Source organism: Dipodomys spectabilis, unplaced genomic scaffold (assembly GCF_019054845.1).
Source record: "Dipodomys spectabilis isolate Male_0828 unplaced genomic scaffold, ASM1905484v1 ptg000030l, whole genome shotgun sequence".
Lineage (NCBI taxonomy): Eukaryota > Metazoa > Chordata > Mammalia > Rodentia > Heteromyidae > Dipodomys > Dipodomys spectabilis.
In genome coordinates this window covers 1,513,564-1,640,737 of record NW_024870707.1, presented here as the reverse complement: position 1 = coordinate 1,640,737, position 127,174 = coordinate 1,513,564, and the positions used below count along the sequence as shown (strand labels likewise).

Below are 127,174 nucleotides of genomic sequence, written 5' to 3'. Positions count from 1 at the left end.
CAGGTAAAACGTACAGTGAATGGACTCAAGTGTGGCTGTTTGAAACACTGACTTAGATGTGGAAGATCGAATTGATCTCACAATAGAGAGGGGATAGGAAGTGGAGGGGGCAGTGGATAAAGGGAGGTTCTTAAACTATAGTTGGATGGGAAGAATAAGCTCTGATATTCTACATCACAATAGGGTGAAGTCAATTTTTGCACATTTGTATCTGTATATACATACATATATACTTAGATAGGTATAAATATCTGAATCAGGGTCTTGCTATGTAGCTCAGGCTAGCTTTGAAATAGAAAGCCTCCTGCTTCATCTTCCCAAGTAGCTGTGACTACAGGCACCCACTCCCATACCCAGCTTATATATTTTATGAAGAATTAGTAGAGAGCCAGGCTCTGGTGACACCTATAATCCTAGCACTCAGGCTGAGATCCAAATGATCACGATTCAAAGTCAGTTGGAGCAGAAAAATCCATCTCCAAAAGATACCTAGCAAAAACAGAAAAGTAGGGCTGGAAGCATAATTCAAGAGGTAGAGGAGGTGGTGCTGTGGCTCAAGTGGTAGAGCGCTAGCCTTTGAGCTGAAGAGCTCAGGGACAGAGCCCAGGCCCATAGTTCAAGCCCCACAACCGAAAAAAAAACAAAAAACAAAACAAAAATTTCACGGGGGTGCTGGGAAGGTGGCTCAGTGGTAGAGTGCTTGTCTTGCATGCATGAGGCCCTGGGTTATTCCTTTGCACCACATAAGCAGAAAAGGCCAAAAGTGGCTTTATGGCTCAAGTGGTAGAGCACTAGCCTTGAGCTGAAGACCAGAGGGACAGCGCCCAGGCCCAGAGTTCAGGCCCCACGACCGACAAAAAAAAAAAGAAAAAAAAACACCAGCCAAGCAAGCAAAATGATTGAGCCCTAGATCCTTAGTTAAAATCTGTGGTACTGCCAAAAATAAAAAGATGCTAAAGTTTCCTTCTACAACTAACATATGCCAATTTAAAAAAATATTAAGTAAGCCTTTCATATGTAGATGATTATAAATATTGGTATACATAAGTCTATATGTAATAAATAAAAATTAGAAAACATCACACATTAGGGTAACATGAATACCATAGTGAAAGGACTCATATGGATGGGGGAAATGTAAAAGGAGAACCGAGTTTAAACTTTTATGCAATTATGTAAGATCTATACATATATGTATGTTTGTGTATATATATAGATATAAAAAATCTCACTATATATAATGTCTTTATAAACTCTATCTACCTTTCTGCCTTTCTGTCTGTGTGTCTACATGCTTGTCTTGTTTGTTTCTCTGACCAGCCTTGGAGGCTGAGGTAGTGAAATTGTATAGTGCCTGAAACCTTCTCCTCCCTCCCCCCCTCCCAGCCCCCACTGCCCCGGATCTAATAGTTTTTCCATATACTGTCTTGAGTCTTTTCAGATAATCCTATCAAAAGAACAATAAGGTAGGAACCGACATTGCTATTTACAAAGATGAGAATTGACTTGGCCTTGAACTTCACCAGATCAGTATTTGCTGGAACTCAGGGCCTAGGTGCTGTCTCTGAGCTCTTCTTGCCCAAGGCTAGCGCTCCACCACTTTGAGCCACAGCACCACTTCCGGTTCTGGTGGTTGATTGGAGATAAGAGTCTCATGGACTTTCCTGTCCAGGTTGGCTTTAAACCTCAACCCTCATATCTCAGGTGTGAGCCTTGCCCTGGGACTGGCTTCTTCCATTCCACTGAGTCATTCACATTTCGGGCCACTGGCTGCTCTGCTGAGTGCCCTGCCAAAGACGCGAATGAATCTACTGTAATTTACTCATTTTCTTGCCAGTGGGTACTTTTTTATTTCCAGAGATCTGCTGTAGGAACATTCTTGTCTGTGTCTGGCTTTTATGAAAGCGGTGAGTGTGTGTGTGCCTGGGTTCCAGCCTCTGCTTTGTAAGACAGGGCCAGGATTGTTTTCCCTGGTGGTTGGGTGCAGTTGTGCTCTGACTAGCACCCCCACCCCTCCCCCACTGGCCATTGTGTCACCCCATCCATCCCCAGCACTCGATGCCGTGGATTTGCTCACCTCACCCGCCCAACGAGTAAAAGAGCATTTCTCCCAGGTCTTCATTTGCATTTCCATCTTCACCCAGGAGGCTGAGCATCCCTTTGCTTTGTGTTGTTTTAGTGTCTTTCGTTTATCTGTTGGGTTACTCACTCATTTGCTGACAGATGGACAAGAATGCTGCACCAATTTGTGTGTGTGGAGGGAGGGGGGGGCTGGCTTGTCACTTTCTCTCAGATGCCTCCATCTTTCTCTTTCCTCCTGCCCCCGGTGGTGTGTGCTAGTGCATGCGTGCCAGTGCGTGCACATGTGTATACACAGTGAGTTTGCCCCTCAGCACCCCATCAGATTGCCCTCGACTGCCCCCCTCCCTGTTCCAGGAACTACTTGATCCCCATGATGTAACTTTCCTGAACAACTAACAAACTGCTTAACAAAACAAATAGAGGGAAGCTGAAATGTGTTGTTTTGGGGGGGGGGGGTAAGAAGAATGGGGAGAAGAAGGGTGGGCAAAGACAGTCATAATATGTTCATATATGACAATGGAACGCTTCACTGGAGGGGATGGATGATGGATGGGGTTGGGAAAGATGGGCGGAGGATAGAAGGGGTGATGTTGATCAAGATGCACTGTACTCATAAACTGACTTGTTGAATTGAAATCCCTTTGTACAACGACTTGAAGATAGTAATAATAACATTTAAAAAGGTAATGAGATAAACTAGAGTTTGACGAACAAGCAATAAGGTGTCACTAAAAACAAACAAACAAAACAAAACGGGCTGGGAAGGTGGCTCATTGGTAGAGCGCTTGCCTTGCATGCATGAGGCCCTGGGTTCGATTCCTCAGCACCACATACGCAGAAAAAGCCGGAAGTGGCACTGTGGCTCAAGTGGTAGAGCGCTAGCCTTGAGCTGAAGAGCTGAGGGACAGTGCCCAGGCCCAGAGTTCAAGACCCACGACTGACCAAAAACAAAAAACAAAAATAGAAACGAGGTCCCTCTTCCTAGGGGCATAGGTTTGGGGGGCCCTGTGGGGCTGGGCTGCATCCAGCAGCAGGGAGGGACTCACTTCCGCTGCCCACCTGGGGGCCGGCCCTCTCCGCTTGGCTGGGCAGCAGCGGGTGGCTGGGCTCCCCTGGGCCCTAGGGTCCAGGCCTCTGGGGGTGGGGTGGCGGGAAGGAGGGGCGGGGCCTGTGGCGAGGCCGGGGTGGGGGGACCGGAAGCTGCCCAAGGAGATAAGGCCGAGGTCGGTCTTGCGGCGAGACAGTGCGGGACACCGCCTCCCTCCTCTCCCTGTGCCCGCCTCCAGCCTCAGTGCCCAAGGCAGGGCTGGAGACCCTCCCCAAGGCAGCAGTGGGGGATGGAGTTCGGCTGCCCTGGGTCTCTGGACCCGTGGCAGTGGTGGTGACAGTGGAGGGCTTCTGGCCTCAGTTAGCTCTGCTTCCCCCAGAGGGCTGCGCAGAATGTGGGTTTGGGTCCGCTTTGAGGCGCAGGTACCCTGAGCCCCTGCCACGCCCTGCGGAGACTTCAAGCCTCGTTGATCTCCACAGTAAAGGTGTAGCTCATCCCAGAGACCTGCAGAGGGGTGTGTGTGTGTGTGTGTGTGTGTGTGTGTGTGTGTGTGTGTGTGTGTGTGTGTGTGTGTGTGTGTGTGTGTGTGTGTGTCCTGCAGGGATGTGTGTGTGTGAGGCCTGCAGGGATGTGTGTGTGCATCCTAGAGATCTGCAGGTGTGTGTGTGTGTGACCTGTAGGGATGTGTGTGTGTGAGACCTTGCAGGGGTGTGTGTGTGCATCCTGGAGATCTGCAGGTATGTGTGTGTGTGTGTGTGTGTGTGTGACCTGCAGGGGTGTGTGTGTGTCTGTGCATCCTGGAGATCTGCAGGTGTGTGTGTGTGCATCCCGGAGACCTGCAGGGGTGTGTGTGTGTGTGTGTGTGTGTGTGTGTGTGTGTGCATCCTGGAGACCTGCAGGGGTGTGTGTGTGTGTGTGTGTGTGTGTGTGTGTGTGTGTGCATCCTGGAGACCTGCAGGGGTGTGTGTGTGTGTGTGTGTGTGTGTGCATCCTGGATACCTGCAGGGGCGTGTGTGTGTGTGTGTGTGTGTGTGTGTGTGTGTGTGTGACCTGCAGGGGTGTGTGTGTGTCTGTGCATCCTGGAGATCTGCAGGTGTGTGTGTGTGCATCCCGGAGACCTGCAGGTGTGTGTGTGTGTGTGTGTGTGTGTGTGTGCATCCTGGAGACCTGCAGGGGTGTGTGTGTGTGTGTGTGTGTGTGTGTGTGTGTGTGTGCATCCTGGATACCTGCAGGGGCGTGTGTGTGTGTGTGTGTGTGTGTGTGTGTGTGTGTGTGTGTGTCCTGGGGCTTAAATTCAGGGTCTGGGAGCTGTCCTTGAGCTTTTTTCTTTCTGTCACATGAGCCACAACTCCATTTCTGGATTTTTTTTGGGTGCTTGATTAGAGATAAGAGTCACACACACCTTTGTGTAGGCTGGCTTTGAACCTTGATCTTCAGATCTTAGCTTCCTGAGTAGCTAGGATTACAGGCATGAGCCGCTGGTGCCTGGCCCAGATTTAGCTTTTGTAGAATTTGAAGTGGATACAATTTGGGGGGCACTCTAAGGAAAAGATTATGAAATCATTACTATAAAATGACAGTTGGGTGCCGATGGCTCACGCCTGTAATCCTAGCTACTTAGGAGGCTGAGATCTGAGAATTACGGTTCAAAGCCAGCCCGGGCAGGAAAGGCCGTGAGACGCTTATCTCCAGTTAACTACCAGAAAACTGGAAGTGGCACTGTGGTTCAAGTGGTAGAGCACTCACCTTGAGCTGAAGAGCTGAGGGACAGCGCCAAACCCAGAGTTCAAGACCCACGACCAACAACAACAACAAGAAAGTGACTGATGTGCCTCTCACTCTGGTGCCTTAGAAGAAGGAAGTTCAAATCCAGCTTACTTAGCCTCTCAGCACCTCCCTGGAAGGGCACACAGCTCCACCTAGGAGAGTTGTGGCTAACAAGGCCGAGTCGCTCCAGGAGAGAGCAGGGCATCAGGGCCTGAGAAGTGTGCTAGTGCTGTCTGCTGCTCCTTGCAGGCCCAAGCGAGCTGACCAGCAGCAAGGGCAGTGGAGCGTTTGAGGATTGAGGCGACAGCCCCGCAGGACCAAGGCCTTCTGCACCATTGAGTCATGGTCCAACTGGCCACTTAGGGATGCTGACCCTGGGGCAGGTAGGAAACTATTTCTAGGAGGAAAGGAAGGACCTTTCTGGTGTATTTAAGGGCATCCAACCTGGAGTCAGGTAGGATTGGGGGTTGAAGGTCCTGCCTAGCCGGCTGTGAGACCCCAGGAAAGTTAGAGCAGTTGTGGGGTGTAAGTAGGGCCAGTCATGGAAGAACCCTGAGCTCTTGGCTGATGGAAGTCTAATTCCCTTCCATACATCTCCAGAGCAGGACAGGCAGTTTTCTTCCAGTTTAGAGTCAAGTCACTTACCCAAGGGTAGAATTTGTTTAGGTATTTTCTGCAAGTACTGGAGCTTGAACTCAGGGTTTAAACATTGTCCCTTAGCTAGCTTTTTCCACTCAAGGCTGGCACTCTGTTACTTGAGCCACAGCTCCACTTCTGGCTATTGGTGGTTTAATTGCAGATAAGAATCTCACGGACTTTCCTGCCCAATCTGGTTTTGAACTTAGGTCCTCAGATCTCAGTTTCCTTGGTAGCTAGGATTACAGGTATGAGCCAGTAGTGCCCAGTCAGGAAACTCTTAAATGTTCACTGCCAAAACGCTGGCTCCAGTCACAAGGAACACTACTCCTTGTCCTGTGATCGCAGTTACATTCACTGTCCTACTGTCTACATGCTCAGGATGGGAGCAAAGGGGAGCTTTACAAGAGGGTGCTTACAGTTCTAGATTTTTATTTTCAGTTCAAGAGCAGGACTTGAACTTGGCACCTGATGCGTTGTCTAGTGCTCTATCCACTGAATCATGTTTCCAACCCCACCATTCTAGAGTTTTATCTCTGCACTCCAGGTACCCGAGGGTGAACTTTGTTTGTTTGTTTTAAACCAACTCTGATATCCTCTAGCCTGGATCAGAAAAAGCAAGAGCAGGGCTAGGAAGGTGGCTCAGTGGTAGAGCGCTTGCCTTGCATGCATGAGTCCTTGGGTTCGATTCCTTAGCACCACATAAGCAGAAAAAGCCAATGTAGTGTTGTGGCCCAGGTGGTAGCACTAGCCTTAAGCTGAAGAGCTGAGGGACAGCACCCAGGCCCAGAGTTCAAGCCCCACAACTGACTAAAAAAAAGAAAGAAAGAATGAAAGGAAAGAAGAAAGAATGAAAGAAAGAAAGAAAAAAGAAAGAGCAACAGCATCTGGGAACAAGGTCAAGACAAAAGGCTCGAAAAAGTAGTGTCCATGGGTCTGGGTGGTAATGACACTTCATAGACTCCAAGTACTTTTTCAAACAAATAGGTGATCAGGCTCTGTGGCTCACGCCTGTAACCCTATCTATATGGGAGGCAGACTTTGGGAGGATCATGGTTTGAGGCCAGCCAGGGAGAAAAGTAAAATTTCTCCACCTACATTCCAAAAAGTAAGCCAGAAGTGGTTGTGGACACCTGAGACCTCAGTTATTTGAGAAGTCATAAATAGGAGGAACCTCAGTCCTCTGACCCCTGGAAAAATACCTGAGTGACCTATAGAAACTAGAGCTGGGCGCTGGTGGCTCATGCCTGTAATCCTAGCTACTCAGGAGGCTGAGATCTGAGGATTGTGGTTCAAAGGCAGGAAAAGCCGAGAAATTCTTTTTTTTTTTTTTTTTGTCGGTCGTGGGGCTTGAACTCTGGGCCTGGGCGCTGTCCCTCAGCTCTTCAGCTCAAGGCGAGCGCTCTACCACTTGAGCTACAGCGCCACTTCCGGTTTTCTGGTGGTTTATTGGAGACAGGAGTCTCACGGTCTTTCCTGCCTGGGCTGGCTTTGAACCGCGATCCTCAGATCTCAGCCTCCTGAGTAGCTAGGATTACAGGCGTGAGCCACCAGCGCCCAGCTAAGCCGAGAAATTCTTATCTCCAATAAACCACCAGAAAACCAGAAATGGCATTGTGGCTCAAGTGGTAGAGCGCTAGTCTTGAGCTGAAGAACTGAGGGACAGCGCTCAGGCCCAGAGTTCAAGCCTCATGACCTACAAAGAAAAGAAAAGTAACTAGAGCGAAAAAGAGGTTGGAGGCATGGCTCAAGTGAAGAGTATGTGCCTCGCAAGCGTAAGGCTCTGAGTTCAAACACCAGGGTTGCCACTAATAGATAAAGAGATCCACATGAAGTGTCTGCAGGGCTGGTAGACTGGAGTACTGATTTTCCTTCAGCGCTCCCGTGCTCAGCTGGGAGACCTGGCACTAGCCCCTTGTCCCTCTTCTGACTCCTCAGTTTTCTCATCTGAGAAATGGAGTGATCCTGCAGCGCTGAGAACTGAGAATGTATAGAGCGCCTGCTGCCAGTGGCTCACACCTGTAATCCTGGCTACTCAGGAGGCTGAGGTCTGAAGATCATGGTTCAGAGCGAGTCCAGGCTGTCCAGGGACAGTACCCAGGCTCTGAGTTCAAGCACCAGGACTGGCAAGGGAAAAAAAGGATGCATAAAGCAAGGCTGAAGGCCCTGGAGTGCTTAGGAAAGAGCAGGAAGCTGAGGTTTTTGCTTGACTCAGGCAGGTGAGAGGAGGAAAGGGAGGAAGTAAGGGCTTCTGGGAGGACGGAGGAGGGAGACCACGATGTAATGCTGGCCATGGCCACAATTTCATTTGTCCCTTCCTGCAAACTTCTTTTGTTTATTTTTGCCAGTCCTGAGCTCAAGCCTCTCCTCTGCTCAAGGCTAGTGCTCTACCACTGGAGCCGCAGCACCACATCTGGCCTATTCTGAGTACAGTAATTTATTGGAGATAAGAGTCTCATGGACTTTCTTTCTTTTTTTTTTTTTTTTTTGGGGTCCGGTCGTGGGCCCTGAACTCTGGGCCTGGGCCCTGTCCCTCAGCTCTTCAGCTCAAGGCTAGTGCTCTACCACTTGAGCCACAGCACCACTTCCGGCTTTTTGCTTCTTGCTTATGTGGTGCTGAGGAATCGAACCCAGGGCCTCGAGCATGCAAGGCAAGCGCTCTACCACTGAGCCACCTTCCCAGCCCCCTGGACTTTCTTTCTTGCCTGGGCTGGCTTTGAACCACAATCCTCAGATCTCAGCCTCCTGAGTAGCTAGGATGACAGGCGTGAGCCACCGGTGCCTGGCTCCTCATTGCAAACATTTAAGGGAGGCTTTCTCCTTTTTTCCAAATGGGGAAGGTGAGGCTCAGAGGGGTGAAGTCACTTATCCAGGATCACAAACCACACATGCTCTGGTGGTCTGGCTCCGCTGCTTGGACTCCAACAGTCACTGTGACTTTCTTTTCTTGTCTGACAAGGTTTTGAGTAAAGCCATGTCACTCTGGTCTTCTACTGAGAAGATGAATCTGAGCTCACCACCTCAGGAGTGCTTCAAGAAAAGGGACTCTCCATCTATGTACCCCAACAATTAAGGACAGGAGGAGGAGCTCTTGGACATATGAGAAAAGCATAGCTTATAATAGCTGAAAGTCTCAAAGACTAAAAAAAATATTTCTGAGCTAGGCACTGGTAGCTCATGCTTGTAATCCTAGTTACTCAAGAGGCTGAGATCTGAGGATCATGGTTGGAAGCCAACACAGACAGGAAAGTCCACGAGATTCTTTCTTTTTTTTTGCCGGTCATGGGGCTGAACTCTGGGCCTCGGCGCTGTCCCTCAGCTCTTTAGCTCAATGCTAGAGCTCTACCACTTGAGCCACAGGGCCACTCCTGGCTTTTTCTGCTTATGTGGTACTGAGGAATCAAACCCAGGGCCTCATGCATGCGAGACAAGCACTCTACCACTGAGCCACCTTCCCAGCCCCTATCCACGAGATTCTTATGTCCAGTTAATCACTATATCACTGAAAATGGAGGTGTGGCTCAAGCGGTAGAGAACCAGCTTTGAGTGGAAAAAAATCAGAAGGTTTTATCTTTTAAATCCATGTTTATAACCTTCTCTTTAATATGTAAGCCCCTCAACTTTTAATTAATTATTAACTAATTAATTAATTAATGCCAGTCCTAGTGCTTGAATGCAGGGCCTGGGCACTGTTCCTGAGCTTCTCTTTGCTCCAGGCTAGCACACCACTTGAGCCACAGCACTACTTCTCGCCTTATCTGTTTCTGTGGTATTGAGGAATTGAACCTAGAGCTTCATGCGTGCTAAGCAAGCACTCTACCACTAAGCCGCATTTCCTCCCCCAATTTTTAAAGAAGAGTTTCTTATTCTAGTCTTGAGTAGACACTCTAGGATCCATCCTGCAGTTGTATTTTCCGATGGCCACACCTCAGACCCCAGGTCCCCAGGATCTGGGAGGAGAGCAAAGACAGGGCTGAGGTAACAACAATCCTAGTGAGGGCCAGCTCCACCTCCATGCCAGACTTTAGCCTGCTTCCCTCCGCTTCTCTCACAGACATTTGCCCATTGTCTAGCCCCAACGAGCTCACTAGCAGCTCCCAGGGTACCTGCTCTAGTCCCCTGAGGGCCCTTGGTCCAGTGGGGCACCCGCCATCTTCAGGCTGCTGAGCAGCCTGGTGTTCACCTCCCAGACAAACACATAGACTTTTACGAGGAAACCTGAGCCCAGAGAAAGTGCCTAATGCCAGGGAACATAGCTAGAACAGTTGTTGGATACCTGGAGCGGGGTCTCCAGGCAGGTGGGGGTGGCTAGGCCTGTGGAGAGAACCCGGGGCACTGGCCAGGAAGGCAGGAGGAAGGAGGGAAGGCCCGAGGCCACACAGGAGCTGCTGCCTGGCAGGTCCCTGTGCCCAGGCTAGGGAAGTTTCTTATTTCTCCTGCTCGACTTCCCCCTTTGATTTATTATAGCCATGAAATGCTCTGCTCTCTTCTCTTTTCCTTGCTGTCCCCCGGGGCTGAAGGAACGCAGGCTTCCCCAAGCACCGCCAGTTCTCGGCTTCGCTGAACTCCTATCTTCTTCCAAGGACAGGGACTGGGGGGCCAGGAAAAAAAAAAGAGGTGAGTCAGACAGGTAGGGTAGAATGGGGAGGGGCCCCAGCTTCCCAAAGGCAGGGCCCCCCGTCCCAAGGGTGGGAAAAGGGTGGGTTAAGTCTCCACTGGGCAGAGGGTGAGGCAGGTGTAGATTGGCTAGCAGTGGCTCCCTGGTATTGTGGGGGGGTGGCAGGCTCTGGACCAATGGCCTCATGGGAATGAGGCCTTGTCCAGTCTGTAAGCTGGGTAGAATCATCAAATACCAAAAGCTAGGTGAGAGAAATAGCATCTGTGTGAACCCTGACCTCATCTTCTGATGTAGCCACCATCCACCTAGCTCAGGCGGGTCTGGGGAGAATGGGGCTGAGAACCAGAGGAAAGAAGGTCAGAGGCCCAAGGCCCTAGCAGGCTCCAGGCTCCTGAAGGTCCTAACTGGACAGCATCCTAAAGCCTGAGCCACACCAGAGAGGGCCGGGGTCTGCATGGGCTGCTCAGCAGGCCTGGTGGCAGGAGCCGTTCCCCCAGGCCTTGTGCGGTGCCTGTGGTAATGGGGCTGTTGGCGTTTTGCAATGGGCGGGGGGCGGGGAGGCTGCGCACACATGCTTCCTGTGGTGACCCAGAGCTTCCTGTTTTCTCAGGCGCCGGCCTTGCTGCTGCCGATGTGGAAACAGGGGCAGCTGCAGCCAGGGTGGCTCCAGGCTGGGCACCATGACCCTGCCCAGAGAAGCCTACCAGCCCTCACGATCAGATCTGGGCAATGGGTGGCCTGAGTTCCCCCTACATCAGACTCCCCCATCCTTCCCTTCCCCAACAGTTTCTGCCCAGAGTTAAGGGGCCTGGTGGGGCCATGGTGTTGGTGGTCTAAGAGGTCAGAGGTCTAGGGGTGAGAGCTTGAGGCTGGAATTCAGGACACACAGTTTGGGGTTTGGCTCTGTTCTTTGCTCACTAATTGTCACTCGCTGTCTGACACACACCAGGCCTTGGGTTCCTCTTTTGTGTGGGATCATGGCACCACAATGTAAAATCCCTTGTCCATTTCTGCTCCAGTCTCATCAGCCATTGAACTTTATATTCTAAGAGCTTTAGCGTTGGGGATGGCACTGAGTCCCAAGAGGTGGGAGGGGGTGGAGGGGTTGGGGGGGGAGGGGGAGATGGGCAGAGAGGTAGGACCAGGCATAGATGGACCTTGCCAGAAAAGGAGAACTGGAGAAGTCAGAAGGGAGTAGGAAAGAAGCTGGGGGTGGGTGGAGGTGGCCCTAACAGGTGGTTGGGCCAGGACCAAGTGTGGTAGATTGGGTGTTGGTAGATTGGGTGTTGGTAGATTGGGTGTTGAAGGGACAGAGGAACAGTCATGGTCAGGTGGTTCAGAAAGACTCAAGGGAAAACTTTTAGAACCTCTGTTTCCCTACAAACTTTAGGAAAGGGCTGGCCACAGCGTTCTCTGTTCTTTGGAAGACTTGTGGTTCATTGGCAGGGTTGGGGCAGGGCCCCGCTTCCTTTCCATCTGCAGAGAGGAGGGAGGCAGAGGCCTGATCCTTCTCCCACTGGCGAGCCCACCTGGAGGGACACCATGAGGGCTAGGCACTGCCCTCTTCCCGAATCTGTTGGTTGTTTTGTTGTTAGGCTGATATTGCGAGACGGGAGGGCAGGGAATGACTCTGCTTCTTGTGGGTTCGCTGACCGCGTCTGGCCTCCGAAGGAAGAGCAATTTCATAGGAAAGCCAAGGCCCAAGGACCCTGAGGATTGACACGTCCATGGACTCAGTTCAGCCACTCCCTTTTTCCAGAAGGTTCTGAGATGCTCACTGTTACAAGTGGCTTCTCCTAAGCCCAAGCCCTGCCATTATAGCACGAGGATTGGGAGCAGCCAGAGGAGGCCTTGGGGGATCCCCAGACCCTGGAGCCTAAGCTGAGGGCCCACTGGGGTCAGTCTGGCCCTCACCATCCTGTGCTCTGGGCCAGCCCTGTGCTGAGTTGGCGACACAGCAGCTGCTCTGGCCACGGAGGCCCAGTTATAAATAAGCCCCATGTGGCCAAGTCATCAAGTTCTGAGCTTCTCTGGCCCAGCTGCATTACCTCAGTGGCCACAGGGGCTGCCCAGAGCTGGGCCCACCAGAACCAGCCCACCAGGCCCAAAGGCTGGAAGGCAGGATGCCTTCTGGGCCTGTCAAATCCCAGGATGGAGCTCCTTCGGCCTGGGCCTCCCTGGACACAGGCCACCAAAGGAACTGGGCCCATCCAGCCCGCATGGAGCCAGCAGCTATTTACAAACTGAAACCCGGAGAAGTGAAATGGAGGGGGGTGGGGGTGGGCGGAGGGCAAAGTGACTCCAGGCCCCCATCCTCCACTCCCACTCCGTCTCCGTCCCATCCCCCTCTCCCCATGGCTTCCTCTTTCCTTCCCCACACAGTCCCCAACCTCCTACTGCTCGGCCAGCTCTGGATATCCTCAAGCACCTCATGGTGATACTCTCCATCACCCCCCTACCCCGCCAGCCCTACATCACCTGCCTGGGGGTCCCCTTCCCCCAGGACACCACAATCTGAGCTCCTTGGAGCCATCCCCTCCCACCAGACAGCCCACCATGGCCGGCACAAGGCCCATTCCCACAATTCTCAGTTCCCCTTTGTGCTTGGAAAAGCTCCAACCCCAATGGCCGCCCCATGCTGCTGGTCTCTGACCGAGGGTGGCTTCTTCCGGCGCCCTTGACTTTCACAGTGGACGTGTAGGGAGCTAGAGATCCGGCATTGCCAGATGTGGTGGCTTATGCCTGTGATTCCAGTACTTAGGAGGCTGAGGCATGAGGACAGTGAGTTCAAAGCCAGCCTGGGAGACATAGTATGGCTCTGTCAGAGAGAGAGAGGGAGGGGGGAGAGGGAGAGAGATCTGGCTTGCTCAAGGGTCTTTACTAGCTTTACTTGCTTGTGCTTCCGGGCAGGAGACCCTCAGCATCCCAGTTCCAGTTGGATTTTGGGCCCGGTGTCAGACTGGTGCGTGTCACAGGCCTGTGTGGGGAACAGAAATGAGCCAGGTAAGATAGATGTGAGCCAGAGACCACAGCCTGACCCCGCGAGGCACTGAACGCAGGCTGAGCAGGGTCCACAGAGACGGCAGACAACTAAAAACCATTCTTGGCCGTAGACGTCTGCCTGGGTTGACCTGGAAGTTTCCAGTTCACCTGAGTCTGTTTATTTTATCCTTAGAACAAAACTGTCCTTTCCTAGTCGCAAAGAGGAGACGGAGGCCTCTAAGACCACATAGTTAGAAAGCTGCTGGACTCAGAGCCCCCGTCTCTCCTCTGCCCGTTGCTTCATTTCAAGCCTCCTGAGAAGGTACAAGTGTCCCAGAGCCCTGACAAGGACAGAAACACAGCCTGCCTGAGGCGGAAGAAAGAAGCAGGCTGTACCCCAAAGAGCCCTGCACCTTCCCCGGCCACTCAGTCAATGTCCAGCAGGCTCTGCGCCATAGGAAGCCTCTTTCCTGCCTGTCCCGTCCCTCTCTCCATGTCCCAGCTGAGGAAAAGCCCTGCCGCACCCAGCTGAGTCTCACTTAGCTTCTCTGAGTCTCAGCTTCCCATTCTGCAAGTTGTCACAAATATGGAGTACCTTCTGCTCCTTTGCTGGGTACAAGCTGTCAGTACAAGCTAGGACACAGACCCTGCTCATGCGAAAGCTATACATTCCTGATTGCTTCCAAAGAGAAACTGAGTCTCTGGGACTCAAGGGGCAGGTACCACGAGTGCTGTCTGGGGTAGGGAGAGGTGCTTCTTGGAATGAGCCATAAATGACAGGAAAGCAAGTTGGATGAACACTCCGCTCTGAGTCACCCCCCCACCCCCCACCCCGTGCCTTGTCTTCCACGGTTTCCCTAGCCTGGATGAGTGTCTTTCCTTGCTCTAGGCCTGGTGAACTCCTATCCATCAAGGCCGGTGGACATACCATGGCATAAACAAGCCACGGCTTCTTGACTCCATTTTCGCACTCAGGGCTTGAACAGAACCAGAGGCCAGGCCTTCTTGGTTCACCATCCCCTTGCCAGCCCCACCCAGGCAGGCGCCTGCTCCCAGGCTCCAGCCCCCGCCATCCTCTTCTCCGAAAAGCACTGTTTCCCTTTTCTGGGTGACCACACGCCATGCATAGGGAATTTCCATCACAGCCTGCAGAGCAGTGGCTGATTCATGGAGGCCTTTCATGAAGTTAACTCCTTCCAGGCCCGGCCTTCTCCGGAGCTTTGCCTGCTTCCCACCGCTGGCTGGGAACCCTGGACAACTATGCAGGATCTCAGGCCCCATCGCCTCTACGTTGAATTCAGCCCCTCCGGACTCCCTGACCCAGCACACACCAGACTGTCAGGCAGCTTTGGGCTAGGCACAGGCTCTGGGGTGAGAAAAGCTGGAATTCAGATCTTGGCTGGGTGCCAGTGGCTCACATCTGTCATCATAGCTGCTCAGGATGCTGAAATGTAAGGATCAAGGTTCAACGCCAGCCCAGGAAAGTCCGTAAGAACCTTATCTCCAAGAAGAAGAAGAACAACAACAAAAAGTCAGAAGTGGCGCTGTGGCTCAAGTGGTAGAGTGCTAGCCTTGAGCAAAAAGAAGCTCAGGGACAGTGTCCAGGTCCTGAGTTCAAGCCCCAGGACTAGCATCAAAACAAAACAGAACCAAGTCCTGATTTGGATTCTTACTGCCTGTGTGACCTAGAGGAGGTAGAATTAGCTACACGGAGCAGTTTCTCAACCAGATCATGGAGGAATTCCTGTCACAGCCTTATTGAAAGCACAGTGTGCCGGGCTTGTGGTAGAAGCTCAATAACTCTTAATCTTTTTTTTTTTTTTTTTTGCCAAAGAGTGCGGCTCATTCTACTCCAGATGCATTCTTTCTTGAGGACCAACTTACTCTTCCCAAGAGAGGATGGCCCAGACAGGAAGAAGACGCAGCCATGCTGGTGGGGACTTTGTCCAGCAAGCAGAGAAACCATCCAGGGATTCCCCAGTACGTGTTGCCTCTCGCAGGAGGCTGGGAGAGGCCTGGAATGGGAACTAATGAGGGACTAAGGACAACTGAGGCACTGATCCCTGGGTCAGGATGTGAGGCGCTGCACCTCCTTGCCTCCAGCAGGAGACTGACACACGCATCACCCCCAGATAGCACACCTGTCCCCAGGACAGACACCTTCTAACCCTACCAGGAGCATCCTACGCTTGTCCCCATTCTGTAGCAGAGGACCCTGAGCCCGGAGCTGGGCTGTTACTGACAGTTACTGGCTCTCAGCCTGGTGGGGGATAAGCTTCAAAGCAAGTCTCGAGAGTTACAGACCTGCAAATTCCCATTTCTGCAGGCCTCTGAACAATTGTAAAGGACGCATGCGCTCACGGGAGCTCTACTGCGTACCAGACCAACCCATCTTGAGAGCAGTGCTCGGGGTGCTTGTCCACCCCTCCCCTCTCGAGATCAGAGTATCTGCACCCCCAAGAGAGAAAGGAACATGTCAGGAGGTCACTCAGCCAATCTGTAGGGAAAGATCTAGGGGAGACGGGATGCCATGGAGCATGGAGGCCAGGGATGGTAGAGGGCTCCTCGGGAGGGGAGGGGGTGTCTGAGGTGGGGAAGCAGTGCCGGTCCTCAGTGAGTGAGCGGGGGTGTGGTGCTGCCCGTGGTGAGGAGGCGGAAGTTGCTGTGGGTGGTGGTGGGTTTGAGGTGCCGGAGGCTGAGTGATGTGGCTGGGAGGTGAGCTCCCCATCTGTAGGCCTGGTCAGACAGGGTGTGTGCGTGGGGCAGAGGGAAATTCAGATCCCGGTTCCAGGATTTGGAGGAGACTAGGCTGTTGGGGGTGGGATGGGGGGGGAGTCTTATACCTCCTAGGAGCTGGGGTACTGGGGACCAGTTGCTGGAGCAGAGAGACTGAGGCAAGGTTCAGGGAGGAACGAGCAAACTAGGAAAGGGGCAGTCTAGGCCAGCGTCTGGAGGAGATGAGCCCCGAGGCAGTCTTTGGGGTGTGGAAGGGGATGGGGCTGTGAACAGGGTCTGTGGGAGATTGAGAAAGAGGTTCTGGGAATGTTAGGTAGGGTCTTCTGGCTGGGGTGGGGGTAAGGTAGGGGCCTCAAGAGGTGTGGCATCCACCTGTGGATGGGGGGAACGAAGGGCGACTTAGGTAGGGAAATACCCTCAAACAGGGACCGCTGCGGAGGCAGAGGCCTGAGGGCTCTCACGAGGCAGGGGTTAGGGATTCCCTACAAGGTCATTTCTGCCTTCTAGGACACATGAAGGTGAGATTTAAGTCTGCTATGCAGTTGGGGCTGAACAGATGACGGTCCCTGTCCCTTGCCCTGTCTCTTCCCAATCGCAAACATTATCTATCTATCTATCTATCTATCTATCTATCTATCTATCTATCTATCTATCTATCTGATCTATCTATTTTTGTACCAGTACTGGGGCTTGGACTCAGCGCCTGTCATTCTTGCTTAGCTTTTTCCACTCAAGTGCTCTATCACTTGAGCCACACCTCCACTTCTGGCTTTTTGCCAGGAGTCTCTTGGATTTGTCCGCCTAGACTGGCTGCAAACTGTGCAATCCTCACATCGCAGCCGCTGAATAGCTAGGATTACGGGTGTGCACCGCCGATCTCCAGCTCCCACAAACATTTAAAGGGCATGCCTGTGAGACAAACTGGGCGAAGGTCTCTGAAGGCCTAGGCCTCTACACCCGGCCTCCTCTACCCTGAATTGGTGAGCCACGCAAGCCGTGAGCCTCTTTTAGCCTTAGTTGCCTCCTCTGACAATGATGATGATGGTGGCCCCATTTTCAGATTTGGAAGGCAGCCACTGCACTCACAATGATGCAGTCCTTGCCCCTTCCCCCCCCCCCCCCCCCCCCCGGCCCCGGTCCATAGAACAAGAACAAGAGGCAAAGCTAAAGGAGCTTCATATCTGAGTCCCTATGGCCCAACCTCAGGCTCCCCACTGGCTCTGCTCCCACTCTGTACTACTTCCTGGGGCAGACACACTGGCTGGGCCTTCCTGGAACACTTTCTAACCCCTGCCAAGCCCACTCTCTCACCTGCTTCCAGCATTGGTTCCCAGATGTGCCCTTCTTCTCTGCTGGCCCCCCAAAATACTGCCCCTCACAGTGCCATGACTTTTCTCAGCTATCTGAGGTCCTTTCCTGTTGGCATATTGCCTTCCAATGCTTGATCTACTGTGAGTGTCACATCTGTTCCCAGTAGACAGGGTCCCTGGCCCTGTCATGGGGCAGGGAGGCTGATTCTGGCTTTTCAGGCCCGTCTGGCATGGAGAGACCTTGAGTCAATATTAGCTGACTGTCCTAATGCTCTGAAGAGCAAGCCCAGTGCTGTGACCAAACTCAGGGTGCTTGGAAGGGCCCAGGCAACCCAGGCTGGGGCCCCAGAAGCCTCTCCCAGTGTCTCAACCATGAGAGGAAGTTGCAAGACAGCCATTTCTGTTGTGTTTGGTCAACTTTTCCTAGCGCTCCGTGCGAGGCTTGTATTTGAGACCACACCTTGTTGCACCTCCTGGGGACTGGTGGATAGGAAAAGGGTTCCTCATTTTCTAGCCCTTGTTAGCAGAGGGTGAGGGGTCTGTAGGGTTAGGGGCCATGCTCCACTCTGTGGGACATCTGTAGATTTCCTGTCGCTTGTCTACCCTGCGGTGGCATTAGCCCCTGGCTTGCTCCCATCAATCATCAGCCTAATGGGGGACAAAGGGTCGCATCCTCCAGCTCAGGCCTGCCTCAACTCCCTGTCACCCTGCAGGGTCTCTGCTGGTCTAGCAGGATCAGGGAAGTAGCACTGCCATCGGCTGCTGGCAGGAGAGTAGACAGGTACAATTTCAATACGGACAACGTAACAGTATCTGCTCACCTACTGATGTGTCTCTTCTGTCTTAAAATTAAACATGTACTGTCCAGCTGGGCGAGGTGGCTCACACCTGTAATCCTAGCTCCTCGGGAGGCTGAGATCTGTGGATCTGGGTTTGAAGCCAGCCTGGGCAGGAAAACCCGTGAGACTTTTATCTCCAATTAACTACCAAAAAAAGCTGGAAGTGAAGAAATGTACTCATTATCTTGCCCATGTAATTGTAACCCCTCTGTACAGTATTTCCACAATAAAAAAAAGTCAATAGAAAAAAAAAAGCTGGAAGTGGAGCTGTGGCTCGAATGGTAGAGTGCTAGCCTTGAGCAAAAAACAAACAAACAAAGGGACAGCACCCAGGCTCTGAGTTCAAGCCCCAGGACTAGCACAAAAGAGAGAGAGAGAGAGAGAGAAGAAAAGAAAATTCACATCCCTTGATCTGTTAATTCAACTTGGGGGAACTTATCCTAGACATAGATCTGCAAATCCATTGCCCTATCTTATTGATTACAGCCTTGTAAGAGCAAAAGATAGGAAGCAACCTAAAAACCTGCCCCTAAAGGACTGGTGACATAAACAATGGCTGGGGACAGTACCCAGCAATGACCATGGACCATCGGGACATGCAACAGGAGGAAGGGGAAAAGAGTACTGACCCTTCTGTTCTCTTCTTCTAAAAAGTGAAGATAAAAAGCCAACATATAGTGAGAGACATGCTTGTAACAAAAGCAGAGAAAAAGTGGATGGTGGGTGTAGCTTAGTGCTGAGCCTGGCATGGAATAAATGAGAGCCTGGCTTCAGTCTCCAGCTCTGGGAAGAGGAGGAGAGGGCGGGGAGGAGAGGAAAGAAAGAGACGGGAGAAGAGGGACAAAATAGAAAAGAAAGGAAATACTAAAAAAGTTAGGAAGGAATTACTTCTAGAGCGAAGTAAAGGGGCATTTGGGAGGTACTCTAGAGTGTTGACTGTTTTATTTCTTCTTCCTTCCTTCCCTCCTTTACCCTCCCTCCCGCTCTCTTCTTCCTCCCTCTTTCTTCTCCCTCTCTCTCTCTTTTTCTTTCTCTCCTTCCTTCCTTCCTTCCTTCCTTCTTCCCTCCCTTCCTCCCTCCCTCCCTCCCTCCCTCCTTCTCTCTCTCTCTTTCTCTTTCTCTCTCTTTCTTTCTTTCGAACTCAGGGCCTATGTGCTTGTTAGGTGAGTGCTCTACCACTTGAGCTTCATTCTCATCTGTGTGTGTGTGTGTGTGTGTGTGTGTGTGTGTGTGTGCATGTGTGTATGCATGCATGCATTGCTGGAGATGGAGCTGGGGCCTTATATATGCTACTGGCATTGCCAGTAATCACTGGTCCTAAAGTTTCATTGCTTGTCCTTGATAAGGTGTTAGCTTTATTTGTGTGCTAATATATCAATATTTGACATACTCTTCTATATGAATAATGGCTCTTACAATTAAAAAGCAATCAGGAGAATCATTTGACCCTAGGGATTTGGGGTTTGAGGATAGCCCAGGAAACAGAACAAAAGCCTATTTCCAAAACATTAGTCACAGAACAGGTAGATGATCTTTGACTTATAATGGTGTCACAACCTGGTAAAACGCTCATAACTTGAAAATTGTGTGTGTGTATGTGTGTGTGTGAGAGAGAGAGAGAGAGGATCTTATTGTATAGCCCGAGATGGGCTTAAACCTTTGATTCTATTGAGCCAGTCTTCTGAATGCTGGGATCACTGTCTCCTATGTCCAGCTGGAAAATGTTTTAAGTTGAAAGTGCACTTAGTATACTTAACCTACTGCAACCCCTCGCTGTGCAACACAGCGCGCTGTCGAGCACAAACTGTTCATTCTATAATACCGTGCTGACGAGGAGCTGCAGTGGCTGGCACTGCCCAGAATTACATGATTTAAAACAAAGTCACGGGGCTGGGAAGGTGGCTCAGTGGTAGAGCGCTTGCCTTGCATGCCTGAGGCCCTGGGTTCGATTCCTCAGCACCACATAAGAAAAAAGAAAAAAGCCGGAAGTGGTGCTGTGGCTCAAGTGGTAGAGCGCTAGCCTTGAGCTGAAGAGCTGAGGGACAGTGCCCAGGCCCAGATTTCAGGCCCCACAACCGGACCCCCCCCCCCCAAAAAAACAAAAAAACAAAAAAAAAAACAAAGTCACTAACCAAGGAAAAGAGCAAAAAGTAGAAGTGACTATGAATGCATTTTTCTTTTTTTCTTTTTTTTTGGTTGGTCGTGGGGCCTGAACTGTGGGCCTGGGCGCTGGCCCTCAGCTTTTCAGCTCAAGGCTAGCGCTCTACCACTTGAGCCACAGTGCCACTTCCGGCTTTTTCTGCTTATGTGGTGCTGAGGAATCGAACCCAAGGCCTCATATGTGCAAGGAAAGCACTCTACAACTGAGCCACCTTTCCAGCACCACCCATTTTTCTTTCACACCATCATGAACTTGAAAATCACTAAGTCAAACCATCCTCAGTCAGAAATGGTATATCCAAACCATCTGTATATCCAAAATCTAGAATGCTATATAGTCGTTAAAATGGACAAGATATAAATGGATTAAAAAAAATAATAAGGGTAAGTACACTGTGTTTAGTGTGTTGCCTTCTCTATAAAATGTTATTTATTTATATTTTGCTAGTTGTGGGGCTGGAACTCACCATCTCAGTGCTGTCTCTGAGCTCTTTCACTCAGGGTTAGAGCTCTACCAATTTGAGCCACAGTGCCACTTCCAGTTTTCTGGTGGTTAATTGGAGATAAAAGTCTCATGGATTTTCCTGCAATGGGCTGCCTTTGAACCTGGATCCTCAGATCTCAGCCTCTTGAGTGGCTAGGATTATAGTTGTGAGCCACTGGCCCCTGGCTTATATAAAATTTTAAAGCTTAAGTCCATATTTAGGATTGCTTAGACTTTCTAGACAGGTACACGAGTCAGATAACAGGTAGGCCAGTCTGTGGAAGAGGAAATGGGCAATCATTGACCTTTCTGTACCTTTTGAATATTGTACCATGTCTATATGATGTATTCAAAAAATAAAATGATTTAAAAAATATCTTTGATCTTCTCATTTCCTGGAGACTCCACGACATTTGTCTTCGAACCAATTTCCTGCCAACAAGACTAAATTGGAGAAACATTCGAGCACGATGTGCCTGGTAACCTTCGCCAGACAAAGACCCCTTCAGAGGGACATTTACTCTGTAGAGGAAGGAGGCAGAGGTCTCATCACCTCCTTCCTATCAGCTGTCTCCCTCCCCGTCTTCATCCCTTTGTTCCTAGAGGCTCTTGCTCTCTGTTTCTCTCTCTCCCCCGCCTCTCACACCAGGGCTCGAACTTAGGGCCTTGTGCTGTCACATTACTTTCTTTGCTCCAGGCTGGAACTCTACCACTTAAGTCATAACTCCACTTTCAGCTTTGTGGTGATTAGTTGAAGGTAAGAGTCTCTTGTTTTTGTCCTCCTGGGATGGCTTTGAACCTTGAACCTCAGATCTCTGACTCCTGAGTAGCTAGGATTACAGGTGTGAGCCACCAGTGCCTGGCTCTTTTATGGACTGCCTTACTTAGGATCTTTGAGGCCTAGCCTGGATCCCAAGCCAGCCTGGGAGAGCTAGAACCTCTTTTTTCCCCTGGGGCCTCTTGAATTGTGGTCTTCAGGGACGCAGCACCTACCTGGTGTCCTGCTTGCACTTGAAAGTGAACACCATACCACACCCCTGGCTGGGAATCAGTAGAGGCTCCACTGTTGGCCCATACACAGCCCCAGATCCCCTGCCTGCCACACAAGGCTCGGGGCCTTCCTGTCCTGCCTTGCTTCCAGCCGCATAGATGGTGCCTCACTGTTCCCATGTAATTTTCCAGCTCCTTACCTCTGTTCAGGCGGTTCCCTCAGCCTTTTCCTTTACATGCTGTTTCCACAGCCTGTGACCCTGACCAGACTGCTTGTTCCCAAACACAGCCTATTAGCTCCCTGCCTTGTGTTCCCCTCTGTAAAGAAGCACACCTCCTGTTCACTTGTCTCTCTGAGCTCTCAGAGACCTATGTGACCTCATTTATGTTTGTGTATCCTTACTGGGCTCCAGGAATCGAAGACAATAAAAAGTTAGGGAGAGCCGGGCACTGGTGGCTCATGCCTGTAATCCTAGCCATTCAGGAGGCTGAGATATGAGGATCGAGGTTCAAAGGCAGCCTAGGCAGGAAAGTCTGTGAGACTCTTATCTCCAATAAACCACCAGAAAACTGGAAGTGGCGCTGTGGCTCAAGTGGTAGAGTACTCGCCTTGAACTGAAGAGCTGAGGGACAGCGCCCAGGCCCAGAGTTCAAGCCCCACTACTAACCAAAAAAGAAAAAGAAAAGAAAAGGAAAGAAAAAGAAAAAAATGTTAGGGAGTAAATAATGAACGAGTGGACAAAGAAGCATGGAAACAAAACGATAATGAGTGGCTGAATGAACACTTCAGGAAGGACCTGTTTCTCATAGAACAGACAACTCTCCTCCTCCAAAATCCAGTCACCTGGAGTTTGACCTTCTTTTGGTACTGGACTTGAACTCAGGGCCTAATGCTCTCACTTAGCCTGCTTGCTCGCTTTCTTTTGTTTAAATTTTTTTACTGTTGTTAAAAAGTGATATACAGAGGGGTTACATAAATTAGGTAAAGATTATATTTCTTTTTGGACAATGTCACCCCTCAGTCCCCGGTTTCTCTTTCTCATTTTCTTTCTTCTTCCTCCCTCCCTTCCTTCCTTCCTTCCTTCCTTCCTTCCTTCCTTCCTTCCTTCCTTCCTTCCTTCCTTCTCTCTCTCTCTTTCTCTCTCTCTCTCTCTCTCTCTCGATTGCTTGCTTGCTTGCTTTCTCTCTTGCTTGCTTGCTCTCTGGTCAAGGCTGGCACTTTACCACTTGAGCCACACCTCTACTTTTAGCATTTTAGTAATTGACTGGAAATAGGACTCATGGGCTTTCCCACCTGGACTGACTTCGAATCCTGAACCTTAGCTCTCAGTCTCTTGAGTAGCTAGGGTTGCAGGTGTGAGCCACTAGCGTCCACCTGAGCTCAAGCTTCTTAATGAGGAAACAAGGAGTGAGAATGTCGCAGATGACAAGCCAGCCATCAGGGAGGGGCTTTGGTCAGAAGCCTGGGGATTGTGACCTGGATTCTTTGGAGAGTCCCAAGTGCAGAAATAAATAAACACTGAGGATGGAAGTGAAGTTGACCTATGGGTGGGTTCAGGGCTGTGAATTCTTGGTCTTTTCTGGCAGTGAGGAAACTCTACTGGCAGGAAGGAGGCAAGCTAGCTTTGGTGGGAAGGGCATATCAAGCAGGAGTCAAATTATATAGAGGAGGAAACTGAACCCTCAAGTTCTTCCTCAGCAACACAGACTAACCAGAGATCAATGGAACAAAAACAAAAGCCTCTACTCAACCCTCCACTCTCCAGACTAGATCTGTATCCAGACTACATCTCTGAAGGGAAACATGTACAATATGCATCTGTATACCAACACTCTGTGTACAGCCTGAAACTTAATTATCTGTGAGGCTGCATGGATTCATGGATGGCTGGATAGACAGATATATTGGTGAATAGGTAAATGAATGAATGGTAAAGAGGAAGATGGGTAGACAGGTAGATGGATGGATAGGGCATGGGTGAACAGGTAGATAGATGATGGTAGACATGTGGGTGAATGGATAGGTAAAAGACTGGATGGTAGATGAGCTGATGAGTAGATAGGTGGATGTGTAGATTGGTAGATAAGTGGATGGTTGGCAGGTAGAAGGATAATAATTACATGGATGAATAATTACATGGTATTCATGGTAATCCACATGGGTGGATGGCGGATGTGTTTGAGTGGATAATCGGATGGATAGATAAGTGAATGGATGAAAAAGTGAATGGGTTGGCAGGTGGATGGGTGAATATCTACACAGATTTGTGAGTGAGTGGATGGTAGCTGTGCAAATGGGTACAGCAGATGGGTGCACAGATGGATAAATGGATAGATGGACGGACCAATGAATGACCAGATGGTTAGGTGAATAAAGAGTCAATAGACATGAAAACAGGTATTGATGGGTTGCCAGCAGATGGATGGGTGGCTGTGTGGACATATAGATGGCTAGATAGACATGTACATAATCAGATGGGAAAGTGGATGACCTAACAGATAAATGGACAAATAAATGAGTATAGGGTAAACAAATGTGGTTAGATGAAGAGACAACCAGAGAGACATAGATGGATGGGAAAATAGATGAATGGATGGACATACAAGAAAGGTTTGTACACTAGGAAGACTAGAATGGTACTGAAGCGTTGGCAAGAGATGGGGAAACTGAGGAATCTGGGCTGGGAACAGAGCTTCTAAGGATATGGAAGCAGCTGTGGTGCTCAGGAAGCTGGAGGGGAAGGTGTAAGCTACAGGACCCTTCCCTAGTAGCGAGGAAGCTCACTGAAAAGACAGAAGAAGGAAGCAAAACAGCACTAGGCTCAAGGGTAGGCGAGTTCAAGAGTCCAGCCTAGGTAGACCCTTGCAGGTGTCTAGGGTTTAAGGAAGAGTAAGTCCTGGCAGTCCTCAGATTCGAGACCTCAACCATCCAGGCTTAGCCTATCACATAGATGCGCCAAGAAGATGGCTATTGGGCACACTGGGGTCTCAGAAGAAGTGGGCATTGTTCGGCAAGGGATTCAAGGGCCTTGGCAGAGCTCAGGCTAAGGGGCAGCAGAGGCCTCTCAGTGGTATCGTGTGACTTTCTCCCTCCCGTCTCTCTCCCAGCCCCAGCTTCCTCTGGGCAGGGGGCCTGGCCCCCATGGCCTCCCAGGCCAGCCCCTTGAGAACCACCTGCCCCAGCCGGCCAGAGACTTCCTGTAGCGCAAGAGATTTATGCAAACGGGCTGGGGCAGTGATGTCACCCCAAGGGGACTATCTCCTAGTGGCAGGCCCTTCGATAAAATCAGGAACTTGCGCTGGCCCTGCAATGTCAAGGGAGGGGGCTCACCCAGGGCTCCTGTAGCTCAGGGGGCAGCCCTGAGCCCTGCGTTCACCCCACCACTGGCCAGCTCCCCCTCCCCGCAACGGGGCACCCCTGGCCCCATCCTGAGGGGCTCCGAACTGGCTCCCACCGAGGCAGGGGATCTGACTGGCTTGGAGTTCGGCTGGATGTTACAGGCGTGCAAAATGGAAGGGTTTCCCCTCGTCCCCCCTGTGAGTACTGGGGCTACTCCACTAGCTAACTCAGGCCTGGGGGTGCCGGCTGCCCACGAACCCTCCAGCCCACCCGCTAGCCTCCAGCTTGCTATCAGTGGGAAGTTGGTGTTTCCTCTCGGAGCTCCTGGCCCGAGACCCAACGAGCAAGGGGGCCATTGGCTTCCTCAGAGCATGCCCTGCCTGGCTGGCTGAGGGCTGCCGGCTGGGCCCATGGCGGGGCTGTGATCGTTGGGGCCTGAACAGTTATTTATAGATGGGTGAGGGTGGCAGGTGGGAGCCCAGGGCGCAGTGCTGGGCTGAGGCTGGTGTGGTAAGGGCTCTGAGAGTGCGCGCTGGGGGAGATGGGGAGACAGGCTTGGGTGCGGAGGCCAGTCCTCAGGTCAGGAAGAGTTGAGGGTAGAGGCAACAGGCTGAGCGGTTTCAGCCTCTGGCCTGGGATTGTCTTGGAGACTCAGGCTGATGGAAGTCTAGGTCTTCGATGGCCAGCCTGAGGCCTGGCACAGAGGACTGGTTTTTGATCCGAAGCATCTGGGCCTAGACATCTTATAGTCCCTGAGAGGCTGGGTGGGGGCCGGGGCTGGACTGAGAGCTTGGAGGCACACCAGGCAGGAGCCAGACACAAGGTAATTATTAGGCTGAGGAATCAGGGAGAAACGAGGCAGTGGCTGGGCCTGAGGTTGGGACTGGGATAGGACCTGGGGTCGGATGGATAGGGACCAAATCTGGGGGTGAAGATGCAGGAGTCCCAGGGGTCCCTTGAGAAGGGCAGGGCAGCAGGTGGGGCCGATCTCCAGTGGTCCCTGCTCTGGATGACAGTTGCAGCCTGAGACAGGTGTTAGGCCGGAGTCCCCTGGAGAGGACCCTCTGCCCAACCCCCAGAGGACAGGGGGTAGGGAGGCGGGGGGTGGGGGAGGGGGCGTGGAAGGGCTTGGCAGGGCCTGCCCACCTGACTCAGCTCCTCTCTACTCCACCTCAGCTCCGCTCCCAGCTTTGGGAGGCACCCCAGGTCTGACATCACAGCCAGTGTCCTGCAGTAGGCTGACTGCACTGTCTGGAAACCTGGGGTCTAGTGTGTGTGTGTGTGGGGGGTGGAGCTCAGTGCCCACCTCTACCAGGAACCCTGTTTCCCATCAGAGGGCAGGAAGCTAGCTGGCTTTGTCCCCAGGAAAGCTACAGGCCCTGCAGCATGCCTACACCATCTTTGCTCCTTCACTGCTCAGTCTGGAGCTCCAGACAGGGCAGGGAAAGGGGCTGATATTGGGCTTTTACCCCAGGGCCCCCAACCCTCTGTTTAACCCCAAGTGTCACTCTCAGTGTCTCCTGGGAGGGTGGGCCTCAGTGCCTTGTGCAATCCTTGGGCAAATCACGGGGGCGGGGAGAGGCCCGGTGACTGTTGGGAAGACTCCGGATGTGTGCGTCCAGGCGCCCAGGCTAGTCATCAGGGGTGAAGGGAGGAGGACAGGGCAGAGGGAGGCAGAAGGAGGGGGAGCGAAGGGGAGCAGGAGGACAGGCAGGGAGAGAGGAGGAGGAGGAGGGAAAAGGAATAGAAGGACAGGGGACAGAGGAGGGAGAGGAAGAGGGGCAGAGGAAGGTATGGGAAGAGTAAGAAGGAGAGGGAGGGAGGAGGGAAAAGAGGAGAGGGGGGGGAGGAAGGAAGGGCAAAGGGTATTCCAGTGGGGGCATTGGAGAGACGAGAATGAGTGAAAGATCAAGGACCTGTGTCCCTTGGCCCCAAAACTTGCCTGGCTGACCTCCGTCAAGCCATCTGCGAGGGCCATGGTGGTGGTCCTGTGCTTGGGGGCAGCTGGCACAGGCTGAGGGAGAGGGAGGGGAGGCTGGGCAGGTTGGGGCAGGACACCAGGGTGCTGCACAGACACACAGTGGCATGTGGGCGGCTCTGTGCAAGGCTGTGGTGTGAACACTCGAAGGCCTCAATACAGTGTGTGCATGCGTGTGTCAACCCACGTAACTGCATGTGGTTGCGAGGATGAGTGTATGATGGGGTGTGTGTGTGTTTGCGTGTGAGTAGGTTTATGGCAGTGTGAGCCTGCGCACACAGGGCGTGGGCATGGGGACAATAGTTAGAGGACATAAATCCCCCCCTCGCTTGGGGAATGTCACAGGGAGCGTGCGTACATCGGGGGAGGGACTGCCTTGGTATGCACGCGTGTGAACAGGGTGGTGGGGGGCTGTGGGGAACAGACAGGCAGGGGAAGGGGCTGTGCCCTCTTTATTTAACCTTTAACCTCTGTACCCTATTGTTAAGCTCTTCTGGTACCCCGTCTCACCTCCCTGGGGCCCTGATCTCTTCCACTCCAAGCTGGGGGAGGGTTGCAGGCCCAAGGTCTGTCTCCATCAGGAAGGGTGGGGTGGAGCCCTACACAGCAGGGCTGCAAGTCAGGCTGGGGTTCTCCCCCACAACCCAGGCCCTGACAACTCTCCTCTCTCAACAGCCGTCGGAAGATCTGGTTCCTTATGACACGGATCTGTACCAACGCCCGGCTCACGAATACTACCCCTATCTCAGCAGCGATGGAGAAAGCCACAGTGGTGTGTACAGGGCGGGCTGTCCCCTCTTCCCCGGGGGAGGCCAGGGGCTGGAGAGGGAGCAAGAAGCAGCTCCCAGAGCTTCTGGGCCTCAGATGGAGTTAGTGAGGTTAGGGTAAGGGCAATGAGCGTCCTGGTCCCTATGTGCATTCCAGCCCCCCATTCCTGAGCATCTCCCCGTGCCAAAGGCACGATTGGCTCCTCCCACTTTTCACTTGTCCAGTGTTTGAGGACCTTTTTTTTGGTCATGGGTCTTGAACTCTGGGCCTAGGCACTCTCCCGCAGCTCTTCAGCTCAAGGCTAGCACTCTACCACTTGAACTACAGCACCACTTCTGTTTTCTGGTGGTTAATTGGAGATAAGAGTCTCACAGACTTTCCTGCCCCGGCTGGCTTTGAATAGTGATCCTCAGATCTCAGCGTCCTGAGTAGCTAGGATTACAGGGGTGAGCCACCAGCGCCGGGCTTTGATGAACATTTTCATAGACAAGGACACCAAGGCTTAAGGAGCTGAGTGACTGTTCAGGGCCTTATGCTTGGTTTGAGGAACCCAAATTGGTTTGTCTGCTCCTTGTCTGGTGCTTTTTCCTCTGCTCTCCCACTCCTCCACTTTTCTGGCCCTGCCTCCTCTCTGTTCTTCACCCCGTTCATCTTGAACTCCCCCTGGTGCATGCCCACTCCCTGCTGAGTGTCACGCAGCTGGGCAGCATCCCCTGCCTCTTTCACCAGATGCCAGCAGCACCACCCAACAGGACAACCTGAATCTCTCCATACACTATGGCTGAATTTCCCTGGGGAGTAAAATGCGCCGCCCCCTTCCCTCAGTTGAGATCTTCTGGCCAATGGCAAGTCTCCAATGACTCTAACTGAGCTGAAGTCCCAAGTTTGCTTGTAGGAAGAGGCCTGGGCCAGGGGATCTAACTGACCAGACCAAGGCCTAGCCTGTGTCTTAGAAAAGACAGGCACTCGGTGCCTAGAACCTGGGCAGGGGTCATGACAGGTCCCCACGAAGCAGATCTTGACATGTTGCCTTAGATATCCTTGAACTAAAGTTAAGTGAACCAGGTAAGGGGAAAATCCTTACTGGGGAGATTCTCCAGGGCCTCTGGGGACAGACACACAGGTGTCTGACCCCAAGATCATAGGCATGCTGGGTGGCACAGTTGAGGAGACGTCTTACCTGACAGCCACACACAGAATGGCAAGTCCTATATTTAGGCTCATCCATCTGGAGGTCAAACTTTGAGACCAGAACTCATATCTAACATCCCGGGGGCAGGTGGTAAACCCACCTCAATGCCTTATCTGGGAATCCACAGGCTTCTTTTACAACAGATTTAAATTAAACTCTTTTGTTCCTTTAAACATAGGATTAAAGGCATGAGCCACCAACACCTGGCTGGTGACTGTGTGTGTGTGAGGCTGGGGGTGGCGGGGGGAGGGGGGGGTCGATTGGTCGTGGGGCTTGAACTCTGGGTGCTGGGTGCTGTCCCTCAGCTCTTCAGCTCAAGGCAAACAATCATTTGAGCCACAGCACCACTTCCAGTTTTCTGGTGGTTTATTGGAGATAAGAATCTCACGGACTTTCCTGCCCAGGCTGGCTTTGAACAGAGATGCTCAGATCTCAGCCCCCTGAGTAGCTAGGATTACAGGCGCGAGCCACCGGCGCCCAGCTCTGGGTAAACATTTTTTTAAAAGATTTTTATACATTAGTTGTACAAAGAGGATTTCATTGTGCCTCTTCCCTCCAACCACCCAACGCAGCCCATAGCCTGCCTCCATCCTGTCCCCTTCTTAAAACAATGGAAACTGGTCTCATTGTTCTACTTTCATACTGCATTGACGGTACTGAGATCATACCCACCCTTTTCTTCCTCTCCATTCACCTTCCTTTTAGCACATTGCTAATTCCTCTCTCTGGAAAACTCAGAACAAGTAGGCTCTCATTGGCCTCCATTTCCCCAGCCAAGTCTGAGTGAAAGAGCACCTCACCCACCCTTCCCTCAGCACCAGTGAGGTCCTTCTGGGCTGGAAGAGAGCGCCCCCTGGTGGCTCAGGCCCAGCAAGCTCAGCGCTGGGACCCTTCTTCCTTTGCTCCACTCACTCTCAGCCCCATCTGCTTTCAATTCACGAGGTTTAGGAGTCTTTCCTTTGGGTCTTTCACAGCCTCACTTTTCCATCCTGTAGCTGAAGGTGCTGCCCACTTATTTAGAAACCAGCTATGATGGGCCTGGGCTGATGGAGTGAGGGCTTCATAGAAAGCCAGGCTTTCCCTGGCTCCCAGCTACAAGGCTTCCTTGTATCTGGGGATGAAGCTCTAAGAACTCCTGAAGCCCTGCATTGAAAGCTTGTGCCTGTAATTCTAGCTACATAGGAGGCTGAGATCTGAGGATCAAGGTTCAGAGACAGCCCAGGCAAGAAAGTCTGTGAAACTTGTACGTCCAATTAACCACCAAAAAGCCAGAGATGGAGCTGTGGCTCAAGTGGTAGAGCACTATCCTTGAGCAAAAGAAAGCTCAGGGACAGTGTCCAGGCCCTGGGACCAGCACAAAAAAACAATAATAACTTCTGGTTGGACATCTGGTTGTTCTACTTTGGGCACGAGCCCCAATTCTCCCAAAGACTCCTTTACTACCTCCAGCTGTTCCTGAATTGCCCTCTCCCCTCTCCTGGATTATGGTGATGTCTGAAGACTCTAGAAAGAAGGCCATTCCCCATCCTTCCACCAATTCCCACTTGTCCTTTGTGCCCGTAGTTTTGGATAGTGATGCTTAATGGAAAGGCTTTGGGGTGGACCTTGGTCAGACTTGGCTCCACCTACCCACCAGCTATGCTAGCCCTGCGCAAGTAGTAACCTAACCTCTCTGCATCTGTAAAGCTGAGAGAAAAAAAAAGTCACAGAGTTGTGATGGCTCAGTGAGATAATGGACAATCTCTGAGGTCCTGCCCTCTGCTGAGAACAAGGCTCAGGAAGCTCTCAGTAAAGCTTGTTAACTTTACTGTAGCCCCAAGAAAGGAAGGCCAAACAGTAAGGAGAGCAGAAGCAAAGGGCTCTGGTGACCGATCAACTGGGGTATTTGCCTACCAACCAGCTGCCCAGCCAACCACTCAGCCATCTATTCATTCACCCTCCCAATTACCCATTCTCTCATCTACCCACCCATCTACCTAAACCCCACGGGTCCTCCCACCCACTCACCCACTTATCCAGCCATCCGTCCAACCCAGTACGCTCTTCTGCTTCCCTTATTGGACCTTCCATCAAAGAGTCTCTGAGCGTTTGTCACAAACCGAACACTCTTGCAGGCCTCTGATGGTCCTGGTGTTGAGTAAATCAAACAAGCCGATGCTCTCCCGGAGCTTATGTTCCATCCAAGGGACAGAAAATAAATAGTTGAATAAGCAAACTGTAATAGTAAGGCCTACAAAATGCAGCGATGTCAGGCAGTGTTTAGTGGGAGGCCACTGTCATGTGAGTGATCCGGGAAGCTGTTGAGATGGCAGTGGTGTTGAAATCTGAATGAAGAGGGGGAACTGTGCGTGGGAAGGTAGGAAGGGGAGGGCTTCCAGTTACAGGTAGCGGAAGAACACTAGTGCAGGACTGACTCAGAAGGCTCAGTAGGGGCCAGATCACAAAAGGCTTGAAGAAGCCAGGTGACTCATGCCTGTAAGCCTAGCGACTCAGGAGGCTGAGATCTGAGGATTGTAGTTCGAAGCCATCTAGGGCAGAAAAGTCCATGAGATTCTTATCTTCAATTAACCACTTAAAAACTGGAGGTGGTGCTCAAAGTGGTAGAGTGTTAGCCTTGAGCAAAAGAGTTTAGGGACAGCACCCAGGCCCTGAATTCAAATCCCATAACCAAAAAAAAAAAAAGCTTGAAGGAGTATGATTTCATCCTACAGGAGTTTTCTTTGTTTATAAAACAAACTCAAAGCCTTCCACATCCAAATATTTATTGCCAAAATTTAAGAAATACAATAATATATGAAGAAAAACATTCCCCTCTCTTTCATCTTACGCTCAACTGTTGACACCATGAATCTTTGCAGAGGTTTTATTCTGTACTTAGCAATCTACACATCTGCAAATGTACACATACACACAGGGACATACTATTCCTTCAAAAATGGAATTGACATCTCATGCTGCTCTGCTGTTCGCTATTTTTTACTTTGACTGTAGACATCCGATAAATGTGCTATGAAATAGAGACCTTGGGTATTATTCATTCACAGCTTTGGTTTTGATGAAGGCCTTCCAGGGGGTGAGCAGAGATGAATCAGCTCCATTTTCAGTTTGAGATATGGTCTGTTCACATGTACAGTGAAAGGGAATTTGACTAGTAACTCAGAACCTACACATGCTCGGGTGAATATTCCTGTCAGCTGAGCCACATGGTGTCCTTTGGTTACCTGTACTTTCTTGTCCCAGTTTCTGAGGGTCACTGTTAAAAGACAGCCGGGCACTGGTGGTTCGAAGCCAGCCCAGGCAGGAAACTCTTTTTTTTTTTTTTGTCGGTCGTGGGGCTTGAACTCTGGGCCTGGGCGGTGTCCCTCAGTTCTTCAGCTCAAGGCTAGCGCTCTACCACTTGAGCTACAGCGCCACTTCCGGTTTTCTGGTGGTTTATTAGAGATAGGAGTCTCACAGTCTTTCCTGCCCGGGCTGGCTTTGAACCACGATCCTCAGATCTCAGCCTCCTGAGTAGCTAGGATTACAGGCGTGAGCCACCGGCGCCCAGCTGAAGGCAGGAAACTCTTTATCTTCAATTAACTACCAGAAAGCTGGAAGTGGTGCTATGGCTCAAAGTAGTAGAGCACTAGCCTTGAGCAAAAAAGTTTAGGGACAGTGCCCAGGCCCTGAGTTCAAGCCCCAAGACCTGTAAAACAAAACAAAACAAAAACAGATTTCTGGGATTCATCCCCCTTCCTCATTGCTATCTGGAGTAACCATGCCTGATATTTAACCCCTCAGTGTCATAATTTCCTCATAACAATGCCAAATACACAGGACTATTCTAAGGACTGAGTGAGTGATGATCCGTAAAATGCTCAGAACAGACCCTGGCAGTGAATGCATTGTCTTTATAGTCTCCCCAGCAAGGATGGGTGGTAGGTAAGGTTGTTGCTGTATCATTTTGTATTTTATCTCTTATCTTTATTTTGTGCTTTTGATTGTATATTGAATTCAGGTTGAAAATTAGTTTTTCCCTTAGGTAAACCCCCCCTTTTTTTGGTAGTACTTGAATTTGAATTCAGGGCCCTGCCAGGCAGGCACTCCTTAAAATTTTTTAAATATTTCTCCATTTTCTAGTATTTATTATTGTTTTCATTACAAAGTCTGATGTTATTTCATGTTCTTGTTTGGATTTGTGCGTGTGTTGGGGGGGGGGGGGTGCTGGTCCTGGGGCTTCAACTCCAGATCTGGGTGCTGAGCTTTTCTTTTTTTTTTTTGCTGAAGGCTAGTGCTCTACCATTTGAGCCACAGTGCCATTTCTATGTTTTTGGCGGTTATTTGGAGATGAGTCTCATGAACTTTTCTGCTTGGGCTGGCTTTGATCCTCAACAGGCATGAGCCACCAACACTTGGCCTTCATTAAACTTTGTTTGCCAGTCCTGGGTATTGAACTCAGGGCCTGGGCACCATCCCTGAGCTTCTTTTTGCTAAAGGCTAGTAGTCTACCACTTGAGCCACAGTGCCACTTCTGGCTTTTTCTGTTTATGTGGTACTGAGGAATTGAACCTAGGACTTCATGCATGCTAGGCAAGCATTCTACCACTGAGCCACCTTTCCTGCCCCTCCATAAACTTGTGTGTGTGTGTGTGTGTGTGTGTTTGTGTTGGTCGTGGGTCTTGAACTCTGGGCCTAGGTGCTGCCCCTCAGCCCTTCAGCTCAACGCTAGCACTCTACCACTTGAGCCACAGCACCACTTCTGGTTTTCTGGTTGTTAATTGGAGATAAGAGTCTCACTGACCTTCTTGTCCAGACTGGGTGTAAACCACAATCCTCAGATCTCAGCCTCCTGAGTAGCTAGGATTACAGGCATGAGCCACTGGCACCCAGCTTTCAGTAAACTTTTTGAAAGTTCCTTCTGGCTGATGGGTGGAGAATAGATGGAAGGGGATAAAAGGAAGAGATGGGAGGGATAGAAGGACAGTAGCTAGGAGAGAGGAAGTAGCAGGGTGCTGGAACAGTGGAGGCAGGCGATGGTAGAGGTGTGGACAAGGTGGTGGCAGTATCAGACAAAGGACAGGAAGGCGTGAAACAGATTCAGAAAGTATTTACATTTTTTTTCTTTTTGGTCATTTGTGGGGCCTGAACTCTGGGCCTGGGCTCTGTCCCTCAGCTCTTTAGCTCAAGGCTAGCGCTCTACCACTTCCAGCTTTTTCTGCTTATGAGTTGCTGAGGAATCAAACCCAGGGCCTCATGCATGCAAGGCAAGCACTCTACCACTGAGCCACCTTCTCAGCCCCAAGATTTACTATTTTTAAAAATTATTTTTTTGTGCGTATTTGGTCTTGAACTCAGGACCTTATACCCCCCATTGGACATTTTCATTGGTGCTCTACCACTTGAGCCACACCTACACTTTTGGCTTTGTGCTGGTTAATTGAGGATGAGAGTCTCAGCTTTGTCTCCTCCAGCTGGCTCTGAACAGTGATTTTCAGATCTTAGCCCCCTGAATAGCTCAGATTCTAGGCATGAGCCACTGCCTGGTTTATCCTAGCCCTTTTAAAGTATGTGGATATGTAGTATTGAATACATTATGAAACCATCATCCCAAACCCTTTTCATCTTGCAAACCTGGATTCTGTCCCTATTTGATTCTATCCCCATTCTCCTCCAGCCCTGGCTATAGTCCATAGGGTCTAATCATAGAGTTCAGAAACCTCACATAAATGGCATCTCATGGGGTTTGTCTTTTTTTTTTTTTTCCTCAGTCATAGGGCTTGAACTCTGGGTGTGGATGTTGTCCCTCAGCTCTTCAGCTCAAGGCTAGCATTCTACCACTTGAGCCACAGTGCCAGTTCCAGTTTTCTGGTTTATTGGAGATAAGAGTCTCACGGACTTTCCTGTCTGGGCTGGCTTTGAATTGTGATCCTCAGCTGTCAGCCTTCTGAGTAGCTAGATAACAGGCATGAGCCACCGGCACCTGGATAATGTTTGTTCTTTTGTAAATGGATCATTTCACCTAGCTGAACACCCTCAAGTTTCATCTATGTTATGCATTTAGATGTCTCAGAATTTCCCTACTAATTATGGTCAGTTAACTCCTCCCTCCCTCCCTTCCCCTTCCTTTCTTCCTTCCTTCCTTTCTTCCTTCCTTTCTTCCTTCCTTCCTTCCTTCCTTCCTTCTTTCCTTCCTTCCTTCCTTCCTTCTTTCCTTCTTTCCTTCTTTTTCCCTCCCTCCTTCCCTTCCTTCTTTTTTTTGGTGGTACTGGGGTTTGAACTTAGGACTTTGTGTTTTCTGGGAAACTATAATTCCACATGAACCACCCCTCCAGCCCAATATCCCATTGTATGTATATATATCTCCTGCTTTGCCTATTTGCTCATCTATTGATGGATACTTCCAGTGCTCCTACTTTTTGGCTATTGTGAACAATGCTGCAAGTAACATGGGTGTACACCTAGTTCTTTAAGTATTTGATTTAAATTCTTTTGGATATATACCCAGAAGAGGAATTTGTGAGTCATATGGTGATTCTATTTTTAATTTCTCTTAGGAACTGCCATACTATTTTCCACAGTGGCTATGCTGGTTTTGCAAGCCCACTGACAATGCACACCTTGAGCCACACTTGTCATTTTCTGTTGTTTTTGTTTGTTGAATGCTGGTCATCCTAATGGGTGTGCTCCAACTTGCCTTTTCTGATGGAGGAGAAAAAGAGAACCTTTCCCTTCCAAAGTGTCACTCTTTCTCCATCATCCATCCACCCACATACCCAACCTGATGTCCATCTACGCTTTCATCCTTCATAATCCCATCAATTTCTCATGCACACATCTAATCATCCATTCATCCTCCTCTCCTCTCCTACTGAGCACACCACCCATCTCCCACTGACCTATCTAGTCAAATAAATATACCAGCTATCGTTTATACAGCTGACATAGAGCAAATAAAATATAGGTCCTACCAGACTTATTTTTGTAACAAGGAAGGTAATCATGATAAGAAGAAGAGAGTAATAAATGTCATGAGATCTGTAGCTCTCTGAGCCTCAGTTTATATATATGAACAATTTTCAGGAGGGGCTAGGCTCTAGAACCCGGGGGTCCAATGGAGTGGGTGATTTCCTCTGAAAGATTTTTCTTGGCTCCTCTTTTCTTGATTTCTCATCCTTCTCTGTTTTGAATGCTTTGCTGCAACCAAGGGGAAAGCGCTGGTTTCAGACTCTGTTTCTCTGCTGAGGAGCTAAGGTCAAACAAATGACTCTTAAGGCTTGATTTTATGTGTCGTGGTGGGGGTTGTTTTGAATATCATTTTACCTTATTTTTTTGTTGTGGTGATAACTGAGTAAGAATAGGGATGTGTAAGTGGGATTTGGGTTTAGGGGAGAGAGTTGGGAGAGAGGTAGAAGATCAAGACAAATGGGTTATTTCTGGCCAGATAGATGGGTAATAGCTGAACGGGTAATGATTGGATGGATAAGTGGACGATGTTTAGATGGAGGATGGTGTACACACTGGATGATGGATGACCTGTGGGGCCTGGTGGACAGGCTCTCAGTTCTTTCTCGGAGTCACCACAGGTCTTCCCTAAAGCTTTCATTGTACTTCCAAGATGGAATGGTTTAAGAGTTCAGTCTCTGGAGTTAAGCAGAAAGGGATTTGGATCTTGACTATCAACAATTGCTTTAGACACAGGGCTTAATATCTTTGTCATGATTTCCATGCAAAAAAAAAGGAAGTTTGGGGCTGGGAAGGTGGCTCAGTGGTAGAGTGCTTGCCTTGCATGCATGAGGCCCTGGGTTCGATTCCTCAGCACCACATAAGCAGAAAAAGCCGGAAGTGGTGATGTGGCTCAAGTGGTAGAGCGCTAGCCTTGAGCTGAAGAGCTGAGGGACAGCGCCAGGCCCAGAGTTCAAGCCCCACAACCAACCAAAAAAAAAAAAAAAAAACACCCATTTTAGCTGGGTGCTGGTGGCTCACGCCTGTAATCCTAGCTACTCAGGAGGCTGAGATCTGAGGATCGCGGTTCAAAGCCAGCCCGGGCAGGAGAGACCGTGAAACTCCTATCTCTAATAAACCACCAGAAAACCGGAAGTGGCGCTGTGGCTCAAGTGGTAGAGCGCTCGCCTTGAGCTGAAGAGCTGAGGGACAGCGCCCAGGCCCAGAGTTCAAGCCCCACTGACCGACAAAAAAAAAAAAAAAGTTTCCTGCCTGGGCTGGCTTCGAACCACCAGTGCCCGGCTGTCTTTTAACAGTGACCCTCAGAAACTGGGACAAGAAAGTACAGGTAACCAAAGGACAAGGAGTATATGAAATAAATAATGTAGGTTAAAAGTCTTAACACACTGTCTGGAACATTAAAAAAAAATTACACTCCTAGAAGTGCTCTGGTGGCTCACCCCTGTAATCGTAGTTACTTAGGAAGTTGAGATCTGAGGATCAAGGTTCAAAGCCAGCCTGGATAGGAAAATCCACGAGACTCTTTTTTTTTGGGGGGGGGGGGGGTCCGGTCGTGGGGCCTGAACTCTGCGCCTGGGCACTGTCCCTCAGCTCTTCAGCTCAAGGCGAGCACTCTACCACTTCACAACGCTACTTCTGGCCTTTTTTTTTTCTGTTTATGTGGTGCTGAGGAATCGAACCCAGGGCCTCAAGCATGCAAGGCAAGCACTCTACCACTGAGCCACCTTCCCAGCCCTCCAGGAGCCTCTTATCTCCAAAGAATCACAAAGAAGCCGAGCTCCGGTGGCTCCCACCTATAATCCCAGCTACTTAGGAGGATGAGATCTGAGGATCACGGTTCAAAGCCTTGAGATTCTTATCTCCAATAAACCACTAGAAAACCAGAAGTGCCTCTGTGGCTCAAGTGGTAGAGTGATCGCCTTGAGCTGAAGAGTGCAGGGACAGTGCCCAAATCCAGAGTTCAAGCCCTAGGACGGACCAAAAAAAAAAAGAATCACAAAGAAGGAGGAAGTAAAGGCATAGTTCAAAGGAGTAGAGTGCTAGCCTTGAGCAAAAAAGCTCAGGGGTCAGTGCCCAGGCTCTGAGTTCAAGCCCTATGACTGATGACAAAAAGAAAAACCAACACAAACACACACACACACACACACACACACACACACACACTCAAAGTTAACTTTCATTGATCATTGTAGTCAACTTCTGACACCTACTAGGAGTTATGCACCTACCAGGCTATAGTAAGGCGCTCCCAAGCTCTCTCATTATTCTTTTGAGGAGCTGAGAGGGTGTATATGAGTGGCCTCTAGGAGGACAGCCTGGAGAGCCGAATGAAGTGACAAAAGGGATAAATGAGTGTATTCAGAGCAGATAGCGGCGCTTTGTGCAGGGCTGCTGCCCTCCGTACTGTGATTGAGTTCTCATATTCTTGGGGGAGGGGGGGAGAAGGATGGGATGTTCTTGCCCATAGGCAGCATTTATTACAATTGCCCCAGCACCCAAATAAGGGAAAAGCAAAGTATCTGTTGGGTCTTTTGAAGCCCTAATTGTAATTCTCTATCAGGCCTCCCGAAATCTCCTGAGGGGTCTGTGGGATGCAGACCCCCTCACCCCCATCAGTGTCCTGGCTCCCGGGCCTCCAGTGAGGGTCTTGAGCCTGTTTTCCAGTGCTTAAGTGACTGGCAAGGTGAGCAGAGAGCAGCTTGGGGAAATGAATCCGAAGCGGATTAGCGCAGGGTGGGCTTGGGGAGGGACGGCATTCAGGTGCCCCTCACCCCACACCGGGAGAGCAGCGGGCACTCAGACTCACCTTGACCTGCAGCTGGAGTGGGTTTGGAATGAGGATTGGAAGGCAAGATCCGGGCACTTTACCTTGGGCAGGGGAAGACTAAGGGCGAGGGCCAGGGACTGGAGCAGGACTCTGTGGGTGAAGAAGAAGCTGGATCCCATTTCCAGATCCCAGAGCCCATGGCAGCCCTCCCACTAAAAGTCAGGAATCTTGTTCATGCACTGCAAGACAGGAATGCAACTTAAGTTTGTCTGTCTGTGTTTTCTTTTAAGTTTGGATACATCTCCCCCAACCCCAAGGCTGGAGAGCAAACCCAGGCCATGTGCAGGCCTGTTAGGCACCTCCCCAGCCCTTGTTCCTTTCAGACAGAATCTTGGTATATAACTCGGATTGGCCTTGACTTGGCTATATTACCCAGGCTGTCGCCAAACTCTCCATCTTCCTGAGGTTGGGGATTATAGCCATGCTAATTGTTTTTAGAATAAAATATCAAGCCAAGCACCGGTGACTCACACCAGTAATCCTAGCTACTCAGGAGACTGAGATCTGAGGATCATAGTTCAAAGCCAGCCAGGGCAGGAAAGTCTGTCTGTGAGACTCTTATCTCCAATTAACCACCAGAAAACCTCTGTGGCTCAAGTGATAGAGCACGCTACTTGAGCTGAAGAGCTCAGGGACAGCACCCAAGCCCAGAGTTCAAGCCCCAAAACTGACAACAACAACAACAAAAGTCAATATGGTGATGACAGTTAATGCTGACCCTTACTTTGCGCAAGGTTCTATTCTTTTTTTTTTTTTGGTCAGTCATGGGGCTTGAACTCTGGGCCTGGGCGCTGTCCCTGAGCAATTCAGCTCAAGGCTAGCAATTTACCACTTGAGCCACAGCGCCATTTCTAGTTTTCTGATGTTTTATTGGAAATAAGAGTCTCAAAGACTTTCTTGCCTGGGATGGCTTTGAACCATGATCCTCAGATCTCAGCCTCCTGAGTAGCTAGGATAACAGGCATGAGCCACCCGGGCTCAGCTGTAAGGTTCTATTCTAAGCACTTTATAGGCTTTTTTTTAATCCCTCAGAACAAGCTGATAAGATGGGTGTAATTATTAGCCCCACTTAGAGGAGGAAATAGACCTTAAGAAATGGAAAGGCCTGGGGCTGGGAAGGTGGCTCAGTGGTAGAGCACTTGCCTTGCATGCCTGAGGCCCTGGGTTCGATTCCTCAGCACCACATAAGAAAAAAGCCAGAAGTGGCGCTGTGGCTCAAGTGGTAGAGTGCTAGCCTTGAGCTGAAGAGCTGAGGGACAGCGCCCAGGCCCAGAGTTCAGGGCCCACGACTGGACCCAAAAAAAAAAAAAAGAAAAGAAATGGAAAGGCCTACCTTATGTCACACAGCAACCAGGATTTCAATCCTGTTCTACTTTGCTCCCAAATCATGTGCCTTCTCTCTTCTATGTGATATGTATGGCTTCTTAGTCTCATGCCTGAATTGTGTTGAAATGAGTTTAGACTTGGAAAGGCCCAGGTGTATCTATGACTTTTAAAATAGAGGAGTATCAAGCTGTGTACCAATGGCTCACATGTGTAATACTAGCTACTCAGGAGGCTGAGATCTAAGGATCACACTTCAAAGCCAGCCCAGGAAGTAAAAGCAATAGACCCTTATCTCCAATTAAACAGTAAGAAGCCGGAAATGAAGGCATGGCTTAAATGGTAGAGTGCTAGCCCTGAGCAGAAAAGGTTAACCAAGATCATGAGGCTGAGTTCAAGACCCAGAAAGTGGAAAAAGCTAAGCAAGTGTTTGTTCAAGCCCTCAGCCAAGTGCTGGTGGCTCACACCTGCAATCCTAGCTACTCAGATAGCTGAGATGTGAGGGTCATGACTCAAAGTCAGCCTAGGCAGGAAAATCCAAGAGATTCTAATTTCCAATTCAACAACAACAAACTGGAAGTAGAGCTGTGGTTAAAGCGGGAGAGTTCTAGCCTTGAGTACAAAAGCTCAGGGACAGAGCTCAGGCCCTGAGTTCAAGTCCCAGGATGGTCAAAAAAAAAAAGTGAAAGGCCCTGAGTTCAGGCCCCAATACTGGAATGAAAGGAAGAAGGAAGGAAAGAAGAAGGAAGGAAGGAAGGAAGGAAAAAAGTTGGGAAGGGAGGGAAATTTGAGGCTCAGGAAGAAAAAATGACTTGTTCTTGGTTACATAGCAAAATCACTACTTGTCAGGACTAGGAGTCCTATAATACACAGTCCATAGCTGAAAAAAAGTCATTTCTTAAGGATATGTGAGCCTGTATTGTGCAAGAAGAAAGGCACACAGACATCTGTGTACGCCAGCACTGAGCTGGTCTGCCATCTTAGACACTCCCTATTTAAGACACATTAAAAAAAAAGCCCTCTTTATCTCTATCCCACACTTTCTTTGGGCCCCAAATTGTACCCAAGAAGTCCCTGAGACACAGCAATTTTCACAGCAGGTTGAAGATGGTGCCCAGAGAAACCACATCAGAGATCTCCCCTAGTCCCGAGATAGAGTTATGGGCAAGGTAGCTGCTGCCCAGATTTGAGTATACCCTGACAGAGACTTGGGGTATACACAGGAACTTTCTAGGGGAAATCTCTGGTTATGGCAATCTCCCCAGAACACAGGTCCAGTGGTCCATGGTTGTGGGTTTCAAACAGCAGTGTGGTGTTGTCAGAGTTCTGTGTGTACATGTATGAGGAAGGTCAGCCCTGTGACCTGGCCATGTGACAAGGCTGTGTGCATGTGACTGGGCAGCTGGACGCTCGGGAATCACCTTTCCCAAAAGCCTGATCTAGCATTAGGGCTTTGGACAAATGTGAACTCATTTGTCCACCAGGGCCAGACAGGCCCAAGATCACAGAGCAGGTAAATGGGGTTCAGACAACCAGGCTCAGAAGCCCTCATCCCTGTGCCCACCTAGGAAACCTAAAATGGTTGTTGAGAACTTGGACTTTGCTTCAGGCCTGGGTTCTGGCTCTATCATGGTGGATGCCCTTGACCTTGGGAAGGTTGAATAGCTTCTCCAAGCCTCAGGGTTCCTAACAAAGCAAGAACTATGCATTAAGCATTGGATTGGCTAAGGTAGCCCAGGACTGGTGGCTCATGCCTGTAAGCCCTAGTTACTCAGGAGACCGAGATCTGAGGATCAAAGTTCAAAGCCAGATTGGGCTGGAAAGTCCATGAGACTATCTCCAATCAGCCATCAAAAAGTTGGAAGTGGAGCTGCTGTGGCTTAAGTGGTAGAGTGCCAGCCTTGAATTAAAGAGCTAAGGGACAGTGCTCAGGCCCTGAGTTCAAACCCCAATAATGGCACAAAAAAAAAAAAAAAAGGATGCTTTGTGCAAACTTCCAGCCATGTCATCCTGGCTCACCTTATCCTGCTTGCTGTCCCCACAGATCATTACTGGGACTTCCACCCACACCACGTGCACAGTGAGTTCGAGAGCTTTCCCGAGAACCATTTCACGGAGCTGCAGAGCGTGCAGCCGCCCCAGCTGCAGCAGCTCTACCGCCACATGGAGCTGGAGCAGATGCACGTGCTCGACACTCCCATGGTGCCACCCCACAGCAGCCTCAGCCACCAGGTGCATGCTGCCCGCCAGCCTCTGTCCCCTCTGATCATGCCAGACCTCTGGAGAGGCCCCAAAGCATCTCAGGGAGCTGACATAGGCTCTTACTCAGCATGGCTTACTGCTCTGCAGCCAGAACACTGACACCCCCCCACCCCCAACCCTGGGATCTGATCTCCTGTCATTAAAGGATGGACAGATCCCAGATGATCCCCAAATTCTTGTCTATTCTCTCCACTCATGCCTGGCTGGGGTCTTTACTAATTGAAATCTCTACTTCCAGTCCCTTCCTACCTCTGACATCTGTCACTAAACACGGACCTGTGCTGATCTCCCCTTCCTCCCTCTCCTCCTGACATCCAGTATTGACACTTCTCTGCTCCAGGGGTCCTGACCCCCACTTGTGGTCTGCGTGGACTTTTATCACCCCTCACTAACTTCTATGGTCTCTCTACTTGCTCATCACCCCATTATTAAGAACCATTACGGTCAGGATTATCACTGCTCCCCAGCCCTCCCTCTCTGTCCCCAGAACCACTGTCCAACCAGACAGCACCTTTGCAGGTATGAGAACAGGTGCTCCTTCCCCTGCCCCGAGCCACAGAGCCAGCTGTCAGCAGTCTGCACCTGCATTCCTGTGCATGGTGACCCAACCTGGCCTCTAGTTCCACCATAATTCCATCTCCCAGCAGAGCACCCCAAGACTCCCTCTCCCCTCACTCAGACCCTCGGAGCCAGCTGCAGCCCTGATGCTTGTCCCTTACTGACCCCACCCCCTTCCCACACCTCCAGGTCTCCTACCTGCCCCGGATGTGCCTCCCTTACCAATCCCTGTCCCCAGCCCAGCCCAGCTCAGACGAGGAGGGTGAGCGGCAGAGCCCCCCACTGGAGGTGTCTGATGGGGAGGCTGACGGCCTGGAGTCTGGGCCAGGCCTCCTGCACGGAGAGACAGGTAAGGGCCAGCCCCTGACCCCTCCAGGGTCAGCCAATGGTCCTGACCTGACCCTGGCTGTGTCTGGACCTTTCCCATCCCAGCCAAGGCCAAATGACCCAGCAGCCATGCCAGTGTGATGTGTGCACATTTTGTGGGGGCTTCTGAGGCTCTGTGACTGAGCAGGTGTCTGTGAGCACGTGTGAGTGTGAGGGTGGGTGCATCTTCATATCTGTGCTGTGTATGTAAATGAGTGAACTGTGAGTGTGCATAGGTGTGGACATGCATGTGGACACATGTGAGCAGATAGGAGCATGTGTGTTATGGAGCTGTATACAGAGGTTTGTATCTGTGTGCATTTGCACGTGGATGTATATGTGTATATGGAGGTGTGTGTGTATGTATGGAAGTGTATAGGTGTGCATATAGGTGTATGTGTATATCTATGTGCACGTGTGTGTATGGAATTGTGCATGTGTGCATATGGATGCATGTATATGGGTATGTGTGTATATGTGTGTATGGAGTTGCAGGTGTATGTGCACACAAATGATGTGTGAGATTGGGTATATATATGTGCATATGGGAGGACATGTGTATGGAGGTGTGCAAGCGTGCATGTGTGCAATGTGTGTACGTGTGTGTATTTGGGTGCATGTGCATGCATGCATATATGGAGGTGTGAGTGCATGTGCGCGCGTGTGTGGGCATGTGCATGCGTGTGCACGTCGGTGTGTATACATGTCCATACGTGTGCACATACACGTGTGTCTGTGGGTGCACGCCCGTATACATGCGTGCACATAGGAGGGGGGTCCCTGAGTCTGCACCCCGGCCGGCCCCTCCCCTACAGGCAGCAAGAAGAAGATCCGCCTGTACCAGTTCCTGCTGGACCTGCTGCGCAGCGGCGACATGAAGGACAGCATCTGGTGGGTGGACAAGGACAAGGGCACCTTCCAGTTCTCGTCCAAGCACAAGGAGGCGCTGGCGCACCGCTGGGGCATCCAGAAGGGCAACCGCAAGAAGATGACCTACCAGAAGATGGCGCGCGCGCTGCGCAACTACGGCAAGACGGGCGAGGTGAAGAAGGTGAAGAAGAAGCTCACCTACCAGTTCAGCGGGGAGGTGCTGGGCCGCGGGGGCCTGGCCGAGCGCCGCCACCCGGCGCACTGAGCCCCGCGCCCGCCCGGCCGCCCGGCCGCCGCCGCCTGGCCGGGGACCCCGCCGCCCGCCGGCCATAGCATTAACCCCGCGCCCGGCCCGGACTCAGGGAGGACGCTCCCGGCGGGGCGCAGGCAGGACTGCCGGGGAGGGGGGGCCCGGACCCGCACCCCTCCTTCCAACACCCTCTCCACCCCCACCCTCCTCCCTCAGGACTCTGCCTGGGCGTCGGCGGACCCCACCCCAGGGTCAGCCTCGCTTTGTGACCACGGGTGCTTCCTTGGGAGTCTGAGGTCATCCCACCCACCCGTGTAAGTTCGACCCTCCCTTCAGCGACGCCCCCCCCATCCACCTGCCTCCCCCAGATCGAATAAAATCGTCCCCACCTCCCTCATCCTCCTGCCTCCCCCAGCTCCAGTAGAATTATTCTCAGCGACTTCCCTGGCGGCTCTGGTGGCTCACTGCCTGGAATCCTAGCTTCTTAGGGTGAGGATCGCCGTTGGTTTGATGATAGCCTGAGCAGGAAAAATCCTCCGTGAGACGCTTCATCTCCAGTGGGCCAGCCGCCAGTGGGAAGGGGGTGCTGTGGCTCAAGTGGCAGAGTGCCAGCTTTGAGTGAGAAAGCAAACGGACAGAGCCCCAGCCCCGAGTTCAATCCCACAGTTCTTGTGCATCTCCTGTGGGCACAGCGACATCTCTTTTCCTCATCTGTCCATTGGGTGTTTACCTTGGGTAGGTTTGAAGCCAACCCTGGCAAGAAAGTCTGTGAGACTTTTTTTTTTTTGGGGTCCGCTCATGGGGCTTGAACTCTGGGCCTGGGCGCTGTCCCTCAGCTCTTCAGCTCAAGGCTAGCGCTCTACCACTTGAGCCACAGCGCCACTTCCAGCTTTTTTTTTTTCTGCTTATGTAGTGCTGAGGAATGGAATCCAGGGCCTTATGCATGCAAGGCAAGCGCTCTACCACTGAGCCACCTTCCCAGCCTCCAATTAACCACCAAAAAAGCCAGAAGTGGAGCTGTAACTCAAGTGACAGGGCACTAGCCTTGAGCAAAAAAACCTCCCAGACAGCTTCCAGGCCCTAAGTTTAAGCTCCATAGCCAACACACACACACACACACACACACACACACACACACACACACACACACACACACACAGAGTGGTTAAAAATAAAAGAACTGGGCGCCCATGTCTCACACCTGTAATCCTAGCTACTCAGGAGGCTGAGATATAAGGATGGCAGTTCAAAGCCAGCCATGGCAGAAAAGGCCATGAGACTCTTATCTCCAATAAACCACTCAGAAAACTGAAAGTGGAGCTGTGGCTCCAGTGGTAGAGCGCTAGCCTTGAGCTAAAGAGCTGAGGGAAAGCGCCCAGGCCCAGAGTTCAGGCCCCATGACTGAACAAACAAATAAATAAATAAAAATAAAGGGAAGGCTGGCCATTGGTGGTGCATGCCTTTAATTCTATCTACCCAGGAAGCTGAGATCTGAGGATAGAGGTTTGAAGCCAGCCCAGTCAGGAAAGTCCATGTGACTCTTTTTTTTTTTTTTTTGGTCCCGTCATAGGGCCTGAACTCTGGGCCTGGGCACTGTCCCTCAGCTCTTCAGCTCAAGGCTAGTGCTCTACCATTGGAGCCACAGCGCCACTTCTGGCTTTTTTCTGTTTGCTTATGTGGTGCTGAGGAGTCGAAACCAGGGCCTCATGCATGCAAAGCAAGCGCTCTACCACTGAGCCACCTTCCCAGCCCCTCCATGTGACTCTTATCTCCAAGTAACCATCAAAAAAGCTGGAAGTGGAGCTGTGGCTCAAGTGGTAGAACTCCAGCCTTGACTGAAAAATTCAAGGGACAGTGTGAGGATCAGTTCCAGCCTCAGTATTGGAACTAACTTAATGGAAAGAATGGCTTTGAATGTTTAAAGGGGAAAGGAAGTTTTTATCATCTGGAAAATATTTGCATATGGAATCATTCTCTTTGCATAGAGGGAAATAATTGCTCTTTTTGGAAACCGATGTTGGTGGAAGGAGGTCACAAGTGATTTGCTTTTTTTTTTTTTTTTTTTTTTTTTAGTCATGGGTCTACCCCGGACTCTTGCTCAAGGCTAGTGTTCTACCACTTTGAGTCACAGCTCCACTTCCAGTTTGAAGGTGAGGTTGGCTTTGAACTACAACCCTCAGATCTCAGCCTCCTGAGTAACTAGGATTGCAGGTGTGAGCCACCACTACCAGCCTTATTTTGCTTCTTTCTGTAACAAGAAATGACCTCAAAGGAAGTGAGTCCAAACCCAGGGAGAGAGAGACACAGTGTGCTGGAGAGATGCCAGACACCCTGGCAGTCATCTTTTGGTCATCTTGATGACGTTGTCTTTTCTGTCTTCTACCTTGGGAGGTACATTTAGAGATTTACCCTTGTGCCCTCACTAGCAGGCTCACCCGGCCCTTTTCCTGAGTGATATCTGCCCCCAACGTCTCTTCCCCACCTGGCCTTGGACTAAGCCAGCATTCCACAACATGAAGCCAGCCGGACCCCTTATGGTGTGACAACATGGGTCAGCTACTAAGAACGAGCATTGATTGGTTGGTTCACTGTGTTCTACATGCTGTCGGTGTCCTAGGGCTTTTCCTTTGTGAACCCACTTCATACATGCGATGATCCTATCTGGTAGGTGCTGTGATCCTCAGCCCACTTCACAGAAGAGAAAACCAAGGCATTGGGGGCTTAACCAACAAGATGGCAAAACTCAAGCAGCCAGTGTCAAGCCTGTGGGCGCCATTGCCCAGCCAGGTGCTCTTGGTCCTTTCGTGCAAGGCTATGGGCCCAGCATCCTTCCACCAAACTGTCTGTTGTCAGATGGACACAGGGACTTGTATCCCTGAGGTCCACCATGGGTTGGAGGGACAAAAGCTATCACATTTTGCTGGGGGAGGGGGGGGGAGGATGGCTGGGAGGACGGCTGAGGAAAATGAGGGCCTACCTTTTCCCTGGAGAGACCTCAGCTGGATGGAATCTGTCTATATTTAGCAGGTGGCTGGCAGGAGGCAGATAAGCAGAGCTGAGGGGGAGGTCCTCATATATAATGGAGAGGGCAGGACCCCGCTCAGTCTTTCGTTGGGTGGCCCCTGCCTGCTTGGTGCTTCGTGTGATCTCTCTCAAAATGCCTGAACCCGGGAAAAAGCCAGGTAATTCCAGGACCAGGGCTGGGCTGGGCATATGGGTGGGTGGGGAGGTGCATAGCTGGAGGCCAAGGCTGAGGAGAGTTCTCAAAGGGGCTTGGTTATTTTATTTTTATTTATTTATTTTTTTTCCGGTACTTAGGCCTGAACTCAGGGCCTGGGTGCTTTCCCTTCGCTTTTTCCCTCCCAGCGAGTGCTCTACCTCTTGAGCTACCGCTCCACTTCTTGCTTTCTGGTGGTTAATTGGAGATAAAAGTCTCACAGATTTTTCTTCTTGGGCTGTCTTCAAAATCTTGCTTGATCCTCAGCTCTCCTGAATTGTTAGGATTACAGGAGTGAGCTACCAGCCCCCAGCTCCTTGGTCTTCCTTTCTTCCTTCTCTTCCTCTCTTCCTTCCTTCCTTTCTCTCTCTCTCTCTCTTTCTCTCTCTCTCTCTTTTCTTTTCTTTCCTCACTCAGTTTCTTTTCCCATCTCTCTGATGAGGCCAAAGGTAAACCCAGTGTTAGGACAGCACCAAGGCCGGACGCACCCAGGCCAACACCACATTCTCAGAATGCAAGGGGTTCCTTCCTACCCATCCCCAGTGACTCCAGATAGAATCCCAGGATTACACGACTGAGTGGGCTGATGCCCCTGCCCTCTCTGGGTCTTGGTTTCTCCATCTTTCCAGGCCTGGGTGGGATAGCTCCTTCCGGCTGTGACGTTGTCTGCTTCCTGGTCTGTATCATTTGGGTGGTTAGGTATGAACTCCACTTGAAGGTGACAAAGCTCCTCTTCTCTGGGAGACAAAGGTCAAGAGGCTTGGAGCCCATGTGAAGGGCAGTGAAGAACCACAGCCCAGGAGGCTGGACCTGGCTATGCCCTTGCGAAGGCTGTTCAAGGCACAGATCCAGGTTCCTCCACCCAACCCCCTCCCCGGCCAGCTTTATCTCAGCTGCTGATTGTCAGCCCCAGGCCCTCAGAGGACAAATTTAGCCACATTCCAAGTAGGCAGAGTACCTGCCCGCTGCAAGGGCCCAGTGCGTGGTGGGAGTGGGGGTGGAGTGGGAGGCTGGGCTCATCATTGGTGGCTTTAGGCCCTGAGGAACCAGGGGACATACCTAGCATAAGTCCATGTAGAATTGCTGAGTGTTGATGGCTCAAACCTATCATCCTATCTATTTAGGAGGATGAGATATGAGGATCATGGTTTGAAGCTAGCCTGAGCAAACAAATCTGGATGCTTATCTCTAACCAGCAAAAAAAAATTTGGAATTGAAGATGTGGTTCAAGTGATAGATCACCTAAGTGTGATCAAGAAAGCCAAGCAATAATTATAACCCTTCTGTACACCACCTTTATAATAACAATAAAAAATTCTTAAAGGGCTGGGAAGGTGGCCCAGTGGTAGAGCACTTGCCTTGCATGCATGAGGCCCTGGGTTCAATTCCTCAGCACCACATTAGCAAAAAGAAAAAAGCCAGAAGTGGCGTTGAGGCTCAAGTGGTAGAGCGCTAGCCTTGAGCTGAAGAGCTGAGGGACAGTGCCCAGTCCCAGAGTTTAGGCCCCACAACCGGACCCCCCAAAAAAAAAATTCTTAAAAAAGAAAGGCCAGGCACCGGTGGCTCACACCTATAATCCTAGCTACTTAGGAGGCTGAGATCTGAGGAACACGGTTCAAAGTCACCCCGGGCAGGAAAGTCCAGGAGACCCTTATCTCCAATTAACCACCAGAACACTGGAAGTGGTGTTGTGGCTCAAGTGGTAGAGCACTAGCCTTGAGCTGAAGAGCTCAGGGACAGTGCTCAGGCCCAGAGTTCAAGCCCCAAGACAGACCAAAAAGAGAGAGAGAGAAAAAGAAAGTTAAACAAGAGCTAAGAAAGGCTCAAGTTCAAGCCTCAATATTGATATTTAAAAAAAAAAAAAGCTATATGGAAGTTAGGACCATAACTGTTCACCTATGAGCTCTGTGTGTGTGTGTGTGTGTGTGTGTGTGTGTGCGTGTGTTGCCAGTTCTTGGGCTTGAACTCGGGGCCTGGGCACTGTTCCTGAGCTTCTTTCGCTTAAGGTTAGCACTGTACCACAGTGCCACTTCGGCTTTTTCTGTGTATGTGGTACTGAGGAATCTAACCTGTGGCTTTGTGCATGCTAGGCAAGCACTCTACCACTAAGCCACCTTCCCAGCTCAGCTGTGTGGTCTTAAACACATAGCCTTTCTGGTCTCTGAGAAAAGAACAAAACAATTGCTCCTGTTGAACAGTATCACCTGAGTAAACAAGGTGATACATAGAACATGCTTCTTACAGTGTTTATAAGAGGGGCTGCAGGGGTGGGGTGCATGGGAGAACCAAAGATCCCTACAGCCTCCATCTGGCCCTACAGTGTCAGCCTTTAGCAAGAAGCCTCGGTCAGTGGAGGTGGCGGTGGGGAGCCAGGCCGTGTTCGAGGCGGAGACAGAGCGGGCTGGGGTGAAGGTGCGCTGGCAGCGGGAAGGCAGTGACATCAGCGCCAGCGACAAGTATGGCCTGGCAACTGAGGGCCGGCGGCACACACTGATGGTGCAGGATGTGGGCACTGCGGATCAGGGCTCTTACGCAGTCATCGCAGGCTCCTCCAAGGTCAAGTTTGATCTCAAGGTCACAGAGGCAGGTGAGCGCTTGGCCAGCCTTCTCTGAGGCTTGAGCTTGGACACAGGCAGCCCAGCTGGTCCGATCTTGGGAACAGGAGATGTACTGAGTTCTCTCCCTTTTGCCCCAGTTGTGCCCCCTTGCCAGAAACCCCCTCTCCCCTCTTCATGCCCTTCCCTGGCCGGTTCCTGCCATTGTGGAGGTGAGAAAATACAGAGATGAGCTTGGCACAGCTGCTGCCCACCGGAGCCCCCAGGGCGCGGGCCACACATGGCAGTGAGGGGGCGGGCTACGTGCGTTGGCAGGGCGGCCTGGGCGGCTGTGGGGACCAGAGCCCAGTTTAGCTTCGGGGGTAGGGGTTGGGCGAGGCCAGGGCATGGGGGAGGAGAAACAGATGGATCTCAGAGCTGCTTCGGGCAGTCACCTGGACATGGGGACAGAAGGATTGTGGGGGCCAGAAGGGGAAAATGCAGGCTAACACCCCTACTCAGCGGGAGCCACCTCTAAGGGGGCCCCGGGGACCAGGAGGATGTGTCTGGAAGAAACTTGGACACCTTCATTCTAGTAAGATACCCCCTGGGAGTGGGGTACAAGGGGCTGCTGCCCAGGAGAGAGAGAGGGAGGGTGGAGGAGAGGAGGGTTCTCTGATTAGAAACCCCACCCCTACCCCAGCCCCTCCAGAGAAGGCAGAGCCTGGGCCAGCCCCAGCCCCTGTTGAGGCCCCAGGAGCCCCGGGAAAACCTCCGTCTCCCACTGCTGAGCTGGAATCAAGCACCCAAAGTTCAGAAGGTGAGGGGCCTGGGCAGGGAGGGACAAGGTCTCTTGGGAGGGGTTGCTCTGGTGCAGGTCTTAAAGATCTTCATTCACAGGATCCAGCTCAGCCGCCCCCAACGGCCCTGGACCTGGGGGCCCTGCAGCCCCCGAGGATCCCATTGGCCTCTTCCTGATGAGGCCTCAGGACGGCGAGGTGACCGTGGGTGAGTAGGGGTTGCGGGTTCCAGGGGTGGTATGGGAAGAGAGGCAGCGAGCGACCCCAGCCCTACCTGCCACCCCTCCCCCGCTCCCCCCAGGTGGCAGCATCACTTTCTCAGCCCGCGTGGCTGGTGCCAGCCTCTTGAAACCGCCAGTGGTCAAATGGTTCAAGGGCAAGTGGGTGGACCTGAGCAGCAAGGTGGGTCAGCACCTGCAGCTGCAGGACAGCTACGACCGGGCCAGCAAGGTGAGCCTGGCATCTGGGGGATCTGGAGAGATGGAAAGACCCTGGGAAGCACAGGAGCTGCACAGAGGGGCTCAAGGGAGGCCTTGAAGGACGTGAGGGTGTCAAGGAGTCTTAAGGTTGAGGGGTCCAAGGATCCCAGAAAGCACAGGGAATACCAGCTAGTGAGGTGGTCAGGTTCTGGATGGATGGAAATCAGCAGGCAAGGGACTTTCAGGGATTCCACAGTTCCTCTCGGCACAGATCAAGAAACCAAAGCTTGCAAGGTGAATTGGCTGTTCCAAGGTCACTCAAAGCCAGGCCTAGAACCAGGAACCCCTGTGTCTTGACTCTCAGCCGTTGCATCTTCTAAGCTTCCACAGTCCTGGGCCAGATACAGAAGTCCCTAGCAGAACCGAGCAAGTGTGCAGGTGCACAGGTGTACAAAGCCACATTATTTTACTTCATTTTGTCACTCGTGGGGCTCAGTCAGGAACTTGGGGCCTATCCCTGAGCTCTTTTGCTCAATGCTGGCACTCTACCACTTTGAGCCACAGCTCTGCTTTTGGTTTTCTGGTGGCTAATTGGAGATAAGAATCTCATGGACTTTCCTGCCCAGGCTGCCTTTGAACCATGATCCTGGGATCTCAGCCTCCTAAGTATTTTAGGATTACAGGCATGAGCCACTAGCACCCGGCTTCGCAGCCTTACATTAAGTGGATACCATTCGCCCTGTAGTCAGCTTTGTATTTTATCATGATCAAGTGCAAGCAGAGGGCAGTCATGGGTTTTGAAAGGTGGTCTCTCCTTTAGGGATGAAGGGCCTCACCACCTTAGTCTCCTCTGACTCCCGCCCCCCCCCCCCCCCATAGGTCTATCAGTTCGAGCTCCGGATCACCGATGCTCAGGTCACCTCTGCGGGTGGCTACCGTTGCGAGGTGTCCACCAAGGACAAATTTGACAGCTGCAACTTCAACCTTACTGTCCATGGTGAGGGAGCCCCGCCCCCCTCCTCCCCCCTCCCCGCCCCCGGGTCTGTCCCAGGCTCATGGTTCCTATAGGTCTTGATCTCTGGAGCCTGCTTCCATCTCCCAACACAAAGGCCCTGGCTAGATATCAGTGCTGACCTATACCCAGTGCTTCTCAAACAGGGTGTGAAATAAACCCTCAAAGTCTTCCAGGGAGTGGGGGCTTAGTACCAAGTCAGGATCTCACCTAGAGTTGGACTTGCGTTAGTCGATCCACCCTGCTGTCCCTGCCTCCCGGCATAGGTCCTAACATAACCCACTGTAGGTGAGCTGAGAGACAAGCTGAGAGGCCACGGCAGGGGGTTGGAGATGGGGAGCTGTCCTACTAGCCTGGGCCATGATAGGATAAGAAGATGGGGTCCTGGGGCAAGTGGTCGCCCTCATGGAATTATGGGTGGGCCTTTAGAAGTCCAGAGAACCCAGAACAGAGGTCCCTTCTGAAAACCTCTCCTTCTTCCTCTCTCTTAATGACCCCAGAGGCCGTTGGTCCTGGAGAACTGGATCTGCGATCAGCTTTCCGCCGCCCGTGAGTCCCCCTTCTCTTCAGGGTTGGGGACACACAGAGAGCTGGGTTGAAGTCTAGGTTGGGGAGAGTAAGCGCTTACAAGCAAGTAAGGATAATTCCTAACCCCTACAGGAGCGTGGCCGGAGCAGGTCGGAGAACCAGGTAGCCCTTCCCAGGCCCCTCACAGCCCTGTACTCAGATCCTAGGGCTTGGGATGGACGGGCGCCCAGCTGGGGTGCTGTCCCTCCACCCCCGCCTTCCGCTCCACCTCACTTGGCAAGTCCCTTCCCGCCCCCTTCGCCCCAGCCTCACCACGCCCCTCTCTGTAGTGACAGCCACGAGGACACTGGGACTCTGGACTTCAGCTCCCTGCTGAAGAAAAGGTGAGGCCCGGCAGCATCCTCCAGGGCAGGGAGTGAGGCTGTTTCAAGTCCTGGCACTGTAGTTTCCCAGCTGTGTGGCCCTGAGCGAGTCACTGAGCCTCTCTGAGCAGGTTTCCTTGTCTGGCAGTTGTGGGCAAAGTTAAGGACTCTGCAGACATGACTTCCTGTGTACATCCATTCCATGTCTTCCTACCCCCACCCCCGGCACACCACAGAGAGCCCGCAGTAGCTCACTCTAATAGATTCCTGCCCTCCCCAAAGAAGCTGAGGGTGGATCCCCAAAGTTGCAGGAACTCTTCACCCCACCTGATCCTCCTGACTCGAAATCTCTATCTTCTCCCTCTCTCTCCTGACCTCTCCTCACGGCGATGCTGCTGATGCTTAGAGAGTAAGGAATGGGGGTGGGGTGGGCCTGGGGGGCTCGGGGCACAAGGCACTGGAAGGGACAGAGCTGACCTGTGGAGACTGGTGCCCATCCCTGCCAGGGCTTGGTGAGCCCAGGTGAGACTCCCCACGGCTGAGGTGAGTCTCTGAACCTTGAGGGTAACTCCCCACACGCCCACATTTAGCTGTTGGTTTGAACTCAGGAGGGACAGCAAATTCAGCACAGTTTTCCTGCCCTGGCCTCTTGGGCATCACAGGTGCTCTGTAAATGTCGGGGTGCTGGGACAAGAAGGGAGGTGCCCAGACCTCTAATGAGTTCTCTACCCTTTCTGCCCTGCCTGGAGCAGCAGTTTCCGGACCCCACGGTGAGTGCCATCACCCACCCTCCCCTCCTTCAGCCGAGAGTCCCCCCCCACCCCCCACCCCCAGCCCCTAGGTCCCCTGCCCTGTTCCCAGAAGGGAAGGGCAGAATGCAGGAGAGCCTCTGCTCCTTGATGTTGGGCCCAGGAAGCACCTCTGGGAAAGGGAGAGGAAGGGGCAACTCTGAGCGTCCGCATGGGCTGGGGGGGGACACAGGGACTCAAAGCTGGAGGCACCTGTGGAGGAGGATGTGTGGGAGATCCTGCGGCACGCACCCCCATCCGAGTATGAGCGCATCGCCTTCCAGCATGGGGTCACTGACCTGCGGGGCATGCTCAAGAGGCTCAAAGGCATGAAGCGAGACGAGAAGAAGAGCACAGGTTAGCCCTGCACCCACGTGGGAAAGAAAAGGGCACAGGTTAGCCCTGACACTCCCCCCCCCCCCCCCCGCCCACACACACGGAAAAAGAAGAATCCAGCTCAGCCCAGACACACATTGGAAAGAAGAGCCCAGAACTGCCACGCCCCCCCAACTTGTGTTGAGAAAACCAAAGAGCACAGTGTGAGCCCCTTTCCACAGACAGAAACTGAGAAAAGATAGGTTAGCCCAGAGACAACCATGAAGAGAAGGACAGAGGACAAGAAAACTCTCCTCAGAGAGGAAAAATCAGGCCACTCCTTTTTCTAAAAAGTCAAAGAAGCCTGGCTCCCCATCTCCCCATCCCAAAGAAGGAGGGAAAAACTCGGGGAGCCACACCAGGGTGGGGGCAGGAAGAGAAGCAGGGCTAGCTCACCTTCCACCTGGGTTAGCTTCCCTCAGCTGTAGGCAGGTGAAAGGAGAAGGGTCTAGGCTAGCCCTTTCCCATGTAGAACGGGATATGAGTCAGGGAGAGTGATGTACTCACAGCCATGTCTTGAGAGTTTAGCATGGTGCCTGGCACACAGCAAGTGTTCCAGAATTTTGACCCACTGGAGGGATTAGTTTCCAGAGAGGAGGGTGGGGGCGGGGGCCTCTCCCCCAAATTTCCAAACCTTTTGTGCTCATGTGGAAGAGCAGAAGAGCCAGCTCCTCTCTCTTCCCTGCCTCCCCCATCCCGGACTCAACCCAGTTGCTAGATGGCCCAGCCCTGGTGCCCACTGAAATCAAGTCTCCAGGTGACAATGAAATCTCTGAATTTCTGGGCCAGAAGGCACGGAGCAAAGGCCTGCGGGTGATAGGAGGAGCCTTTGGGGGTGGAGACAAGGCTCCATCTTGTCACAGTAGCCATGGGAAGCGGAGACTAAGCCAAGCACTACACTTTGTATCGTTGTCTTGCTGAATTCCCAGCGCCACCTTGAGGTAGGGACCATCACCATTTTTCATTTTGCAAGTGAGGAAGCAGAGGCACCCAGAGGTTAGTTAAGGAATGAGCCCGCAGGTCCCCGAGCACCAGGCAGTGGTTCTTTGCATCTCTGCAGCTGCTCCAGGTCCAGCTAGAACCTGGGCAGCCTTTAGGGGTCCTTCTGCCCCAAGGAAGATAAGACAGAGCCGGGGGTGGGGGGAGAAAGGAGACAGACAGACAGACCAGACAGAGAAGGGAACAGGGCACCAATAGAAACAGAGGTGGACAGGTAGGCACAGGAGGGCTGGTTGGGGGAGGACATGCCACGGTCACCATGGCCAGGCGTGGCAGGGCAGGGTATGAGGTGTGGACCTCAGGGCTGCGGTGAGCTGTGGGGTGGTGCTCAGCCTTTCAGAAGAAGCTGGAGCCAGCCTACCAGGTGAGCAAGGGCCACAAGATCCGGCTGACCGTGGAGCTGGCTGACCCTGATGCCGAGGTCAAGTGGCTGAAGAACGGACAGGAGGTCCAGATGAGTGGCAGGTTGGTGAGGGTAGGGAGGGCCCTGGAGAGCTGGAGGGGTGAGGAGGGCTGGTCTCGCTGCCCCTCCCTCCCTATGGGTCTCTTTGTGGCATCTCTCCCCATTTCTCCCTGTCCCTGGGGTCTGCTTCTCCACCACCCCGATCCTCATGATCTGTTTCTCCATCTCTCGGTCTTCATTTCTTCCCATGGGAAACCATCCAATGGCTTTGGTTCTGCAGCAAGTGAGTCCCGCCCGCCCCCCGCCCCGGCCTGGGACCGCCTCGAGGTTGGGGGCCTGAGGATTGTGTTGGCTCACGCAGCCTGGGAAGGGGGTCCACAACCTGACAGTCTCCATGGCCCCACCAGGTACATCTTTGAATCCATCGGCACCAAACGCACCTTGACCATCAGCCAGTGCTCGCTGGCGGACGATGCAGCCTACCAGTGCGTGGTGGGTGGTGAGAAATGCAGCACTGAGCTCTTTGTCAAAGGTGGGCTGGGGATCTGGGGACCCAGGGGCCCAGAGAGGGGGGAAAAGGGGCAGCCACAGAAAGCCGCCCTTACGCTGTGTCTCCCCCCGCCCCCCCCCCCCGACAGAGCCCCCGGTGCTGATCACACGTCCCCTGGAAGACCAGCTGGTGATGGTGGGACAGCGGGTGGAGTTTGAGTGTGAAGTGTCTGAAGAGGGGGCCCAGGTCAAATGGTGAGTGCCTGGGTATGGGGGTGCAGGGCAGACCTGGGGTGCAGGGATATCAGCCTGTAGGCGATCACAGTCCTTGCTGACTGCTCTCTGATCAGGCTGAAAGATGGGGTTGAGCTGACCCGGGAAGAGACCTTCAAATATCGGTTTAAGAAGGATGGGCGGAAACACCACCTGATCATCAACGAGGCGACACTGGAGGACGCCGGGCACTATGCGCTGCGTACTAGTGGGGGCCAGGCACTGGCTGAGCTCATAGTGCAAGGTGAGGTCTGCTGGTGGGCTGGGGTCCCTCAGAGAACCACGCCCAGCATGTGGAGGCAAAGCTGGATCAAAGCTGGTGCAACCTGGAATGCCCGAGCCTCACTTTTCCCATCTGTAAAATGGGAAAGTTGAACTGCTTTCTTTAAAGAGTGCTAGAGGGTCAGATAGGCCTGGTTAGCATCAACAACTCCCCCTCCCCCACACACACACCGGAATATTGGTGTATACCATCACAGGCACATGTGTGTTTTCAAATGCCCACACCCACCCAGCCATCCCCGGCTTGCCCACATGTCCTTGCCCACAAGGACCCACAATCACACCCTTAGGAGCTCATTGGCTCTGTCCGTCCTCCAGAGAAAAAGCTGGAAGTGTACCAGAGCATCGCAGACCTGGCGGTGGGTGCCAAGGACCAGGCCGTGTTCAAGTGTGAAGTGTCAGATGAGAATGTGCGGGGCGTGTGGCTGAAGAACGGGAAAGAGCTGGTGCCTGACGGACGCATCAAAGTGTCCCACATTGGGCGGTGAGCGGAAAGTGTGGCAGAGAGACAGAGACAGAGACAGAGACGGAGAGGGAGAGGGACAGACAGACAGAGGAGAGAGAGGCAGCACAGACTGAGACTGAGAGAGAAAAAGACAGGCAAGAAGGCAGAAATAAGAGACCCAAAGATATGGGAAGAGATTTTAAAAATGTAGAGGGAGAGGTCACCTGAAACAAGGAAGCCGGGGACACTCAGGGCCAGACATCCCCTCCCCCTCCTCACCCCGTCACCAGGCACAGGAGGCTGCGGAGGAGGCAGCTCTGGCCACAGATCACCCTGGAGCTCCTGGGCTGGCCGTGCTGGACCTGAGTTCATAGAGATTACTGAGGGCAGTCTTGTCCAGGCTCCAAGAGGCCGATGCCAAACACCACTTTCTATACTACCTTGCTGGAAAACACTATAAAGAAGCCATTTTTAAATGCAAGAACACCAAGGAGCCAGGTGCTGGTGGCTCACACCTGTAATTCTAGCTACGCAGGAGGCTGAGATCTGAGGATCACAGTTCAAAGCTAGCCCAGGCAGGAAATTCCCTGAGAATCTTATGTCCAATTAGCCACCAGAAAACTGGAAGTGGCACAGTGGCTCAAAGTGGTAGAGTCAGAGACAGTGCCCAAGCCCCGAGTTCAAGCCCCATGACCAACAACAACCACAATACCACCACCAACAATAACAACAGCAAAAACACCACCAAGGAGCCAGGACAGGCCATGCTCCCTTGTAACCTTAGCTCAAGTGTCCAGCGAGGCCAGAGCTGTATGGCCTAGTAGGGTCCCTGAGCCATAGCTACCTGCAGGGTCCACAAACTGACCATTGATGATGTCACACCTGAAGATGAAGCCGACTACAGCTTTGTGCCCGAGGGCTTTGCCTGCAACCTGTCGGCCAAGCTCCACTTCATGGGTAAGATGGAGCTGAGGGAGGTGGGGCCGGTGGGGCCGGGCCCCCCTGGGACTGGGCCATGCTTCTGCTCTGGTGTCACTTGCTCTTCCCTCTCTTACAGAGGTCAAGATTGACTTCGTGCCCAGGCAAGGTGAGTGTCAGGACCCCTATATGCCACCTCAGCTCTGCTCAGTACATTGCACCCCAACTTCAGACAAGTCTCCCCTCTGCTCCTGTCACAGGGAAGAGCAACGATCCTGGCAGGGTGGGGGGCAGAGGCCCCCCTGCTCCAGTTCTGTTACCCACAATTCATTGTGGGACAAATATAATCTGCCTGAGTTTCCCTGCCCCTCCCCCACCCCTTTTACCAGCCCAGGGGCTTGAACTCAGGGCCTGGGCACTGTCCCTGAGCTTCTTTGTGCTCAAGGTTAGCACTCTACCACTTGAGTCATAGTGCCACTTCTGGCTTTTTCTTAGTAGTTTATTGGAGATAAGAGTCTTACAGACTTTCTTTCCCAGGCTGGCTTCAAACCACCATCCTCAGATCTCATCCTTCTAAGTAGCAAGGATTACAGGTGTGAGCCACTGGCACCTGGCCAGTTTCCCCATTTCTAAAATGAGGCTGCTGATAGTGCATCCTCCATACAGTGGTCATGGAGATGGAATGATGTGGAACGTCAAAGATGTGAGGTTTTATTGCTATACCTTTCCTGCTTGAAAAAAAATTTACTGATTTTTTTTTTTTTTTTTGGTGCCAGTACTGGGGCTTGAACTCAGGGCCTGGGTGCTGGTCCTTAAGTTTTTTCTACCTAAGTCTTTACCATGTGAGCCACAGCTCCATTTACAGTGTTTTGATGGTGCATGGAAATAAGAGTTTCAGGGACTTTCCTGCCTGGGCTGTCTTCCAACCTCAGTCCTTAGATCTCAGACTCCTGAGTGGCTAGGATTAGTGGCATGAGCCATTGACGCTTGGTCTTTTCTGCTTGTAAATTAAATTTTTATCAGACACCTCAGAGTTTTAACTTTAGGAGAACAATCCAGGCTGAGGTCTACTCTGCTTTGTTCATCTTAGGGCTTTCTAAACTGGATTCACTTAACACTAGCATCCCATTAAAAAAGTATTCTGGTAGAAGACATTTGGTGTCCCCCAAACGCTGTAGAAAATGCTACATGAGGGACCCAAATGTTAACAAATCTCCCCAAAAATTCCTGGGTGACTGAAAGTTCTAGCTCTTGTCTGGGTTTGGTAGTTATATGAGCATACATATTTGTCAAAACTCATAACACTGCCAGGCATGGTGGCATATGCCTGTAATCCCAGCATTTAGAAGGCTCACAAACAGAAGGATCAAAAACATTCAAGGCCAGGGATAGAGGCATGACTCAGCAGTAGAATATCTGCCTAGCAATCTCAAGACCTAGAGTTCAAACACTAGTGCTGAAAAAAAAAAGTCAGCCAGAGTGATATAGTGAGACCCTGTTTCAAAAAAAAACCCCAAAATAGTATTGTGTGTGTGTGTGTGTGTGTGTGTGTGTGTGTGTGTGTATGTGTGTGTAGAAAGGGGTGACATTGACCAAGAAGCATTGTAATCATAATCTGACTTAGGAAATTGAAACACCTTTGTATAAATATGTAATAATGGGCTGGGAAGGTGGCTCAGTGGTAGAGTGCTTGCCTTGCATGCCTGAGGCCCTGGGTTCGATTCCTCAGTACCACATAAGCAAAAAGAAAAAAGCCGGAAGTGGCACTGTGGCTCAAGTGGTAGAGCGCTAGCCTTGAGCTGAAGAGCTGAGGGACAGCGCCCAGGCCCAGAGTTCAGGCTCCACAACCAGACCCCCCCCAAAAATAAATATGTAATAATAATAATTAAGTCCAAAGCTTAAATTTATATTCCACCATGTATAAATCATAACCCCAAACGGATCATCCAAACACTAGTGGCATTGCTTCCTCTTCTTTGGCCCTTCTTCCCACTAAACCCTGTTCATGGGCCTGGTCTGCTCTTTTTCTGACCTATGTCATCTGTCACTCAGAGCCTCCCAAGATCCACCTGGACTGCCCAGGCCGCACACCAGACACTATTGTGGTGGTGGCAGGGAACAAGCTTCGCCTGGATGTCCCCATCTCTGGGGACCCGGCACCCACTGTCATTTGGCAGAAGACCATCACACAGGTACTGTGGGTCTTCCCAGGATGGAGGTGTGGGCCCCATGTGAGTACCCCACCTTCCCCACCCATGCACTACCCCAGCTCCCAGCCACGGGCAGCTCAGAGGCTCTGTTGGCCAGGAAGGGAGGAAGGCAGACAGCAGGTGGGCAGGGGGGATGGAAGACGGAGGGACCCCTCCAGGCTGAGTCAGACTCTGCCCAGCTTCCTTCTTGCCCTGGCCCAGGGTAAGAAGACCCCAGCTGGGCCAGCACCCGATGCCCCAGAAGACGCAGATGCCACAGACGAGTGGCAGTTTGATAAGAAGGTGAGTGAGGCTGATGACAAGACACAATTGATTTTCTTTGGCATTTCTCCCCACGCAGCGTCCACCCCGGGCCAGGCCCCGGTGCCCTGCCCCTGATAGGCACCCTCCCGCTCACACCTATAACCTTCACTCAGATGCGGTTTCCCCTGAGCTGTGCGTCCCTTCCTCTCCCTCCCCTTCAGCTGCTGTGCGAGACGGAGGGCAGGGTCCACGTGGAGACCACCAAGGACCGTAGCATCTTCACAGTGGAGGGGGCAGAGAAGGAAGACGAGGGTGTCTACACTGTCACGGTGAAGAACCCCGTGGGCGAAGACCAGGTCAACCTCACAGTCAAGGTCATCGGTGAGGCGGGCAGGGTTCCAGGCTAGAGAAGAACACAGCCAGCACTCCCGGGAGAGATCCTACCCGTGCTCATTCAGTCCCCGGCAAACCACAGGGCGTGCTCTGAGCCAGCCCGGGAGAATGGGCAGGACAGGCACTTTGTATCTGCAAAGAATCAAGCTATAGGGGGAGATGGAGGAGGTAGTAATGTCCCTTACTGTGACACAAGGTTGAGTTGGGGTAGGGCTGCAGTGTCATGGGAGACATTAATCTTAAAAAAAAAAAAACAAACAAAAAACGCTAGAAATGTTGTAGGCACTAGCTTTGAGCAAAAATGCTCAAGGACAGTGCCCAGGCCCTGAGTTCAAGCCTCAGGGATGGCGCGTGCGCGCGCGCACACACACACACACACACGCACACACACGCGTGCAAGTTAAAAGAAACAAACTCAAAAAGCTGGAAATGGAGCTGAGGTGCAAGTTGTAGAGCACTAGCCTTGAGCAACAAAACTCAGGGACAGTGCCCAAGCCCTGAATTCAAGACAGGCATTAATTAATTAATTAAAACAAATTTAAAAAGCATTCTGTAGGCAGAGGACTGGGTAAAGTGGAAAGAAAGGGGGGGGACTGGGAAGGTGGCTCAGTGGTAGAGCGCTTGCCTTGCATGCATGAGGCCCTGGGGTCAATTCCTCAGCACCACATAAGCAAAACGAAAAAAGCCGGAAGTGGCGCTGTGGCTCAAGTGGTAGAGCACTAGCCTTGAGCTGAAGAGCTGAGGGACAGCGCCCAGGCACAAAGTTCAGGCCCCATGACCAGACCCCCCAAAAAAAACCAAAACAAAAAAACAAAGGGGCAGTAGGGAGGACCATAAAGGGTTGCCCTCAGGACCAGGGAGATGATCAGATTCTAGAAAGGTCCCTGGCTCTAGGGGTTGGGGGTGGGGGCTAGGGGTGGAGAGTGGGGGCGTGCAGTGTTGGGTGTGGTCAGGGGGTGAGGGGAGAGGCGGGAAGGGGCTGACGGCTTCCTCCTCCCTCCAGATGTGCCAGATGCACCTGCAGCCCCCGAGATCAGCAATGTGGGCGAGGACTGCTGCACCGTGCGGTGGGCGCCGCCGGCCTACGACGGGGGACAGCCTGTGCTGGGTGAGAGGCCGGGCTCAGGGACGGCGCAGGGGCAGCCAGGGCTGGCGGTGTCCGCGGGCCCGGGCCCAGCCCCCAGCTCCCACTCCACTGCCAGGCTACATCTTGGAGCGGAAAAAGAAGAAGAGCTACCGCTGGATGCGCCTCAATTTCGATCTGCTGCGGGAGCTGAGCCACGAGGCAAGGCGCATGATCGAGGGCGTGGCCTATGAGATGCGGGTGTACGCGGTCAACGCCGTGGGCATGTCCAGGCCCAGTGCCCCCTCCCAGTCCTTCATGCCCATCGGTGAGCCCGCTCGTCTGCCCCGCACCCCCTGGAGACTCAGGGCTCCCTAATAATAGCTGCCGTTCCAGTTGCCACCCTAGAATCTACATCCCTGGTCTCTAATGCTTGGTCTGTGATAGTTTGCTTTATCTCACAGATGAAGAAACTGAGGCTGGAAGGCCTCCAGTGACCTGCTTGGGATCATCTAGCTGAGCAACTTTAGTTGCAGTGCCCCCAATACCGTGTGTGTGTGTGTGTGTGTGTGTGTGTGTGTGTACGTGCACAGGGCTTTAAACTCCAGGCCTTAAGCTTGTTTGGTTTACTTGCTGAGCTGACCCTCTACTGTAGAAGCCATACCTCCAGTCCAGCTTTTTTCTGGTTAATTGGAGATGGAGTCTTTACAACTTTCTGCCTTTAAACCATGAGCCTTTAGATCTCAGCCTCTTGAGTAGCTAGGAGATGTGAGCCACTAGCACCTGGCCTTTTTTTTTTTTTTAATGTCATTTTGAAGGTCATGTATAGAGGGGTTACACTTCTTTTTTTTTTTTTTTTTTTTGCTGGACATGGGGCCTGAACTCTGGGCCTGGGTGCTGTCCCTCAGCTCTTCAGCTCAAGGCTAGCGCTCTACCACTTGAGCCACAGTGCCACTTCCAGCTTTTCAGCTTTTTCTGCTTATGTGGTATTTTTCTTAAATTACATTTACAGCATTTCTTACATTGAGAGGTTTCATGTAAGCTTCACTGTGTTCTCTTGGCTGTCTTTCCCTATGTAGGTCTGTCTGTCATTGTGTGTGTGGTGTGTGTGTGTGTGTGTGTGTGTGTGCGCGTGCGCGCGCACGCGCGTGCGCACACGTACACACATGCCAGTACTAGGCTTTCACTCAGGGCCTAGGTTCTAACCCTGAGCTTTTCAAGGCTTGAGCCCACCCTCTTGAACCACATCTTCACTTGTGGCTTTTTTGGTGGTTAATTAGAGATAGGCGTTTAATGGACTTTTCTTCCTAGGCTGGCTTTGATCCCCGATTCTCAGATCTCAGCCTCCTGAATAGCTAGAATTACAGGCATGAGCCACTGGTGCCCAGCTTTCTTTTGTAACTATTACTGTTTGTAAGTCAGTCTAGACAGATGTCTAAATACAGGCCAGATATTCCTGAGAGTGCTTGAAGGCCAGCCAAAGGGGAAGCTGTCCCTGGGAGACCAGACAGCAGTTGAGGGATGGGGAAATGGGTCCCTCAAAACCTCCATGAACCCACTACCAGGTCCTCCCGGGGAACCCACCCACTTGGCCATGGAGGATGTCTCTGATACCACCGTCTCGCTCAAGTGGCGGGCTCCAGAGCGTGTGGGCGCGGGTGGCCTGGATGGCTACAGCGTGGAGTACTGCCAGGAGGGTTGTAAGTGTCCCACCCCCCACCCCAGGCCAGCCCCACCCTCTGATGACCTCTGGATATCCTTCAGGGGCTGGGCAGTGAGGTAGGGGGGATGCCAATGACAGAACGTGGCTCCCCTGCCCCTGTGCCCACCGCCAGGCTCCGAATGGGTGGCTGCCCTTCAGGGGCTGACAGAGCGCACGTCATTGCTGGTGAAGGACCTGCCCACCGGGGCCCGGCTGCTGTTCCGTGTGCGGGCACACAATGTGGCTGGGCCTGGAGCCCCCGTCACCACCAAGGAGCCTGTGACAGTGCAGGAGATCCTGCGTGAGTGTCCCCTTGTACAGCCATGACACCTGCCAGTGACCTCCAGACTTTTGGAGCTGACTGGGCTGGGCTACTTGCTAGCTAAGGGCAGGAGGCGCTGGGATCTCATTCACGTCTACGGTTCTCTTGATTTTCCCATATTATTCTCCCAGTTCTGGAACAGGGAAAACATAGTCTGTAGTCTCTGCCCTGTGTTCTGTGAGTCTTGGCTCCAACAGGTGGTCATTGTTCCTCTGTGTCCTCAGAGCCGGGCAGCGAGGCCTCTCGGGGTCAGGTGGGGCCACCTGGGACACCTAGCATTCACTTCCCGTTAGCGCAGGATTGATGATGTAAGGGTTGGTCCTCCAGGTTGGAAAGAATCAATAAACCAGTAGAAAGTACATAGGGTCTACATAGTAGAAAGGGCATAGGATCTGGAAGCTTCGTTTTGCAGCCCGGCTTGTAACTTAATCACCTGTGTGGCCTGTATTAGCCAACTGCTTACCCTCTCTGATCCCTGAGACTTAGGAGAAATCAGGAGCTTTCATTAACCATTTGGAGCTGTGCAGATAAGTTGCTGTGGGTTAGTGTGCCAGGCCCAGGGCAGCTTTCTTCTTAGCTGCAGCTCTCTATGCCCTGCTTCAAGAGAGAAAGGAGCTGTGGTACAACTCAGGGCTAAGATTGTGGGGGGCCATTGCTCAGTCATCCACTGTACCCACAGAACGACCGCGGCTGCAACTGCCCAGACACTTGCGCCAGACCATTCAGAGAAAGGTGGGAGAGTCTGTGAACCTCCTCATTCCTTTCCAGGTAGGCTGGTCCCTTCCCTGTGTCAAGGGGAGTGGCTACAGTGGAAGGGTCTATCTCAGATCTGACCAAACCCCCAACCTCATGGCACACACACACACACACAGCTAGAGTACCAGCCTGTCTTTAGGGGGAGCTAGGCTCAGGGTAGAGCTATCCCTTCCTGCAGGGCAAGCCTCGGCCTCAAGTGACCTGGACCAAAGAGGGGCAGCCACTGGTAGGAGAGGAGGTGAGCGTCCGCAACAGCTCCACAGACACCATCTTGTTCATCCGCGCTGCCCGCCGCGCCCACTCAGGCACCTATCAGGTGGCAGTACGCATCGAGAACATGGAGGACAAGGCCACGCTGGTCCTGCAGATCGTGGGTACGTGGTTCTGGGCCTTCCTGTGAGCCCACTCATCTCTTGTCCTGGAGCTGGGCTGCTGGGGTGCAAGACCAAGTCTGGGGACCCAACCCAGAGCATCCCATTTCCCAGTCCAGAGCCCCTGCCCAAGGTGGCAGGCCCAGGTCTGGCTGGTTGCCTGAGGGGCTCCCAAGGCTGGCACCCTGTTAACCCCCTGCACGAGATGCCATGATTCAATCAGAGATGTTTTCCACAGACAAGCCCAGTCCCCCTCAGGACATTCGGGTCATGGAAGCTTGGGGTTTCAATGTGGCTCTGGAGTGGAAGCCACCCCAAGATGATGGCAACTCAGAGCTCTTGGGTTACACGGTACAGAAGGCTGACAAGAAGACCATGGTGAGCCTAAGGCTGGGCCTTTCGTATGTCCTGTCTACCCTCTGATGATTGGCTTCCTCCATACACAGTAGGGACAGAGGCACTAGGGGTACCAGAGTGGACCCTGGCAGGGGTCCCCAGAGGTTTGCCCTCCCCTCCCTTCCCCTCCTCCAGGAGTGGTTCACCGTGTTGGAGCATTACCGCCGCACCCAGTGTGTGGTGTCAGAGCTCATCATTGGCAATGGTTACTACTTCCGGGTCTTCAGCCATAACATGGTGGGTCCCAGTGACACAGCCACCACCACCAAGGAGCCTGTCTTTATCCCCAGACCGGGTACTATACCTTTCGTCCCATGCCAGGGGAGCTGGGGCAGGGAGGGGAACTTCACTTGAGATGTCTTTCTTGGTACCAAGCTCTATCACCAACAGGCATCACATACGAACCACCCAAATTCAAGGCGCTGGACTTCTCCGAGGCCCCAAGTTTCACCCAGCCACTGGCAAACCGCTCGGTCATCGCCGGCTACACCACTGTCCTTTGCTGCGCTGTGCGGGGCAGCCCCAAGGTAGGGGTTTTAGGCTCTCAGTGGTGGCAGCTGTGTCTCTGAGCTCTATCCTGAAGCAGCCTCCCTGCCCCCCACCTCCCAGAGCCTGTCAGCTGGCTCTGCCCCACCTCTGGGTGTCTGCTGAGCTCCTTCCCAGAACAGGGGCCCGGCTTCGGGCATGGTTTTGGACTCCAGTGTGAACTGTGAACCCTCAGAGTGGAAACACCAATGCCAGTCTCTCTGGATTCCTGCCAGGTCCCCCTCACCTGAGCCGCTTTCTCTTGCTCTTTCCATTACCTGACTTATAGCCCAAGATTTCCTGGTTCAAGAACGGCCTGGACCTGGGAGAAGATGCCCGCTTCCGCATGTTCAGCAAGCAGGGGGTGCTGACCCTGGAGATCCGGAAGCCCTGCCCCTTTGATGGAGGCATCTATGTCTGCAGAGCCACCAACTTGCAGGGCGAGGCGGAGTGTGAGTGCCGCCTGGAGGTGCGAGGTGAGGCTCTGGCTAGCCCAGGGTTCAGAGGGAGAGCAGGGTGTGGCTCTGCCACAACACTAGCCCTGTGCTGTTTTATGGGTCTGGGTCCTGGCTTCTGGAAGGCTCCCAACAAATGCCGTGGCCTCCTTTCTTCCTCTAGTGCCTCAGTGACCTAGCTGACTTCCTAGGGATGGCCTGGTAAGTACCTAGATCACCCAGCCCACTAGGGCCCAAGTCAGAGGCTCAGGCCTGTTCCTGGTCCTACAGTGGCGGTCGGGAAATGGGTACATTAGCATTCATTTCGCTCACAGGGGAGCCTGTGTCATTGGTACAGCTGGATGCCAGCCCATGTGCCAAAGCCTAGAGGAGAGCTGGAGGAGCCCACTTCCTGCCGCTGGATGTGTGTGTGTGTGGCGGGGGGGGGGGGGGGGGGGGGGCGGGGACACGTGCAGCTGTGTGTCCTGGCTGGTCTGCAGGGGATGGGCTGCAAACTTCATAGTTCTCTAAGGAGCTCTTAAGTCTTTGGGGCACAAAGTGGGTGGGCTTAGGGAATTGTGACTGGGGACAGACCCTTCTGGCCACCTTGTCTTCTCAGTGTTTAAGGGCAATAAAGCTCGATGGAATCACAGGACTGATGCCTTTTGTCCAATTGCTTGTTTTCATGGAAAGCACAGGGACATTTGCAGCGGTAACCTATTTCCCAGATGAGTATATGAGATGCAGAATTCATAAAACATCAGCAATGGAAACAGCAGTCTTCCTCTTAATATTCACTCTTCAGATAACGTTTGAAGGCAACAATGCCAGAAACCCAGGCTTTCCCTTGGGCCCAGGGGCCCAGCATGACCCTTGTCCCAGTGACCCAGGGTTGCAGCAGCTGGGGGTGGAACAATGTAGTCTACCATCGTCCGGCACCCAACAGGCCTTGTATAGAACTGCACTGGGCTACTCTAGGGCCCCAGTGCGCAACACCCATGGCCCACACCTATCCAGTGGAGAGAAACAATCTGTGCAATTGAAGGCAGGGATCACGATGGGGGGAGGAAGGGCCTGGACCTTCTCTGCTCTTACTTCTCTCACTGAGAATCTAAATCTGACCATCAGTTTCCAGTAGGGTGCTGGAAGCTTAGGTCTTAGAAGAGGTGTCCTGACAATGAGGTAGGTCTTCAGCCAGGTTTCCCACGGCATAGAAATGCCCCAAAGGATGGTCCTGGGTTGCCTTTTAGAGAGTTCTGTCAAATGTCAGCCATAGTCTGGGCTAAGACCCCAGAGCCCTGGACCCTGGGGAATAAGGCATGTAACACCACCACTCTGGACCTATATAGAGAAGGTATGGAGAGGGTTAGGGCTTTTCTGTCCTTGTTATATGAATCGTCCAGGTGGCAATGCAAAGCTCAGCTGCTTCCTCTAGTGGCCAGTTCATAGCATCCCAGCTCTCTGCCGGGACCCACAGATAACTACAAGGGAAGAAGAGCGTGTGTATGGTACTCCACCCTTCTCTCTGGAAGAAAGTGGAAGACAGGAGCCAGGGTCTCGGTATGGATGTGCCTGAGCTCATCTCCCTCCTGAAATAACCTTTAAGGGTCCTAGGAAAGCCTTCTTGTCATTTAATGCGAGGCAGCCAGGAGAGTTAAGGACATTTATTTCACATTCACACGGCTGTACATTTTCTATAAATAATGTGGAGCTGGACTATTTACAATCATCTACCCCCAGTACGTCTCTCCCTTCTGGTATCTGATACCAGGGGGCAATGCCTGCACACAATCATGTCCATTGACCCAGAGCCACCCCCCCTCCCTGGCTCCTGAACAGATCAGATGGCGATTCCTGGGACTCCACCACCCCAACCACTGTCCTCTGTGGCAATGGCAGGCAGATGGTAGAAATCACTGCTGGGCACAGCAGTTCCTCAGCACTGCTGAAGGGTAGAATGGGGGCAGGTGGCAGCAGCGCCTTGGGCCACAGCTTAAAAATGCAGAATGAAGCTGGGGGCTGCCACTTAACTCTGACAGCCTGGCCCATCCCTCCATTTCCCTGCTCGCCTACGTCCAGAAGGGCAGGCTGCTAAGTTTCCTATCTACCTTAGAGTAGGGCTGCCCCAGGCGACCTTGTGCCAGATCACAGAGGATGGCAAGCAGACTCCTGCACTGGAGGGTAGAATGCCAAGGGCAAGGAACCGCAATACAAACAAACATCTCAAAGACACGCAATGGTGGGCTCATACCAGCCCGACAGACACACATTCTTCTCTCAAGCCCTGAGAGTAGGCTGGTCTAGGAGAGGGGGAAGGTAGAAGGGACTAGCTTAGCTCTGTGACGGACAAGCACAAAGACACACCTGAAGACATAACCAGCTAAGCCACAGGAGGGGCCTGCAGAGAACACGCACACACCATCCCCTTCTCAGTCACAGCAGCTTCGTGCACTTGGGAGCAGCAAAAGGCCAGGGGCGGCCCGTGGGCGGGGTCAGCTGCAGGATCCTCTCCATCAGCTAGACACGGGCCGGGGTGGGGTTCTGAGATCCTCTTCACTGCTACGAACTGCAGCCACATACGAGAAGAGACACAACACAGAGTAGCAGATCTCGTGGGCCTGAAAGGGAGAGAAAAGCAGACAGTTCAGCCACACTGAGGTTCCTGCACCCTCACGGGTGGTGGGTCTGTCCAGCGGGCCACTCCTGCTCTAACACCGGGCATACGCCTCTGGGCTAAAAAGAGCCTCAAACAAGTCCCTAGAAGCTGTTCCAGTCAGAGAAGGGATGAGTATGTGTGTCTGTCTCCCAGGGTGGGCGACTTGCTTTGACTGCGTCTAGACCAGGTCCCCATGAGGGCCCGCCCCTCCTCATGTCTGAAGGTCCCCCGGGAGCCCTGTGCACGTTGGCCTGTCAGGGTTGGGCGGCATACTCACCATTGGTGTCTTGTACTTGTGGCTCACCACTTCTTTAATTTCAGGAACTAAAACCGGACGGGCAAGAGACAAAACAGAAAGTTCAAAACTAAGAGCAACTGGGCCATACTCCCCCAGGCGGCAGCGCCCGGCACCAGGGTCCCCTCTCCCTCTGTGGCCTCTCACAGTGGCTGCAGCAGCTTAGACTCTGAGGGCACAGAGGCCGGCCTCCTCCAGCCAGACTCCTCAGTTAGACCTCGGAAGTCTGCAGTGGCTCTTTGGATGCTTGTGATTTCTATTTGCTTCTGTGGACGCCCCAGGCGGGAGGGGCTAACCTTTCTCCAGCCTGGTCACAGCTACTGTCCAGAGTCTTCGAGGAGAGGCAGCGAGGGGGAAGACAGAGGTCTCTAGCCTGTGCCTCACCTTGCAGAGATGCCCGTGAACTCATCCCTGTCTCCAGCCCACAACACGATTCCCTCCACCGCCAGCCCCTGAACAGGGGGTTGTGAAGGGGGATGAAGGGGTGACATGATACTAAACCCATCAGACTTGAGTGTCCTTCCCTGAGTGGCAGGAGAAGCTGAGGCCTGCCTGTGTGAGGGAGAGCGTCAGAGGGCTCTGGAGCAGACACACGGAGCAGGAGACAGGCAAGTACAGCACCCGGGGAGCGAGGTGATGGGGAGCATCAGGCAAATACACACATATCCACAGCCCAGAATGCAAGACCAGTAGTCACCCCTGCCCAGCCATGCAGGGCTCTGCCCGGCCAGAGGAAGGAGTAAGACCCCCAAGCCCAGCCACTGCTGTGCCTCTGGGAGCCTGGGAGAAGGGGTGCGGCACCCTCTGGGGGCCAGCAAAGCTAGGATGAGAGCTGGCCACACCTTCTTCTGACCCTGGGAGGTAGAATCTGGGGTATCCCAGGGTTAGCAGAGAATAAACTCATCAAAGGCAGAGTGAGAAGCCCCAGGTCATTCTTCTGAGTTGGAAGAGTCCCCCAAATATCTCTCAGGCAGAAGAGAGAAGGGAGCACATGGGGTAGAGAACTTGGAACCAGGAAGCCAGCACGGGGTGGGGGTGGGGGGCGTGTTGGGAAGGAAGAGGGAGAGAAAGGATGTGCACAGCTGGTTTGGATGAAGGGAGCCGCCCACCCACGGTAGGGCCCAAGGCAGGGGCCTGGGGAGAGGCAGCACGAGCCGAGCTGAGGTCACTTTACCTGCTGGAGAACGAAGGTTTTCATAGCAGCGATGAGGGGCACAAAAGAATGAAGCACAAACACAGCAGGAACTCAAAGCCCCAGGGTGAGACCCCACTACACTGCTCCTTAGCGCTTGCTGGGGAGGGATGGCTCCAGCTTTCAGACCTGCCTTTCTGCCTCTGAGGTTCACTAGGCTTCTCTGGCCTCCAGCAGGGGGGCCCCTGGTGCCCCATGCTCTCCGCTAGCACAGAGGCTGGGCAGAGCCCAGAGCAGTGCCAGGGAGGAGTGCTGAGCTACTAGAGAGATGGCAGCAGGCGACATGGACGCAGCAGAGCTGGGCACTGCTAGTATGCTCTGCCCCAGAACTTTCTGACCAATGGCTGGCTGAGCAAGGGAAGGTGGTGCTACTTCACTGGGCCTCTTCAGTGCTGTGTCTAGACTCGAAACTCATCCAAGGCCCCTTACTCTTGTATGGCCCTGTTCGGTCTCACCCTGCTTCTTCCTTTCTCTTCTCCAGGCTCCTTTTCCTCCCTGTCACTCCTGCTCCTCCTCACCTCTCTGCAGAGGTTCTTCTTCTTCTTTTATCTTTTTCCCTGCCCCTAGTCCCTTCTCTGGAACTCCAAGGTTTGAGTTACTGCCATGTGAGTCCAGACCTAAGAGCAAAATAGTGTAATTACCAAATTCCTCCAGGACAAAGACGCCTCGAACTGTATTGCACTTTTTAATGTGATTCAGCTCTATGAAAACCTGCAAGAGAGGGAGGGAGGGTGGGGTAAGGCCCAGAGGCTCCACCCCTGCCCCACAAAGCCCATTTCCCCCAGCTCGAGCCCCACCCCCACAGGAAACCTAGTTCCGAAGGGAAGACAGAAGAATCCACGCACACACAACCAAAAGCGCTAAGAAGCGAAGAAAGCAGAAAGGGCAAGTACCTTCCGCTCCTGGCCGGAGGAGAAAGCATGGGAGAGAAATGAAGGCGTTAGTTTTAATGGTCCAACTCAACCCGAAGGCCCCCTCTGCTGGCCTGGGCTGCCCACCCGTACCCTCTGCTCAGGGCAGCACTCATAGGACACAGTGCTCCAGGGGTCCCCGACTCAGCCCGTCAGGTCTCTACCCTTCCATACATCCTCCTCCGGCGCAGAGGGCTGGCACGGTGCAAAGCTCCCCTCAGACTGTCCTTGGGGTGGGAAGTGATGGATCTTCCTTGGCACAGGATCTAGTGTGTGGTCATAGTGTCAATGGCTCCCACCTGCTGAGCGCTCACTTTGGAATGTTACAAACGTTACTGGATGGCTTACACCTACGTGGCATAGTCTGCAGTGCTACCCCATTTGACAGATGGGGAAACAGGATCAGAAAGTTACTGTGCAAGCACATCCTCACTCCAAGTTGGTGCTTTTCCCATCTGTTACCCCAGACTCTACGACTCTGCAGGAAGGGGCCAGAGCTCTCCTCCCCATCAACAGCCTGTCATGTGGCAGAAGACAGGCCACAAGCCATTGCCCATTATGTCAGACCATGAGGTGAGCCAGGAAGGCAGTCCTCATGTCTGCTGTCTGTACAATGCCTCTCCTAGGGGCCAAGTTCCCATGTGAGCAGCTTGCACATGAATCAGAGAATGCAGGGGTCCTGGGGAGAGGGAGGGATGCCCAAGGACAGGACAAGGCAGAGTATCTTGCATGGCTTAACAATAGTTCATCTTCAGAAAGAGGGGCCACAGCACTGAAATGGAGTCAGCCAGCATTTTCATGGTCCAGGAAAGTGCTTAAAGAACCCCTGCTTGGGCTCCAAGACCCTCCAGTTTTCAGAGGTTTGTTGCTATCCTAGGCCCCAGCCTGGAAATACACTATCAGGCTGCTAGGAAGATGGACAGTTGTCATACCAAAGCTTGCCCAGTTTGATTCCTAAAAGGAGAGCTAAACTTATGAGTGGAGGGAGAGAGCCCCATCTGAGTGACATGTCCGATTCCCCTGCTTCTGCTGCCTGGCCAGGGGCTGCAGGGTGTCACATTGGGACCAGGCTCAGAGCCTCAGGGTGAGGAGCTGGGACACAAGGGAAGGGGAAGAAAGGCACTTGTGTGAAGAGTCAGAGCCGGGAACGGACCTGGGATGATGCGCTGGCCTCAGAGGGAAATAGCTTAAGGAATGTCCACTGAGAGAAAAAGTAACACTGTGTTAAAAGACCAGGAGGGAGAAAAAAGTCAGCTCCTAGGGTGGAATCACAGTAAGGAAAAGATGATCCTGAAGTGCTCCCCATCAAAAGAAGGGGTACTGGGCCGGTGGAGCAGCGCACAAAGTAGGAACACCCAAAAGAAGAGAAAGAACAGGAAGAAGAATCAGCAGAAGGAAAAGGCGAATAAACACACACACTCTACGAGGGCAGAAACAAGCTGCACAGTACACACACATACACATGTGTGTGCGCAAACGTGTGCGCGCGCACACACACACACTCACACACACACTCACACACATACACACACACACACTAGAAATGTGAGGAGATCAGCCAGTCTAGACTCTCAATGCAAAACCACAAGCGAAGCACACCCTGGGAATATAGGAAGGCAAAGACACGAAAAGAGGGGCCAAATGAGACGCTCCCACTCACACTGTGGGTCTAACAGACTGGCGGCATAGCCACCAGGTCTCACTCTCTTTCCCGGCACCCACTGCAGGCTCCTTGCTGTGCCTTCACAGAGCCTGCTGGTCTCGCCAAGGTCACTGTCCCCTCCCCTCTGATTTCTCTCTCAGTCCAGCTGTCTACTTCTCCCTCGGACCCAAGGCTGTCCCTCATGTTCACTGGGAAAGCACTGAGGGCTTGGAAACTGATCCTTATTACAAGTGATCGAACAGGGCCATGAAGCCTTGTGCTGCTTATGCCTACCTGGTTGTGCATGAACTTGAGATTGATCCCTTCCAAGGTGACCTGCAGCAAGCCACCCTCTCCAGTCTTCATGTCCTGCACAGGGAACTCGCCACCTAGTTCAGGCCCTGTGGTGAGGGAGGAAGTGATCAGCTAACTGGTGAGGTGGAGATCCCACAGCCTGGCTTCCTGGAGGCCTCTGGCATTGAGAAGGGGGCCATTTCTCCTCACCGGGTTTGATGCTTTGCTGCCGGGCAGCAGCACGCTCCATGCTGTCCTTCACACAGTAGTACAGCTCCCGACACTGCAGCACAGGGGAGGGAGAGAACTGTCCTGTCACAGCAGCCTCCACGGCACCTCAACCCCTGCTCTAGGATGGCTGCAGAAGGTCAAGCCAACACCAGGACTCAGAGACAGGTGGAGGTGTCATATATAACAACTAGAGGCCAAAGAGTGGTTCCAGATGTGTCTTTTGGAATTTGAACCCAACACTTGGCCTCTGATTCCTATTGAGGGTCCAATTTCCAACCCAGAGATCCTAAGTACCTTCTTAGTGTAGAACTTGTTGAGCTGAGTCTCAGAGCCATTTCTACGCCACAAGCACAAGACCTTGGTCTTGGGACAGTAGGTCATGTTGATGAGCTTCTCATACCACCAGCGCTCATATACCGTCCCAATGTTGCTACGCAACACCACACAGTCATCACATACCTAGGGAAGCATGTACAAGGCAGTCAGTGGTCCTGGCCTGTGAAAGCCTCTTGCATCCAACATCCCACTACCTACACACATCCCACAGGGTAAAGGTGGCACAACTGGCACAACATGGTCACGTCTTCTGCCTCCTACTCATGGTCTCCAGGTAGAGACACAAACCCAGAACTAACGGACATGCTGTCTTCTAAAAGGACTGAGGAAAGAAGCAGTCATTGAAAGGAGGCTGTGTACAATGAGGGAGACTCAGTCTCCCAGCAGAATGGCATGTGCTGCCTCCTACATATTCCTACACACACCTCCCACTGGAGTTGTCTGATTCCCAAAGCACTAAGACAGCAGACAATCATGTTTAAGAATCAGCTTTGACAAATACAAAAGCAGGGATTATGGCAGACATAATCAAGGAGGGGGGAAAAAAGGAAGCAAGAGGGATAAGTTCTAATCCTGACTGTCCTGTTGCTATAAAAAATTTTAAAAAATTAATTACACAAGTGACACATATACAATGCTTATTGAATAAAAATTACTCAATACAGAACGATACGTTAAAAAGCAATCTGCCAGCCAGGCAGCGGTAGCTCAGCCTCTCAGGAGGCTGAGATCTGAGGTTTGTGGTCTGCAGCCACCCCAGGCAAGAAAGTCCTTAAGACTCTTATCTCTAACCACCAAAAAGCCAGAAGCAGAACTGTGGTTCAAGTGGTAGAGTATTAGACTTGAGGCAGAAAGTCCAGGGATAGTACCCAGCCCTGAAGTCAAGCTCCAGGACACACACACATACACACAAACACAAACACACACTCACACACACACACACACATAAGCAGCAAATGTACAACCCAATTTTTATATTGCTATTATTATTATTGCAATACTGAGGTTTACGTTTTTGTTTTTTGTCAGTCGTGGGGCTTGGACTCTGGGCCTGAGCGCTATCCTTCAGCTCTTGAGCTCAAGGCGAGCGCTCTACCACTTGAGCTACAGCGCCACTTCCGGTTTTCTGGTGGTTTATTGGAGATAAGAGTTTCATGGACTTTCCTGCCTGGGCTGGCTTTGAACCGTGATCCTCAGATCTCAGCCTCCTGAGTAGCTAGAATTACAGGCGTGAGCCACCAGCGCCCGGCAATACTGAGGTTTAAATTGAGGACTTTCTAGGCAGGTTGCTTTTCCACTTACCCCCTTTTCATACTGGTTGTTTTTGAGACAGGGTCTCAAAAATGCCTGGGCTGATCTGTACTGCAACCCTCCTATTTGTGTTTTCTTTTGTGTGTGTGTTGCCAGTCCTGGGGCTTGAACTCAGGGCCTGGGCACTGTCCTTGAGCTTCTTTTTTTTTTTTTTTGGGTCCGGTTGTGGGGCCTGAACTCTGGGCCTGGGCACTGACCCTCAGCTCTTCAGCTCAAGGCTAGTGCTCTACCACTTGAGCCACAGCGCCACTTCCGGCTTTTTTTTCTTTTTGCTTACATGGTGCTGAGGAATCGAACCCAGGGCCTCAGGCATGCAAGGCAAGCGCTCTACCACTGAGCCAACTTCCCAGCCCCCTTGAGCTTCTTTTTGCTCAAAGCTAGCACAATACCACTTGAGCCACAGTGCTGCTCTGGCCTTTTCTGTTTATGTGGTACTGGGGAATGAAACCTAGGCCTTCATGCATGCTAGGCAAGCACTCTATCACTAAGCCACATTCTTTGTTGGTGGGACAACACACACACACCACTGTACTCAGCCACTGGTTGAGATGGAGCCTTGTAAACTCCTATGCTCTGGTGGGCCTCAAACCACAGTCTTCCCATCTCTACCTCCTAAGTAACTAGAATTACAAGGCTGAGCCACCATGCTGGATTTCATAACCTCTTCTTGTTCAACAGTCTCCCTCAAGTGAACTGACCTGCTCTGATGGTTTTAATTATTGTGGGGACATTAACAGCATGCTAGGTAAAAGGATGGCTGTGATCAAACTTCCTAGGCTTAGATTCTGGTTTTACCATTACCTAGCTGCATCATGTTGAGTAAGTTCTTTTATCTAAATTTCCTTATGTGTTTGGTGAAGATCATAATAGTAATAACTAATAAAATTATTATGAAGATTAAATGAGTTAGCTCAGTGGTACAGTGCTTGCCTAGCATATATCAGGGCCCTGGTTTGATAACTGGCACTGAAAAACAAACACAAAATAAAACCGAAAACCAAAAAACCAGCCAGATATATAGAAAATAACCATTCTTTATTACATCAACGTGATGTAAGAAATATGATCACCATTATTATGTTGATAGTTCTTCAATCTTTCTCCATACAAGCCCTCATCATGCTCAATGTTCCAATTTCTTTTCCTGGATGAGACCCACTTGTCCCAACAGTCTCTCAAATTCCCCTATTGGAGTAAATGTTAGTGAAGACCACTCTTCCAGCTGCCCAAGCCAGAAATGGAGGAGGAATGCCTGATCCCTTCCTTTTTTTCTGTACATATATCCATTGAGTCACACCAGGCCTACCTCAAATATCCCTGGACTGCCCTTCCCTTCCTTCACTCCAATCATTATCTCTATTCTTCTTTCAAGCTCAAAGATCACTTCTTCAGAGGGCTGACTGTCAACTCCCAGACCTTCTGCTATGTACCTCTATGCCTCTAGTTCCCAAAACATCTCTCAATAATGCTCACTGCATTTTATGACTTCTGATTTCTTCAGTTGCTTGTCAACTCTAGAAGAGTAACTAGAGCCATGCCGGTCATACTCACTGTTATAATCACTACATCCAAACAAATGCCTGGCATGTGATATATATGAAAACATATTGATAATTTTTAGTGATCAAACAAGGAGCATAGGGCTGGGAAGGTGGCTCAGTGGTAGAGCGCTTGCCTTGCATGCATGAGGCCCTGGGTTCGATTCCTCAGCACCACATAAGCAAAAAGAAAAAAGCCGGAAGTGGCGCTGTGGCTCAAGTGGTAGAGCGCTCGCCTTGAGCTGAAGAGCTGAGGGACAGCGCCCAGGCCCAGAGTTCAGGCCCCACGACCGAACCCAAAAAAAAAACAAAAACAAAAACAAGGAGCATAAAAAATGATCAGATTTAAGATATAAGAAATCACTGGAGAAAAAAAAAAACAAATGGGAAGGAGAGCAGGAGGGAGGAAAGGAGGGAAAAAGGAAGAAAAAGAGGGAGGGAAAAAGCCAATCCAAGTATGGTGGAGTAAGCCTGTAGTCTCGGCACTCAAGAGGCTGAGAGAGGAAAATGGCTTGAACCCACAAGTTCAAGGCTAGCCAGACAACCCAGTAAGATTCTGCCTCAAAAAAAAAAAAAAAATTAAACGTGAGAAGTGGGAATGGAGAGATTGTAATTGCTGTAGTTCAAAATAGCGGAGTAGGAATTAGAAACCTGAGTTCCAGCTCTGTCTGGCACTGTGGTTGTCTCCAAGTAGAAAAACAACACAATAGTATTCTTCTACCATTCACAATACTTTAAGATCATCATGTAAAACTGAGGGGCAGAGTCAGGAGAATGTCTACACCACAGAAATGATGGCAATGATGTGTCACACTGCCTGTGTTGCTTAGGGGAGGTAAAACTGATATGGTATAGTCTTTGGGAAGGCAAATTTTGACCATATATAATCTTGGTCTGGAAATTTCATGTCTAGGAATATATCCTGTAGAAAAATCTCATGTGAGTATGCAAAGATAAAGATGTATAGCCAAGGATATTCAATGACGCAATGTTCATATTTATTTTTGTCGGTTGTGGGGCCTGAACTCTGAGCCTGGGTGCTAGCTGTCCCTTAGCTCTTCAACTCAAGGCTGGCTAGTGCTTTACCACTTGAGCCACAGCACCACTTCCCCTTTTTCTGCTTATGTGGTGCTAAGGAATCAAACCCAAGGCCTCATGCATGCTAGGCAAGCACTCTACCACTGAGCCACATTCCCAGCCCTGCGCCAAACTTAGTTCTTCAGCTGAAGGCAAGAACTCTACCACTTGAGTCACAGCGCCACTTCAATTTTTCTGGTGGTTAATTGGAGATAAGAGTTTCACAGACTTTCCTGCCTGGGCTGGCTTTGAACCGTGATCCTCAGATCTCAGCCTCCTGAGTAGCTAGGATTATAGGCGTGAACAACCTGAACCTGGCTGCACCAAACGTTTAAAAAGTGGTTTCAGAGAGAAAAAAGTTTACACCTTTTTTACTTTTCTTTTTTCCAATTGAAGCTAAGGCCTTGTGTACTTTACCACGTAGCTATACCTCTAGCCCTTACTTTTACTTTCCAATAGTTTGAAAACTTTTAAAGCCCAGCAAAGAATGTTAAGATATGAAGGATCACAGTTTGATCCTCCAGTATGAAATAACAGCAAAAAGCAGGGTTTGAGGTGTGGCTCAAGTGGTAGAGCACAGCCTGGCCCAGCCTAGCAAGAACAAGGCACTGAGTTAAAAACCCAGTACTTAAAAAAATTAAGTCTTTCCAAATATCTATCTTTTTTTGAACTCACATTTACACACTTACAGGGAAGGGTACAGCCATTTATTATTGAAGTAACTTGGGTCAGGGTTTCCCTTTTTTTTTTTTGTCAGTCATGGGACTTGAACTCTGGGCTTGGATGCTGTCCCTGAGTTCTTCAGTTCAAGGTGAGCACTCTACCACTTGAGCCACAGCACCACTTTTGGTTTTCTGGTGGTTAATTAGAGCTAAGAGTCTCACAGACTTTCCTGCCTAGCTTGCTTCCAACTGCTATTCTCAGATCTCAGCCTCCTGAGTAGCTAGGATTACAGGTGTGAGCCACTGGCACCCAGCCTTATAATACATTTTAAAAATTGTTATTATATAGGTGAAGTACAGAAGGGTTGCAGTTACGTAAGTCAGGTAAAGAATACATTTCTTTTTGGACGATGTCACCCCTTCCCTTGGCTCTCACCCCCACCTGTAAGATGTATAGTTCATTTTTAATGTGTGTCTAGTGAGCACTACTGCTGCATTCGTCCCTCCACCCATTTCTATGCCCCCTTTACCCTCCCCAAGAGAGATAAACGAACACACACCACAAAAAGAAAAGAAAACAAAAATAATGGTGAAGAAATAAACTTCTTGTTCCATTTCCTGGAGTTCATTTTGCTATCTTTTTTTGATTATTGTTTTTTGTTGTTGTTTTTGGTGCTGGTCCAGGGGCTTGAACTTAGGGCCTGTGCCCTGTCCTTGAGCTTTTGTGCTCAAGGCTAGCATTCTACCACTTGAGGCATACCTTTAGTTCCCACTTTTTGTTGGTTAATTGGAGATAAAAACCTCACCAACTGGCTTTGCTGTCTTCAAACTTTGGTCCTCAGATCTCAGCCTTGTAAGTAGCTAGGATTACAGGTGTAAGCCTGTAATCTGGTGCCTGGCTCAAATAGCTACCTTTTAACTGATCTTGTAGCCAGCAGATTATACTCCAATAAAGGGGTTGAGGATATGTTAAGAAGATACTTGAGTCAGATCAACCAAAATTACAAATGCACTGCTCTTCAGAATCCTTACAGAGGCACCTTCAATACATAAAATTTAGTAGGCATAGTGTCATTAGAGAAAGCACTACTATCAATAGTAAAGAACTTGAATTAACCCAAGGATCCACATGTACTAAGTGAGCAAGTAAATTATAGCATGGTCACACAGTGAGATACAGGTAGCCAGAGAGAAAGACTGGGAAAACTGCCAAACGCTGGTGGCTCATGCTTGTAATACTGACTACACACAAGTCTGAGATCTGAAGATTATGGTTCAAAACCAGCTGAGGCAAGAAAGTATGTGACTCTTATCTCCAATTAATCACCAAATTCCAGAAGTAAAGCTGTGGCTGAAGAAGGAGAGCACCAGATTTGAGCAAAAAATGCTAAGAGACAGTGCCCAGGCACTGAGTGCAAGCCCTAGTACTGACACATACACACAAAAAGAATGGAAAAGCTCTCTGCTCTGTTACAGAAGAGAGCTGGATGATGTTTAATGAAAACACAAGGTATAGGCGAGTGAAGAGATGATCCAGTCACGCTGTCCATAAGTAAGGACAACTTAAAATAGTATACTGGGAGGTTTTTACTACCTTTCTGTAACAAAGGAGAAAAATAAGAATTTATATTCAGATCTTATTGTTTGCATAAAAACTAACTGGAACATTCAAAGGCAACCAATAAAAGACGTTGTCAATTGGTGAAAGTAAACTATACAAGTTGAGGGTGAAGATGGGAGGGACAGAATGGGAGAGAATGAGGAAAGAGATGATACTGAATGAAAGGAAATGTACGCATTACCTGACTCATGTAAATGTAACCCCTCTTACATCACCTCTATAATAACAATAAAGTAAATTTTAAAAAACCCTTTGAAAAACAAACCCCAAAAGAGGTTGTCTATAGGATAAAGGGGAGAGGTGAGTAAGAAACTGAAGTGGAAGTAGCGTTACACTAGAGTTAGCACAGGGCCTTATGGGGTCCTGATTTATGGACAATAAGATTATATCACTTATTCTACATATATTAAAAATGGGAGCAAGGGAAAGGGTGACACTGTCCAAAAAGGAACGTACTCATTACCTGACTTATGTAACTGTAATCCATCTGTACATCCATTTTATAATAACAATTAAAAATTTTAAAGCAAAAAATGGTGGGGAATCACCTATTATATTATTATTTGCATAATCTCATAATTTAATGGCAAGTTGATCATAAAGATACATAAGATAAAATAACTATTCTGTCATTACTTATAAGGATTCCTTGTGTCTCTCAGATGTTCTTTCAGAACCAGGCACCTACCTCCATGAAAAAGATATCTCCATTTGTGTCTGTTCCCGCATGTACCACAAACGTCTGCTTCTTCATGTGCCGGCTACCACTGGACCGGATGGAGAGATCACGTCCATTCTGGGAAAAGAGGTATTTAGGGACATTCATACATCCTTCTTATGTATGGGCTTAGGACAGAAATCCCTGTTCAGCATTAAGTTCATTATCATCCTCAGCACAGTCTTATCTGTCACTGGCCAGTAGGGAAGTGTTCGAGGACTCTATGGTTCTTGAGGAGCCTGAGTTTTTGCTTGTGTGCTATATTTATGTTTATAGAAATCAATACTAATAACATGTCAATTTTTATTAATTTAAAAATAACCCATTAATAATACTCAAATCATGGTAATGTAAGTAATATGTCTTTTATAAAATATACTTTTTTTTGCAATCATGGAACTTGTACTCAGGGTCTGGGCTCTGTCTCTGGGCTCTTTGCTCAAGTCTAGTGCTCTACCACTTTAAGCCACAGCTCCACTTCTGGTTTTCTGGTGGCTAAATGGAGATAAGAGTCTCATGGCCTTTCCTGCTTGCTCTGGTTAAGGTATATGAAGGTATATCAGAACATAAGAGGCAGCTGTTTCTTAAAGTTAACTGCAGTTTGGAATCTGAAACACATCAATAAGCACTTTATACTGTCACATCAAAATCCAGTTGTGTACCTTAAATTTTGAGTTCTTTTATCCAAACTTAATTCCCCCCCCAAAAAAAAATTCAGGTTTGCACATTCTTTTTTTCACTATGGCTGGTGTTCTATCATTTGAACCATGCCTGCCTTTTTGCTCTTTAACTTGAGATAAGTTTCTCATCTTAGATTTGTCTTCTGGGCTGGCTTTGAACCATGATCCTCAGGCCTCAACTTCCTTAGTGGCTAGGATTATAGGCATGAACCACAGGTGCACAGTTCCATACTTTCATTTTAACGTCACACACTATACTTGGAAAATACTTCTAAATATTAGCATATCTCATTACATCATATGTAAAATAATATTCATTAACATCAGCTCCAATCTTGTTAGAAACATTTAAAAATATTGGAAAGCTTGCCGGGAGCTGGTGGCTCATGCCTATAATTGTAGCTACTCAGGAGGCTGAGATCTGAGGATCATGGTTCAAAGCAAAGTCCATGAGACTCTTATCTCCAATAAACTACCAGAAAACTGGAAATGGCCCTGTGGCTCAAGTGGCAGAGCACTTAGCCTTGAGTTGAAGAGCTGAGGGACAGAGCCCAGGCCCACAGTTCAAGCCTTATGACTGACAAAAACAAAACAAATATATGTGTGTGTGTGTGTGTGTGTGTGTGTGTGTGTGTGTGTGTGTATACATATATGTATATATATATATGTATATGTGTGTATATATATATATATATATATATATATATATATATATATATATATATATATATGAAAGCTTAAAGTTCAAGGATCATTCAAAATTATTTTCACTGAAAAACTTGAATCCTATCATAAGCAACAAATATTATCAATTGTTTTCCATAAAACAACTGGTTCACTCTATTCTTTTAGACAAAAGAATAGAGTAAACTCTGAACAGCAACTGCCAAGTTGTTTTTCTCAAAGCTACCATACTGGGTTTGCATCAGAAATGCTTTATCTTTACATTCCATTTTGTTACACTCAATACTAAGATGTATAACCAACTATTTAGATTTAGATGTCCTTGCTTTGTCTAGTAAAACTATATTTTATTCAATCTTTTTTTTTTTTTCAATCCCAGCAGTACTGGGGTTTGAATTTGAGATTTCTTGCTTGCAAGGGTGGATATTCTCTACTGCTTGCACCTTATCTCCAGCCCTTTTTGCTAGTTATTTCTGAGACAAGGTCTTGTAGTTTCCCCCAGGCCCGTCTGGAATTACAATCTTCCTATTTACACCTCACTCCCTTAGCTCAGATGACAGGTGCATACTACCACACACTCTTTCTGTGGATAAAAAAATCTCACAAACTTTTTGCCTGGGCTGGCCTGGAACTGCAATCTTCCTCATCTTAGCCTTCGAAGTAGGATTACAGGCATGAGTTACTGGTGCCTAGTGACACTTTTTCTTTCTCTTTTTTTTTTTCTGTCGGTCATGGAGGTTGAACTCTGGGCCTAGTTGCCCAGAGCCTTCAGCTCAAGGTGAGTGCTCTACCACTTAAGCCACAGCGCCACTTCCGGTTTTCTGGTGGTTAATTGGAGAGAAGAGTCTCACAGACTTTCCTGCCTGGGCTGGCTTTGAATTGTGATCCTCAGATCTCAGCCTCCTGAGTAGTTAGGATCACAGACATAAGCCGCAGGCAGCAGCAACACTTCTCTCTCTCCTTCCCCCTCCTCTCTGTCTCTCCTCCCTCTTTCCTTCCTCCCCTCCCTCCCTTTTTCTCTCTCTCCCTCTCCCCACCTTTCTTTCTTTTCTGAAATAGGGTAGTCCAGGCTGACTTAAAACTTCCATCTCCTGAGTAAAGAGAGGACAGATATATACCACCATATCAGCCTTGAAATTTAAAAACTGAAAGCGCAAAGAGGTAAGGTAACTACGATGCATGACAGTTTACAGCCATGATGTTAAGGCACCAGCACTCTACACACTGCTTTTGTAACATCAGTGCAAACGTGAATCTGGTCAAGAGGCATTTTAGTATTATGATGAAAACAGATTTCCCCTTGTGGACACTTAGGGGTCCACACACCATACACTGAAACTTCTGCTAGGATAGTTTCAATATAGAAAGTTCCAGCACAGAACAGAAGAGCTAGAGCATCATCTAGATTATTGACCCATCCTCAAACATAGGGATTAATGTGACTGCACAGTAACACGGTCAGAAGTGCCCCATGGAGAAGCTTCTGCAGGACAGAGGTCTAGCTAGGAAGGTGATGTCTCATATGCTCACCAGGTTTGCCAGCTGGTCAAGCACTTCATTGATTTGCTGACTGTACACAAGCCCAATATGGGACTTTCCCATTAGACGCCGTACCTTCTTTCGGATGTCATTCTTATTTACCTGGAAAGGCAAGGCAAGAATCTTTAATAAGGAACCTGCTCACCTCTCAACTAGAGCAAAGACAAGAAAATATACAAGTAATCTTCCTCCTGTCTTAGAGAAGGGGACTTACAAAAGAATTCCTTATCACTGAACACGGAGGAACCCTTTGAAACCATGGATTGTGTCACATGATAGGAAGAAAAGCTCTGTTTCTAGTGAGACTCTGCAGAAAAGGGACGGACTCTTATAGCAGCTGGGCCTCCCCACTCAATGTCACAACATTAGCCCAAAGGGCTCATCACCACTGATGACTCAGTGGTGACCTTGAGATTCAGCTGTAGCCAAGACATACTACAAGGTTAAGGATCATCAATCATCCTTCTCCAACCAGGAATTCAACAAAGTGCAGGGAACCTTACAACAGAAAAGGAAGCAAACCAAGAAGGTATACAGGGCATTCTCTGTATTTGACCCCTTCACATTTAGAGAAGTTGGGGAGAAGGGGAAGAGAAGACACTCAGGGGCTCATTCACAAAACAACTCTCTTCTACCCCAAGCCCATGGTTTGTGATCAGAGCATTCTGCTTTCTCTTCTATTTACTAATATACTTCTTCCACAGCTGTAAAAATCAAGCACAACTAAATCAAACAATTCACATTACTTTGTTGATGGGTAACTTTTTAACAGCTATACAGAAATTCTAGGGCTAGTGCTAAAAAGTAAATTTGGAGTAGCCTTTCTAAGGCTTTAGGACCAACAATTGTAATATACATATAAGTGTATGTATATACATATATATATATATATGTATATATATGTATATATATGTGTGTATATATATATATATATATATATATATATATTTATATGTCCTGTTGTGAGCTCTACTGGCATCCTAAAAATATTGATCAAAGGGAATCCATAAAATTGAAAATAAACAAGTAGTATACTGTGATCAACTACCTTTACAACAAAGGCAGTAAAAACAGGTCTTTCTCTTCCATCACTGGTACAATGAAACATAAGCAAGACTGACATTACCTTCATCAACAGCATGAAGGAGATGAGGTTGTGCAAAAGTGTGGCTAGTAAACGATCTTCATCATCTTCCAGCCGCTTCCGGTCATGTTCTCCCAGGGATAAGTATCTACGTAGACCAAGCACAAATCAGCTACCTGTGAGAAGGCTGGGTTAGCATACTCCCACAGCTTTCCTAAGTCCATACCTGTCGATCATTTCCTGGGGACCCTGGTCCATACCCATTCCTTCTCTCTCCAACATCACAGCATCTAAGAATGCATCCTCCCAGAACTGCATTTGGTCCCATAAAGTAGAACGTTCTTTGCCTGTGTAAAAGAAAATTTTGTTTGTTGTTTTTGTTTTTGTGGAGAAGGGAGGCTTATTTAACATTTAGAAAATATAGCTGCCAAATGAAAATAAAGAGTAAACTCCAAATAAAATGGAGTTTTACTCCACTTGGATTATTCCAAATTCCAGAAACGGAAATGAAACACACATCTCTACCCCAGATCTAACATTCTTGCCACTAGCCCCAGAAGCTAAGTAAGGTCCAACCTCTCCTAAGCAGGAGAGATGAGCACAACACACAAAAGAAAGGTGGTTACTTATAGAAAAGGTCTCCATAGCAGCATCCTCTAATTGGTCCCACATCGATCCTTTATCCCTTCCTGACAATTTGTGAGTAGGAAGGTCCATGGTAGCAAGAAAGGAAAAGAAGACAGAAAGACAGAGGCTATTGATCAATGCCAAAATCCAGTCTCATCCAGTTTTCACCCGTGCTTATTCTAGATACCACAGATCCCTTGGTTCATATATAAAAATGCGATCTCACTTGAGCATTGAGATCAGCAAAAAGCCAAGCAATACTACCCTTTCCTCTGGCCAAGCCCAGCTCCCCACCCCCTAACTCCAGTGCAAGGGTTACCTCTAGTCTCTGTTTCTCACCTAGGAGTCCTTCATAGAGATAGACTCGCTGGCTTACATCTTCAGAAGAGCGAACTGGGCTGCCTGCCAGCTTTTCCTTTGGCTTCAAGCTGTGGGCTTTGCCCTAGAGAGACAAGATAATAGGTCAGCTGCCACAGGTACTAATAAATAGGGGCAAAACAAAAGAAGCATCTTATCAAGGGATTCACACACCAGCATCGTCTATTAGCAGTGTAACTCCAGTAGCCCTGCTTCTGCTACTATACTTGCCTCTAGGGTTTGACCAAGAATCAATCTGATAATCCAGCTTCTGTTACTACCTCCTAAACCAACTGAACAAGTTTTTCTTATAACTTACCTATATTCTTTAGTCTCTGCAGGATTTTCTTTTTCTTTTCTTTTTCCTTTTTTGTTTTGTTGGTCATGGGTCTTAAACTCTGGGCCTGGTACTGTCCTTTAGCTCTTCAGCTCAGACTAGCACTCTATCACTTGTGTCACAGCACCACATCAGGTTTTCTGGTGCTTTATTGGACATAAGAGTCTCATGGACTTTCCTGCCTAAGCTGGCTTTAAACTGCAATCCTCAGATCTTAGCCTCCTAAGTAGTTAGGATACAGGTGGGAGCCACCAGTGCCTGGCCAATTATATTCTCTTAAAAAAAAAAATCACGCTGAAGCTAGGCACAGTGGCTTACTATAATCCTAGTTACTCAGGAGGCTAAGATCTAAGGATTGTGGTTCAAGGCCAGCCTGGGCAAGAAAGTCCATGAGACACTTGTCTCCTATTAACCACCAGAAAACCAGAAGTGGTGCTGTGGCTTAAAGTGGTAGAGTGCTAGCCTTGAGCAAAAGAGCTCAGGGAAAGTACCCAGGCTCTGAGTTCAAGCCCCACAACTGGAAAAACAAAATGCCAATTCTGTGTAGCAACATGACATAGCGCAAAGAAGGGTTTAAAAGGTTTAAAGTCAGATTGACCAAGGTTTATATCCCTGCTTTTTATTAGCTATGCGACTTCAGACACAAAACTTAACTTCTTCAAGATTCATTTTATTCATCTATAAAAGGTTATAGTTGGGTATCAGTAGCTCAGGCTTACAATCCTAGCTACTCAGGAGTCTGAGATCTGAAGCCATCCAGGACAAGAAAGTCCAAGAGACCTTCTCTCCAATCAACCACCAAAATCATCTATAAAAGGTTATAGTTGGGTATCAGTAGCTCAGGCTTACAATCCTAGCTACTCAGGAGTCTGAGATCTGAAGCCATCCAGGACAAGAAAGTCCAAGAGACCTTCTCTCCAATCAACCACCAAAATGCCAGAGGTCAAGGTGTGGCTCAAGTGGTAGAGCACCAGCTTTGAATGATAAAGCTAAGGGACAGCATTGTGGACCTGAGTTCAAGTGCCAGTACTATCCCTGCCTCTCTCTCTCTCTCTCTCGCTCTCTCTCTCTCTCTCTCACACACACACACACACACATGGCAAAGTTATAGTAGCTACTTTGTAGGACTAATGTAAGGATTAAATTTATTTTTTGGAGTGATGAAACCCAGGACCTCACATATGTTAGGCAAGTGCTCTACAAATGAACAACATCTCCAGCCCTATCGAAGATTAAATCTGCCAAGCATATGTTTGGTAACTAATTTTAAAAAAAATGTTCATGGAGGGGGTAACAATGTTCAAGAGGAAGTGCACTCATTACCTCACTCATGTAATTGTAACCCTCTGTATAGTATCTTTACAATTTAAAAAAAAATGTTCATTTCCTTTTTTCCACCATTCCTTGTGGATAGGTCTTTTTATAGCTATACAGAAAATTCCATCTGATAAAGGGCAAATTAAGGGCCCTTCTAGAGTTGTAGGACCTATAATTGTAAAATTGTATTTTTTGTTTTATATATATTATTTTCTGTTGGGTATATATGAGATATATATGATACATTTTATATGTATGTATGTGTGTGTGTGTGTGTGTGTGTGTGTGTATAGTATTCTGTTGGGAGCTCTGAGAAAAACCACTAACTTTATCAGCCACTTCTACACTATCAGAACTTACAAAAGATTTTCATCTAGATTAAGAGGTAGGCATATCATGCCATTTTATCATGCATGGGACAATGTACGCACAGAAACAACTATTCAAAGTCTAGTCACCAGGCAATACCTGATTAGTCACAGCCCAATACTTTGCTCAGTGGGCCATGCTTATTTAATATAATTTATTTATTTTAGATATAGCTTTGTTAGGTGTTAAGGATGTACCTCACTGGCAAGTGTTTGCCTATGATGCATGAGGTCCTGGGTTTGATGCCTAGCTTTGCAAAAAATCAAAACATAGGACTGGGAAGTTGGCTCAGTGGTAGAGTGCTTGCCTCGCATGCATGAGGCCCTGGGTTCGATTTCTCAGCACCACATAAGCAGAAAAAAAGCAAAAGTGGCACTGTGGCTCAACTGGTAAGGTGCTAGCCTTGAGCTGAAGATCTGAGAGACAGCGGCCAGGCCCAGAGTTCAGCCCCCATGACCAACAAATAACAATTAAAAAAAATAAAAACCAAAACATAGATAAAAACAAATGAACAAACACAAGGCTTTACTAAGCCAAGAAACTTAGGTTACTGTTCTCAGTAACTCAACTGTACATAAGGATTCCTTATACTCAGCACAGTGTAAGAAAGAATTGGTTATAGGAAGGTCTGAGAAATGTAGGCTCAAGTCGGGTACACCTGACAAGCTTCTTTCAGGACTGATACTTTGTGATAGTAGTTTAACATCCAGAATGCTAAACACACATTAGAAAGATTATTTATTTATTAGGTAGTTATGTGAGACAGGATCTCACAATGTAACCTTGGTTGGCCTTAAACTCAATTCTGCCTTAGCTTCTTTTTTTTTTTTTTTTTTTGGGTCCGGTCGTGGGGCCTGAACTCTGGGCCTGAGCTCTGTCCCTCAGCATTTCAACTCAAGGCTAGCGCTCTACCACTTGAGCCACAGCCCCACTTCCGGCTTTTCTGCTTATGTGGTGCTGAGGAATCGAACCCAGGGCCTCATGCATGCAAGGCAAGCGCTCTACCACTGAGCCACCTTCCCAGCCCCTGCCTTAGCTTCTTGAGTGCTGGGATTTCGGGTATATGCCACCATGCCTAGCTCAGAGGATTTTAAATAGTCTGTGTAATCCCAAGCACTGCCAAACCACAATGAAAAACCCTGCCTGGCTAGACATAGAGAGGGCCCTAACCTGAGTAGCCCTACTGATTCTCAGTCCTATTCCAACTTTCACTTTGCAAGGTCACTAGCTCTACTGGAAACAAATATATATAGAAGTCTCTCGGGGTGGAAATGGTCACCAATGGTAAATTATTGATTTTATTTAGCTTTTACTTTCCCCTCTCCCCATAAACTAAAACCAAGGGCCTAGGAATTCTTTCAAGAATATTCATTACTCTCTCTTGGGCTGGGAAGGTGGTTCAGGGGTAGAGTGTTTGCCTTGCATGCATGAGGCCCTGGGTTCGATTCCTCAGTACCACATAAGCAGAAAAAAAAAGCCAGAAGTGGTGCTGTGGCTCAAGTGGTAAAGTGCAAGTCTTGAGCTGAAGAGCTGAGGGGCAGTGCCCAGGCCCAGAGTTCAGGCCCCACGACTGGACCCCCCCCCAAAAAAAAAAAGAATATTCATTACTCTCTAACAAAGTAGCAAGTGTATCAAAGCATTTCATGCTGTTTAGGGAGGTACGTACATACTTCCAAGTAGTGTGTCTTAGACACACTTAGGCATGACAGCACACACCTGTAATCCCAGCACTCAGGAGGTGGAAGCAAGAGGACCAAGAGTTTGAAGCCAGCCTGGGCCACACAGTGAGTCTTTGTCTCAAAATAAATTTTAAAAAATTAATTTCACTACAGCATATTATGGTCTTATTGGATCATCACAGGCAAGTTCTTTTTTTTTTTTTCCTCATTTGGCAATGCTGGGGATAGAATTTAGTACCTTACAAGTGCTTTACCACTGAGCCCCATTTTTTTCCTTCTTACCTTTTACTCCTTAATAACTGTTTACTTTCCTCTCCCATAAAAGAAAAAATCAGCCAGGCACTGGTGACTAACGCCTGTAATCGTAGCTACTCAGGAGGCTGAATCTGAGGATAGTGGTTCAAAGCCAGCCGTGGCAGAAAAGTCTCCATGAGACTCATCTCCAATTAACTACTCAAAAACCATTAATGGAGCTGGGGCTCAAAGTGGATAGAGCACTAGCCTTGAGCAAAAGAGCCCTGAGTTCAAGCCCTATGACCAACAAAAAAAGAAGAAAAAGAAGAGAAGGATGAGGAGGAAGAGGAAGAAAAAGTCTTTTGTCAGTAAATAAAGCTTACAAAGATGGTACTTGTGGCTGAGTTGGTCTCAATTTCACTATCAGACAAGGTTCCCCGAGAACTTGCCAAGTGGGCACTGCCTTCACCACCTGGTCCATCACCTGCATTGCTGCTAAGATCACTGTCTGCTCCAAGGGTCTCTCCAGAACTATTACTCACCTGGAAAGGAAAAAAGGTAGTAAGCAATATTCTGCAGGGAAGGGCCCTGGAAACCCCACACTGTTAGAGCTCTTTGCTGCCATAAAAAGTATCAAATTCCATAGGCATTTCAGATAGCTTCTTGAAGTACCTTTTTTATGAAGAGAAATCCCGTATACACATGGCAGGTACCTATTTCCATCATGAAAACCATGCTAATCTGAGACTAAGAACAGCCTCCAAAGAGAAAGTAGGCCCCTCTTCCAAAGAAAAGTCCACAGTCTGCCCACCAAGATGCCAGTGTGGTGTTCCCCTACCACGGTGCTAACTTCAGAATCCTGACTTGAGCTTCGGATCATAACAGCTGGACTCACACAGATAACAGAGTCTTGGTCTGTTCTCTGAAATAAGACACAGAGACAATGATATCATTCCTAGAAAGCTACGAGTAATTTTTTTCCTGAATAGAAAATAAGTATAATTTATATAATAAAAGACAAACAACACACATTAAAAAGATGTAAGCTTCCCATGGAAAACACAGTAATAAGGAAATAAGAACAAGCCACAAATCAATCACCCACATCACCACTATTTTTAGTATGATTTTTTTTGTCTTTTCTAAATACATTTTGTCTATGTGTGCCTGTACTAGAGCTTGAACTCATATCCTAGCACTCTTGCTTAGCTTTAGCACTCAAGCTAGTACTTGAGCCATACCTCCACTTCTGGGTTTTTTTTTTGTTTTTTTTTTGATAGTTCATTGGAGATAAGAGTCTCACAGACATTTCTGCCCCAGCTGGCTTTGAACTACAATCCTTAGATCTCAGCCTCCTGAGTATCTAGGATTATAAGCATAAATCACCAGAATCTGATCTAAATACATTTTTTAATAAAATAGGAATCAAATTGTGTATACTTCTAAACATTTTTCCATGTCACTAAATTTTGAAAATGATTGTTAATGGATGCTAAGATTATATTACATGGATCTGTTATATTTGTCTTTCCCCTGTACTGCATGTTTATTTTGTTAGGTGGCTGTAATTTCATTTGTTTGTTCGAGTTTTGTGCTGGACCTGGAGCTTGAACTCAGGGTCTGGGTACTGTTTCTGAGCTTTTGTGTTCAAGGTTGGTACTCTATCTCTTGAGCCACAGCTCCAATTCTGCTTATTTTGTTGTTTGTTCTCTGATCCTGGGACTTGAACTCTGGGCTTGGGCACTGTCCCTAAGCTTTTGTGCTCAAGGCTAATGCTCTACCACTTGAACCAGAGCTCCACTTCTGGCTTTTTGTGGCTAACTGGAGATAAGAGTCTTATGGACTTTCCTGCCCTAGCTGGCTTTAACCACAATCTTTTATTTATTTATTTATTTTTTGGGTTCGGTCATGGGGCCTGAACTCTGGGCCTGAGCGCTGTCCCTCAGCTCTTCAGCTCAAGGCGAGCGCTCTACCACTTGAGCCACAGCACCACTTCCGGCTTTTTTTCTTTTTGCTTATGTGGTGCTGAGGAATTGAACCCAGGGCCTCATGCATGCAAGGCAAGCACTCTACCACTGAGTCACCTTCCCAGCCCCTGAACCACAATCTTTAGATCTCAGCCTCCTGAGTAGCTAGAATCATAGGCACGAGCCACTGGCACCTAGCTTCATTTGTTTTTTAACTTAAAGTATTCTGAGTGCAGCAAGTTTAGCTCAGTGTTAGAACACATGAATAGCACACATAAGGCTCCGGGTTTGATCACTGCCATTAAAATTTTTTTAAAGGTATTCTGGGTGGCAAATTTAATTCTGGCAATTTCCAACAAGGTTATCACAAACCTGGGAAGCAGAGGTCAGGCTCACACCACTATCTGCGCTGATCTGGGATTTTTTCTCCTCTGTTTCACCAAGGTCAAAGGCAGGTTTGATGATGTCGGGCCCTGAGTAGGGGAAGACTTCCATTATTCAACTCACAGAGGCTGGGGGCAGACTGGTGAAGGGAGTGGGAGGGCAGAACAGCTTGTCCCCGACCTGTTTAGCACATCCCAGTCACCTTCCCAGAGACCGCCCCACAACAGGCCACTGAAGAGGAGGTCCCCAGATGCCTTAAGACAAGTAGGACAAGATAGATCTGGCCTCAAGGGACTTTGATGCCATCTTCTCAACCTGAGAAAATTCTAAGGAAATCATACTGAATAGAAAGTTCCACAAACGAACATCTAGATAAAAAATTCCACAGTAACCAGTCAGAGCTTCACTGGTGCTTGAGACCATTTAAAGGTCTCCAGGTTGCTCAGTGTTTTCTGGACAAAGGTGTCCAAAGGGGCCAGAAAAGTTGAGGCCGAAAGAGAGAAAGAAACCCCATTTCAGTTGGTTCTACCTACCCCCCACCCTACACCATCTATACTTGAGATAAAAGCCACCCCCATTTTATCCCTCCCAACCACAATGGTATGGAAGAAGGACAGAATGACAGAAAGCAAGAAAGCGTGCCTAGGTAAGCCACCATAGAAAGTTAGGCAGCTACAGACTCAACATGGAGGGATAGCAACCATCTCTGCCAACTGTGCCCACAGGTCTCCTAATGTTGAGGGAGATATCAGCCAATGAGGGGCACTGCAATCGGCAAAGGTTCTCCCCACCAGATCTGTGGCAATAGAAACCACAGTCTAAGGGATTTTACTCAGTAGGCACCCTGATTGCTATGAGGGGAGGGGTAAGAAGCAGCCTATATGCTATACACCTAGCAGTCACATACCACCTACCTGCTTTCAGTTCAAATAATCCCCACAAAAGCAAATTTGGGATGGGGCTGACAAAGAGAGCCTGCCCCAACTGGGCCTGGGGAGTTGGCAGGTATGGGAGACTTGGGGACAGGAAGGGGCATTTGTTCCTTACTCTGTTTTTCCAAAGCTTTTTGCTTTTTCACTTCCTGGTGCTTGTTCCACAATTCTACCCCAGATGCAATGCAAGCAGGAGAAAAAGACAGAGAGAGTCAGAGGCTGGTAAGACAGACGAAATGGAAACCCATCCACCCAAGTTGATTCAGTTTTAGGCATAGGCTTACCAACCAAGAGATACAAAGATATCTTCACTTGGGGGGAGGAAGGGAATCAGAGCTCCAATATCTTCCCCTAAACGTATGAACTGAAGACTCCAGATTTCTAAATCTAATCACAATGTGGCAGACAACCCCCCTGCAGAATATTCAACTGAAAGGGCCCTTCATGAATCTCCTTTGTCATTAGGAAACTAACTGATCCTTATAGAGGCTGAAGCACATGATCAAGTGTATGTAACTCAACATCAGCCTGATTTCTATCATACTATGCTCCCTCTGACAAATGAACTGAGAAATAGTCATTCTTACAAATTCTAGGCAAGAGACGATCATTTCAAGTAGCCAAAAGTTTTAGAAGTATGAGCACCAATCTGTTTGACCCACTGACTGACCAACTCATGCCACCAGCTAGATTCTTTCCTTGTTGCTATCCATAACTTTCACTCTCATAACCATCACCCTCAAAACCACATTCTGAGCCAGTTGTGTGGAGACAATGTTTCCGGTAGAGGTAGCATAGAACATAAAATAGTTAAGATTAGCATAACAAGAAGAACAAAATAGAGGGAATACCAACCATAGCAATTCTTTTCTTGGAATGTGCTTTGGAGTTTACTTAGTGTGATCTCATTTCTCAGATGAGGAGATATAGACCCCAAAAGGGAGGGGATCTGTTTAAGTCACACTCCAAGTTAGAGAGCAGATATAGGACTAAAACTCTAGACCTCTAGCCTGGCTGATCAATACTTTTCCTGGGACATCATCCAGCAGGACAAAGTCAGGGTTTATTGCCACTAGGAAAATATTTGCTGACTAGAGGAGTACAGCTCACCTAAAAAGGGGACTGGCTCCTTGTTACCCTTTTTAAGGATTTAAGACAACTGCTAATGGTTATGGCAAAGAGGCATCAACAGAAGCATAGTTCCCAGGGACCTAGAACCAGAAAATGGAAGATATGGCCTGCATGGCTCAGGATCAAGTCGGCGTGAGCCGAATAGAGGTAACAGAGAGAGAATGGGAGAAACACCAAAAATAAGCAAGCCTTTAATTAAGTCCAGGGAGGAAGGATGGAAAGAAAAGCTGACTCAGAAATCTGTATCTCTGAAGTACAGAACCCAGGCATACCACAGAGGAGCAAATTCTAAAGCAGTGCAAATGCTTGGCTAGGGAAACTGGCTTCTGAGTCCCAGGTGATTCTGATTTTAGAACCCAAAGACAGGTGATCCTGATTTTACAACCCAAAGACACAACTATACATTTCTTATAACCTCCAGATCTCATATAGCATCTCTGTCAGTGAAGAAATTCAGATGTAGACAAAAAAAAAAAAAAAGAGAGAACAGAAGTATAGCTCAGCCTTCTTCCAATAAGCCCCACAGTCTCTACACAAAACGTCCATTCTTCCTCTAAGACACCCGTGGGAGTTATGGAGGCAGTGAGAGTTGGATGAAACAGAAGGGATAGAGAAGTATAATGAAATGCCACTGAAGATGGACACAGATGCATCTCCCTCTCTAGAAAGCAAAGCATGAGGGAAAAGAACAACAGGATTCTGGGTGAATTGAGAAGAGAAAAGGATATTTAAGAAGCCAGGACCCCTCTAGTACATCAAACACAATAATACATACCAATAGATGCCACAAAATTCTCTTCCTTTAAACTTTTGGTGTCCAGCTCCTTAGGAACCTTTCCTGTAGCACTTGGTGCCCGAGGACCCAGCTGGGGGACTCTCAGCTGTGCCATAGCCTTTGGGTCCCCCCGCCCAGCTAGACCAGGATCCTTGCCAACAGGGGTATTTACACTCTCTGTTGGACTTCTCTTCCGTTTGTCTGGTTCTGAGGAAAAGATCAAATACAGAAGAGGTCAGAAGAGGTAATATACAGGAATCAAGGTAGGGAAAAGATACAGGAGAATATAGATAGAACAGAATTAATGTAAAGAAAGGCTCAAGCCTGATTTTTCATGAATTAAAAAAAAAATACCCCCTACTGCTGGGCCCTGGTGACTCATACCTGTAATTCTAGCTATCCAGGGAACTGAGGATCTCAGAAAGGCTAGGGAAGAAAGTCTGTGAGACTCTTATCACTAATTAAGTACCAAATAGTTGAAAGTGGAGCTATGGCTCAAGTGGTAGAGTGTTAGCATTAAGTGAAAAAGCTCAGGGACAATACTAGACTTTGGGTTCAAGCCCCAGGATCAGCACTAAAACAAACAAAAAATCCACCACATATAATCAGAAAACTTGCCATGGGGATAAGTACTTTTTTTTTTTTAGCTAAGTGGGAGAGCTATGGATGGCATGTGGCCCAGCAGGTATGATTCCTACCTTTACTATAGTAGTGGGTCTGGGCAATCTCCAGAAGCCCGAAAATGCTGGCCATGCCACCCAAACCTGCATGGGCATAGGACTGTTCCAGGCTGAGGATTGTGCACTTGAGGAGGTCTAACATTCCCTTATACACCTTTCGGCTGATCTCCTGCAACAAGAACCAAGTACTAGAATTGGTACACTTCCTTCAGCATCCATATACCTTTACCCAATTGATTTTTGATGCCCCAGCATAAACACTGACCACATCTGGGATGACATCCTGCCGAGCATCATCCTCTGACTGCACCGTGCGGTTCAGCTTGCTCAGGACAAAGACTCGAAGCTGCTCACTTTCCAGCAGCCGGCGCACCTTTTTCATGTTGAGCCAGCCCACTCCCTGGCCGTCCAGCACGCTGTGTACTACCTCCTTCAGGAACTGCTGGTTCTCACTATGGGATCCACATACCATTTCTGCGGTCATCTGCTCCTTGGTGGAGCATCCTCCCTTTCCCCATTTTGCCTTCAGGTGCAAAATGCAAAGCCCAGCCTTCAAATATTTACAGCTACTGGGTCCCCCATCTCTCCAGATAGTTTATCAAGCCCCCACCACTGTAGTTTCATCCTTTACACACTACTGTTACGTTGAAGTTGAGTCCACGGGGCTGGGAATGTGGCTTAGTGGTAGAGTGCTTGCCTAGCATGCAGGAAGCCTTGGGTTCGATTCCTCAGTACCACATAAAAGAAAAAGCCAGAATTGGTGCTGTGACTCAAGTTGTACAGTGCTTGCCTTAAGCAAAAGCAGCTCAGGGACAGAGCTCAGGCCCTCAGTTCAAGCCCCAGGACTGGCAGGAAAAAAAAAAAAAGAACTGATTCTGCATGGGAAGCCCTGGAGCCAGACTCGATGGCTCACACCTGTAATCCCAGCTACTTTAGAGGCAGGAAAAGGAGGTCACAGCTCCAGATCAGCCTGGACAAAAAAGCTAGAGAGACCTTCTCTCAAAGAACAAGCCAAAGTTAATGGCACACCATGGGACATAAGTTAGGAGGATTGCAGTTGAGGCCAGAACAAGAGAAAAGTATAAGATTCTATCTGAAAAAATAAGCAAAGCAAAAAGCTCTAAGAGGCTCAAAAGGATGGGTCAAGTTGTAGAATACTTGCCTACCAAGCACAAGATCCTGAGTTCAAACCCCAGTACTGCCAAGGAAAATAAATAAAGCAAAGTGCTGGCCGGATACTGATCATTGATCTCATCCATCCTGTTGAGAGATCTTCTCTCCCAATCTTCAGCCTCCCTCAAGTTTTGTACAGAAATTTCACCTGAGAACCTCTAAAATGGTTTTGCTATTTATTACCTAGAATTGCTGGATCGGCCCTGGGGTGATGGAGGTTCTCTTTTCACGGTTGGACTATGTTTAATGACAGATGACTTCTGGTCCACCAAGGCCCTCCGATTTCCTAAAGCAGGGAAGGTAGGAATGAGAGACATCACTGTCATAGTCCAGAAACTCACGTTAGCAAAGTTCTGCGTCGTCATGTTCCGTGCCCATTCCCCAGCAAGGCTGGGTGTGAGTGGCACCAGGGCATTGCACACAGGTAGAAAGCAGCCATGGCAATGTGGAGGAGGTGGGGAATGGAGACTCGGGCTACTCCACATGCAATGGAAGCACATGCCATGGACAGCATGGGCGTCACGGGGGATGGGCAAGGCAGGTCACTCATGTGACAGCTGCTTGCTCCAGGAGGAGGATGGCCCTCAGGCAGGCACAGAAGATGCTAGGGGGGGAAAAAAAAAAGATCATGCACAGCTCACGGGCAAAACCCACCTTCACCACTCCCGGGGCCGGCTTCAGTAACAATCTCCATTAGAGTATTTAGCCCAAATACTGGGACACAAAATACACAATTAGTAAGTGCACCATAATTCTGGAACCCCTATACCCATTGATGGAGCAGTAAGTCAGATCATCTGGGCATTCTTCCAAAGCTCAGATGCACGCAACCTTGACTCAGACATATCAGAGCTGAAAGCAAAGGGCCAGCAGACAACTGAGGCTCTGAGAAGGACCATCCTTAAGCCTGCAGCCTCTCAAAGCCAGGAACAAGATAAATGACACAGGGAGCCTTCAGGTACTAAACAGGCGCATGCATAAAGAGGGAACACTGGTTTTCATGAAACATCTAGCACAGGGGTCCAGAACGCCTGTGGGTATCCACAGGGAAAAGACGTCTTGCAGATGCTGTCATGGGAAGTCGAGTGGGGCTGTGAGGATGGGAGGTGGGCAGTAGGGGTAAGTGAGCAAATGAGATGAAGCGTCAGCATGCAATGAAACCGTTGTTCTTCCTTCAAATGTATCCAGTGAAAGCCAGAAACACCAATTCCTTCCCATCTAACCTGCCCAGCCATGTGTGGATTCACAGTAGCCATGCTACTACCACTCTGAAGCCCATTTTTCCATCCTGACCAAAGAACATTCTTTAGACTCCTGACACTTCTAATGACCTGAAGTGACAGGTCAATTAAAAAGACGCATGGAGCTAGCTTAGCATGGTGGTGTACAACTATAATCCCAGCTCTCAGAAGGCTGAGACAGGAGGATCATAATTTTGAGGTCAACCTGGCCTACACAAGGAAACCTTCTCTAAAAAAACAACAACAACAAAAAGAATACATGGAGCTGCTTCTCACTGAACTTTCTACCAAAGTTAAATAGTTCAGCATAATACACAAAAAGCAAGTTAAATTAAGAAAAGCCCTTCAAAGGACAGAGATCACAAGTGAAATTGAAGTTAAGGTCTTAACTGGCCTTGGTAGCCAACAAAAACTTCCTGGTTCACTCACAGGCCCCAACTTGGCATGAATCCACAGTAAAAAGTTAGACTCCACAAAGCCTGCCAGGCTCCCTACAACCATCCTCCTGGTGATTCCAACATCAGTATGCACCTCTGACAAGGTCCCCCCAGAAGTAATCCATGGTTGCCATCATCCTGAGATAAACCGACCTTCTCAAGTTTCAAAGATATTTTCCATCTAACAATCATCAAAAGCCTAGGATGTGCAATGAAAGCCATGAGAAGCAATATGATGGGCAACAGCCAGGTCAAACGATTCATGGTACACCAGGTTCCTGACAAGCACCTACAAACTGACATATCTCCCAGAGAAACCTGGTTTGGCAAGAGTAAGGCTGTAGTTACCTTTCAGACTGGGGAATGGTGTGGTCTTCTCTCGGGCACCTTTGGTGGGCAGTGTGAGGTTAGAAAGACTGAAGCTTGTACTGTGGTTTCGATAGAGGCTGCCTATTAAGGTGACGTGTGAGAACAGTGAGTTAGCGGCACAAAGCACTCTATGCAGCAGTAACACCATCTTTATCTCTCACTTTTCAAGCTGTATCACGATAGATCAGACAATCTCTGCTCTATCTTAGAAAGGGTCAAGTTTAACTTACAGTAAACCAAAGAGCCATTGTCTGGACAGTTCAAAAGCTAGAAACAACTTTCTCTGGCTATCTCTTGTAAGAATATCCAAGCTTTTTACTACTGCTAACAAAGAAGGAAAGCTAGTAGTAATGTGTTATTGGTCCCAAGTGGGTGCTGTCTCTCTCTGGCTTTAGAAATCGTTCTTAGTCACAGTCATCCCCTGTGGTGGCTCTCTCTAGCTCCTAGTTTCTCTCCGTCAAAGCCAGAAATAGTCTCGAGGCATAAAAATCAATCTCATAAAAACTTCAAAGAGTGTTCATAAAAGTTCCTTGCCACTAAGAGAACATATCAGATATATATCTAGATCAAATTTGGTCAGACTGTTTCCATAAAGCACATGTTTAAGTGTGTGACTTTTTTTTTTTTTGTCGGCCGTGGGGCTTGAACTCTGGGCCTGGGCGCTGTCCCTCAGCTCTTCAGCTCAAGGCGAGTGCTCTACCACTTGAGCTACAGCGCCACTTCCGGTTTTCTGGTGGTTTATTGGAGATAGGAGTCTCACGGTCTCTCCTGCCCGGGCTGGCTTTGAACCGCGATCCTCAGATCTCAGCCTCCTGAGTAGCTAGGATTACAGGCGTGAGCCACCAGCGCCCGGCTTAAGTGTGTGACTTTTAAAATCTAATACTTAATTTTCAGTTGACGTCTCAGTTATCTCGCTTGAAGCAGACTAAACTGTCAGGTATAACAATAATGATGGATTTAGCTGTCTTTAGTGGCCCCATCTATAAATACTTTATTCAGTGTCTTCCAAATGACCTGAATTAGTGCTTAGTAATGCCAACGCAGCCCCACATCTCAAGTTCCAAGCAATGCATGCCATCATCATCCCTAGTGCAGAAAAAATAAAAGAGAGGAATGAAAGAGATTAAGGCACTTACTGGCAAAAGACATGATGCCCCCGAAGCCCTCGGTGCTGTTGTTGGAGATGGTGGAGTTAGGAGAGCTTGCTCGGGAGTCGGACTCTGCATCTGAGTCACTTGCCAGCTTCAAGCTGTTGGGCCGCAGCAGCTTTTGAGCCCTTGAATGCACAGTGGCACCTGTGAGGCCCAGGCAGGGGTACCTAATCTTGGGAGTAGGCCTATGCTATACCACAGTTGCTGCTGCCTTCCCAAACTCCTAAGCCCCTGGATCAAAGCACTACCCTGAGGAGATGGCAGGATGGAGAGAGCATTCAGCCTTCTCAGACTTATGATTAACCCTCACCCAGGGTCACAGCAGTGAGGTCCTTCAGTCACCCACCTAGAAGGGATCCCCAGGCTCTCACCGATTGCCATTGACATGTTGGCTGAATCGGGGAGTGTAGCTTTCCCCCTGCTCATCATCATCTTCCTCAGGGGGAAAGCCATACTGGGGCTCGAAGTATGGATTGTCATAGGTTCGCCGGCGCACTGACCCATCTCCAATTTCTGTCTGATGCCTGTCCACATTCGATTTGCCCGTGCTGGGAGGCCCAGGAGGGAGAGGCTTGGAGATGCCCACTGCTGCCTTATCATCCATCTCCGAAGTGTCCGCAGGTTCCTAAGGGCCACATTGAATTAAAAAGTAGTCACCTTGTGTTCAATCTCACTTTGGCCAGGCCAGACCAGGTCTGTCAGATCCCTAGCAGAGAAAATATCTCTGTGGAACCCCTGGTCCCTGTCCTCACAAACTACAAAGATGGATCATGGCTATACCCTAAAGAAAGCCCAGTAATCTCCTTCTTGGGTCAAAAATATATTTCAGAGGCTCTAAGCCATAGAGCCTATGGAGAGGAGGATAGAAAAATTGTGAAGAAAGAGGCAAATTAACAGCTAACAGTAATGAGGCCCACATCCCAAACAGTGGCTCTCCCCGATCCTCCCCTCTTAGTGTTCACGTACAGAGTTGGCTCCGTGGACAATGGTACTGGGACTGCTGCTGGAGCTGGAGCGCAGTGCAGGGTTTTCCTGAGAGTTTTCACTGTCTGGGCCAGGCTCCTCTGCTTCCTTCTGGTTCTGTGGCTCATCAATCTTCACCTCACTGGCATCCCCTAGCGCTGCATGTGTCAGAGGGTCCACATCTGCCGAAAGCCAGGGGAAACAGATACAGACCACTCGATAATCAAAACTCCAAACCCTGCCCAGTGCTGGCCAGTCTCCCAAGCACACTTACTGGGAGTGTCGCCATTGATGTCACATTTCATCATTTCACTGACAAAGTCACCGAGGGAGGAGTAAGAAGAGCTTGAGTCATCATAATCCATACTATCACTGCCACTGTGAAGAATGTTTTTGAATTTTTTAAATTGTTATTATAAAGGTGATGTAAGAGGGGTTGCAGTTATATAAGGCAGGTAAAGAGTACATTTCTTTTTGGACAATGTCACTCCTTCCCTTTTAAAACAAACCAACAAAACTAGAAAGGGGAAGACAAAAGTGTCTGTAATACTGCTTGGGAAAACAAAAAGGGGACCACACTTAATTGAAGGTCAGGGAACAAGATAAAGTAAGGAAGTCAAGAAAACCAGTCAACTCTTCCAAGATTGACACCTAACTGCTGTGAGATTTTTTTTTTTCTCCTATATGCTGAAGAAGGGCTGGTGTGAGGGCCCGCTCACCTGTCATCTGTGGGGTCAGAGTCAGAGTCACGCTCTGGTGGCACACTTAGCGCCTCAGCCAGCTGGGAGTTGCCATCATAGACTCGATAGTGGATGGGCTGCAGCTGGTGAGCGTACCACTTTGGCTTGTCACCAATCAGGGCTGGATCAAACATATCTATGCAAAGAGGAAAAAAGAATAGTTAACAGTAAGGAAAACAAGGTAAGCTACACATAAAAGAGAGATTTTTTTTTAAGTCTAAGCATAACAGGAATATAAGGGACAAGTTAAAGATTAGCAAGAGAACAAGCAAAAGAAAGGACCGTTAGGAGGATGAAGGCAGAGGGTGGTGAGAGTGGAAGACAGGTAGACTCACTGTTATGAATTCTCTGAAAGGCATAGTTGGTAGGGTTAAGGATCCACTCTCCAAAGTACTCCACAGCCTGAGTCCTGGCCAGTTTCTCAGCAAAGGGAGTCTGTCGGGGACGTGAAGCTAGAAAGGATCCAGCCTGGAAAGCTACCACAGGCCGAGGGAAGAGTCGCAAGGTACGTGTGTGCATCTGAAAACCCTGTAGCACATTGGCAGAGTTGAAGAATCGTACCATGGCCACTCTGAGGAAGAAGAGGATGGAGAAAAACTCAAAACCCATACACTATGAATAAGGATTCTCACACTCAAAAGTCTTCAGATCACCTCTCAACACCATCATTTAACATGCTTCCAATACTAAGGATATCGTAAAGAATCATCAGTCCTCTGAGTAGAACAGCTGTTTCTTCTTGCATTTGTTAAGGAAAAGCAAGTATGACTAAATATATACATTATTTGGACTTTCCTGCTTATGCTGGCTTTGAACCATGATCCTCAGATCTCAGCCTCCTGAGGAGCTAGGATTACAGGCATGAGCCACCAGCGCCTAGCTACCCAAATATATAAAATTTAAATATAAAGGAAAAAACCTTAGTTCCAAAAAGTAGTCTGTCCTCGAGTCAGGAGTGCAACGAAACCAAGTCAAGAATTCATGATTTGTAGCCGAGTGTCAGTGGCTCACGCCTGTAATACTAGCTACTCAGGAGGCTGAGATCTGAGGATTGCAGTTCAAAGCCAGCCCGGGTAGGAAAATCCATGAGACTCTTAGCTCCAATAAACCACTCAGAAAACTGGAAGTGGTGCTGTGGCTCAAGTGGTAGAGCACTTGCTTTGAGCTGAAGAGCTGAGGGACAGCACACAGGCCAAAAGTTCAAGCCTCACAACTGACAAAAATAAAATAAAGTAAAAATCATGATTTGTACAGTTAGCTAGGTCTCACCTGGTTGCAACATCTACTGAATCCACATCATTGCCATAGATAAGTGGGTTGAATTCAGTGGAAGGCGTAGACTGCAGGTCACTAGAAGGCCTTCCCAAGAGAAGTGGAATCTCCTGGCCCTCATGAAATTTCTCCAGATTGAGAATGGGCTGAGTGTTGAGGCTCATGCTGGCAAGGGCCTGTAGAACAAGACATTCCTCACATAAGGCAGATCTCTGGCAGCTAGCCAACCTCAGCTCCTAGGAAAGAGCTTTGTTGGTTTTCTACATCACACTCTCTGCTCAAAAAGTTCTCAACAAAGAATTCTGTTTATCTGCAAATTGTGGCTAACCCATTTCAAAACCATCATCTTTGAAAAAAAGAATCCAAATACAGCTCAGAAAATATAGTTCAGAAAATAGTTAAAATTACATAGCCCTCCATCTCAAGGCCACCTAGCTAAAGGCAACTGCATCAGATCTAAAGTCCAGCACACCTATTTTCAACTCAATTTTTTAAACTAAACTATAAAAACCAAGCTGTTCTAAAGGACTTAAGGAACAAAAGCCTCAAGTGCTCAGTACTCTCAACCTAAGCCAGCCCCTAAGAAACTCCCCAGAGCAGTTTGTAAAACACTAGTAGAGACTAGCAGTGTCTTTGAAATATTAGTGAGCACAGAAATCACCCGGGATGTTGTTAGTGCAGCAAATCGGAGATGATTCTGCACTTTTAACAAGCTCTGATGATGCTAATGCAGCTGGTTCAGGGACATACTTTGAGAAGCAGGGAGGGGTATACAGAAGAGAGCCAAAGATCTTAGCTCCTACAAACATTTAAAATAATAAATCAGCATAATTCCCAAATCAACCTCTCCCTCTCGTTAGTCATCAAGACCAAAAACATAGCAAGGACAGCTAGAGAACTTTCTGAACTTGCAATCTTCACCAGACTCTGCAGCAACAAGATATCATATTACATCAGCAGTGATGAAGCAAGCCAGTGAGAAGGATGATACAAAATGACCCAATTCAGTTCAAGTAAGATACCATCTAGAGGGACTACAGAATACTTCAGACAATACAGAGAAAAGGGTTTCTAAAGACGCTCAAATGAGAGTAGGATTCCTAAAAATAAGGACAAGTCTATCTACTGGTGGTCCCATAAAACACATACAGCAGGAAAAGGGAATGGGGCCTTGTCACATTTTTACCTTCAAGTACTGTGTTTGGCATGCAAGAGAAGAAGAAAATCAAAGAGAAATAGATATGAGAGTTTACTCAAAGAAAGGAATTTTGAGGCACTGGGATGAAAGAAGATAACATAAAAGAAGCTAGAGTGACCAAACTACCAATTCCCACCTTACAAGACTGAGAGAGGGGCTGGGAAGGTGGCTCAGTGGTAGAGCGCTTGCTTTGCATGCCTGAGGCCCTGGGTTCGATTCCTCAGCACCACATAAGGAAAAAGCCGGAAGTGGCACTGTGGCTCAAGTGGTAGAGCGCTAGCCTTGAGCTGAAGAGCTGAGGGACAGCTCCCAGGCCCAGAGTTCAGGCCCCACGACTGGACCCCTCCCCCCCAAAAAAAAGACTGAGAGAATGTTCCAAGGCCATAAAGAATGGCAGCCATAGCAAGAAATAGAAAGTAAAGGGTTGTTTTACACAGCATTACAAGCATTATAGGGTGATAGGGCATACAATAAAGTAGAAGAAATCTTTCTCAGATTCATCCTGTTGTTCCAAATTAGGATATATTTCTACTTAGTCCATCTAAGGTAAAGAAATCTTATACCACAGGAAGCCTGAAAAGAAACTGGCTAGAACTGTCTTTCCTCAGCTACCCTATTACATCTCTTACTCCACCTTTTCTCTCATTCATCACCTACCTGCTTTAAGTGTTTTTTCAGCTCTAATGACTCTGGCTCTGGCAGGACAGGTAGCACTTCTGCATTAGTAGGGGCAATCACCTATACCAGAGAAAAGAGTAAAGGTATAACCTTATAATTAAATGTTCACAGGCTTCATTTCCATGTTAAGTAATAAGCATAACTAGATTTAATATATGCCATATACATATTACACTCTATAACTACACATATAAGATACATATATACATATGATAAACACACATCTGGAAAGAAATGTTTCGTTGAGGATCTCTAGGTAACAGGATTATGGCTCTTTATTTCTTCTTTACATTTATTTTTGCTTCCTGGACTTTAACAATGAACACATATTAGGGCATTCTACTAAAGTTTTTTGGTTTTTTTTTTGGATCCAGTCGTGGGGCCTGAACTCTGGGCCTGGGCGCTGTCCCTCAGCTCTTCAGCTCAAGGCTAGCACTCTACCACTTGAGCCACAGCACCATGTCTGGCTTTTTTCTTTTTGCTTATGTGGTGCTGAAGAATCGAACCCAGGGCCTCATGCATGCAAGGCAAGCGCTCTATCACTGAGCCACCTTCCCAGCCCCTTCGTTCTACTAAAGTTTTAAGGTACTCACAGTGAAAAATGTTAATGGAATTTTTTAAAGTCTGTACTGGAAAATATTTTGAGTCCTGGGGCTTGAACTCGGCATGAATGCTGTCCTTGAGCTTTTATGCTCGAGGCTAGTGCCTTGCCACTTTGAGCCACTGGTCCACTTCTGGTTTTCTGGTGGCTAGTTGGAGGTAAGAATCTCACAGCCTTTCCTGCTTCACCTGGCTTTGAACTGTGACCTCAGATCTCAGCCTCCTGAGTAGCTAGGATTACAGGTGGGAGTCACAAGCACCCTGCATGTACTGGAAAAGTTTCTTATTGAAAACCATATACTGCATATAGGAGGCTACCTACACTACATATGGAATGATTCTCTACTATATATATATAACTGCCCTACTTCTCTTAGAGAATGTAGGAGGAGCTCTTAACACTGGCAAAACTAAATCCTATAATTCTCTGAAGGCTAACCAAGGGCCTATCTGGCCAATAAAAACATTAGAAAAACATTGTTTCAATAGAGCACACAATAGAAATCATCTAGAAAAGGGAGAAATGCAGTCCTGATCTAGAGCACAATCCCATTTTTACTCTGCCAATGCCTCTGCCAAGAACCTTACCCTAGGGCTGGGAAGGTGGCTCAGTGGTAGAGTGCTTGTCTTGCATGCATGAGGCCCTGGGTTTGATTCCTCAGCACCACAGAAGCAAAAAGAAAAAACCCGGAAGTGGCGCTGTGGCTCAAGTGGTAGAGCGCTAGCCTTGAGCTGAAGAGCTGAGGGACAGTGGCCAGGCCCAGAGTTCAGGCCCCACAACTGGACCAAAAAAAAAAAAAAGAACCTTACTCTATTGCTGTCCAGATCCACTAGCCATACGTCATCAGGCATTTTGAAGTCTAGTTTGTAGAGGAAGAAGCTGGCAGGGACCCCAATGATGTATGGAGTTGGAGCCAACAGCAGCTGTAAAGAGGACAAAGAAGATAAGAAACAAAGACAAAACCTATCATGAACATTTATCAAGTTAGCAATTTTCTAGATAGGGAAATGCAGACCTACAATCCATTTAGCAAAACATTTAAGGTTCAGGGCTGGGAAGGTGGCTCAGTGGTAGAGTGCTTGCCTTGCATGCATGAGGCCCTGGGTTCGATTCCCCAGCACCACATAAGCAAAAAGAAAAAAGCCAGAAGTGGCACTGTGGCTCAAGTGGTAGAGCGCTAGCCTTGAGCTGAAGAGCTGAGGGACAGCACCCAGGCCCAGAGTTCAGGCGCCAACACCGGACCCAAAAAAAAAAAAAAACATTTAAGGTTCCATGTATTTCAAAATCCAGAATTTTTCAGATTTTTAGAAAGGTAGCATAATGCATATTCTGTATCTTATAGAAAACCTAAAGACACATAGCAAATAGTCTACAATCATTATCTATCATTAACTGTAATAAATAAAAATGAAAGGTCAGGTACCGGTGGCTCATGTCTATAATCCTAGTATTCAGAAGACTAAGATGTAGAGGATCACAGTTCAAAGCCAGCCTAGAAGGAAAAGTCTGTAAGACTCCACCTCCAAAATAACCAGCATAAAGCAGGACTGGAGGCATGGCTCAAGTGCCAGAGCATCAGACATGCAAGCAAAGGCAAACAAATTCAAGGCCTCAAGTTCAAACACTAGTACTACCAAAAAAAACAACAACCAAACCATAAAAAGTATTAAGTGTTGTTACCAGTTCAGTTCAAATCCATCAGATTTTGCAAATGCTAAGGAGTTGAGGACCAGTACTGACTTACAGGTTCTCTGGGTATTGGACCCTTCCCTCAAGAAGATGGAGGTGAGAAAATCAGAAGACATCTTGAGACTCACCTGCTCTGCAGATGCCATGCAGGTGGGAAGCAGTGGGATGACAGGAAACATGTACTCCAGGGGATAGATCATTGCCACAAACGCCATCACAGACATGGAAAGTGCATTGTAGTCTCGAGACTGTAGCACCACCTGCGGTAAAGATGAATTAACACAAAACAATAAGCATGAGAAAACAGCTTCCAGCACTACAATTTAATTTCTGCCTCACTGTGCCTACGGTTGCAGCTTCATTGCCACAATCACCAATGTTCCATGTTGCACCAGGCTTGCCACTCCCCAACCCAGCCCCGTAGTAATCGTCCTTTGATTCACCACCTCTCTAGCTCTTTCACTCCCATCCCAGGAGCATGCATTGAAACAAAACTACTGTTTTGAAGTAGATTAGTATGATTAAGGATATCTGAGTGCAAGCCCTCTGAACACATTCCACACAGTGCCAGTACCTCAATTCAACCCACAACTATCAATATCTGCTGGTCTCATGTTACCTCCTAGAAATGAAAATATGAAAAAGATATAATCCCTTTGACTCAGAGCTCATGTTCTAGCTTCTGTCATACTGCACAGCTCTTTTGCTAGAAAGGCCCATAAAACTGACCCTCTCACCTTGTGCTCTAACAGGATACAGGTTAGCACCTGAAGACAAGCATCCACACCCAGAAGTTCCAAAGGAAGGTGAAGTGGAAAATCCACGAGAGTGAATCGAGATGGATCTGGAAGCGCAAAGGTCAGAGCCGGCTGGAGCTCCTGGGGTAGAACCTCAATGTCCACTCGCTTTTGCCCAGACACAGGTACTGGGGAACGCAGCAATCGATAGATCCAGGCCTCAATCTCTCGAAGGTCATGAAGAAGAGCACTTGATTTTTCTTCCACTAACAGTGATCCAGTAAAGATTCGCCACATTGTATCTCTGAGGAATAGACATCAAGAACCAAACTCAAGCATCAGGAGCTGATACTTTACTGCCACCCAATATAACCATGGAGGATATAATGATGAAAACCAGAAAAGGATTATCATTAGAAAAACCCACTTGTTCAGCTCAGTTGGGTCCAGAGGGCACACAAAAGAGGAAGAATAAGTATGAAAATGTGTACATTGCCAGGTGCTAGTGGCTCATGCCTATAATCCTAACTATGGAGGAGGCTGAGATCTGTGTATCAGGGTTCAAAGCCAGCCCAGACAGGAAACTCCATGCGACTTTTATCTCCAATTAGCCATCACAAAACCAGAAGTGAAGCTGTTGCTCAAGTGATAGTGTGATAGATTCGAGCCCTAAGAGCTCAAGGACAGTGCCTGAGTTCAAGCCCCAGGACCAGCACTCACACACACACACACATACACACACGTATGTATATGCATACATATATATGTATGTGTGTATATGTATGTATATATGTGTATGTGTGTATATGTGTGTATGTATATATGTGTGTGTATGTATATATGCGTGTATATGGAAGGACACAATGTTGTTCAAGCCCCAGGACCATCACACATACAAACACACACAAAATGTATATGTGGAAGGACCCAATGTTGTGCCACCAAACAGAAAACTCCTGAACACTACTTCTAAAGAAATTGTGGTAGGTGGCCTAATTGCACAGCTGTCTTCTGCTTAGCAGGGCAAAACATCTTTACAGTGGTCTAAAGGACCTCAACCTGAAGAAGCCCAATCATAACTAATCTCTAAATACTTCCCCTCTCTTCTAAACATGAGTAACAAATCTTACCTTTGTACACCTCTCGGGATGCCCAGCTTCTTCCCCAGTAGCCTTTCACTACAGCAATCTACCAGCCGTTTGAGGGTATAGAGACACTCGCGGAAGGTGGAAAAGAAAGGGTAGTGGCTGAGCACGCACAGGGATGTGAGGGTACTGTTGCGAGAGCGGCTGCTTCCCTTGGCCCGGCGTTTGGCCCGAGGAGACTGGTTCACATCAGGCGTAGAGTCAGCACTAGGAGGCTGCAAGGATGAGCCACTCTCTGAGATCTCAGTACCTACTTCTTCTGGGGCACAGGTAGCCCGCATGCCTTCCTTTCCACGGGACCCTGTTACCCCGTCCCCCTTTTCCTTAGGCATTCGCTTTTGGAAGGAGCGGTAGAAGTTAACACAGATGCCATAACGTGTGACTCCAGTGTCCTTGTCAGTGAGGGTGAAGACAAAAGAGGTATCATCCCGAAGGCTCATGCGCCGCTGCCGCACACTCAAGCAGCCCTCTGGCTGGCAGAAGAACACTACGTCCGGGGGAAGGGGAAACTCCACGTGATCCTCTAGTGGGTATCGCCGCAGCAGTTCAGGAGTCTGGGCTACACTATCGCTGCTTGGGTGCCTAAAGGACATAAAGGCAAACTCAGCAGTCTGGCGGGTTAGAACATACTATCAAATTTTAACCACAGTTAAAAATAATAACAAAGCTCAAAATGCTCTCTTGGATAAATTAAGCTAACTGCTGGACTTTGGAAAGTGTGGCTACTCCTTGCCATGGTTAGCAGGTAGGCTACAAAAAATCTGCATGGTCATGAAGACATATATTCTGAAAAAAGAGTTTTGATAATAAAATAATCACAACCCTTCTGAAGTATTTTAGCTAATAAATTACCAAAAGATCATCTGGAGATAGAAAAGAAACACGATGTACCCATATATATATTATATACATGTTATATATAATATATAAGTATATAATAAATACATAATATATGATACATATGTATAAAATAAGGGGGGCTGGGAAGGTGGCTCAGTGGTAGAGCGCTTGCCTTGCATGCCTGAGGCCCTGGGTTCGATTCCTCAGCACCATATAAGCAAAAAGAAAAAAAAGCCGGAAGTGGCGCTGTGGCTCAAGTGGTAGAGCGCTAGCCTTGAGCTGAAGAGCTGAGGGACAGAGCCCAGGCCCAGAGTTCAGGACCCACGACCGGACCCCCCCAAAAAAATAAATAAAAATAAAGTAAGAAAACTGGATCTAAAGTTTATATTTGGCTTGGCGCTGTTGGCTCATACCTGTAATCCTAGTTACTTAGGAAGCTGAGATCTAAGGATCATGGTTCAAAGCCAGCCCAGGCAAGAAAGTCTGTGAGACTCTTACCTCCAATTAACTACCAAAAAGCCAGAAATGGAACTGTGGCTCAAGTAGCAGAGCACCAGTCTACCAATCTTGAACAACAACAACAAAAATCTAAGAAATAGTTCCCAAGCCTTAAATTCAAGCACTAGTACCAGTACACACATACCAAAAAAAGTACATATTTGCTCAAATTCAGAGAGATATAAGTATAGAGTTTTTTTCATTTTTCTCTAGACGAAATTCTCAACCCACTCAACTTATGCTGTTTTCGCTATTGGCACTGATGTTTCCATCAGGGTAAAATAATATGGAAGAATAAGATACGCAAAGTAACATGAAAACAGGGAAGGAGAATAACTGAAGGCTCTGTGGCTGTCCCAGATGACAAGACAATATCAAGTTTTAGTTACCTGGCCCCTACAATCACTAGATAGTCAAGTAACCGAGGGCAGAATTTCTTCTTTTGCACCATGGCTCCAATTCATCAGTTCATCTCATCTCAGAGAAACTTCAGTGGTCTGAGCTAGGAAGGAGTCAGCATTTCCAGGAGGAATTCTGATATTATCTGAAAATTCAAGTTTAATAGGGAAAAAAAGAGTATTGATAAGATCCATTGCTGTGCCTAGGGAATCATCCTTGCTCTCAATTTCATCCTGACTGGGGTCACAGGTCGGAAGGACTTCTACGTTAGTACTAAGGATAGGAGAACTTGACACTTGCCTTGTCTAGTGAGCATCTAGGCTTATGAGCTTCTAAGCCAAATATCAAGTAGGCTAGAGATGTAACTCAGTGGCAGAGCATTTGCCTTGTATGTACAAGGACCTGGGTTCAATTTCTAGCACTGCAAAAGGAGCACAAGGAGTTTTTGGCCCATGAAACCCCATTCTTACCGACTTGTTCATTCCCAAACCTATCTCTTAGGGCTCTGTTTCTGAAACAACAACAACAACAACAAAAAGATGTAGGCAGTCTAATATGGACTTAGTTATTATAACAAAAATTAAGTCACTTTCAGGACTGTTCCAGAGGTGATCCAAATGGGATTTTTTAATCAGCACTTCTAGATCTAGGTGGAAATCTAATAGTTCTGTTTCAACAATCTGCATCAAGCTTGATGTGAATCTACCATGTGGACTTTGTAGTTAATTGCACTCAGACAATAACAACAGCTGGTTATTCCAGCTCCTGTGATCTCATGTGAAGAATGTCCCTAACAGCCATCTCAACCACTTTTCTCTCCCTTCCATCAAGAAAGGGGTCAGGGTGGCTACTGCTATGAGCTCTGCCCTTGGTGCTGAACCTAAAGTTCTCTATTCTAGTTTGGAATCAGAATCAGCAAACCACACTTACAGAAGATGCCTTGTCCTACTCCGCCTTATTAAGTAGAAACTGAAAATACTAGGATTTCTTCAAGGAAGGGACAAGTATTCAGAGGGATTTCTAAACTATAGATCTAATATTAGCAAACGCTTATATGATCTTAATCATCTATAAGTTCCTGTTAGGTTTCTATATGCTTCTGTAAATAAAATATTTCACTACATTAAAAGGCTATCTCCAGTGCTCCAGTGTTCTGTCTCTATGCTCTGCACAGAGGTCACATTGAGAACTTCTTTACTGTACACATAAAGTATCCCAGTATGTCAACACTCAAACACACACATACATCCATCTCCTTCACTTATTGTTTTTTTTTTTTTTTTTGGGTCCGGTCATAGGGCCTGAACTCTGGGCCTGGGCGCTGTCCCTCAGCTCTTCAGCTCAAGACTAGCGCTCTACCACTTGAGCCACAGCGCCACTTCCGGCTTTTTTCTTTTTTGCTTATGTGGTGCTGAGGAATCGAACCCAGGGCTTTGAGCATGCAAGGCGAGCGCTCTACCACTGAGCCACCTTCCCAGCCCTCCTTCACTTATTGTTGTGTATACTCCCATACACACAGATATATATCCTCTTTGTCTGCTAAGGCTCTATTTGATTTAGAGAATGAGTAGAAGTTCTATCTTTTTTTCTCCTCTAATAATAAACAAGACCTATTTACAACACTTCTGGTGCCCTCAAAATATGCTCCCTCTTTTCCGTTGCTCCCAATAGAGGACCCACAGGTAATAGGATTCAGTTGTGTCTCCATAGCGACTCTGGCTCCCAGCACTATTTATAGCAGAGCCACAGGCCCTCCCCTGTTGGTGACCGCACAGTGCTAGCAGCTGCTACACCAGTTGGCCAGGGCCCACAGCAATTCACTCTCCCTAAACCTGAAGACACGCCTTCCACTGGCAGTACCTGCTAAGAATTAGGTTATCTTCTCCCCCATCTGCTGTTCATTTATACTTTGACCCAATTGTGGCTTTTGCTAGAGTTATCTCAACACCAAGTTGCCAAGCTTGTCATACACACACTCATTTCTGAGGGCCACCACTGTTAAATGACCCCAAACAGTCCTTTGGTTTTCCCAACTGCTAGAGTTGTGAGCATGCTGCAGAGCATAGGGCAGAGCTGAGCTCAGCTCCTCCTAAGCAGAACAAAAAAGGGAGGGAATGGAGACCTAAAATGCAATGTAGATGAAAATATAATTCAGTCTATAAAGAACTATGTTGAAATGTCTAAAGTGAGAGCCAAAGTATCTTAAAGTACCACTCTGGTTCTATAAGGACCAGAGCGTTAGCCTGTCTTAAGAATGTAAGTTTACATTGAAAAGTAGAAATTCCTTCTAGCTAAAGTCTCCAAGATGGGGCCTGGAGAACCTCCTATTAATAAATTAGGCACTCCAGTAATTGGTGGGATCCCACCCTTTATCCTGACTCAAGTCATTACATTCAACAGTCTTTTCCTTCTAGAACTATAAGGATCCTGGAATCTTGTGACTATCCTAGCTTCCAGTGGAGCTTTTATCAACCACAATTCGCATCTCACCAATGGACACTCACTTCAGTTATTCAGGCTGCAGAGCTAACCAAGCCTTTTCTTCCCATTTCTTGGTCTTTCCTGTCCCACAGACTCTAATTCTTCTAACATCAACTACAACTCATACTATCTTCATAAGTCTTCATAACCAGTCAGGTTATAACCTCTTGCCTCAATCATGTTTACTAATGCAGAGCCCCTAGCTGCTGTCCCCATTTAATCCAAAGGCATCCTGTCGTTAAAAATGCATACCTTTCTGCTGAAGTCCTACAACACCATCCACCTCTAGATCCCACAGACCTTTAGCCTTTGCTAGCTAACCCTTTGGGGTCTGTCCCTCTTTGGGGACAGGATCTTCCTTAAAACCACAGGAACCCAAGCTGAGGGTGATATGACATCTTTGCTGACGTGAGCACATCGGGAGACTCTTCTCCCCTCCTCCCCCTCCCCAGGCAGTGACCTTGCAAGTTCATCAGCACAGACTGGTCCAGCTTGAGGGAGAACTGGAGCAATAAGGCTGGAGATAGGTAGGGCTGGGGAAGAAGGAGGAGCACAGGAAAAGGAGGAAGAATTTAGATGCGTGAGGATGGAAGGGCCAGCAGGTGCAGGAAAAGAAGAAGTTGGTATCTGCACTCTTTAGCTGATCAATAGTGAAACATGAAATATTTGTATTTATGTATGTGTGCATGCATGTATAAGAACCAAACGTGAATCTCGAAATCCAAGCCGAAAATAAGACCACGCACGCATGCACGCGCGCACACACATATGCACACGCGCACCAGCACACACGCCAGGTGCAGGTGCCGACTGGGGCCCGGGGCTGGACAGTTCTGCCCGCCTCCTCACCTGCTGGACAGTTCCCCGCCCCCGCCCCGGAACCAGCGCCGCCCGCCGGGCAGGAAAGGGGCCGAGCGGTGCCAGCGCCCGCGGCCCGCACGCGCCCCCTCGGCGGCCGCCGCGGCCCCACCGCGGGCCGCGCCCCCTCCCTCCTCGGACCCCCGCGGACTCCACGCCCCCCTCTCGTCCCCTCAGGGCCTCCTCGAAGACCCGCTGCTCCCGAAGCCCCTTTTCCTCGCAGACGCCGCTTCTCCCCAGGACCGCCCCCTCCCTTCAAATACACGCTTAGGATCCCCACCCCCGCCCCCGGCCTGGACTCTCCTACCTCCCGGGTCTCGAGGAACCTGCCAGGCCACAGCGGGACGTGCCCGCGCCGCGCCGCGCCTCGCCGCCCGCCCAGCGTGCCTCTGCCCCCGCGAGGCGCCGCTGTCAGCGGGCGCCAGTTCCGCGTCTGGCTCGGGGGAGGGGGGGGGGCGCGTACCACTCCGTTGCGGTGCGGGAGGGGGAGGCTGAGGGGGCCGGGGCCGTACCATTCACCGCGGAGGTGGGGGGGGAGAGGGGTCGTACCAAAAGGAGCGCGGAAAGGTGGGTCCGATCTTTGGAGGGAGGCAGCTTCTGCACACACCTATCAGTGAGGGAGTGGGTACGAGTTGGGAGGAGTTGGGCCAGCCCAGCATCGCCGGGTGCCAAGGGGGGAGAACTCAAAAGGAATATCGCTTGTTTCGGTTGCTCAGAGAGATTTTAATTGGCCATGATCACAGATCCGTTTTAACGAAATACCTTTTAATCTGAAATTGGATTAAACTGCCCCCGAGCACTTTATATCCACCTCGTCAAAGCTCACCTGGCTCCATTCCCCCCCCCCCCCCCTGCGCGCGCTGTTTGGCAGGGCTCGCCCGCCGGGACTGGAGAGCCGAATACCCGGCCGACGGAGCCTACCAATTTTGGGTGGCGGGGTTGGGGGCGGGGACTGCGTTATCACCTACACCGGAGCGCACCACGGGGGAGGGGAGGGCGTGAGCGGTGCCGCGGTGCCCACTGGGAAATGGAGTCCAAGTCTCTTAAGAGCTCCGCGGCTCAGGGCAACTTCCCCCCCCTCCCGTCCCCACTCCACCGCTGCCCTTCCGGGGCTTCTGGTCCTGCAGGGTCTGGGGACCGGGAGGAGGGATTTTTCTGGTCCTAGGTCTTGCAGGTTGTGTGTCCTCTTTCATCCGCCAACGGAAAAACGCAGACATTATTCACGTGTGTGAGGTGCACAGCTGAGCTCTGAAGTTCCAACCCCTTCTTGCCCAGAGAAGGACCACCCGCTCCCACCTATCCCATCATCCGGGGAGAAGTTAGGGCTAAGCCTCAGCATTTGTTTTTTATCAAGACTGCGCCGTGGAACTGTGAAATGAGGCTCCCTCTTACTGACAGCCTTGACTGAGTCTGGAGGCGGATCCTACAGGACACAGGCTTCCTCCTCTATAGCCATGTCCTCAGCCTTAATGCAGAAATTCTTTTCTCTCTGTATTTATCTCGGTCTTCCTGTTTCAAGTACCAGCCCCGAGGCGTTTATGGCCAAGCTGCAGAATGACAGTGGAGAATATCTTTTGAGGTCCCCCTTGGGGGAAAAAAACAGGAAGTGGTGAAGGCAGAATGGGCAGGGCGCTGGAGAACCTTATGCAAAGTGGCCCATGGTTCATCCACTTGACTGGGTTAATACTGTCATCAGATGAAACATCATTTTAACAACCTTCCCCCCCTCACTCACACACACACACACACACACACACACACACACACACACACACTCTCCAAAGCCACTGAGAAGCTCTTTCACCTAGCTCCCAGGACTATTTGCCCTTCTCAGTCTGTCCCACCCCATGGAGGCAGTTAGGGGTCCTCCAGCCACGCAGCCCAGAACACAGAGGGAAAGAAGAGTCACTCGTGCACATCCCAGATCTCTGAGAGAAGCGGGGGGAGCTTTTTGTCCTGCAGGCGGAGCGCAAACACTTGCTCTGAGTGGACGCTGCTCAGTGTCCGGAGGCTCACCAATTTCATTAGCATCCGTGGGAACATTAATCGGTCCTTAAGGAAAGAAAAGGGACAAGTGTGGTCTTTGGTTCTCTCAGGCAAGGAGATGCAAAGGCAGAGAAGTTAGGGAGACATGGATAATTGCCCATACTAGATGAAGGCCAAGAGGCACTTGCTTGAAGGGAAAATGTTTCAGGGAATGGGACCCAAGGAGCAGAGGGGAAAGGGGAAGGGGACACCGGGACAGGATGACATGACTCACATGGGGGTGGTGGATGGAGACGTAGGCATGCAGGGCCTCCACATATGTGTGTTGCAGCCTCTCTACTTGGAGCTGGTCCTGCACGTTGGGCCGGTCTACAGGTGACCAACACAATTGAGGAGCAGATCTGGCCAGGGTTCTTAATTCCATACCCACAACTCAAAGTTAGGGACATCTCCCAGCCAACCTCTCCCACTTGGCTAAAAAACACAGCGTGGATTTTCACTCCCACTATTCCTGCCCTGGGGGAGGGGAGGGCCTGCAGCCCTCTTGCATGCAAGTCTCTTACTCAGTTTCCCTCTTGTCCCTCCTGCGCACCTGCAGAGAAGATGCTGATGGCAATGAGCAAAGCAAACTCTGCATCATTGAGTTGAAGCTCATTCATGGCTCTGGAGAAATCAAAGATGGGATTGATGAACTCCACCTGTAGTCCTAGAAAGAAACAAAGGAAGTGACAGGAACAGCAGGAACTTCCTCCAACTTCTCACCTGGAGGAGCCCCTAGGAACTCACAGATGTCTCCAGAGAGCTATGTAAGGGCAAGTTTCTTCACCTCTCTAAGCCTCTGCTGTGAAATACATTAGCTAATTGTTGTGATGATTAAATTATAAAGCATACAGAGATCTTAACACTGTTCTGGCATATAGGTACTGAATTAAACAGTAACTATTTTGAGGAGAGAATATTTTTCATTTTGCTTTGTTTTGCTTGTCCTTTTTTGGTTTGATTTGGTTTGGTTTGATAACAGTGCCTTACTATGTAGTTGGGCTGGCCTTGAACTCTCCATCCTCCTCAGTTTCCTGAATGCTGAGATTATAGGTGTACACTCTACCTGGCTAAATTCTGTTAGAATTTTCAAGAATTCCATATTTCTAGAAATAGAGGCATTTATTACTTGTTTATAAAGAAGCGCACCTCTTCCTCCCCCCATGGTGTCCCCCCCTTAATTTTGCGCTGGTTGTGTGGCTTGAGCCCAGGGCCTGGGCACTGTTCCTGAGCTTTTTTTTTCTCAAGCCACAGCTCCACTTCTGGCTTTTTGGTGGTTAACTGGAAAGAAGAGTCTCATAGATTTTCCTGCCTGATCTGGCTTCAAACCACAATCCTCTATCTCAGCCTCCGGAGTAGCTAAGATCACAGGTATGAGCCATTAGTGCCTGCCTCCCTGCCTTTTTTTCCCCTCTCCCCCTTTTTTTTTTTAACTGGTAAACAGTTTTATCTGAATACTGGAGATAATGGTTTTTCACACACACACACACACACACACACACACAAATTTATTGATTGGGGTAATACAGAGAGTCATGAATGAGAAAAGGACACTAAGGATTTAAATAAGGGAAACAAAAAAAGGATGAGGGGAAACAAAAGGTTATTTTCACCAGTATAGAATCACGTTATAGCATCGACAGAATTCTCTTGTCTATTTTTGATACAGAACTTGATATCACTCTACCTAACTTGGTAAGGCTTTCAGTAGCAAAAGTATAAAAACAGAACAGAACAAAAGCCCAGCCTCTCAGTTTACACAGAGTTTTGTTTTTTGTTTTGTTTTGTTAGAATTGGGAAAGAGGCTGGGAATGTGGCTTAGTGGTAGAGTGCTTGCCTAGCATCCATGAAGTCCTGGGTTCAATTCCTCAGTACCACATACACAGAAAAAGCTGGAAGTGGCGCTGTGGCTCAAGTGGTAGATTGCTAGCCTTGAGCACAGATAGGCTCAGGGGCAATGCCGAGGCCCTGAGTTCAAGCTCCAGGACTGGCAAAAAAAAAAAAAAAAAAATTGCAAAATACACTCTGAGTGTGAGGGGCAGGGAGAGAGAGAGGAAGAGAGAGGAAAAAAAACCTGGAGCTTGAACTCAGAGCTTTACACTCTCATTCTTTTTCTTTTTCACTCAAGACTGATGCTCCATGCCTCCAATTATGGTTTTTGCAGGTTAACTGGGGATAAGAGTCTCAAGAATTTTTGTGCCTGGGCTGGCTTTGAACCAAAATCCTTAGATCTCAGCCTCCTGAGTAGCTAGAATTATAGGCATGGGCCACTGGCACCCAGCTGCAAGTTCCAGTCTTTTCATACTTCTACCCATACACAATTATCCAGTCAAGAATGCAAAAGTTCCCCCCACCCCCAGAAACTTTCCAACAATACAGTTGCACAATATGGGGTTTTCTTACTATAAGAAAAAATATAAATTATACATACCATATTCTCATTCATACTTTGTAATGTAAAATGTTATAACATTTCATGTGTCACATCCTAGAGGGATGAATTCAGTAATGTGGCTGAAACTATAGACTCCAGTGCCAGAATGTCAAGATTTGAATCCTGGCTCTGTTGTAAAGAAATGCTGGGATTTATGTGACTTGGGGCAAACTAACTTCTGGGCCTTGGTTTTCCCATCTGCAAAATGGAGATAATTATAGAACCTACCTCATAAAGTCTTCGGGATACTTGTGACGTATGTGGTATTTTAGTAGGTGTTTGTTAAGCAAGAAATTTAATGGAACCAGTCTTCCTTCAGAGAAAACAACTAACATCAACATGACATAAGGCCGTGGCCTGTAGAGGATACTTCTCCCATAGTCGGTCTCTGCACCCCACACAGTTTTCTAGGCTGCTTTCTCAGACTAATTTTAAGCAACCACTTGGCCCCTAGAGACTTCTTAGTCACTTCTTGAAGTTCTTTTACCCTGATGTTTATCAAGTGTGTTAATGTGTTGACTGGGCAAACCCAATTTAACAAAGCTCTAACATATATCCAAAAGCCCCTCTGTACAACTACAGAAAAGGTTCTAAGATGGAGTTATGCATACAAGGGTCTGCTAAAGCTGAACAGGTAAATACTTCAAATGGTATCAGTCCACATCATTGGCCATCTATTGCTCACAATGTGCAGTAGTGAATGCAAAGGGGAAAGAGACCTAACAAAGTAGAGCACCGTCCTTTTCCCCAAGGCCTCACAGAGGAAATAAGAAAGTTAAATACAGTGACATTGAAACTGGTTAAATAGCCAATGTGGCGACACATGTCTATAATCCCAGCTATTCCAGAGGTAAAGACAGGAGGATCACCAATATGAGGCCAATCTGAGCAAAGTAAGTGGTAAGACCTTATCTCAAAAACAAAGACAGGGGATGAGAGGGTGGCTCAGTGGTAGAGTGCTTGCTTTGAAGGCATGAGGCCCTGGGTTTGATTCCTCAGTACCACATAAGCAGAAAAAGCCCGAAGTGGCACTGTGGCTCAAGTGGTAGGGCACTAGCCTTGAGCTGAAGAGCTGAGAGACAGCGCCCAGGCCCAGAGTTCAGGCCCCACAACCAACAACAACAACAACAAAAAAAAACAAACAAAGACAAGGTTGGTGGAGGAGCATGGGAAAGCTCACATGATAAAGCACTTGCCTAATACATGCAAGGTCCTGGGTTCAATCCCCAGCACTACAAAATAAATAAGTAAGTATTTAGTTAGACAGATAAACCTGCTTTAAAGTTCTTTTTTTAAAAAAAGAACTTAACCCAGGTCCTGGTAGTTTATGCCTATAATCATAATCTATTCAGGAGATCTGAGAATTGTGGTTCACAGCGAGCCTGGGCAGAAAACTTCCCAAGATTGTTATATCCAATCCATCAGCAAAAGCCAGAAGTAGCCAGGCGCTGGCGGCTCTGTGATCCTAGCTACTCAGGAGGATCTGAGATCTGAGGATCATGGTTTAAAGCCAGCCGAGGCAGGAAAGTCCAGAAGACTCATCTCCAATAACCACCAGAAAAACAAAGTGGCCCTGTGGCTCAAGGGGTAGAGTGCTATCCTGGAGCTGAAGAGCTAAGGGACAGCACCCAGGCCCACAGTTCAAGCCCCATGACTGACAACAGCAACAACAACCAAAAAACCCACCAACTTATAGCAGGATATGGTGGTACATACCTGTCATCCCAGCTGAGTGGAGAGTTCAAGGCTTACCTGAGCTATAAGTGAAAATTTGTTTCAGAGGAAAGAGAAGAGAAGAGAAAGAAGGGAGGGAGGGAGGGAAGAAGAAAGGAAGGAAGGAAGGAAGAAATGAAGGAAGAAATGAAAGAAGGAAGAAAAGGGAGAGGGAGGAAGGAAGGAGAAAGAGAGAGGGGAAGGCAGGAAGGAATCAAGGAAGGAAGAAAGTAAGGAAGGAGAAAGAGAGAGGGGGAAGAAAGAAAGGAAGGAAGAAAGGAAGGAGAGAGGGAGGGAGGGAGAGAAGGAAAGACGGAAGGAAGGAAGGAAGGAGGCAAGGGGGAAGGGAGGGTTGGGCTCTCCCAGCAGGATGTCTGGAGCCTCCCCCCACCTTCCCCAACAGATAAAAAGAGAGAGAGAAAAAAAGCAGTCTTTAAGAAGGTGCAGATTAAGATAGCACAAGCTGGGTGCAGGTCACTCAGACTTGTAATCCTAGCGACTCAGGAGGCTGAGATCTGAGGATCACAGTTTGAAGCCAGCCTAGGCAGTAAAGTCCATGAGACTCTCCAACTAACCACCAGAAAAACTGGAAGTGTCTCTTTGGCTCAAAGTGGTAGCATACTAGCCTTGAGTGAAAAAGCTCAGGGTCAGTGCCAGGCCCTGGGTTCAAGCAGCTCGATGGACAGAAAAAATAAAAAAGATAGCACAAGTCCAGAAACGCTGACAAAGGACTGGAACTGGGAAGAGTTTAGAAGAGGTTTCTGAAGGAGGAGGAGACTAAGGAGCTCTGGGACAATTGCCATTTGGGGAAAAGGTACTTGAGTAGAGAAGGGGTCAGGGCTGGGCTTTAAAGTGAGGAGAAGCCATCAAATCATCCATTAGTTGCTCATACATTCACTCCATGCTTCGTGTACAAAGCAATGGAAATCAACAGAGCTCTGCTCTATCCTCAATTAAGGGAGACTTTCCTAGAAAGCTCATTGGGTGGCTCACATTGGGACAGGAGGCACACGAGCTGGAGTAAGTCACCAGAAATCAGAGAGGGTTTTATGAACTCTAGCTTAGAACCAAGGATCTCACAGCCCTGAGAATGGAGTGTTTGCCATATTTCACAGATCCTCAGCTTGGGGCTGGGAAGGTGGCTCAGTGGTAGAGCACTTGCCTTGCATGCCTGAGGCCCTGGGTTTGATTCCTCAGCACCACATAAGCAAAAAGAAAAAAGCCAGAAGTGGCACTGTGGCTCAAGTGGTAGAGCGCTAGCCTTGAGCTGAAGAGCTGAGGGACAGCACCCAGGCCCAGAGTTTAGAGTTCTGGCCCCACGATCAGACCAAAAAACAAACAAACAAACAAACCACAGATCCTCAGCTGTTAAGCCACTTTGTCTCCTATTAAACCTCATTTCTAGTCCTTCTAGGATTTCCTCAGCCTTCCATCCTTTCCCATCTTTCATTCCCCCAACCACAAACATTACCAACAGCAGAAAACCTCCTCTGCTTAACCCCAAGCAAGCATCAGACTTCAAGCATGTGAATCAGTTCTTAAAGACAATACTACAGACAAAAGAAGAGGGTAGAAACAGTCACTGCTCCCTTATACCTGTAGCATCTGCCATGTTTCAACTGCAGTTCTACAGCTCATCAAAAACAGTGAGAAAAGAATAGGGGGTAGTAAACCTGATGATCCTTCAAAAACACATCAGAAAAAAATTTGTTCACTATTGAAAGTTTTAGTGCAAGCCAGGCACGAGTGGCTCATTCCTATAATCCTAGCTACTCAGGCAGCTGAAATCTGAGGATTGAGGTTCATAGCCAGTCAGGACAAATAAACCCAAGAGACTTATCTCCACATAACCAACATAATACCAGAAGTAGAGGTGTGGCTCAAGGAATGGAGGGCCAATGGAGAGCAAAATAGCCAAGCGAGTGCACAAGGCCCTGAGTTCAAGTCCCAGTACTGGCACACATGAAGAGGAAAATAAAGAGGAAAAAGGGAAGATGGAAGAAGAGGAGGAGGAAGAAGGGGAGGAGGAAGAAAGTAGTTTAGTGCAGTGGTTTCCAATTTTTTTTCTAGCTATAAAATCTTTTTTAGAAAAATGATACCAGAGCCACAAGAGTGAACACAGATTTTAGTGGACTTCTTGTTTGGTTAAAGTATGTATGAAGGCTATTTGTCTGTCTGCCTCTGTCTCCCCTAAACTGATGCTTCCATAAACTCACCAGATTATATAGGACACAGTTAGAAAATAATTAGCTTAGCCATAAGCTGGTGGCTTATGCCTGTAATCCTAGCTACTCGGGAGGCTGAGCTCGAGGATCATGGCTCAAAGCCAGCCTGGGCAGAAAAGTTCCTATGAGACTTATCTCCAATTAACCACTCAAAACAGGAAGTGGCACTATGCTCAAGTGGTAGAGCGCTAGCCTTTAGCACAAAGAAGCTTAGAGCTAGTGCCCAGGCAAGGAAAGAAAGAAAGAAAGAGAGAAAGGAGGAAGGGAGGGAGGGAGGGAAGAAAGAGAAAGAAAAGACTTAGTTTAATACAATAGAGGACAAGGGTCTATTTGGAGCAGTTGAGAGAGGCCTATCAGCATTTCAATTTTCTCTTTTGGCAAACCAGACTGAGCCTTCCCTTTACTACCACCAAAACCTCAGGCTCATGGCCCTGTAACCACAATGGGCCTGGTGACTACAGTAGCTGTCCTCCCAACCCAGTCCCTCGGCCAGCTCAGCTCTCACCTGCTTTGGCAAAGTCTTCCCGGTTATAACTGAAATCCTTGAGAAAGGTGATACTCTCACTGCCAGGGTTGTACCTCCGAGATGTCTCTAGAAGCATCACCTGCACACAAATAGCAGCTCTCAGAAAGGGATGAGGAGGGCTCATGGTGGTGCATGGCCCTTCCAGGGAAGGTTGATTTCCCCTATCCCTGCTTCCCAGTGAGTTGGGCTCTTCCAGCTAGACATCTGGTGCTTCCCCCCCGCCCCCCCCCCACACCTCCCTTGACAGATAATCCCATTCTGCTTTTCCCATCATCCCTTGCTCTTTCCAGCCACCTCAATTGCAGAGGTCTTCAGCAAAGCGATTTGGTCCTCCCGGCTGAGCTGAAGGAAGCCAGGGAGCTGTTTGGCAAAATCAACAATCTCCTGCACGGAAACGATGGCCAGCTCTGTGAAGTGGGCAAAGCGCTGCTGACGTGCTTCCCGGCTCTGGGGATCTGGTGCCATGGGCCACGGCTACCCAGGAGGATGAGAAGGAAAAAGCGAACTGCTTTGAGTTGGCCATGGAGAAGCCAGCTGGTGCCTCGGGTCCAGCCACCTCTCCCCAGGCCGGGCAAGTACCGTGACTCGAAGTCGGTCAGAAAAGGAGCGCCTGTTACACTGTTGCTGGGCGGCCACCAGCTTCTCAATCATGCCCAGCTGCTCGGGGCTGAGCTGCGGCAGGACTTGGGGAGGTGAGGAAGCTCTTGGGGGTACAGATGTGGCCTGAGCCTGTTCCTCTTCTTGTCGCTTCAGTTTCTTTAGACGGATCTGTTCCTCTGACAGAACACCTAAGGACGGGGCCAGATGTGAGCATGGGAGAAGGAGGGGGAGGGAAGCAAAAATGGGGTGGGGGATGTGCGTGTGTGCGTGTGTGCGTGTGTGTGTGTGTGTGTGTCCGAGCTCTAGAACTGCAGAGAGTGTTGGGTAAAAGCAAGGAAGAGAGTTCAATCTGTTTAGAGATGCAGATATCTGCCCTCATCTCTGCCACCCTTCTGTCTCATCAGTCTCTCCCTCCCCACCCCCCATGCCAAGCACTCACACTCTTCTCGCATGCCCGCCTGGCGGCATTTGCGAAGCCGACACTCCTGGCACTTGCGACGCATGTAGGTGTCCATGGGGCAATGGCCGCCACTGTGGCAGACATAGCGAGCTCCTTTGATGACACTGCGGCGGAAGAATCCTTTGCAGCCCTCACAGCTCAGCACGTTGTAGTGGAAGCCAGAGGCCTTGTCCCCGCACACACTGCACAGCTCATTCCCCAGCATTTTGGGGGCTGGCCCCTTTTTCCGTTTTTGTGGACGGAGCTCTGGATTCAGAGAAGAGTTTCAAGGGTCTCTCCAATTCAGTAACTGCCCTGGGCACTCAGTTCCCTTCATTACATACAGTCTATTTTCTCTTACTCCCTTTTCTCTCTCTCTTTTCAGATGGGGTCTTGTTTTGTTGCCTAAGTTGGCCTTGAACTTCTGGGATCAAGCATCTTCCTGCTTCAGCCACCAGAGTAGCTGGGAGTACAGGCTTGTACTGCAGTGTCTGGTTTTATCTCTTTATTATAAGAACAGTTCTCATTCACTAAAGCCCTTCGTCTTAGGAATAGTATGAGCCCTTTCTATGCACTGTTGACACTATAATTGTTCTTGTCATTTTACAAATAAGAAAACTGAGAGGAAAACAAAAATTCATGCTCAGATCACTCAAGTCTAGCTGACCTCAAGCCTTTGGACCTAGCCATGATATTATAAAAATAAAGGGACCCACATTACCTGTTCCCTCCTACTCCAGCCCCTATTCCCTGCAAATAAAGAGAATCTCCTCACCTGTGGGCTCTGTAAGCAGGGCAGTGGGCTCTGCTGCTTCCAGCCGCAGGCCCAAAGGGCCCCCAGCAGATGGAGGCATCCTGGAATCCTCTCTAAGGAAGGTGCTGCCTCCTTGGGCCTGGCTGCTTGCATCTTGGGTGTCTGGCTCCCACAGTTCCACTGCCGAGTCTAAGCCCAAAAGAGACACAAGACAGTCTGGTTCTATCCAGGCTCCATTCTCCAAGCATTCTGGCTGTGAAACTGCAAGCTTTTCTTTACCCTAAAGGGTAGAGCTCATGTGTAGGGATTCTAGGGTTTTATGGGCTCTAGGACTGGTGAGACCTGTCCACCAAGACCTCCAATGAAGATGTTAACCTTTACCCCCTTGGGATCGGCCAGAGGGGGCTCACTTCAGTGATAAAACCAAAGTCTTAAAAGCCAGAGCTAGATTAGCACTAGACATGCAGCTCTCCTCAGCAGCAAACCCAGATTGAGGCGACCTGGACAGGAGTATATTCATAAATTAAAAACCAGAGCCAGAGCTGGGTACCAGTGACTCCAAGTCCAATTAAGCAGCAAAAAGGCAGCCTGGAGATGTAGCTCAAGTGGTAGAGCACTATTCATGAGCAAGAAAGCCAAGCAACTGTGAGACCCTGATTTCAAGTTCGTTTAGGCAAAATGAAAAAAGAAAAAGGAAACCAGAGCCTGGGCAGAGGTAGTCTGACCAGGAGGCAAGCAACACCAAGAAGAGCTCTGCACTGGGCTCTGGAGGAAGGCAGAATGCAGGTAGTAAAGAAGGCTGGTTCTGAAAGGAGGAGAGGAACCCAGGGTCTGGACTCAGGAACAAAGATGCTTACCAGGAGAAACAACAGGCCCAGATGCCTCCAGCCACAAGGACATGTCTTCCTAGAGCCCTGGACATTACCAAGGCACTGTCCTGCAGAGATGACCCAAGTTACACTCTTCCAAAATTGGGTTTCTTTGGGCTTTCAGCTCCCTTCTCTTGTGCTTGCTTTCTTAAAAAAAAAAAATCACTTCTTACATTATGAACTGACATTTACTAGCCTTCTTCATTATGTTTCAATGAGGTCAGGACTATTCTTTTTTTCAGTCCTGGGGACCAAACTAAGGGCTTCACACAAACCTGAGCAAACTCTCTTCCACTGAGTTACACACTTAGCTTGTCAGGACTACTCTTAATCCCATTTGAAAGATGAACAAACGGAGGTTCAAAAGATTAACTGAATTGCTTAGGGCCACACAGTTCAGTGATGGTAAAGCCAAGACTGCAACCTCAATTTCTCAGAAACCAGAGTATGAATCTTCCATCACTGTGCTACCTTCTCTCCACCCTCCTGCATGCTATCATAGCCTCTTGTCTTCACTCTAGCACCGGTGAGAGCCAAAGTTAGGCAGTACCAGGGGACAGGATTAAGGCTGAGTGCGCGAGTCTCACTCCTGTCATTTGCAGGGGTCCTGTTGCTCTGCGAGTCTTCCCAAAGCCCCTGGTGAGTTCTTCTAGGAATCCAGCTCCCATCCCCAGCACTCCTCATTTCTCACAACTCCCCCCCCCCCCGTAAGATTCTGATGTCCACCTTTCTCCCCACCCTAGACACCCACACAGCCCCCAGCTGCTGCCGAGGAGGGACCCACCAAAGCTCCAGGCCACCAGACTTCCTGGTTGCGCAGTCTCTGGAGCCCCCTTGCTGGGAGAAGAGGTTGGTGCAGTCCCCGGTCCCGGAGTCCGAGGCAGGCCGGTGACCAGAGCTGAGCACAGAAGAGGGACCTGAAGCCCAGAGAAGCAGAAATGTGAGTTGGGCTACCTCTCCTTCCTGCTGCCGACAAACTGAAGCCCTGGCCTCCTTGGCCCCTACCCACAGGGTAGTTAGTTCCCCCACCAAGCTGACTCCTCCCTGGCTGCTCCCCCCTCCCTCGCCCCCCCCCCACCCGAACCAAGACAGTCGCCTTTCGGTCCTATCTCTGCCCTTCCTCTCCTTACCCTCTTACAGGAGTGTTCCCAGGCGCCTGTTTCCCGACAGCCTCCAGCGTCAGCGTTCCCTCCCCTCTATAGACACCTCCGAGAGCAAAGGTCCCAACACGGGCCCGGGAATTGCGACACCAAGCTCCAGACTTCGTTCCCA

General features: G+C 49.2%; 4 protein-coding genes across 22 annotated transcripts; 2 read left to right on the top strand and 2 right to left on the bottom strand.

Annotated features, from left to right (window-relative positions):
- Positions 1 to 24,904: 24,904 nt before the first annotated feature.
- On the top strand, positions 24,905 to 44,727 carry Spi1 (Spi-1 proto-oncogene). Its single transcript, XM_042676552.1, has 5 exons — positions 24,905 to 25,189; positions 27,646 to 27,742; positions 42,067 to 42,254; positions 43,032 to 43,191; positions 44,024 to 44,727. Exons 1-5 carry the CDS (start codon positions 25,145 to 25,147, stop codon positions 44,341 to 44,343), a joined length of 810 nt encoding a protein of 269 aa, XP_042532486.1. The 5' UTR covers positions 24,905 to 25,144; the 3' UTR covers positions 44,344 to 44,727.
- A 2,728-nt stretch (positions 44,728 to 47,455) lies between these two features.
- Mybpc3 (myosin binding protein C3) lies at positions 47,456 to 67,006 on the top strand. The gene is made up of 34 exons (XM_042676592.1): positions 47,456 to 47,510; positions 49,866 to 50,132; positions 50,792 to 50,899; positions 50,980 to 51,087; positions 51,181 to 51,329; positions 52,178 to 52,295; positions 52,811 to 52,859; positions 52,971 to 53,000; positions 53,168 to 53,221; positions 53,950 to 53,970; positions 54,182 to 54,345; positions 55,695 to 55,827; positions 56,046 to 56,048; positions 56,173 to 56,297; positions 56,404 to 56,509; positions 56,605 to 56,771; positions 57,128 to 57,293; positions 58,105 to 58,211; positions 58,312 to 58,341; positions 60,225 to 60,364; positions 60,584 to 60,664; positions 60,847 to 61,006; positions 62,022 to 62,126; positions 62,221 to 62,409; positions 63,647 to 63,781; positions 63,917 to 64,084; positions 64,785 to 64,873; positions 65,040 to 65,235; positions 65,471 to 65,610; positions 65,764 to 65,923; positions 66,019 to 66,155; positions 66,443 to 66,629; positions 66,772 to 66,809; positions 66,923 to 67,006. Exons 1-33 carry the CDS (start codon positions 47,486 to 47,488, stop codon positions 66,780 to 66,782), a joined length of 3,828 nt encoding a protein of 1,275 aa, XP_042532526.1. The 5' UTR covers positions 47,456 to 47,485; the 3' UTR covers positions 66,783 to 66,809; positions 66,923 to 67,006.
- Positions 67,007 to 68,236: 1,230 nt separating this feature from the next.
- On the bottom strand, positions 68,237 to 114,882 carry Madd (MAP kinase activating death domain). Of its 16 annotated transcripts, none has more exons than XM_042676575.1 (33): positions 114,867 to 114,882; positions 110,969 to 111,123; positions 109,227 to 109,823; positions 108,097 to 108,400; positions 107,488 to 107,619; positions 106,480 to 106,593; positions 105,049 to 105,129; positions 103,191 to 103,369; positions 102,257 to 102,492; positions 101,901 to 102,057; positions 101,456 to 101,559; positions 101,185 to 101,363; positions 100,590 to 100,843; positions 100,204 to 100,343; positions 99,047 to 99,148; positions 97,204 to 97,306; positions 96,113 to 96,299; positions 95,866 to 96,016; positions 95,168 to 95,374; positions 92,318 to 92,418; positions 90,817 to 90,900; positions 90,362 to 90,520; positions 86,025 to 86,127; positions 85,285 to 85,405; positions 85,101 to 85,206; positions 83,966 to 84,076; positions 81,042 to 81,149; positions 74,103 to 74,267; positions 73,788 to 73,860; positions 73,578 to 73,684; positions 71,372 to 71,441; positions 69,521 to 69,567; positions 68,237 to 69,205 (listed from the first exon to the last, which is right to left on the bottom strand). In XM_042676575.1, exons 2-33 carry the CDS (start codon positions 111,028 to 111,030, stop codon positions 69,101 to 69,103), a joined length of 4,749 nt encoding a protein of 1,582 aa, XP_042532509.1. In that variant the 5' UTR covers positions 111,031 to 111,123; positions 114,867 to 114,882; the 3' UTR covers positions 68,237 to 69,100. The 16 variants fall into 16 exon arrangements, with proteins under 16 accessions (XP_042532509.1, XP_042532508.1, XP_042532510.1 ...); XM_042676574.1 differs by lacking the exon at positions 114,867 to 114,882 and adding an exon at positions 114,625 to 114,701; XM_042676576.1 differs by lacking the exon at positions 114,867 to 114,882 and adding an exon at positions 114,625 to 114,701 and having other exon boundaries at positions 90,820 to 90,900.
- A 137-nt stretch (positions 114,883 to 115,019) lies between these two features.
- On the bottom strand, positions 115,020 to 126,829 carry Nr1h3 (nuclear receptor subfamily 1 group H member 3). 4 transcript variants are annotated; one of them, XM_042676060.1, is made up of 10 exons: positions 126,687 to 126,829; positions 125,891 to 126,049; positions 125,055 to 125,222; positions 124,280 to 124,546; positions 123,820 to 124,028; positions 123,535 to 123,714; positions 123,220 to 123,319; positions 116,896 to 117,009; positions 116,578 to 116,672; positions 115,020 to 116,369 (listed from the first exon to the last, which is right to left on the bottom strand). In XM_042676060.1, the coding sequence occupies exons 2-10, from the start codon at positions 125,931 to 125,933 to the stop codon at positions 116,223 to 116,225; spliced, it is 1,323 nt and encodes a 440-aa protein (XP_042531994.1). In that variant the 5' UTR covers positions 125,934 to 126,049; positions 126,687 to 126,829; the 3' UTR covers positions 115,020 to 116,222. The 4 variants fall into 4 exon arrangements, with proteins under 4 accessions (XP_042531994.1, XP_042531992.1, XP_042531993.1 ...); XM_042676058.1 differs by having other exon boundaries at positions 125,891 to 126,045; XM_042676059.1 differs by having other exon boundaries at positions 125,891 to 125,970.
- Between the last annotated feature and the right edge of the window lie 345 nt (positions 126,830 to 127,174).

Excerpts from the sequence above, each read along its gene's own strand:
- Spi1 (XM_042676552.1), top strand. The coding sequence starts at position 25,145 with ATGTTACAGGCGTGCAAAATGGAAGGGTTTCCCCTCGTCCCCCCT. Across the intron at positions 25,190-27,645 it reads GGTTTCCCCTCGTCCCCCCT|CCGTCGGAAGATCTGGTTCC; the intron begins GTGAGTACTGGG and ends CTCTCTCAACAG. Across the intron at positions 42,255-43,031 it reads ACAGCAGCCTCAGCCACCAG|GTCTCCTACCTGCCCCGGAT; the intron begins GTGCATGCTGCC and ends CCACACCTCCAG.
- Nr1h3 (XM_042676060.1), bottom strand. The coding sequence starts at position 125,933 with ATGTCCTTGTGGCTGGAGGCATCTGGGCCTGTTGTTTCTCCTG. Across the intron at positions 124,547-125,054 it reads CCTGCTTACAGAGCCCACAG|AGCTCCGTCCACAAAAACGG; the intron begins GTGAGGAGATTC and ends CTCTGAATCCAG. Across the intron at positions 116,673-116,895 it reads CATCAGCATCTTCTCTGCAG|ACCGGCCCAACGTGCAGGAC; the intron begins GTGCGCAGGAGG and ends GGTCACCTGTAG.
- Mybpc3 (XM_042676592.1), top strand. The coding sequence starts at position 47,486 with ATGCCTGAACCCGGGAAAAAGCCAG. Across the intron at positions 56,298-56,403 it reads CACTGAGCTCTTTGTCAAAG|AGCCCCCGGTGCTGATCACA; the intron begins GTGGGCTGGGGA and ends CCCCCCCGACAG. Across the intron at positions 58,212-58,311 it reads GGCCAAGCTCCACTTCATGG|AGGTCAAGATTGACTTCGTG; the intron begins GTAAGATGGAGC and ends CCTCTCTTACAG.
- Madd (XM_042676575.1), bottom strand. The coding sequence starts at position 111,030 with ATGGTGCAAAAGAAGAAATTCTGCCCTCGGTTACTTGACTATCTAGTG. Across the intron at positions 97,307-99,046 it reads ACCATTCCCCAGTCTGAAAG|GAAATCGGAGGGCCTTGGTG; the intron begins GTAACTACAGCC and ends TCCCTGCTTTAG. Across the intron at positions 92,419-95,167 it reads GAATTTTGTGGCATCTATTG|GGCCCGACATCATCAAACCT; the intron begins GTATGTATTATT and ends TCCCCTACTCAG.